A 144,179-nucleotide genomic window follows, 5' to 3' on the forward strand; every position below is an offset into this window, starting at 1 on the left:
TTAAGTTTTTCTCAACTTATAATAAAGTTGATAACAAAAATTTGAAAATATTTAATAGGACTATGAATAAGTTCGTGCGGTTTTTTTTCGAAATTTGAAACTTTATTGACGTAAAATGGTTACAAATTTAATATTCAAAGTATTGTCCATCGCTTACTACTACTTTTTCCCATCTTTCTGGCAATTCACGGATTCCCTTTGTGAAAAATTCGGTCGGTTTTGCCGCAATCCACGAATCGATCCATTTTTTGACTTCATCGTAATTACGGAAGTGCTGGTCAGCCAGGCCATGTTGCATCGATCGGAAGAGATAGTAATCGGATGGCGCAAGGTCTGGACTATACGGCGGGTGGGGTAGGACATCCCATTTGAGCGTTTCTAAGTATGTTTTGACCACTTGTGCAACATGTGGCCGAGCATTGTCATGTTGCAAAATAACTTTGTCGTGTCTATCGGCGTATTGCGGCCGTTTTTCTCGCAGTGCTCGGCTCAAACGCATCAATTGTCGTCGGTAGACATCCCCCGTAATCGTTTCATTCGGTTTCAGTAGCTCATAATACACAACACCCAGCTGGTCCCACCAGATACACAGCATAACCTTCAGGCCATGAATATTCTGCGCCGACGTCGATGTTGAAGCATGGCCAGGGTATCCATACGTTGCCCGACGTTTTGGATTGTCGTAATGGACCCACTTTTCATCGCCAGTCACAATTCGATGCAAAAAACCCTTTCTTTTGTGCCGTTGAAGCAGTTGTTCGCATGCCATAAAACGGCGTTCAACGCCTCTTGGCTTCAATTCATACGGCACCCAATGGCCTACCTTTCGGATCATTCCCATGGCTTTTAAACGTTTGGAAATGGTTGATTGATCAACTCCCAAAGTTTTTGCAACCTCTTTTTGCGTTTGAGCCGGATCTTGATCGAGCAATTCCTCCAATTCGGTATCCATGAACTTTGGCGGCGCACCCTCGCGTTCTTCGTCTTCCAAGCCAAAATCACCACTTTTAAAGCGTGCAAACCACTTCTGGCACGTTCGCTCAGCTAGAGCATGCTCACCATAAACTTCCACCAAGATACGATGACTTTCGGCTGCTTTTTTCTTCATATTAAAATAATGAAGAAGAATTCCCCGCAAAAACACATTATTTGGCACGAAATTCGACATTTTCAAGTGTGGTAAAAATATTGTTGTATACGCTTCAAATAAAAAACTTATACTGACGTTTGTGCCTTACGACAGTAGCTCTCCAATGAATGTTTGGAAATGTGGATCGATGGAATAATAATCAAGTTACGCCATCTGTTGTAAAACCGCACGAACTTATTCATAGTCCTATTAATATAGCTTGAAATAATAAACACTGACAAATCAATTTAAGAACTAAGATTTTTGAAAGAGTTGAGAAGTTTTTTCAAGAGTTTATTAGGTAGTTTGGCTTATTTTTGCTTTAAAATAAAATATGTATATTAATTGTTTACTACTTTTGCCTCTTCATGGAATCTAAATATGAATTCGGTTTTTAATAACATGCTTTTTTCAAAATATTATTGTAAAAAATCATAATCTTCATTTAAGTACTATGTGCAAAATTTGTGTAAGTGTAGTTCACTGTTACACTGTACAACAGCAAAACAATCGAATAAAACAATCAAAAACAGAGTGCTCGCTTTACTTACCCTCTGAGTAAAAGCTAACACTTCTCTGAGTAAAAGCTTAAACTCAATTCGAACAAATTTTGAGAGACATGGAGAGAAAAATATTCCAGTTGGCAACGCAAGTAAGCTTAAAAATTATAGTAAACTTCTTTACTAAGTTAAATTTTGAAATTTTACGCCGTTAAATATTGAAAAATAAAAACGACAAAATTGGCACAGTTTTTTAATTTTAATATTAATATTAAGATTTAATGAAGAGTTGTAGCAGGAACAGAAGCAAGAGTTAAAAAAAGTAGGTACATATATATAAAATTGAGTAGAAGAATTAAAACTCAAAATTTTGCAAGCTTGAAGCAGGCAGAAAAGCGTAAGTCATGAACTATTCAATAATCAAATATTTTCAACAATGAAAGAGTCAAAAAAGTAGATATTCATACTAATGAAATGCAACGCACTAAACATTTTCTAATGAATAAGCAAGCATGTTTCTGAATCAGTTACTAAAAATTTGTATTGTTGATTATGATATGGCATGTAACATATCTTAGTAGTTCAAGAACATCTGAATAATTTTTATCATGTACAGGCGAATGAATAGGAATCAAAAATCTTCTACACACTTATACCATACATATATGGGAAACAGGTGAATTGGTTAGCCGTAGGGTACAGTAAAATTCGGAGGTTGTCCACAAGTATTGAAACAAGATGGCGCCTACAACCGCTAACTGAGTAATCACTGCAACCAATCAATTATAGGAGAAGGCCGTTGGTTTTGGGCAATATTAAAATTTTTCAAACTTATATGCAAGGTGTCCACCAAGTTTGGTAGAGCTTTATAAAGTAGTTTCAGATATACATACACATATTTTCAAAGATTCTTCTAAAATATTTTCTTCAGCACTGAAGGCCCTAGTAGCCAGTGTGCTAATTACGTTAGGGTTATATTGAATGCATCTCCTATAAAGAATAATAACAATAAGCAGCTAAAATGACACTAGCAAACGGGGATTAGAGTCTCAAATTTTGATACTAATAAAGGATGCCATTTTTCATAATAATTAGCCAGGCAAAAAAAAAAATTTAAATGTACAGCATTGGTAAAAAATTATACTAAAAAATTATAAACTAGTGCCGGCCAAAACGCGCAAGTTATGCAGTTTTAGTTCCTGTTTTAGCATAAAAAAATAGACCCGCTACGTGGTGCACCAGTAGTTTGTAATTCCTATTAAGAATACATTCACAAATTTGAGCTTAATATACAAAAAAATCCGAAGAATTTTTGGCGATATATTAAATCGATTAAAGGAATACAAGGCTAATACTGTATTCTAAAGGGACGTAAATGCCTGCTCTGTCAGTGATGCAGCGAATTTATTTGCCGATTTCTTTTCATCTAATTTCGTGTCTGATGAAGATATTCAGGAAGAACATTTGGCAGCCATTCGCCATCATTTCTTCAGTTGACAGTTCTATCAGATGCTGAAGACATTGAGGGATTGTTAAAGATTAAACACTCTTCTCATTCGGATGCAGACGGTCTTTCTGTAACTTTGTTTAAAAATTGTCGCTCTTTGGTGCTCTAAACTTCAAAACCCCCTTAATAACTCTTATCATATTAATTATATAATACATATCTTGCTTCGTCCGATGTTATAAAAGATTTGGGGGTTTTCTTTGATACAAAGCTTAATTTTATCTCGCACTTAAATTATGCCGTTTCCAATTCACTTGTTATGCTCGCTTTTGTTAGACGTCACTCATCGCACTTCACTGGCCCATATACTCTTAAAATATTATATTCTGCTGTCGTTCGGTCCAAATTAGATTATGCTGCTCTTATTTGGAGACCTTACCATGCAGTCCGTATAAATCGAGTGGAGAGAGTTCAAAAAATTTCTCACACCCGAAGCCGTCATACGAATCTCGCTGTCGTTTGATTAGTCCCTTTCTATTAAGTGACAGAGGTACTTTTCAGACAGTATCATTTATCTTTGATCTCATTAATAGCAAAATTGACTGCCCGGTGCTTCTACAAAGAATACAGTTTAATGTTCTTCCAGAAATTTTAGCCGTTACAAGATTATACGCGTTGGCTTTAGTAGGGCATTATATAGTATAGTGCCAATGCGCCACTCGTTAAAAAGTTGTATGACCTTAATTATCTCTCAACCTTTTTGGATTTTGACCTTGCTAGGGCCAAACAAATATTTCAAATGCAATTAAAAAATTACTTTCTATGTAAGAAATCAAAATAATACCTTGCAATAATTTATTATTTTAATATAGTTCCATAATTATTAATTTCGTTAAAATTCAATTGTAACTTGTATACAATATATTTTTACCAATGTAATGGATTCTTATATTGATAATCTAATTTTACTACACTTTTAAATATTAAATATTATAAATTTGTATTTTAGTTCTGAATTTATATCTTAAATGTTTGTTCTGAATTTTGTTAGACATTAATGACATTTCATAGTAAGTTATATGTCCTCTACTGTCGAGAGAGAAAAAACAATTCATTTTTTTTATTGTATTTTTATTGAAGATGGAAAATCAAACAATATGGTGTATACGACATCGCAAGCCGATTTTTGAGGCAGGGTATCTCGTACCCAGACAATAATTAAAAGTTGTTTAAATTTTATGGAATTTATCTGGAAACGCAGGGGCTTAAAAAGATATATGTAAGTAAATAATTACTGTTTTCCTCCTTTAATTTCATTAACTGAGATGTTATTAGTTATATAGTACAAACAAAAAATTTATATACAATTTACAATGGTATTTTAAACCGAGGCTTGTCATGGTAAAAAATGAGGCAGTTTTATGTGATAAATTTTTTCATCTCATACCCATCGGGTTAGTTATAGCATCTTTATGTGTACAACATTTAAAGTTATCGAATTGAGCAAAAATGGTTGTTTTCCCCTCCTTTGCGCTGTAGTATTGTTTTTTGTTTTTTTTTTTTGCGGCGAGGTTGGGTTAAAAATGCCTTCGCACCATATAGTAACCGTCGCTACTACGTGTGTGGTGATTTCACTAAAAATAACCCTCCTCTTCGCTTGGATTTTTCCCTCCACCCCGGGACTGCTTCCGCATTGCTTCGAGGTAGAGGGCCAAGACGGCGTCCTAAGAAGGACACTTACTTACTCACCCTGCGTCCAGGGTCGCCTGTTGTGAGAAACCTATGCTCAATGCTCTTCAGCATAACTTTCCATTTCACGCTTCTTTTTTCGGATAATATCCTCCAAAAAATTTGCGACGGCATTCCATTTTCCTTCGTCTATCATCATTTTCTCGATAATTTCTTCAGGTGTAAATACACAAATAGCTCGTTGCAGACCTGTTCTCCCTACGTTCCACCTCTCGCATTTAAAGAAGGTGTGCTCCGCATCATCATATTCAGTATCTCCATATATGCAGTTTGATTGGCTCCCTTTTCCCATTCACCACAAATACTTGCGAAAGGACCCGTGTCCGGACAAAAACTGTGTCAGGTAATAGTTAACCTCACCGTGCTTTCTTTCTACCCACTTTTTTAGATTGGGTATTAGTATCGCTGGCCAGCTACCATACCGTTCAGAGTTCCATCTTGCCTGCCAAAGTGAGAGCATTTGAACTCTAATATCGGAGAAGCGTGGTACTGGGATTCCTGTGTTTTTTGCTTTCCATCTCAATATCTATAGAGATGGTTCCGCTGATAACTAACACCGCTGCTTCAGATACTGTTCTGTATGACGAAGCCACTCTGAGAGTGCAGGTACGTTACACAGATTGCAGAATTTTCTGCCGGTATTGCACCCTTAGCGAATCTGCCCATATTTCGCATCCGTATAAGAGAATCGAATTCACCGTTTCCATTAAAAGTTTTCGTTTTTTCTGCGTTGGACCTTCAAGGTTTGCCATGAGCTTACTTAACATGCCGCTTACTTTGGCAGCTCTTGTGGCAGCATGGTTTATGTGCGCCCAGTAAGTTAGCCTTGTGTCTAATTGCACTCCTTGGTATTTGACCACTCTTTTTGTCGATAAAGTGGCATCGAGTACTTGTATGTCTACTTCTAATGGGATACGTCTGTTCGTTAGAAGGATTAGCTCTATTTTCTCTGTGGCCAACTTTAATCCATGGTCTTCTAGCCATGTCTGAACTCTGATCATCACCTGATTTACCTTCCTTTTGGCTTCGTCAGTGTTTCGAGCGATTGTTACAGCTGCGATGTCATCTGCGTATCCCACTAAATGCACATCCTCACGCATCTCTATTCGAAGGATTTTATCGTAGCTTAAATTCCAAAGTCCGAGTATTGATCGTTGGGCCGCACCTGCTGTTATTTGTTTAGTCTTACACCCTTCCCGCGTTTCGTATAAGAGCACGCGATTGCTTAGATAGCTACGAATAATCTTCAATAAATTATTCCGGATCTTGAGCCTCTAAGGCTTCAATTACGTCGTCCCAACTTAAACTGTTGAAAACATTTCTAATATGCAGTGTGGCTATTAATACTAGGCGTTTGGAGTATCGATTACCTGCCTGGGCATGTTCTACGCCAGCTATTACATCTTGGATGGCTCCTAAGGTAGATCTGCCACTTCTAAAACCATGCTGCCTGTCAGACAGGCCGCCACTGTTCTCTATGGCTTCGCTAAGCCTATACTTTATCAGTTTCTCAAAGAGTTTTCCTGCGCTATCCAGCATACATAGCGGTCTATAAGCGGACGTTAATGTTGGGTCTCCCTGATTAGTAATACTTTTTGTTTTTCCATATTTCTGGAAAAATTCCTTCTTCGATTGCCAATATTTTCAATATGTCTGCAACTATGCCATCAGGTCCTGGCGCTTTGTTACATTTCATTGCTTTTGCAACATCTATGAGTTCTTCTTCTGTGAATGGGGCAGGTTCCGCTGCTTCATACTCGAGTTCTTCCCTCTCAGCAAAGTGTGTTGGGAAGAGTGTGTCGACTATTTTACTTACCACTTCGGTTTTCCATATTAACGTTAACGCCGGGCCCAATCTTCTGGCTCTAATATATTTTCTACACTGTAGTATAACTACATACTTATGCAAATATCTAGAAGTTCAGTTATAAACAGGCATTTCGTATGCAGGTTTGGGTAGGCTCAACAGTTTTATTATAGTTTTATATATTTGGAATTTTATTCACTATTCGCATAACTCTATTCTATTCATATATGTACATACATGGCCATCTAAAAAAACACAAAAAAAATCTGTCCTTAATTACACCCGAATACTGGCTAAATTGCGCATTCGTGTAACTACGCAATTACAAAAACTGCTCTATCGCCTTGAACTTGAATTACATACATTTGTATGTATGTATGTAAGTATTTTGCATGGGTATACGAAAAATATATGTACTATAAGTACGTATTTCACATTTCCGCAATGCAAATTCTTTCACTGAACGCCTTCATCACTGACGTTAATTTGCTTCAAATTAGAGCAGCGAGCGCCAAGAATGAAGGTGCAAGGAATAGCCTTTAAATTGTCATAAAAAATTCATAGCCCTAAGCGCAGGCGTGATTTCTTAAATTAGTATTCAAAGTACTGTACAAGTACGCACCTATTAGCACACATACTCATACATTTATGTGCATTGTGTATGCACACTTTCACTTATCCAACTGATTGCAAGCCTGTGTATACATTTCTGGTAAACACGAATGTGTCACTAACTAACGTTCACTTTTTTATACATTTCAGATAACTTAGGAATTGTTTACCCCAAATTGTTTCCCGACGCCAATATTTTGAGTCTGTTAGAGGTTTTACTCTTATTCAAATTTTTTAATAAACATTTTTTAGCATGTTTACTAATATATAATTATAATTATTATACCAACACATCAACCTTTAGCTGCATATTTTTCAGCATTGTATGTATATTAGAAATATAGCTATATATTCAAATCTTAAATCTAAAACTTATTTCTAAGACGACATTTAAAGTACAAAAACATTTTTTTTTATTAAAATTAAAACTAAAAGCAAGGCATTAGCAACTCTGGTTTGGCAAAACCTGGGTACTGAAACTGCTGTGGTCTGGTGGATATACACAGCACTTAGCTGACCAATCATCACTTATGCTATCCACACTTCGGGAACTATAAAGGCTGCAAAGAGGTGTATGTTTATGCATTACGGGTGCCATGAGTACAACCCCCGGCGTTGACTCAAATGCTATGCTTGATTTGTTCCCCTTGGATCGTAAGATACAACAGGAAGCAATAAAAGCAATGTGTAGGCTCCATAAATATGGTTTCTGGCACGAAGATGGAACTTCGGGACACAGAGAAATCTTTGAGAGGGTATTTGAGCAGTATCCACTATTTTTGGCACCTATGGATAACTTATACCCATAGTTTCATTTGGAAAGAAATTTTATGTCAAATTTCTATTGCGTGAGCAATGGAATAATCCATCGAGCATTGAAAGAGGTTTGACGGATATTCTCTTTACGATGGATCCAAGAATGAAATAGCTTCTGGAGCAGGATGGCTCTGGCTATGGCTCTAGGCTATGGTGGAAATGGCAACTGTTTTCAAAACGGAAATTTTCCATTTTGGAATGGATAATTGAGAGGAGATGGAGCGGGAAACAGATTGGGGTCTTTAGTGGCAGTCAATCTGCACTAAAGGCTCTGGACAACGCAAAGCAAACCTCGAAGATTGTTCAAAAATGTAAGAAAAAGCTTAATTCTTTTGCAAGACAAAATAAGTTTGTACTTATATGGGTCCCAGGATACTGCGGTGTTCAAGGGGATGGAAGAGGAGCCAGAGCCAATCATTGGAATCAGTTCTGCAGGAATCATTAAATGTATCTAATTAGATAAAGAACGATGGTTCGGTCAGCACGAACAGAAAGCTGTCGGACTTACTTCTAAAACTTGGAAGACACAGGACACAATCCATGGGGTCAACATATGACTACCATTGGAATCATTAACGACCTGATTTATTTGTTTCGCTTAGAGGAGGCGGATAGCACTGAACTGTGAGTCCCTGTTAGTTAGTAGCCAGAGACCACTTTCTATTTGTTTCCGCGATTACGCTGAAGTCAATCGCAGTGTACAGTTCGTTTAGAGGAATGCTTATGCCCTCTACCACTCGCTGAAGGTGAAGCTCAGAACCTTTCCTTCTACACTCATCCCCTCTTTCACTTCCCTCCACTCCAGAGTGGCCGGGGACCCAACAAAATGTAGTGTTGTGTTGCTGGATAAGCGAGAGCGACCTCCTGCATTCTTAATCAAGGTCCTGCATTCTTCAAGCACAATATTAATATATTTTATTTTCGAGAAAAGTACAGTATTCACTTAAATTATCAGAAAACCTTGGACAAAAATTATATCTATTAAATATTATATTATATAAAAGAAGTTAATTAAAATATATTATATAATATTTTAGCTGGCACTTTATTAATATGGTAAATCTATTCGGAAACAGTATCATACGGCACCATTCGAATAGCTTGACTGGACTTTTCTAAAGAAAGAAAATTGTATTGTGCAATGCCAGCAAAATGCCAAGTTGAAAGCAACTAACTCTCCGATTTATTGCTGATTCTAAAAATTGCAGTCAGACTGTGAAAGCTTCATTTTCGAAATTGATGGCCAACACATTTAAATCAATTTTCTCAAATTACTTTTCGGATGAAAAGTAGATTTCTTGACAGCAAAATGAGTTGGAAAACCACTTTCGTTTTCAAGTCTAACTGCTCCTTAAATGTATCGGTGAAGTGTCATTTAAAAATGTAATCAATGCAAATGTGATTTGAGCATTGATTGAATGATAGATATTAGGTCGATTAATTGATTACTTCGAGTGCTAAGTGATTAAGTAATTGTTGCGAAGCAGATGGACGGCACTTCAATGTCAAGAAATGCATTGAGAAAGGAGAAACTGTGAAAAAAATTTAATACAAAAATCTCTGCTGTGAATTTTAGTTAATAATAAATGCGTAGTACATATATTTATAGGAGTATGAATGCAATTAGCTTTTCTATTCAAAGCATCATCGAATTGCAATAGAATTAAATATTTATAGTTTATAGTTTATTTTTAATTTAAATGCAAGAAAATTTGTAGAAAAATGTGTAAAAGAATGTTGAATTTTTTTTTTTGCTAAACATTCTATGCGATATTTAAGATTTTCGAAGTTTTGCTCTACTAAACTTTTATGTTTATCAGACCACCCAATTTTTTCCTGTTTTTCCTAATTTCGCCAAACACTGCTCGCTGCAGTTATCTTGATAAAGGTTAGGCTACTATTTGACTACAGCATAAGTAAAGGGTGATTTTTTTAGAGCTATAGGAAAGTTTTTCAAAAAAACACACGCAAAACTCAGAAAAATGCATGAATTTTTATTTAAAGCGATAGTACAGTCCATATAATTTAATGTTTGAAGATTATTTCATGCAAATGTTGACCGCGACTGCGCTTCAAATGGTCCATCCGCTTAGTCCAATTTTGACATACTCTTTCCAATGTTTCGGCCGGTATCTCACATATAAATGCTTTAATGTTGTCTTCCAATGCGTTAATTGAAGCAGGCTTGTCTGAATAGACATGACCTTTAACATAGCCCCACAAAAAATAATCTAAAGCCGTTATATCACACGATCTGGGTGGCCAATTGACAGGTCCCGAACGTGAAATAAAATGTTCACCGAATTCGCCTCTCAACAAGTCCATTGTTACGCGTGCTGTGTGGCATATGGCACCGTCTTGCTGAAACCACATGTCACGCAAGTCAAGCTCTTACATTTTGGGCAAAAAAAGTTGGATATCATTTCACGGTAGCGCTCACCATTCACAGTTACGTTACGATTCGCAGCATCTTTGAAGAAGTACGGTCCAATGATACCTCCAGCCCATAAACCGCACCAAACTGTGAACTTTTCTGGATACATTGGTAGCTCTTGCAATTCTTCTGGCTTATCTTCACTCCAAAATCGACAATTCTGCTTATTTACGTATCCATTGATCGAAAAATGAGCTTCGTCGCTAAACAGAATTTTGCGATAAAAAAGTGGATCTTAAACTTTCTTAACAGAACACGCATTTTTATAATATAATTCAATGATTTGCAAGCGTTGTTCGTTTGTAAGACGATTCATTGTTAAATTATAGACCAAATTGAAGATTTTTGACACGAAACGTGCGTCAGCTGTTTAAGCCAACTGTTTAAAAAGATAATAGCTAAAAATTCACCCTTTATTACTTCTTGTATACAAATTTTCCACAAATATAATAGTTCGTTCGTTCTAGATAGAACCTCCATGATAATCTTGTAAGCATCTTTCAAGACAACGTTGATAAGTGCCACCGTAGGTTAGATTAGGCTTGGTTAGATTGGTTAAAAAGCGTTCACTCAGTGGCCCAGTCAGAGACCCATTGAGGTCCCCAGTATATCCCAATATGTCCTTAAGTTTTAAAATCGGTAAAACATTTACCGCAGCACTCGAATTGATGAAAAAAGATTATGGCGATGATTGTTTATCTCGTGCCAGAATTGATGAGTTCATACGCTTACGAAAGGTCTGCGCACTTTCCATTCCGCACAAGTTAACTGAGGACTAAAAATTGCTCAGAAAGGCAACATGTGAAAGACTTCATTAAAGAGGTGAAAAAATACGAGAGCTTCCTTTACAACATTTTAACTGCTGATGAAACGTGGAGTTCCCGACATGAATCAAAACTAAGCGTCAAAGTGCGGAGTGGAAGGCCCCAGACGAGCCCCCATCCAAACAATCGCGTTTGGAGAAGTCAAAAATCAAGTCGATGCGCAGTTGTTTTACGATTCCAAGGGAATTGTCGACAAGGAGTTCATGCCAAAGGGCGAAACCGTCAATGCAATTTTCTGTCTTGGCGTTTTGAAGCGTTTGTTGCATCGCATTCATCGAATTCGCCTTGAATACCGCGAAAGAGGAAGCACTTATTGCATTATAATTCACCATCTAATCGATCCACCCTTGTGACTGATTTTTTGACTAGTTGACCTCAGTTGTGCTGGCAGTTGCTGAAAGAAATTTATTATTTCTGCGTACAATTTTTGCGCAAATGGTTTAAAAGTGTTTTATTGTCGATCTTTGGCCCCTGGGCGATGCTACGACTACAAATATGCCGATCAACTTAAATTATTTCTGTGATTTTATAACATTTTCGACATTGTCGTCATCAAAAAAGCCTGAACGGAATCGACGAAACCGAAATTGTACTTAATTAGCTGTTACAGTCTCGGCACCATGAACACCATTCACAATTTCAGCGGCCTGGTATTTTCCCCTTTGTCAAAGAAAAACTGTAAAATGAACCAAATTTTCTCTTTGTTGACTTCCATTGTTAAGACCTTGTAACTTTCAACTCAATGGAACAAACAAAAAACAGTAAAATAATTTTATAGTGTGAAATGTCACTTTGGCAACGAGCATAACCTTTAAATCGTTTGATCGACGTTTTACGAGATATCGATCACTACACCCATCTACCGAGAAAAAAAAGGATTTCTTTTTCGCAATTTTTTTTATTATAATATAGATGGTGACTAGCAACTGAACGCAGTCCACTGAAATTGTTACACTGTCTTTATGCTGCCAACTGCATTTTTTGATTGCTGTGCAGATGATGACTATGACTGTTTTATTCCATTGCCAAGACGTAGTGAGTACCATGAGTACCTTCCAACGGGCCAGACAGTCAATGAAGAATATTATTTATCCGTTTTGAAGCGTTTGAGGGATACTGTACGTCGCAAACGGCCGGAAATGTGGGCAAACAATTCTTGAATTTTGCATGATGATAACGCGTCATAGCACCGAACCTAAATTGTGCTGGATTATTTGGCCAAACACCAAGTAAATACCATCGTGCAAGCACCGTATTTACCTTATATGGCCCCGGCCGACTTCTTTTTGTTTCCCAAGTTGAAGTTACCACTTCGTGGAAGGAGATTTCAGTCGGTAGAGGAGATCAAAGAGAATTCGACGAAGGAGCTGAAGGCCATCCCTTCGTCGGCCTACCAGGGGTACATGGAAGACTGGGACGTTTGTTGGCACATGTGTGTTGCTTCAGACAGGTCATATTTTGAAGGTGATAACATAAATTTGCCTGAAATTTAACTCTGTTTTGTTTTATTTAAGCATTCCCGGTATTTTCTGATCATAAAATATATGCATATACATACTTATATAATATGCGCTTTAAACACCAAAAAGCCAAGCCGAATAGAACTCGAGATCTCATTGAATTCTCTTAGAGCGCGGGCATTACATAATTCGTGTTAAGAAATTTAAGATGAAGTGAGTAAATATTGCGTAGAGATCTAGTAGGGATATGAAAGTGAATGCTCCGTAATAGGGATGACCAATCAATTTCACCTTAAATACTTTAACTTATAGATATTCTACTATGTAGAAACTTTAAGTTAATTAAACTCAAACGGGAATTATAGAAATGGATAAGATTTGAGATTTCCAACGACCTGAGAGTATATTTTAGAAACACTTTCTCTACACTTTCAATTCTCTCAATTGCAAAGGCCTCCAGATACTCTAATCTAGAACGAACAAAGGAGGTGAAAAGTTGCCCATAGGAAATCGTACGCGTTTTTTATTTACGGACTTCTAAATTTGAGCGTTTTTTCTTCGAATATACATTTCCCAAAAGACAATTCAAACCGTAAACGGAATCCTCAGTTCAATGAATTTACTACACCTCCAAATGTGCACGTATCTGACTGCTTAAATGCTTGAAGCAAATGTCTAGAACAAAAATAGTTAAAATAGTAAACAGAAAATAGCTGAAACTGAAGGCTTAACGTTTATTTATATTTATTTATAGGTTCCCAATGCAATTTGGAAGTAAATAACTTCATTCTGTCATGCATTGCCCATTTTGATCAATGACCTTTGCCTGGTTTTTATTAGCAAAAAACTAAATCAGTTACGATTTGACATCATCATCATTATTGAAATTTTTACAATTCAAGGAGTTTTGTAAAGATTGAAAAAAAGTAATCAGATGGTGCAAGGTCAGGACTATATTGTGGATGTGGCAAATATCCCAACCAAGCTCGAATAATTTTTGCCTAGTGGCCAAAGATGTGTAGCCTTGCATTGTCATGATGGAATACAATACTTTTTCGTTTTGTCAATTCGGGCCGCTTTTCTTCAACTGCATTGTTTAATTTCGTTAGATATTCAATGTAGGCATCAGTATTGATCGTTCAGGTGGTAAGAGTTCAAAGTAGACAATTCCTTTGTAATCCTACCAAACTGATAACAAAACCTTCTTTTGATGAATATCAGCTTTTGATGTTGTTTGAGTTGGTTCACCTGGCCTGCTTCACGATCTTTTCCGGTTGATATTGTTGTAAACAACCCCCTTTGCATCACCAATTATCAGTTGTTTTAAAAATGGATCATTTTCATTACGTTTCTTTAGCAAATTGCAGCTGTTAATGCGTTTCTTTTAGTTCGTGAGGAACCCATGTATCGAGTTTTTGAACATAGCCAAGTTGTTTTAAGTGATTTTCAATGCATTTATGTGATACATGAACCTTCTCTGCAATCTCACGTGTTGTACTGTGACGATCCGAATCGATTAACGCTTTGATTAGGGCGTCATCAACTTCAACTGGACGATCAGAGCGTTTTTCATCTTTGAGTGAAAAATCACCAGAACGAAATTTCGCAAACCAATTTTGACATCGCCGTTCTTGTAAGGCTTCGTCACCATAAACAGCGCATAACTTTTTATGAGCTTGCGATGCGGTTTTCCCTTTGCGGAAATAAAAAAGCAAAATATGACGAAAATTTTTCTTTTGATTTTCCATTTTTCAAGGAACGCCAAAGGAAAACTGCGGAACCGATAAAAAAACTGTTTTTACTGATTGACAGCTGAAGCCATCTATGAGTAAAATCCGCAATTACTTAGTTGTCATTCCAATATATCGAACATTTTATTTTATTTTTTAGTTATTTGACCACCAGAGAAAGTTGCTTATTCTTTCATGCAGTTTCAGTAAAAATTTTACACATTTATGCAAAGCTACTAATTTTTTGAGCAATTAATTGCATATCCCCACCCAATAATTGCATAGACAGCACAAAGTTTTGCAACTGTCAGCCTGAAGGCGTTGCCGCTAAAACTACCAACAAACTATTATTTTCAAACAACAAATGGTATTCACTGCATACAAGAGGACATATTGTAAATTTTCGCAAACATGCAAACAAACAATACACTGACACATAGTAAGAACTCAATTTATTTTTGCAGCATGAATATAACACACCCACAAAAGTGCAGCAAGTGCACTTGACGGCCAAAAAAGGGAAGGAAGTAAAAGTAGGCTCCTATGCATGTACTTGTATGTATGTATAATTTTATGTAGTAGGGTATACATATGTACACATGTTAGAAGTATACACAAAGTATTTGATTTTGAGCGGCCCGCGGCACTCAATATTACAATACTCAAGAATTTCACTGAGAATGAAATGCGAAAAGGTGCACTAACATGCCTATGGATACTACTCGTGTAATGAGATATAAACAAAGAAATAAGACAAAAACGCTTACAACAAAAAAAACATATAAAAATTGAATAGCCACACACTTATCTATTATATGCATGAATGGACGTGTGCGATTATAGCCTTACTAACTGCTCAAACTGTTGGTAGGGAAATTTGTGTAAGCCTACTTTCAGGCGTACATATCCTGCGGCCCACATTTTACTGCTTTCTCCAATTTCCCGTGGTATGTCAGTCAACGCTTGATAGGCGGCAAGGTATTGTACAATATTCTCACTTAAATATGCACAAACATACATATTTACATAGAATCAAATGAATACGCGCAGACCAGCATTGTTTTGACCAGAGTTAGTCGCTGCTAGTCGACCATACTAACACTTAGTTGAGCCTTGTAACCTGACGGAGTCTGACGTATCGGAGAGTAGACGGTATTATTATAGTATTTATTGTTGTTGTCAAGTTAAAAAAATTGTTAAGTGTTTTTTTCTGAAAAGTGACCGAACCCGTGAAATTTATGAACCATTTTTGGTGTTTGAAAAAAAAAATTGTATATATTTTTTAAATGAATAGTTGTATAACTGTGAAATACTCGTATAATTGCTAAAATAACGGATTCGCAGAGGAAGATAATTTCAAATAAAAAAATTCATATTAAAAATTTTTCTTTTAGGTGAGTATTTATGCTATAAAAAATTATGTATGTGTATAAGTACAAATATAAAACACACTGAGTATACACTTTTACTTAAAATAGAATTAAAAATTAATATATCGCAATTTCTTAAACAAAGTATAAGCGGAAATTATCGTGAGTCAGTAGTCTTTCCCTTTAGAAAAACACGTAACAATATTTATGCAAATTATCAAATGATATAGCAGTAAAGCAGTTGGCTATGTTGTTTCTTTTATTTTCCAACAGCTCTGGGTAGCTTACGAATATATTAACTTACATATACATAGCAACACGGGCATGTAAGTATGTAAAGGCCATATTTTACCAACTGGTTTTGCATAGACTTTACTTTTGAAGTTGTTTCTTTCACCACACCGCTCCAACTCTCTTTCTACAGGCTCTACACTCAAGGACCAGTACTCCGCGACTCACACGAGGGTTGCCTTTTATATTTTGCGCCCAATAATACTTGTAGAAACACAGTATAATAGATAATAAAATAAGAAAAACTTTATTGTTTTTCAAAATTTCCTCCTTTTGCATTCCCCTGCACCAATTTTCAAAGCACCTTTACCACACCGAAATGGATACTGCCAAAATGAGCTATTTAAAGGCTTGAACTGGTATAGTACTTCAAGCATTGAAAAACGTTGACGTCACATTTTATTTTTGATGTTCGTGAACAAAAAGAAACCATTTGGCGCCAAATCAGGGCTGTAAAGCGGATGACCCATTAATTCGATCTTTTGAGTGCTCAAAAACTTTCTTCACTAAGCCGTTCGTGAGACCTCACATTGAAGGATGATTCGTCTTCGGCGGTTGGTTTTCCTTAATTCCGCAAACAAGTCAAACAAATGTTTATGTATCACTCAGAATTGACTGTTTTAAATTTGTCTATTAGTACAGTAGCTCTATGCGCAGATTTCCCGAAAACAGGCGGTCATATGCTTTGAGGTACTTCTTCCGCGATCAACTTTTGTTGTAGTAAGCTTATCTTAGAGCACCCATACACTCGATTGCTGTTTTGCTTAAAACTCATGCGATCCTTTAGCAGAAAGGATTGGTGCGTGACTACCCTTCGGGAACGCGTAGGTAAGAATCTCTGAAAAATATTTTTCTAATAGCGGTCGCTCTTCGGCATGCAATGCCAAACCTTCGATTGCATTGCTGCCATGAAAAAGCTTCTCATAAAAACCATTTCCCGTTCGAAGTGAGCATAAAACTGTAGGTCCCCTATTTGTAGAATACCATCAATATGCACGTCACAAATAGGAGGAGGAGTTCAGGCAAACAGAAGTGTACGCGCTAATTATTTATTTATTTTTATGTGCATAGATACAACATTGGTCAGCTGTTACCATGTTATAGACGTGCTTTGAATTTCTTCAACGTTTCTTTACACTACTTTTCGGCACGAATCCATTTTTAGGCAACTGTCAAATTATGCGCATCCAACGAGAACAAATTTTCTTGACGTCCAAATGCTCATGCCATATTAAATATATGTTGGTCCCACTAATACCCAAGGGATATGACGTATGATGTTCTTGCGTTATTAATTGATGCACAGCATCGAATTTCTGGCACCAGACCCGTTTTTAAGGGGCCTTCCCGAAATTTATTCTAAAGGATCGACGACCACATTGAAGCTCACTATACCAACGTTTTACATTGGCTAGGCGTGAGGCTTCAGCGCCAAAAGTTGTAGTAAGTTGATCAGTGCACCCCTGTCTCGATAATTCAAGTCGAAAATAGTTATAAATCAGCGCTCGAAAAATATCGTATTACATCTCATCGCACGGAGTGCTGCAAAAGCACACAATATAAAAGGCAGCCCTCGTGCAATGACGCAAGTTTTTTTCGGTTTGTTTTTTAGCTTTTTGGCGCTTAGCGCACTTAATTGACCTACTTGGTAATAACAAAGCAAGGCCCTTTGCAACTTTTTAACCCCAATCCCATTGCTCCTTTCACAAAGCTAAACAATATTTTAATCCACACCACATTACTCAGTTCGCGCCTAAACCAACTCACTTCCATGCTTAACAGGCACACACAAAAATCGTTGACGTACTGACGAAGTAAAACCGATAAGAAGTTTGCATTATGAAATAATTATTCGCATGTCTTGGCGCGTTTAGTAGATTTCTTTCATTCTTCTATATTTTTTATTTTATTCCTTATCGGCTTACTCGCACAATCAAATATTCAAATTTTTTTGGTAACATTTTGCGCGTCCAATAAAAAGTAATTGTGCCATCTGTGACTGAGCATTAACACAGTACGTAGGTATGTATGTACCTCTGCCAACCCTTTGTGCCGATATTCACTGTTGCCCATTTGTCATATATTATGTCTAGGGTCATATTAATTGCCCTACATGGACCTTGATATACGATCTTTGTAATCAACTCAATGGCCACGTACAAATACATACACGCGTTCAAAGCCGCATTCTCCTATTCCTCCCATGCAACTACGGTCAGTTTTTATTGTGTGAATTTTTAATGCGTTAGAATTTTTCAATTCGTCCTCTCTCGCATACTAAAAGTTCGTTTCGCTTCTATTTTATTGTTCCACCTAATTTTCCGCAATTACGTCAGTGGAAAAACGCATCCAATTATAGCAGCCAATATCCGTGTAGTGGTTAAGAGTGTCATAAACGTGAACGCCAATGGAATTTTCTAATAGATGTTGATTGAACTTGAACTTTTCTCTAAATACAATACAAATATTTACTTTGTAAGTTTTGTGGCTTAATTTTAAATTTATTATGGAAGGCTAATGGCTATGCAATGTGTGCAATCAAATGCAAAATGTACAATTATAGATGTACCGTTGCGTACCTCCTGGCTATGAAAGGCGTTTTGGCTTGACGGAAAGGAATTTTTATATTCAATATTAAAAGCATTTCATAGCAGTAAAAGAATACTCTCTATGGCTCTTGAGCCACTAAATACCTTCGCGATGGCCTCAAACATACCTTCTGCTCAAATATGAACGAGACGGTATCAATAAAACGGTCCGCGGATGACATATGGCAAAAATAAATTTTTTGTTTTTTGGTAGAACTGTTATAAGCTTACATGGCAAATTTCAGCGTTATATGTCACATAGTTTGTTTTCTGTGCTACTGTAAACAAGTCAAGCACGAGTGTGTTCTTCGAATTTAACGAACATTTTCTTTCAAATAAAAGAAATTTGTGCAAAGTTTAGAACTTTGATTTCATTGATAGAAAGACGGTAGTTATTCCAAAAGCAACAAAAAACAACTAGGAATATACAAACGTTAAGAAGAAATATGAAAAAGGAACTCCATAAATGTCGTAGAGATACTCGAGTATACTCAGAAAACATGCCATACATAGTTATTCAATATTTATTGCTAACGGACATTACCATAGATTTAATGTTTAAGTTTTCGCTAACGCTTATTTCAATATTCAATTTCAAATATTCGATTATGCGAGGCTCATTTGAAAGTCCATGTAAAAACAAAAACAACTTAATTGTTTGGGAGGAAACCTTTTTTATAATTCGTCATAGTCTCTTTTTAGGCTAATACACTTTATCCATCGCTGTCTTAGTTTGTTGATCTCTGCCGAATAATAGGAATTGTCCAAGTCTGAAAAATAGCTTCTCGTTTCTGCAATCACCTCCTCATTTGAATCAAATTTTTTTCCCGCCAGCCATTTCTTCATTTTGCGGAACAAATACCAGTCCGTGGGAGACATCTGGAGAATAGGGAAGATATAAACGAGTTAGAACTCTATTTCCATTAATTTTGCGACCACAATTGCTGAGACGTCAGCTGGTGCGCTGTCGTGATGGAAAGGAAAAATTACTCGACTTCCTCGATTCAAACGAATGCCAAACACAAAGAAATAGGCCAATCTGGCTGAAGTTCGGGGTGTGTTCTTTCAAGAGATAAGATAAGATAGATAAGATAAGAGTTTATTAAGTAGAAAACGTTACAAAATTTATGTTATCGCACAATTTACAGAATATGATATAAATCTTAATTCTACATCATTATATTTGTATATTTATCACAGGTTTGGTTTTTTAACCGATTTTTTCTTTTTTTTCGAAGGAAAAAACTACTATGAAAAACCTCCGCTATACATCTTACAAGCTAGGGTTAATCTGTACGCATTTAAGTACCAGGGCCTAATTGAACATTAAGAAAGTTCAGTTATTAGTAGATTGTCCGAAAAACTGGAACGAATTTTGAATCTTTTAGTCAAATTTTGTATTTGATCTGACAAAATCTTAGTTTTTGATTCATCATGAAGCTTTCTGGTGGAGAAATGCCATGGGAGTCGTAGCATCATTTTGAGTACCTTACCAGATTTGCAGTTTCTTAACATGTGACTTTGCGATATTACTCCAGGCTGGACAGGCATATAATATTATTGGCTGAAATATAGACTTATAAATTATTAGCTTATTTTCATCACTTAAGCCTGAGCGTCTATTTATTAGGGGATATAACATTTTAATCGCCAAATTTACTTTCTCCTGTATGTACTTTACATGATCGCAAAAAGATACTTTTTTATCAAAAATCACCCCCAGATATCGTACGGTATTGGCCCACGGGATATCATAACTACCTAATTTCAAACCTGTACTTGGTATAAAACAATGACTTCTTTTTCTAGTGAAAAAGATAGCTTGCGTCTTACCAATGTTTAATTTTATTTTCCAAGTACACAAGTAGTCTGCCATGTTTTGTAGTGCATCTTGAAGTTTGGTTACGATTTGGTTACCAAACGCATGCGAATAAAATATGCCAATGTCGTCTGCGTACATGGCATATGAGCAGTTGGCTAATTTGGGAAAATCAGAGCAATAAATAATGTACAGTAAAGGACCAAGTACCGATCCCTGGGGAACTCCAGCGGGTAATTCGATCATGTCAGAGTATTCGTCATTCAGAGACACGCAAAAGTAACGATTTTTTAAAAAGCAATTTATGATTTTTACTAGTGGTAACGGAAATTTTAAATTTATTAATTTGTAAATAAGACCATCATGCCATATCGAATCAAAAGCTTTCTCTTAGTTTGCACGGATCTTTGAAACGACCAACGTACCGAAGGAATATCGATTCAAGACTTTTACTTAAACTGTCGCTGTCTACTCATCCAATTTTGTTTTTGAATAGCTTTTTTATTAAATAAAAAAATTATTTGGGCGATGGAAATCCATATTTTGATCTTTGCGCACTCCATTGCGTGTTTGTTTGTATCCTGCAGCTGTCTTGTTCACAACTGCCAAATATGGTTGACGTAAAACGCCATTTGCAAAAATATCTTCGGTGATTCGGGTGAATTATTTTGCGCCACCTTGTATATGAGACAAGTATTCGGTCAGGTTTTTACAAAAGTTGAAGTACTTCTAACGGTATTTCCTCTTTGTTGTTATTTTTATTTCTGTTCTTTAGGTCTATGCTTGAAAGAAAGGGTCAATGGCGTATTTTTTCTATTAACTCAATCATTTTTATTTTCATCAATTCTTTGAAAGTATGATTTTAGTACTGCTTTGAAAGTTCTTCCACATTCGCAGCCAATATTGAAAATTTCCTCATTTTTAATAGTAGTGGATGGTGAATATTTTACTAGAATGCAATTAGTTTAGTATGCACCTTTCGCGCAAAACAACTCGTGGTGAATTCGTTGAAATGTGCTATTACCTGTTTCACGAAACATAACCAAATATTTTAAAATTGGCACTTGAAAACTTATTTCTTAATGTTGGCAAAAAAGCTAAAATATATATTTATTTATTTAGTCAAATGAACAAATTTCTTACAGACTGCAGAACACAACTACTTAAGGCGTTCCATACGCCCAGCAGCGCCAAAAATGCTCTAAAAGAAAAACTGTTTTTAGGCGGGACAACAATAGAAATATATATAAAAAAGTTTATACATTGTTTATCAGTACTTAAACTTTATAAACAAATTTAGTTTAATTTTTCTTCACAAAAATTAGTATATAAAAAATTACATGACCCAAAGTACAATGAAAAAACAGTTACTCCACGGTCTGCATAATTTCTCCTTGAAATGTTGATAGATCTGTAAAAAGTAAAAAAATGCTTGTAAAATAAAGTTGTAGTTATAGTCTGTCGGATTTAAATTTCGAAAAATATTGCAATTTGCTGCATTTAAAAAAAAGTATGCGTTTATGTCATAAATGTCACACCTTAATTATGTTTACAAAATTTTTTAATAAAAATACACTTTCGAATATTAAAAAAAACCGCATGAAAAAATATTAAATAATGTATGAGTTATCATGCAGACCGTGCCGAAAAAAGTAGTTCCGAGGAAAACGAGTTTAAACTTTCAATTGCCTCAAACGAAGGGCAGCTACCTGTGTGCATCAAACTCTCTCATTTTATACCATAACTTTGTATCTATGGGGAATTTTTACAATCGACTTCCACAGAAATACGCCTAAAACTGTAAAGAAATAATCTGTTAAAAAAATCTAGTTTTCGAAAATTCTGGACGTGTGTAACCCCTTAATGCTATTTAAAAATAACAGGGAACGCTTCAGAAGGCGAACTATCTCTCGTTATTCTCAGGTTCTCTGAAGTTCAACTAACGGAGCTATGAGCCCTTTCTCGTGCCAAACGGCACCAGTTGGATGCACCAAATAAAGCCAAGTCATTCTCCACCTAATCTTTCCAACGCAAAGGAGGCCTTCCTCTTCCTCTGCTACCACCAGCTGGTATCGCATCGAATACTTTCAGAACCGGAGCGTTTGTATCCATTCGGACGACATGACCCAGCCAACGTAGCCGCTGAATCTTTATTTGTTTATATTGTTAGCGCCCAATATTCTGCGCCATTCGATAATACGAGCACGATGAGAGCCTTATAAAGTGTTAGCCTTGTTCGTCGAGAGAGGACTTTACTACTTAATTGCCTACTTATGTAGTTCAAAGTAACACTTATTGAAAAGAGAGGACAATAACTTATTTTAAATAAAATAGGCGATTTTCATTGAATTTTTGTTGCAGTTGCTTTACTTCAACTTCATACTTTCTCCAAGTTACAGGAGCGCTTCGAGCATTTGACGCAAGTGGATTGATTGTCTGGATTTTTATTTTAGGGTCTGCCTAATGGAAAAGTGACCGTCATAACTAGAAACTTTTTAACAAATTTGACTCTACCAAACTGCATTGTATGGACTTACAATATAATATTATATTTATTATACGCGATATATTCAATAAATACTATAGCCATCAGTCATAATGGCTTCAAAAGAAATACTGTTTTTAGACGAGATAACAATAGAAATATATATAAAAAAGTTTATACATTGTTTATCAGTACTTAAACTTTATAAACAAATTTATTTTAATTTTTCTTCACAAAAATTAGTATATAAAAAATTACATGACAAAAAATACAATGAAAAAACAGTTACTCCACGGTCTGCATTATTTCTCCTTGAAATGTTGATAGATCTGTAAAAAGTAAAAAAATGCTTGTAAAATAAAGTTGTAGTTATAGTCTGTCGAGCCGGATTTTTAAATTTCGGGTCTTACTTTGTGTTAATTTCTACGCAAATTGTTGGGGTAATCGGCTCCAAATCAGCCGAATTTTCCTTGATAACAGTTTAACCAACCATATTTGTTTTCCTTTTAATTTCTGCTTAACTATTGCTCAAACATTTTCAACAGGGTTTGAATCAGGTGACCTGTAAAGAGAAGGAGACTGAATTGGTATCAATGACCTTCTACCCGGTCATCGGCATTCCCCTGAGTGTTGTTGAAGGGGAATGACACAACTTATTTCTTAGGAAAGCGCAGAAAAAAACTCAATTTCTTTATGTGCTATTTCGAAAACGCTTAACCCTCGTACAATAAGAGGAGGATTCACAAAGTCCTGGGGACGCCAATCAGGCACACACGCGGAAAAGCTATATTAGTTTTACGATTTAACCCCTATTGCAGAAGCTGTGGGGACCTTTCTGAGAAGAAGTCTGTTGATATCTTGGCAGCTAGACGATTAAGGTCAATGAGAGCTCCTTGCTTCGATAGCATTCTGCAGTCCACCAACCTAAATCCCATCAATGTTTTCCATTACAACAACAAATCTGGCTTGCTATAGATATCTGCCTGTTGGAGGTCTCATAATGACATCAAAACGGCGCTTATAAAAAACCATCTGCTTATTCGGGGCGGCATAAAACTTTGAGTGATCGACAATGGATAGTATGCGCCAGTTATATTATATATGCTTATACATATATGAATATATGTACATATTTAAGTTTCCGGACATAAAAAGTAATATTACCCCACAGCTCTCGACAAAGTGATTAACTAATCATTCACAAGTTAGGCCAAAAGTCCATTCCTTTTTCGTCGACAATTTTCCTTTAGCAATTTTTAAATTAATTTATTAATCATAACCTTAATGTAAAATTATATAGGCATAACGTAAAATCTCTGCCGTTAATAAACCAAAGCACACAGGAAGAGTAGGTGTTTAATAATTTTGAAACAACTCATTTTCTTGTGCACTTTCCAAAGCTTTTCTATTATGGTAATACAGTTGTTGGACAATACTATTTATTGCCAATACTCAAGTTTTGTAGAAGAAAATTTCCTTAAAATATATACTTACACATAATTTTGCTACGAAGTATAGAGCCAAGCACTATAGACCACATCAGAAGTGCGTGCAGTGTAATAAGCCCCCATAATAATGATAATATAATAATAATAGTATTCACTATTCCTATAACATTTACTACGAATTCAACGGAAACTTAATAAGGCTCAAAAATGTAGTAAACCGACAAAAATTGCAAAAGTTTCACACAATTCCCACGAAATGTCCACTCACGTAAGTAAGTAAATTCAGTGAATAGCACAATTTAAATCAATAAATTGCTAAAAGTAAAGTGGCGAAAGAACATAAAAAACCGCCGCTACCACAACAACAAAAATAATAATGTGGCTATAATAAAAAGGACGATAAAACGCCAACCGCTAAATGCTGACCACTGCAAAATCAGTATCATAATGTATACACATATATTACATATATACATATATGCATATGCGCACAAATACATACATTAGTGAACAAGGATACCAACAACAGTAAGTCAATATAATTGAATTCGGTCAGGCGTAGGACAATAGTTATTTACTGACACACAGCCGAACATGAAAATTGCCATGCTTTAGAATCACACGAACAGGATGTACAAATACATATGTATGTACATACATAGAATAATCAAGCGACTAAATCCAAACGAAAACAGAATTAAATAGAATAGAAATGGTATGGGGGAAGCCTGGAAAGCAAATACATACATATGTAAATGCAAAGCAGGAGCAGTAATAAACCATTGAAAATGACAATAATCAAGCGACCAAAGCAAAAACAAGAACTATAATGTAAAAACAATGTTTATCAAGATAGCAGTTGAACCCTGCCAGAAGACGGGAGGGGAAGAAAACAGGTGTTTTGTAGCCGATGGATTTTGCAAGCATAAATTTCACACGGGAGCGCTAGCGAAAGTAGCTGTGATAGAGTCTATTTCTCTAAAAACCACACACCCACACAAACACAACGGCAAAAATCTACAAATGCTGGTATATTTTTTAACTATTTGTGTTATTTCTCTAGAGCGGTCAAGAGAGGATATATGTATAGAGCATTCGTGTTACAAGGTAATTTTTTAATTCGAATAAAAATTCTGTGCATAAACTGTCATTGGCTATCAGCAGCGGCGGCGACGCATTTGAAAGAGGTTGCTCAACGCCGCATCGGTTATTGACTAAAATGCCTACGTGTATGTGTGTATGTAATGCATAAGTAAATATAAGTGCATGCAGAACTGCTGTATGCATGGATATTTATGTTTAAAGTAAAACGTATGCTGTCAGTTGGGCGTAGAATTTTGAAGTAGTAGCATAATGGATTCGACGCCGAACTCTTACTTCAATAAATCCAATAAAAATTGTGTAGAAAAGTGATCTTATCAGGATAATTAGTTGATTGTATGTTAGTAAACATATTTGGTAAAGCAAACATATTTACATACGTATACATATGTACATGCATGCTAATAACTGCGACAAGAAGTATGCAGCTATTTTATTTATTTCTATGTATTCCGTATTTCTGTATTTACAAACAGAAAATTCAAATGCCTGTGCACTAATCAAACACATACACTAGGCCGGATCAGTGCCCATACAAAAGCAAATTTTGGAAAAGTTTGTTCAATTGAAGGCTTATCCTCGAAACAAAAAAAAAACATTCTAAGTGGTTATTTATCTCGGATGTTTTATATGACTATAGAAGTCTTGTAATCAGAGTTGAACCCTACTAAATTAAATTTTTTTCAAAAAATTTAAGTTCTTAAAAAAAAAGTTAATGGCTTTAATTTCGATCTAATAGAGTCAGAGATCAAAATTCATCTGAATATCAGCAAAAACCCCCAATAAAGTCCTTTGCTTCTAACCTCTCTTCTATCTTAGTTACAAGATTCAGTAGAGAGATACAGTAGATCCACAAGATCTTCCACTGTGGTAGATATAGTGTGTCCAACAACGTCCTTGCCTAAGTCTCGCCGATTACTGTGCAATGCTGTGGTGCAATTTACCAAAGGGTAGATGTTATTCGACTGCCGTAGCCGAATGAGTTGGTGCGTGACTAACATTCGAGATCGCATAGGTTTGAATCTCTGTGCATGAAACAGCAAAATTAAAGAAAAAGTCTTTTTTAATAGCGGTCGCCCTTCGATAGTATATTTTTGCCATGAAGCTTCTCATAAAAAAACATTTGCCGTTCGAAGTCGGCTTAAAACTGTGTTCTATTTGTGGAACAACATCAAGACGCACGCCACAAATAGGAGGAAAAGATCGGCCAAACATCTAACAGAAGTCTAAGCGTAATTATTTATATTTATTTACTTTAGATATTATTCTTCAACCAACTTTTTTTCGACCAACTCTAATGAACACCGAATTTCTCGAAATTTTATGAATTAAATACATACATATACTTCTGCATACATTCGAGTACTTGTCATCTTAATTAATTACATTACATGGAAGTTTCCATTATCGATATACTTAAATTAAAAAAAAAAAACTATCAATATTGACCTGTCTCAGAATGGTTTTTTTGTTATTTTGACGCACAAATTCTACTTAAATAACAACGCAAAATACAAATAATAAAAATATACTGAAGTAAGAACAAAATTACAAGCTTGCAACTAATTGGGGTTATTAGACCCAAAGCTTATGATTCGGTAAACATCGAAGCGAATCAATTAGCCTGCAACTACTCATACAATTGAGTATATGATGAGTTGTTAAACAAACTGTGAATTTTCCAAATAATATGACCAGATTCTCACTACAAAAATTTTCAAATTCAATATACATACATACATATGTACATATTTCCCAACTAAACAAATATTTCGGTAAGCTAATCAAGGGTAGTATTTCAGATTGATTAATTATTAAGCTTGATACTAGTTAAAATACGAACACTTAAGTCCACGTCTCTCTTAGGTCTATTCCGTAGTAGCTTCTGAGGTGCGTACCTGTAAAAAAACACTCAATTGCCATCAAGGAGCAATGGTGTTGAAAGCTCTTTCACCATTAAAGAATGCACAATATTCTCTGAAAAATAATAAAAATAGCTGTTACTTCAAAGCAAAACAGCAACAAAAAGTTTGAAACTTAATATTGTGTGATGTATTGATGTATTGTCATATCTTGATGTGGGTTGCAGCCTTTAAACTCTTTCGGAGTAGATTTGTTTTTTTTTGTTTTTATATTTTATCTATAAGTATATATGTATCTGTTATATTTATTTTATAGCTTGTAATTCCTTTTGTTAGAATTTCAGTACGCTGTTATTGTATCGAAAATAATACTCGTAGGGCATCCAAAATGGTGTCCTAAGTGTCATATTGTTGTACGTCGTAAACTTTAAATTGCTAAAAATATGTTTAAAAGCTTTGCAAGGTATCGTACACGTCATATTATTATTTATCTACGGCCGCCGTAGCCGAAAGGGTTGGTGCGTGACTAGCATTCGGAATTCAGAGAGAACGTAGTTTCGAAACTCGATGAAACACCAAAAATAAGAAACAAATTTTTCTAAAGCGGTCGGCCCTCGGCAAGCAATGGCAAACCTCCGACTGTATTTCTGTTATGATATCTGCCGTTCGGATTTGGCTTGAAACTGTAGGTCTCTCCATTTGTGGAACAACATCAAGACGCACGCCACAAATAGGAGGAGGAGCTCGGCCATGAAGGAGGACCTATTACATGAATTCATAAAACGAGGTGACTTTTTTGTACACTTAAATTTTTTTTACTCCTGCTCTGAGCAGTACTACCAGTACTACTGCGGAGCAAAGCAGTCAATTCCGATGTTTTGCGCTACCCGCACTCTTCATCTGTTCAAGTTCAGAGCGAGTGCATAGCAATATTTTCGTTTGTATTGCTGCTACGAAGAAGTTAGTAAGTACACATAATGTTTAGTGAAAGAGTACAGCTATTATTATGAATATTCGTGTAATATGAAGAATTTTAGTTTTAGTGGTGTAAACCGATCATATATGTATGTATAATTAGAAGAATAGGTGCGTTCCAGAGCGCTCTGGACAAAAAACAGTAGAACTGGCATATAGCACACAAAAACAAAAATGATTTATTGGACATTAGCAATTTTTTTAAGATTTTTAAACGAATAAAGTTTAAAATATGATGAAGTTTAAAAATATGTTCCTTAAATTTTAACATATCTTCGATGATAGCATTATTTTCGCTAGAAATTGGTATAAAAGTATCTTATCATCCGAGTGCAAAAGTTCAGGCACAAAAATACCTATGTGCAGTCTAAAATTTCGGACACAAAACTGTATAAAATGTTATCGTCAGGAATACTGAAATTCTTGAACTGAATTTTATAAAGAAATAATAAAATATACTTACATTCTCAAATATATCGTTATCCCTCCTCAATTCAAGTACGCTCTAGAAATCTGTCCCCACGTCGTCTTACAGAAAGTAGGTTCGGTCCTAAAACATTCTGGGAACCGCCTTGATAAAATTGGTCGAAATTTCTAAACACTTCGCACACTACGGCTCAGAGATCGAGAAATGTGATTTCATTGCCCACACAAGTTCCTTCACAGCACTTTCTTACAGCAACAGCGATGACTCTTACGTTTTTGGTTCTTTCGTAAGTCTAAATTTAGGAAGCGAGCTTCCTATGATCGCTTTGGTTGCAAAGCCTTAGATTAGCCACGTAGCCTTAGATCAGCTCAATCAGCATCAGTACGTTAATGAAGGTTTCGCTATTGAGACTTAATTTTCTAACTGTGGACTCAAAACTCCCCTCCGTACTCGCCGTGGCATTGATTTTTGTGTCATGCAGTGGGTAACACTCCCAAGTGTTCTCCCATAATGCGCCTCCTAAATAGATATTTTGAGCAGCTTAAGGACGTAGTCTGGTCAAATACTCATTTTTTATAGATGTTATAAAAGTACAGTAGGTTCGGTTTTTATGCGGCTTTTTTTATGCGATTTTGAAATAGTGCGGTTTTTTTTTAAATTACAAAATGCATGTCGACCTATCGGGAATTGTACATATAAACAAGATTCTAAGCCAGCTAAGCAAAAACTCATCACAGATTACATCAGAAATGCTAACCCTACAAGTATGGAACCGCCTGCATAACTATCTAGATCAGACGTGTACATTTCCTCAAGTGACGAAAGTGATTTTACGCCAAATCCTAAACGAACGCGCAACATGTGGGTATTGTCTGATTTTATTTTTGACTTAAATTTATTTTTCGATTCTGACGTTTCTTAAATAAAGATATAATTTTCAAAAATACAATATTTTGTTTATGCGATTTTATTTAATTATTTCAGATTCATGCGGTCTATGGAACGTATCTATAGTTATAATATGGGACTAGTGCCCTTTTTCATGCGATTTTATTACATTATTTCAGATGTATGCGGTTTTAGCACTTTTGAAACGTATCTATAGTTTTACTATAGAACTAGTAGCTTTTTTTATGCTGTTTTTTTTTATGCTGTTTTTTTTTATGCTGTTTCTTGCGGAACGTATCTACCGCATAAAAACAGAACCTACTGTATACAAAAACATTTTTTTTCTCTATGACATATTTTTTTGTAGTAGGGTGGCACCAAAGTAAGCGGGTTGTCAACAGGATTTTGGCTCATCAGCACATCTGAAGCGAAAAAGTTAAACTGATTATTATTCTGTAGGCTTGTCATTCTGGCAGGTGTGACAATGAGAAATTTTTTTTAAATATAATAACAAAATGGCGGACTTTTGAAAATATACCTTTCGTATGCAAAATAATCTTTTCTGATCACTCCTAAATGAATAACATACAACAACACTCTCACTTGCGGGCTCTTCTACCCAAGGAACCATCCTTACTTTTTTACTAAACTTTGACTCCTAGCATTTGCGAAGTGCAGTGATATAAAAGAGTATTTTAATAAACCTTAGGAAGTAGAGTTACATAGTTGCAGAAAAGATTAGCTGTAAAGAGCCCAGTACGTTTCGTTTGCGTATAGAGCTGAAACCCTACTATTATCGGATACCGATTTTTTCAGCTACTGTTAAATAGCACACGTCCTCTAGGATTATAACTTCAATGAACTTACACATTACTTACAGCCTTTACATTTTTCATAAACTCTTTCCAACTAAAGATGGTTTAAGTGAGCGCGAGCTGCACGTGATCACCGTTACTAGGTAAGGCCTCAAATACCTTATGTGAGATGCCATATTTCACTAAGAGCCAAATTTGCCATTAAAACAGTGTAAATGAAAAGGGATGCAGTGTATTGTCATAACAGTAAAAAATCAAAGAATCTGTTCTTGCAAGCAACCAAAGAAAAATATGCATTGACATATCGCACCCTAAATACAAAAGGGTCACAACTCAAAATTTTCCACACTCGAGCTTGACTTGTTAACAGCAGCACAGAAAACAAACTATGTAACATATCACGCTGAAATTTGACATGTAAGCTTATAACAGTCCTACCAAAAAACAAAAAATTTATTTTTGCCTTATGTCATCCGCGGACCGTTTTATTGATAACGTCTCGTTCATATTTGAGCAGAAGTACATTTTGAGTTGTGACCCTTTTGTATTTAGGGTGCGATATGTCACACATATACATACATACGTAATGGTTGACAGCTTAATTATGTTACTTACGTCCTTAAATTGTCATTGAACGACCACCGAACGAGAAAAGGATAAACAAATAAAACGCAGACAACAGAGGTAGCGGAAATAAAAAGTAAATATTTAATTAATGGATAGTCGCTTAGCTCCAAATTCGTAAATATTCAGCTCCCTCAACCTCAACAAGTCTTAAATTTAGTTAAACAAGCGAGGGCTCAAGGACTCAATACTAAGTTACTCAATTAACATGAACATTACCGAAAACGTAACCTTGCCAGTTGTAGCTCCATACTCACCAAAATCAACTCAAGAAAAACATTAAGCAAACGACTGTTTGTAAATTTTTCCTAATCTTTTTTATTTATTTTGGTTTATCTTGCTATAAGCAAAACAAATTTTGTGATTAAGTTAATCGCTTTTCAAGGTTGACCTATTAATGGGCGTAACTAAGGGCATCTATTTACAACACTTCTCTTTCTTCAATTACCTTTGAGGCAAAGAGGTTATTAAGTACTACGTACACGTCGTGTTTAATAATGCATACTTTAAGGCGGTGTAGCCTTTCCTGTGTTGCTCCCATATCTCTTAATTTTTCCAAATACATACACAAAACTGAAGAAATTCTTACACGAAACTTACTGACTAACTTTTGTTTGGGTTTACAAATATCAAACTTACTATTCCTAAAAACACTTTAATACATATACGAGACGCAACTATTAAATAAATAGCGCGTCGACGAGAATTGGGAAGAACCAAACAATTTGTACTGAAATTGAGAATTGGGTCCCCACCAATGCACCTTGACTGATGCTGCTATAGTTGACACACGCACCAGCTAAATGGCAGGAAAGGCCGGTTGTTTAGCGTAATGCCTTCTCTTTCGAATGCAGTACCTCTCGCTTGTGTAAACAAATCAGTAATCGTTTGCATCAAAAGTGATTTTCCAATAAATGTTAAGAAGATTAGCAAAGAAATTTATTTTATTTTTTCACGTGCATGTATTTTGGGATTTAGGCTTTTTTAGAATGAAAATATCGATATCGAAAGAGAGAACGAGAAAGAGAAACAGGTCCTAACACTGTTGTGCGAATAATACTAAACAAACGACGGTGTTAATCGAGACTACCGGCACAGTTAAATCTGATTAAAATTGTAGTGTGACAGATGCTCGTTACGCGGATTAGTAAACGGCTGATTTGCTTATTGGATAATTGTAAAAGATGGACAGTAGGCAACAAATATGGGTATTAGCTACCCTGCTGCTCAGAAACAACAAAACGAACACTCTACAAGGCTCTCATTATGACCGTCCTAACGTACGGCGCAGAAGCGTGAACGTTCACAACATCCGATAAAGCGACGCGTAGAGTGCTTGAGAGAAAGATTCTGGGCAAGATTTTTAACCTTTGCACGTTGACAATGACGAATATCGCAGGAGATGGAACGATAAGCTGTATGGGCTTTACAACGACATAATGGATACAAATTCTTCGGCTCTGAAATTATTCGATGCGGTACCAGCTGGTGGTAGCAGAGAAAGAGGACGGCCTCCTCTACGTTGGAAAGATCAGGTGGAGAAGGACTTGGCTAACTTGGTGTGTCTAACTGGCCCCGGTTAGCACGAGAAGGAAACGACTGGCGCACTTTGTTAAACTCGGTCAAAATGGCGTAAGCGGTTATCGCGCCAATTAAGAAGAAGAGAATACATTAAAAAATAATTATTTATTTAAAAAACTCTTAAATTGCTATTTCTCAAACTTCTATCAAATCAATATAGCTTCGAACGTGTTAGTGCATCGCATCCAGTCTTTCTTGGTCTTCTCTTTAAAAGTTTCATTATTTTTCATTCATAATTGATATTAACTGTAATTTTTCGGTAATGTTGTCATCGAAAATCCCCCTAATCCGCTTCAATTATGAGAATTAAGTATAGTTATCCATCCGCATTAGTGGCGATTAAGAATTAAGTTAATTTCGAATTCAGTCATAAATCCGGATTAACGCCAAAGTCTGTCTAGGCTATAAGACTTACAGTAGTGTTTCGAATAATAGAAAATTCAGTAGTAGAATTTTAGAGATACAAAAAGATACTTTTTTCAAGTCAGTCCTATTGCATATATGTAAGTACATAATTTAGTATACATTACGCGTCAATCTTAGCCTCAGTTGGGAGACAATGGTTCAAATATCCTCTCGAGTAAGGCGTGCAACCCTGATTTTTTTAACCCTGGATATGACGTATTTAATAAATAACCACAAAATTATGAAGGGATAATCAAAAAATAGCTTCGAGAACTGATTGAAATTCAGTGTATATGTATGTATGTATCTAAATTATCCTTCCTTTCTGACTCCAACTTTTAGATCCTAAATTTTAAAATACATTTTCTACGCTTATTTTCACAATTACGCACAGCAAAACTCACTCCGAAGCGGTTTAAATTAATTACACAGTTCTACACGGTTTTTTTCTTGGTATGAGACTGGAATAGTATGCATTTTTATCTGCTGAACACTATTCTATGACCTTAAAGTGTCCACCAAGTCGTGGTTTTGGAATTCAATATGGCGGAGACAAAATCAGAAAGTTTAGCTAAAGTCAGCAAACTGCACATCTTGAGATTTTTGCCCCCATTTTAAATTTGGCAAAAATTACATCGGATTTGTAATCAGCGACCCTAATTTTCCTAATATAATATTAATAATTTAATTAAGTTAGGCTTATATTGCATATATCCCCTATAAATAATAATAATAATAATAATTTGCAATTCTATAGTAATCACGAGATCTTAAAGAGTTTGAAAAGAATTTTTATTTTGTTTTTTTTTTGTTTTTATGGGTTAAAGTCTTTAGTTCGTCAGATGGTAGAAACACCAAAAAAATGTTTTATGGGGTTTTAACTCCAGTTTTCTCAAAACAGTAACGTGATGGGCACTATTGGACCCCAGAGTCGTATTCAGCGCACAAAAATGCATCGGAAACCAGTCCCATATAAACAAAAACACAAAAAAGTGAGTTTGGACACCTGTGTACCTAATTTATTAGAGATTCATAGCGACTGAGAGTGTTCGCATCGCCCCCGAGGGCCATGATGAATTTTCTATAACATATTTTTCGCATTGCAAATGCATCAAATTTATTTATTTATTTACTTTTGTTGATTACTTTTCAACATAACAAGTTTTGGCTATATTTCAGTATTGGATTGACGAGTACAGTTAAATTATGAGAGAGAGAAAAAGTTATATATGATAGTAAAGATGAAAGAAGACAATAATGGGAAAAAACAAGAGGCAAAAAATGGCACTTATCAATTGGTAAAATATTTCCGAAGCTCGTTTGTAAAACGCAATGAATTTTTAGTATTTCTCAGCTTTACTCAACTTGACTGGTTCTAAAGACAAATAGCGAAAACAAGGAATCGGCGTTCTGGTACTGATGATAATGACTAAAATTTAGCGTCTAGGAACTAAGATGAACTAGTGGCCTTCACGTAATGAAGTGTAGCCTGGGATACAGTGGTTCGTTTGATATCAATATTTTGTGCAACATAATGTCAGAAGAATTCTTCACTTTAGTTTCAATAAATAATAAATAAATATTTTCCTTTAAGAAAGTTATGTAACTACTCCTATACTCGACCGACGCTACAAATCTTCTCCCCGCATGCGGGTCTGATGTCTGCGGCAATGCTCGTAAGACTATTTAGTTGCAGAGTTACAAGCTCTCTGACAGTTTTGTAATGCGAATTCGATCACATCTAGTAAAAATTTTACAACCATATAATAAAGTTGAAATCCAAAAAGCTTTATCTAATTTTTTTAAGTCTGAAATATTTAATATACCAAAGGGATCGAAGCGTTCTATATAAAGAGTCTTTCAAAAACCCACCTAGATGCTGTTTTGAAGTAGATTATTTCAAGTTTCAATATTTTCAAAATACGGCTCTTAACAAAGCACGTCTACAGGCTGTCATACGAGAATTACAATTTTCAAGGACTCGCTCACACATTATCGCATTGAGTTCAGCAATCTCGATACGGATGTTGTATTTAGGTTGTGGAATTGTTGGTTTATTCATACAGAGTTCACTTTTGAAAAAACACAACAAAGGGCTAGATCGTATGATCTAAATGGCCAGTTTATATCACCAATGCGTGATATTAATCGACCGGGAAACTTATATCGTAACAATGCCATGTTTACTTGTGTTGTGAGTATTGTGAATTCATCCTGTTAGAAATAAAGATGTCTATTCTTTCAAGCTGAGGCCACCAAAAATCTCCAATTAGTTGTCTATAGTCCGATGCCCATTGATTGTAACAGCTCTTTCAATTTCGTCTTCGAAGAAAAACGGGCCCAAAAGCCACACCAAACAGTACATTTTAGTGATTTTCCTGATATAACTCGGGGGTTTTCTCCTCCCCACATGCGACAATTTGACAAGTGAAATGAGATTCATCACTAAAGATCATTTTGCGTAAAAACCAGCATCATGTTCAAAGAACTACTGTAATTCACGAAATTTCTGGGTTGATAATGATCTGTTAGCTTCTTATGTTAATTCAGTTTTGTAAGGGTGTCTAATTTTTGAAAACATCGAGATATCGATGTTTAAGATTTTTCATACTTTACGCTATACTTTTGCAATAATATTCTCAACAAATCGTTCAGTTTTTGGTCTGCCAGTCCTTTTTTTACCATCGACAGAACCAGTTTCTTAAAATTTTTCACCAACTTTTTAACTGTCGACTTATTTGGACGTTTATTTCCAGCAAAAAAATTACAAATTTTCCGTTATGTCTTTATTAACACGTTCCCTGTCCCAATACAAAAATGCAAAATTGACCGACAAGTCCAATATTTCACAACGTAAACATATAATCGATTCTCGTCAATATTACGTTGCTGGCACTTTGTTGATAATGAAGCTCCAAGGGATCAAAACGAACGTCTATACAAAATAAAACCACTTTTGGACCTTGTTATCAATAACTGGAAGAGCTTACTAACACCTGGTGAATGTATCGTCATTGACGAGTCGATGATGCCGTTTAGAGGCAGGATATCATTCCGTCAATACAACCCATCAAAAGTTCATAAATACGGCTTGAAAATCTATAAACTGTGCACAGAAGAGGGTTTTGTCTGGAATTATGATATTTACATAGGGCGTGACCCCGAGATTGCTGATTTGGATAAGCCTGGGAGTGTCGTAATAAGAAATAATTAAAAATAATTTGTGATTTCTGCGTAAAATAAAAATATTTTTTCGTATGTTCCGGCGTTTTTCTTTACTTTATTATCGTACCAGCACGTCTAGTGCAGAAACTGTACAGTTCCGTTACGTCCAGTCGAATAATTTGCTTTAGAAGTTTCATATACCCCCTGACGCACATATGGCTCAGGGACGTATCAGTGCTTATCAGGCGCACGTTTCCTGAACCATATGTGGCTCAGCGGACAGGGAACGTGTTAAAGATCAAAGTTTCCTATAAAATCATCAAATACATCTGTCTACTTGACAAATGTCAAAGATGACATAAAAAGGTACCGACTAGGTGTTACTCACTACTGACATCTAGGCGTCACTTTTGAAATACCATTTACTTTACCTACGGCATTAACTATGTGATTGCTCCATGCGAAGCATCGATTAAATATACCCCCAAGATTTCTTACAGAGTAAATATAATAAACCGCAGGGTTATTTGAGGTCAATTTGCCAAATGCGTGAAGCTTGAAATACTTTTTATAAATGACAATACACTGGAATTTGCTCGCATGCATTAAAATGCATTAATTAAATATATAAGTTTTGTGTTTTCTATTTAATTTAACTGAGGTCGTGAGTCCAAGTGGAGCTGTCAATTGTAAACTAGTATTGTTGTTGTGGGTCGCTTGGTTCACTCAACGCCCCAATTTGCTTATGTAGTCATAAAAGCCTTAATGACACTTAATGATATCCAAAGAAATTTTAGACTTAACTATCCATTTGTACAACAAGAAGCGCAACTATGAACGCGTTTGATATGACAGCGTGAAGCTTTTAGCACCTTTCAATCAATAAGTGGAAGTAGCAAAGCAATTTCGATCAAATGGCTATGAACTCAATGACAAAAAAAAAAAACAAAAAATTAATTCCTATGTATTATTCACACGTGCCAAGTATGCTAATGATTGACTTATTATTTTCTGCATTTACCCTACAGGAAAATGCATTGGTAACTAATTGTTGTTCTTTAGTGAACTTGAGTCTAGGTATGAACTATGAACTTGAATGTACGCAATTTGTAAATTTTGTAAGATGCTTATTTTAAATTGGCATTTATATCCTGTATTCTACAAAGAGGATTTGATCCACTTCCATTAGTTTTTCAATAGTTTCGTAATAGATAATCCAGTACATATAGTGCCCTGATTGGGAAATGATCGTAAGCGACAATTTTTCGCATATGTTGGTTTTTTGGGTGTTTTCTACTGATTCCACCTTCCCACTTTGCAAAATAGCCGTGAAAGAATAAATCAAAAATTCTTGTATCGTTTGATTATTTGTAATTTTTTCGTGATTGCTATAGTATCGTAAGTGCCATTGTGATCATATTATTCAGGAAAACGGCCTCCTTCAACTTTTCAAAGGTAAAGGACAAATTTCAGATGCAAAATACAGGGGCTTGAACCTCTTTAGGCTTGGTTAGGTTTTAGTGGTTGTCCACTATGGGCACACTTAAACCCCATTGTGATGCCCAGTGGGGAGCTTGCCCTTATCGCTCCTTAACTTGCCCTTTCTGCAGAACTGAGATCTTCCAACTCATTAAAAAATTGTCTACCTAAAATGGTGAACCTACGGCTCAATAGTGCAGAAGTACACAAGCTGCGAGATCGCGTCTTTAGACAGCTTTTGCAGAAGTCATGTATTTGCATGCCCAACCTCTGGGCGTATCTGCCTATTAGGCGGTGCATCTTTATATCGAAAGTCAGTGTACAAAAAATGGGCTTATTTTGGCTTAGCAGATATTCTGTGCGTTTAGCATTGAGAGTCGGCTACGATTGTCTAGTGATTCGGCAGGTGGGCTCATTAAACCATCTTTCATTTGCTGATCTTACAATTTTCTCAAAAATAAGTAGCTTAGAAGGCTGTAAGACTATGCCTATGTCATTGTTCTGTGTACTCATCCGTCAGCTTGGTGCCAAGTCTCACTAGTTCCTCGGCCCTGCAGTTCCCATCAATGTCGCAATGTTGCCTTTGGTTGAAATGACTCAGCCATCTCGTTTAGAGATACTGCAGTAGTCGGGAAGACGAAAATATCATCCCGTTGCCACTTATCCCTTGAGGGTAGGAGGATCGTCAACGTTAGAATGTCAATTGTAGGCGGGAGTGTATAGCACCGAAATGCCAATTAAGATCTTACCGCGCAGATCTACTGTAAGGGACTTTAATGTCGCATATAATGCTTTCGATAGCGTGGTTGACATTGCACCGTCTATGAGAACAGATGGAAGTCTTTGAACGATACCATAGTAGAGAATTGACTTAACTACCGCTGCATAAAGCCAATGAATGATTCTGGGTTCTTACCCCCATTTTTCCCCTCATGAAATCCCTTTGTGAGGAGGCTATAACCGTGAATAATTTCACAAAGAATATTGCATATAGACAATACACAAATTCGGGATAACTTGGCAGGGTCCGACAATGAAGACGACATTATTTCACTAAACTAAATTCACAATCAGAGGACGTGCGATATGTACATATATAAAGTGTAAAGGTTGATCAATTTAGAGGTATCGGATTTTAAATGGAAATAAAATAACGAAAATTCAAATTGTGCCTTTCAAAAGTTGGCCGCAACTGCGATTGTTTTCAATAAATGCAATGACTGTTCTTGAATGACTTCGGGTTACTTTTCAGCCCAAATACGGTAATTTTGCTGATTGACGTAGCCATTAAGCCAAAAGTGGGCCTCATCGATGTACACCATAAATTAACTTGAGTACTCGATGTACACTTTTCACAGAGCGTCGATTTTCGTAATGCAATTTGTATACTTTGTTGAGCCGTAAGTCTTTCCACGATGAAAAGTCAATGAATACTGAAAAAAATGTTATATTAGTTTGACAGTAATCACGCATGATCTGTCAAAACAGCTATATAGGAAAAGGTACCCCAAGCTGATCACACTTTACTATATTTTACTTTTTTTACCACATTATTATATTTTACTTTCCCTGGGATCGAAATTTCGCTCTTGTCACTTTTTGTCATTTTCCTAAAATCTGTCTTTCACTTCACACTTTATAACATAAAAAGGCACGTATTTATACCACAACATAAAATAGCCCGCGAATATTTACATCTGCATCGGTCCTTTACAATGATTTTCATGTCTGCAAATACGTGCGAGTAAATATGGATAGGTATGTAAATAACACCGATTTTTGTAACTTCTAGTTGTTAATATACGAGCACTAGTCACGATTCGCTCCAGCAGTGAACCGCCGCGTTTTGCTGCGCGCATAATGGCACAAAATGGTTGTTGGTCAAGCAGCAGTGGCGGCAGTTCAACCTCGTCGACAGCGCAGGGTCGCGGATTAGCAACGGCTAGTGGTTCCCAAGAGGAACGTTTAGTGGTTAGTAGTGATTTATTTGTGATTTTGCTCAAAATATTTGTTGACTTTGTTTTTTTTTTAATTTTATTTTTTACAGGTTGTAGTTCGTGTACGTCCCAGCGCAGAAAGTGCCGATCATTGTATTGATGTAATCTCGGATAAATCACTATTTTTCGATGATGGCGGCAAAACTCGTCCCAGACAATACTCATATGATCATGTTTTCAAGGAAACCGATACACAGGTAGATAACTTAACTTTGAACTTTCCTTATGGGTGGCACACGTTCCACGGCTGCACGGTTGCCAAATAATAAGCTTAAATCCGCTGTTTTTTAGTAAAAAAAAACCCTTTTTTTTATAGAAAGCAAAAAAATAATTTATTCAAAGTATTTGCCCTCGCTAGCTATACATTTTTCCCATCTCTCGGGCAATTTGTGTATACCACGCCAAAAGAATTCTTCATCTTTCGAGGCGAACCACTCGTCAAGCCATTTCCGGACGTCTTCGTACGAATCGAAGTGCTGTTCGGCGAGCGCGTGACCCATCGATGAAAACAGATGATAGTCCGAAGGGGCCAGGTCTGGTGAATAAGCGGGATGAGGTAGCACCTCCCAATTGATTGTGCGATGGGGCGTTGTCGTGGAGGAAAATCAGCTTCTCATGTCTTTGTTCATAACGAGGCCTTTTTTCACGCAAAACACGGCGCAATTTGATGAGTTGTTGGGGGTAGCGATGAGAATTAACAGTTTCACTAGGTTTCAACAGCTCATAGTAAACGACACCCTGCTGATCCCACCAAACGCACAGCATCGTCTTGCGTCCAAAGCGATTAGGTCTTGATGAAGAAGTTGATGGTTGGTCGGGATCGACCCATGATTTTTTTCGTTTAGGATTCTCAAAGTATATCCACTTTTCATCGCTAGTCACCACAAGATGCAGGAACGACTTTCTTTTATGCCTAGCCAGCAAGATTTCGCATGTGTTTTGGCGTCGCTCCATCTGTCTATCGTTCAATTCATGGGGTACCCATTTTCCGACTTTTTGGACCTTTCCCATGGCACGTAAACGCATGGAAATGGCTGGTTGAGTGACACCTAACTGCTCGGCAAGCATTTTTTGCGATTGGGTATCGTCCTCATCCAAAAGAGCCTGCAATTCATGGTCCTCAACTTTTCTGGGCCGATTTTCACGCTTCTTGTCACTCAAGTCAAAATGGCCGTCTTTGAACCGACGAAACCAGTCTCTGCCAGTTGTTTCCGATAATGCTATGTCACCATAGGCCTCCACAAGCATTCGATGCGATTCGGCAGCCGATTTCTTCAAATTAAAGCAAAAAAGTAGAGCTTCCCGCATATGCTCTTTTTTTGGCACAAAATTAGACATGATTACGCAAGGAAAAAAGTGTGTTGCTGTATGAAATCACTGATGATGTGCAGTGATTGATGTAAACAGGTGTCGAACCCATGCAAAAAAAAATATGGCATTTCTATGGTAACTTGATATACTCACTAACGCCATCTACGAGCAATCAGCGGATTTAAGCTTATACACCTGGTATATCTAGGCGCTTTCTAAGCAACTTTATATTTTTCGGAATAGGTGTTCTGATAAAAACACGATTTATCCTATTGTCCTAGTAACTGCCTGTAAAGCAACTTTCATATAACATAAGTGCAATCAGCTATTTTTCTACTTCTTAAAATGCACATAAGTGATTTCTTATATTATGTATATAAAGGGGTTTTCAATAAAAGCGATGAAGATTTCGATTCTTTTAGGATTCACTATTTTTATTAAATTCGGCTCTTAACATTTATGTGTGAGAAATTATATCATTTAAATGTCGAACATGAACACGTCTACAGCTAAAATCCGCCAAGCAATCAATTCATGAATGCCTAATTGTTGAGAGCGGCGAACTATCAATTCGATGTTGAAAGTTGTTAAGCAAAACTTGGCGCTACAGCAGCAATATTCTCAACAGAACGTCCAGATTTTGGTCTGCCAGCCCTTTTTCTATCCTCGATAAAGTCACTAGAAATTGTTTCACCAACTTTTGAATTATCCACCCATTCCGACGATTATGTCCACCAAAAAAATTACGAATTTAGCGCTATATTGTTTTTAAAGAACAAAGTTCGCGGAAAAGGTCATAAAAATGACATAAAAAAGTACCGTTTAGGAATTATTCACTACTAACATCTAGGCGTCATATTTGAAAGACCCTTTATACATATATATTTGGCCCTTTATTGGTTGTGTGGCCGAGCTCCTCCTCCTATTTGTGGCGCGCGTGTAGGGACCTACAATTTAATACCGCCTACAACGGCAGACATTTTTTTTCTTTATGAGGAGCTTATTCATGGCAGAAATATAATCGGAGGTTTGCCATTGCCTACTAGGAGCTGCCGGTATTAGAAAAAATTGTTTCTATCATTTGGTGTTTCATGTCCAGAGGTTCGAACCCAGGCACTACCGATTGGTAGTCATGCACCAATCCATTGGACTACGACGGCCAAGTTAATAATTTCTTACCGCTTTGAAAAAGGCACCAGTTCTTTTTTCAGACAAACTGACGTCATTTAAAAGCCAGTAAAACGAATTTTTTCTGTATTTGGCTTTTCCAGCCCAGAACAAAATTCTCCTGACCACCTTACATGGTGTGTGAAATATACATCGAATATTCTAGTAACTTACGCATTACATTCAACTCGAGGGCATACCGCCCTCCATATTTTCAGTCGTAGAACCATAGACCGTTAGGTCACCAATCCAAGTAATTCAATTTATTCTTCGGTGTATGTACGTAGTGAGTATATTTAATAAGATGTCCTCGATCCGCCATGTGAAGCAACTGGTACAAATAAACATACGTTACCAGCACTGGAAAAATTATATAATATTCTGATGTTAGAGAAGTGACGAAGACAGCCATTGATATTTAATTTGGAGTGACTTGCAGTACTATGCCACATCAGAAAGGCAGATGATTCTTTTATGAGAAGCTTTAGGCAGATATACGCCTGGAGAGTTACTATTGTCTACTGAAAGGAAAACTCCATAAAAAAAACGTGTCCCTTATTTTGATACTTCATGTCTACAGAAGTATTTGAGCCTGTAGCAACTGAAGGTAGTAGCTCACAAAACACGCAAGGATATGGTGGCGACGTCTACTTTTTCGGTAACTGTATACGCATATTTTTTTGGAAGGATAAAGTCTGCGAGAGTTCTCTTCGGACTCACGAATTTCGGTTTTTCACGGGGACGGTTTTATTCAGCACACAAGTGGTGCCCATACTTGCATACGGTCGCAGCGTTGTTCTTAATGCTTGGTACTTTGTTCGACAACATCGAATCAATTGTATTCATTCCTTATTTCATTTTGCTTTTTTTAAACGCAAGGTAATATCCCCTTTCTCAAAGGATTTATTGGTATGCTCAACAGTGTTTTCAGATGACAATAATGAGTTAAGGGTTGAAATCGACGATGCCACTCTTGAAAATTTTTATGGTTGAAGCGATTCCAGGTCCTCGAATAATCTCGAGATTAATCTCAGTCCTTCTCTGGTAGTTTGCTTATGAAAATTAAACCATTCAAATGTTTACCCAAATATTGCAAGTTGAGAGCCTGTTGCTCCCAAGCCCCCTAAGGCCCAAAGTTTCACATTAGTTAATTAACGCTTTTCTCTCATGCGTTGTTCAAGTTGATCGCAGACAGGTTTTTAGTGGAGTGCAAATTCTTCTTATATTTTTATAATCGAATTGCCTTTCTATATTCAATTCAGGAAAAGGTTTATAAAAAAACAACGGCTCCATTAGTCAAGGATGTACTCAATGGCTACAATGCCGCTGTATTCGCTTATGGCGCCACCGGTTCTGGCAAAACACACACCATGTTGGGTCCCTGCCGCAAGAAAACTACTTCAACGGCTACTGAACGTGGCGCGACCGCAACCTATGACGTAGATGTCAATAACAATGAAAGTGGTCTGATGGTTCGTGCCATCGAAGAAATATTTCAAAATATTGACAACGCACAGAGTAATAGTAGCAAAGTAAGTCACAGTTTATATATATACATATCTTATTGAATTACTATATAACTTCCTGTAGGTATCCATTTCTTATCTGGAAATATACAATGAGCTCATTCGAGATCTATTGAATCCTGGTGGTCCATTGGAATTGCGCGAAGATCATCGCGGTCAACGCATAACTGTTGCCGGTCTCTCAGAGATCACCACCACTAGTCGGCAAGAGGTCGTATCGTTGCTGCTTAAAGGCAACAAAGCACGCACCATGGAACCGACAGCGGCTAATCAAACTTCGTCACGCAGTCACGCACTCCTCAGTATTACTGTACAAACTAAGACTCCCTTGGGTACAAAACAAGGTCGTTTATTTCTTACCGATCTTGCTGGCTCAGAACGGGCCAAAAAGACAAAGAATCGCGGCAAACGTTTACAAGAAGGTGCGCATATTAATCGCAGTCTCCTGGCGCTGGGCAATTGCATCAATGCTTTGTCAGGTGGAGCGCGTTATGTCAACTACCGTGACTCAAAACTTACTCGTTTATTAAAGGAGGCTTTAAGTGGTAAATGCAAGACCGTTATGATTGCCCATGTTGCTCCCGAAGGCAAGCACCGTGACGAAACAAAGAACACACTTGTATATGCCGACCGCGCGAATAGCATTTCGACGCGTCTACAGAATTCCGTCTACCTTGATGAGGTGAAAGACTTTCCTACCAAGCACTATCAAAACCTCGTATCTGAGCTGCGTGAAGAAGTGACACGCTTGCGTAGCAAAATGCTCACAGAACGACCACGTAGCGGTGCGGCAGCGGCCGCAGCGGCGCAACCAGAACGCACCACCGCAGAGGATGAGAAGCGTAAAACAGAGTTGCGCTACTTGCGAGAACAAATCGTGCTAACCTTTAAGCAACAAATGAAGCTACGACGCAAATTGCTCGAGGCTGAAAGCCACCTACTTGGACTAGAGCTAGATGCCGAGCGTCAGCATATGATAATTTCGCATTGGCAAGGTCGCATGGGCAAACTTTATGACTCACCGGCAGATGATGGTAAATATATTCAAGCACTAAGTTTGGAATGTTTATCTAACGAAACTGCTGTTTTTCGTGTAACAGATATAGAATCTGAAGGTGCGATAGCACTGAAGAACGCATGGGGTGAACTCTCAGCAATCGAGAAGGAGACTCGTCGTTATAAAGAAATACGTGAACGCACTGAGCAAGAGCTTGAATTGTGTCGACAGAAAGGCGTGCAGTTGGAAGATGTAAGCGCTCCTAAGGCAACTTTAAATTTATTTCTCAAACATTTTTCAACTTGTACTTAATAGGAACTTCCCGAACGCATTACCAGCGATGAAGAACGTGAACTGTTGGCGCTTCTTTGTCGGGTGCATGAGTTAGAAGCAGATAAAGTGTCTCTGCAAGCCGAACGCCTAGCTCGACAGGCCGAGCTAAGAAGACGCGACCTACAGCTGTTACGCGCCGAACGTCAACGTCGGCTATGTGAAGACATAATCAGCTCACAACGCCGCCTAATTGAAGAAGGCAATGTCGAGCTGCCTGACGAACTACGCGAACTTTACGGTTTATATCAGCAAGAGATACATGCTGGCGTTGTTACGCCGGCCACCTCGTACGAGCGTAAATTACCGCCTATCTACACAGCGGGGTAAGAGTTTTTGAGGAATTACGGGAAGATAAATATTTGAGTTTTTGATTTTTTGTTTGAGTGCGGACTTTTCACAAAAGGATTCGAACGCTTGTTTTTTCAACAATCGAGTTAATGAAATGCTGAATTTTTCTAAACCCTTTTCAACCTAATTCTATCAAGCTCGCCACAAACTATCTGACATTAAGAAAAGTGAATTTCATAGAATAGCTCTCGCACTTTTGGCACTCATATTTGAATTTGCTTTTTACTTGCAGTTCCGAATCACCTGGCTCCAGCTCCAGCTCAGAATGGTCACCTGGTTCACCATTGCCACCAATCGACAACCGTATGCTTAGCGCTTTTCAAGATGGACCAGATCGGCATATGGGACCACTTGTTAATCCACGTTTACCAAAGTTATCAGCGACCACTGCACCGTCTACGCGACGTACTACCTCAATACGCATGGCGACCCAAGGGTCCAACACTTAGATCCCGATAACGAACAACCCGAGTACATACAAATTTGCTAAAGGCGCAGAAAAAGCACAAAATTGTAAAAATAGTCTAAGAAATACAAACATAAGTTTTTGCTCAGGGAAAATTGAATGTGTACTTTACTCGTTGTTTTTCATATTATGACATTAATTTTAAGACAAAAATCCGTTTGATTTGCAATTGATTATAAACTAGTGAGTGTAAATTTTCGAATAAATGAGCAGCAAACAGTATGGATTATGATGTCCTTTTTGTAACGGTTGAAAATTTGCCCTTTATTTTATTTGTAAAATTTCTTATTGTCGACCAAAGGCTATGGAGTCGGATATGTGAACCTAATCAGACGATAAATACTTGAAAACACTTATTCTGCTTCTTAATTGGCACGATAACCAGCTCTGCTACCGCCAGCTGGTACCGCATCGAACTCTTTCAGAGCCAGACCGTTTGTATCCATTTGGACGGCATGGCTCAGCCAACATACCCGCTGGATCTTTATTCGCTGCGCTATGCCTATGTCGTCGTAAAGCTCTTACAGCTCATGGTTCCATCGCCTGCGATATACGCCGTCGCCAACGTGCAAAGGTCCAAAAACCTTCCGTCGAATCTTTCTCTCAAATACGTTAGGATGGGAATGATGACAACCTTATAGAGTTTTAGTTTTGTTCGTCGAAAGAGGACTTTACTACTCAATTGCCTACTTAGTCCAAAGTAGCACTTGTTGGCAAGAGAGATTCTTCGTTGGATCTCCGAACACCCCTTTCGAAAGTGAGCTAATGTGAAAAGGCGAAGCATCTCAAGATAGTTGGTTGTGCGTTGGGTTTGGGACCCACCACGTAAAAATCTCCCCTCCAATGAAGATACTCACAAAGCCTCGGATGAGAACTTGAATACACCGACGAGGTATAGAGCATACCGCTTGTCTCTCGATCACGGAATCGATAAAAGTTTATCCAATTGCAGCGATGGGCTGACTGCTCTTCTCGTCTTTACACAAGCTGAAGCAACCTCGAGAGAACCCCACTTGCAAATTTGTGAGTAGAATGTAAATGGAAAGCAGCTATTCTGAATTTTTGACTTAGTGACTGAAAAAATCAAATTTGGAGAGAAAGTTTTAGTCATAGAAGAAGCCTGAAGTAATGGAGCCCCAACTCCTAAGCCTGGGTTGTAGATATAAATGGAATTGACACCAAACTGCATAACAATGCGAATCTGTTAAAGATAATATCGGTAGACCAGCTGATTTGTTTTTTTTTTTCATTCGCCGTGTGCATTAAGAAATTAGCACAAATTGAAATGACGAAAGCCGTTCCATCCATACTATCGTCATATGTTTCTAGCTTCAACAGCATGTCGTATTTTTAACGTAGTTCGTACTCTTCATTATAATCTACCTCCAATGTATAAAACCTTGTTTTTGTTCTAGTGCCACCACCTAAGACGCCTTGGCTGAGGGTCCGCAAATCTCAGGCTGTGCCATCCTAGACCTTACAAAATCCCTGATGCCGCTGTTATTGCCAAATACTTCGATAGTCAATCAAGTAAGAAGGCGCTATTTAAACGGATTTTTAATTATAAGCTAGAGAAAGTGTTCTATGACATCCATAAGCTTTTGGGAAGAAAAATTTCAGTAGTGATGTTTTGGGTAGACGGCCCCTGCGCGATAGCTCGAGGTGAAATCACCGAAAGCTGGGAAGAGAAAATTCATCAACTACTTCTCTGGAACTAAAACCATTTTTTTGTCTTAGTTGATTCGAGTCTAGAATCATTAAACAATTGCCTCGGGCCAAAAAATAGATGTTAGATGGGTTGATGTAAACCAAGAATTATACGAGAAATATTACAAAATTTAACTATTTGAGAGTAAATTTTGCTTTTACGTTGAGAACTTGACAGCGCAATAATGCACGCGCATTTCACATTAGGCCGAGTTTAAAAAAGCGCACCAGTCTTTTTTTTTCTCATACTAACCGAAGTCAATTGAATACACCAAATGAAGCCAAGTCCTTCTCCACCTGATCTTTCCAACGGGGAGGCCAAGAGAAGGCTTTCCTTTGTCTCTACTACCACCGCATCGAATACTTTCAGAACTGGAGCGTTTGTATCCATTCGGAAGTCTTGACCCAGCCAACGGAGCCCCTAGATCTTTATTCGCTGCACTATGTCTCTGTCATCGTAAAGCTCATACAGCTCATTGTTCCATCGCCTAGGATACTCTCGGTCGCTAACGTGTAAGTTCCAAAAATCTTCCGCAGAATCGTTCTCTCAAACACTCCAAGGAACGCCTCATCGGATATTGTCACCGTCCAAGCTTTTGCGCCATACGTTAGAACTTCTAGCTTAGCTCTATAAGTTAGCGAGTAGTAGGTGGGTGATACTTAGGCTGATGATGGGCTCCTGCACTGGCAAAACAATGCCGATTTTTTGTCTTCCTATAGAATTCCAAACAAAATTATATGTAATTTCAAAAACAAACAAAAAGCAAACAATTGAGTTTATAATAACCGAACGAATCCAAAGCGCACCTTTTATTCTCATTACAGAAAAGATCCCTATTAACATGTGTATGTTCAATATTTAGAAATACAAGCAAGGTAATACAAAATGTCGCTCCCACGACAGTCGGGTTTATGTTATCGGAGCGACACTATTTCATATCGAGCGTTTCATCAGCCACCACCAAGAATGTATGGAGAATGTTTTATGTTGTTAAAAAAAGCACACCAGCAATCAAAACGGCTAGCAACAAAATAATCTAGAGGTATGCATTAAAAAACACCTAAAGCATATATTTTATTTATTTCTTCCATCTTTAGCATTTATTATCATTGCGATTATTTGTATTATCTAAACTAATATAATAGTATTAATATTTATATGTACGTATGCGTAATTTCATTTGATTTTTATATTTTGTATATTCTGTATTTGCAATAAATTCACGTTTAACTAAATAAATGAAATTATAGCACAGCAAAGGCTTCTCCAGCTGCAGTGGTTATTGCACTCATCAACCGCGCAGCTAGAATTGTGAAAATATAATAATAATAATTGAGCATAAGCTATACCAAGAGGTAATAAAGTATTTCATTTACGAAAAACTGTGTGTACAAAAACTCCAACAATAAATAAATTATAAATAAAATGCAATGCATACAATAGTTTTACGCTATGTGCGAACTTCTCATGAAACCAACCTTACGCAGTAAATACTCACACTTACATATGGGTATGTACGCTTGCGGTCACATAATTATGTCACTTTATCTTTTTACAATGTTCGTAATATTTTCCATACAAAATTTTTTTTTTTTTTTTTTTTTTGTAATTTTTTATAGAAGTATGTATACCAGTTACTGTATTACAAAAACCTTATAAATTCAAGTTAAAAACCTTATTTAATTTTGTTAATAAAAATAGCACGAAAAATATTGTGAATATTGCAAAAAGATGAAGTGACTTAATTATGTGACCACAAGCGTATAATGCATTCATTTCACACATTAGTTCATTTTAGCACTAATTGCGCTGACCACATATTTTTTTACTTCTTTTGGAAGAGTATGCAAGCAAATCAAGTGCCATTGGCATATGCAAAAAGTATATGCATACAGATATAAATTTGTTTGTATAGTTCAAAGACAGATATCAATAAAAATTTACATACATAGGCGTATAAAAAGGAATCGTTGCGAGCATTTTGCGCTTCATTTACAAATACTATACGTTAGATAAAATACATAATTGAATTAATTCAGTTAATTGCAGCTAGTATATTATTGTTCTCTATGTTTTCTTCCCTTTAGTTTTAATTTATGTGGATAGGGTTGACGTGTTTTGTAGAAAAAATGCTATAAAAATGCCATTTGTTTAATATTTGCCTTGCGTCTATTTTTTGTTTTTTGTTTCAACTGTGATACAGATCGCTTATATTCGAGCCTTTTTGTATTGTATACACATTTATTTCTGATCAAAAAGGCAATACATTTACCGTTTTTTTTCACTCATTTTGTGCTTATTTAATAATTTTAAACTACAAGAGCTACTCTTATAAACGCGGATTTTTTAATGCTATTGAAATTGAAAATGGAATTTTTTAACGTTCTCAAACAGTTATCTAATTATCAGTTTTAATATGTCTTGCTATAAAGGATAGAAATACTTTATATTCCATTTTGCGGCATAGCATTTCAGTTGGGCAGTGTACATATGCACTTGCGTGGAATTTCTTGTGTTCACCTTCCTTTAAACCCACTTAAAAAACACTAAGTGCTTTCGACACGCTTCTTCCGCTTACACACACGGCTCAACGTAATTGCCTGGAAATAGACCGGTCACACCATCCATAACACCTTCCCACCAACCGTCATCATTCTTTTTTAGCACATACAATACAGAGCTTTCCTGAAAACTCAATTCATCATCTTTATCGGCATAGTAATCATAAATTGCGACAACTGTAATTACAGAAATAAAGGTACATAACATTGTTGTTCCTGTGAATATAAGCATGGAGGAAATTGCAGTGCTCTACCTTTTTCGATGTAATTCTTTGGAACCCACCCAGGTAAGTTCTGATCCTCTGGGACGATAGGTGCCAATTGGCCTTGACCCGTTGATGTACGTGGACGCCCAAAGTCTTGATGCTCCTCCTCCGGTGGTGGTGGAGGTGGTAAAGGGGGCGATTGCGAGCCAGGTCGTGCGAAATTCAAACTAAAATTGTTTCTTCAAAAAGAGAACATATATTTTTTTTTTTTTTCAAAATTGGAATTTTTTCATAGCTTGAAATGTTAACAAAGAAATGGGATGTAAGTAATTTAAGAATTCTATTTTCATTTGAAGTGAAAACCGAGACCTTTTTTGTCTCCGTGCTTTCTGATGATTAAATGACAATTAAAACTTGGTTTTGGAATGGAATTCTAACTAAAAACTAAATAATTACTACTCTTTACAAATGAAGACTGATTTATATTGAAAAATTTCTATTTACCTGGTTCCATTCCTTTGATGCAATAGGAGGACAGTAAATATGTACAAAATGTAATATTTGAAAACACAAATTGAACCGAATCTTGATATCTTGAGCCATAACTTGATTATGGTATCTGAAAATTTTTGCAGGTCGGTATAACTTGATTATGGTATCTGAAAATTTTTGCAGGTCGGTATTGAAGGTATTACGATTGTCGCTCGGATTATTTAAAATATAAGTTATCAAGTATTTTGGTACTTCTCAAGATATCGAGTTTCGACTAAATATACAACAATCCAACTAATTCTTACCTGTTGTGATTCCTACCCAATGTATGCATACCAATGTGACTTTGTTCGCTAATTTCGTGTTGCGAAACAGTAAGTGGCGATGGTGGTGCTAAAACAAACACAAATAAAAAAGCAATCAAAATCACTATCCTATTTGTTTTACTCGTATTTTATTTTAACACTTACGCGGCATACTGCTTCGATCATCGTATGTTGTAGGAGGCGGTGGAGGCAATGATTGCATCATACCCGCTGATGGTAAATTGACATGTGTTGCTATTTGCTGACTAGGCGGCATTGGCAACGCACTGTAGCCACCACCACGTTCCCGTTCACTGCCACCAGTTGGAGCACCCGCAGTACTACCAGGTCCACCAATACCGGTGTTACTAATTCCAGTGACAGTTGTGCTTGATGAAGCAGACGACATACGTTTCGGATGTCCAATTGGATAGTTAGGCGCATAGTGCGAAGGCACTTGCGGCGGATTGACAACTGGTGGAGTGCGATATTCTCGCGAGCTCTTGCCCAGCGTACCAGTATTACTCATCGAAGACTTGCCCAATGTACCAGTGTTACCACGCGTCATTTGCGGTGGTGTCGGTGGTTTTGTAGTCGGTGGCGGGCCGACAGAAGGCGCCAGCGAGGATGTTGCCAGCGATTGTATGGATCCGTGACTGGAACCACGATGCTTTTGCTGACGGGTTTGCGATGAATTAACTCCGTGTCCAATATCATCCAGTATCGAATAGTCAATGGGTTTGCGTACATACTTTATTGGTTTCTCTGGATTAATAGGCGCGACGATTTTAAATTGACGGGAGCTAACTTTGTTAGCTGTTAGCACGCCAATTTCACTGTAAAAAAATTATAATTTGCACCTGAGTTTTATGATAAAATTTAATAAAAGCTTATATGATCTTACCGACGTGCCACTTTTTCTTTGTGGATCTGCACCGTTTGTGCAATATGATTCATTTGCGATTCCATTTCACATAATTGTTGTGATTGCAGCTCTAACAGCTGCATATAGCTGTATGCGAGGGTATTGATTTGATATGCCACACTAGCTAATGACTGTGTAGTGTAGTTTTTGGTAGCCTCAAGTGCTGCTTTTTTGTTCTCCTCACTAAAAAACAAAAGGATTTACAAATACATATTCGTAATCTCCAGTACATGATATCAAATTCTCACCGATAGTAAGTGTCCTCACAATAATCTGCCACACGTTCCAAATTCGTATAGCTATCACGCAAACTTTGTCTGCCATCCGGAATTTCCGTACGTATCAATGATGCCAATTCGTCCATTATGTTTTCACTGGCCATGACCGACCATACGGTAACTGTCAAGAAAATAGTTTGATACCACTAAAATGCAAAAAAACCACAATAAATTTAGTATTATCAAAATCACGGAAAACTTCTACGCGGGTGTTGTCGCCAGAAACAAATGTACTGCAGGTTTGTCAATAGAAGTAATCACCGACGTCGACGGCGACGTCGACGCAATCTGCAGTGAATTGGGAGCGCCCTAGCATACGACACCATAGGAAATAAAAAATCTTAGCTTCCAATTTAAATTAACAATAAATTTACCTCGAAGTTTGAAGACCTTCTTCGCGAATTTACAAATCTTTTGGATAATAATTTTAAGAAATTGCCCACAATAAATATGAGTTCACATTTTCCAACTTCGACGATGACGAACTACAGAGAACGTTGATTATGGGCAATGGAAAATATGCACAAAGCAAAATGTCAAATGAATTTAAGGGTTGCATTTTACTATAAAACTGGTAATAGTGACAGAGAACGTAAATTGATTTACATTCTCTGATAGTGAATCAATTGAATCGCAATAAACGGAATTCGAAAATGTTTCGTATTAAATTAATATAAAATACTAGCAAACCCGGCCCGCTTCGCTGGGCACACTAAAATAGAATAGATATGGTTTAGAACAGAAAATATATGGATTTCATATTATTTATTTCTTTATTCTTTATTCAAGCGCTTTGGCATAAGCAATATTTTTTGTTTTTCTATTTGTTTTTGAGTAAATATTTTTTTTTTTTTTATTTTATTTTTATAAAGGTTTACATAACAATTATTATACAAACTAAAAGTAGTTCAGCGCTAGCATCGGATTGAGTAAATATATAATGTTGTTGGCTTCCCAACACGTGAACAGCCAACGTATAGTTGACCATGGGTGAATACTGGTTCTTCTAAATTCATCCCGCATATTTCTAAAGTTTGCCCTTGTGATTTATTGATAGTTATTGCAAATGTTAAACGAATGGCCAGTTGCAAACGCTTGAATTCAAATGGCAATTCAGGTGGAATCATTGGAATTCTTGGTATTAGAACGTCTTCATTCTTGAATTAAAATAATTGCTTGGATAACATAATTCATCAATCGTTTGACTACTTCATTTTGTTCTTGACGTTCTTCTGATGTCTCGTTATTCCGGGCATTTCTCATGCGCCTATTATTATTTGTCGAACGACCAATATGATAACGTGATTGTCTTGGCATTTGTACTGTAATAAACATGATTGTAATTATGGTATTCTGAGATTTTTTTCAATTTTGTGGATTATATTTTCGATGCATATGTGTTTAAAAGCCCAAGTCCACATGGTCAGGATTATTTTATATTGTTGTGATTTTCTTAAATCATCTCTTTTCTTCTGAAAATTGTTGACAATTTGTTATGCATTTTTCGTGCTCTTCTTTTGCATCCTTTAACAATTTCTTTTGTTTTTTCATTTTTTTTACCATTTTTTTCACTCATGGTGTATCGTAGCTTATCGCATATGAACCGAAAAAATAAATCCACAAAACATAATTTCATTTGAACATTCGGATTTCACATTAAATTCTCAAATTTCGTAAGAAATTATTCACTGTTCCAAAATCCATTCCAAAAAAATTCCCAAAAAATGTTTACACTTTACACAGAAAAACGGCTGAATTTTTATATATATATATGTAGATAGATAATATTATTGTATATAGTAAGAGCTGTATATATTTAAGACCTTTTAATGAAATATAATTAAAGCATGTTTAGATATACTCATATGATGGTATATTACAGACAATGACAGATCATGCGGTGAAACCGAATAATACTTTTAAGTGCACACCAACGTTAAGTATATTTTTAGGTCCTCTTCCATTAATTATGGGCCTGCCTCAAATAGCGATTGTTTCTTACAGCCAAAATATCAATTCATTAAATCTGTGAATCAAATTTGAAAGTAAAGATAAAAAATAACTTGATATGAACGTATGCAAAATGTCATTCTACAATTTATGTTAATAGTGATATTTTAAGTCAAGAAAAGTATGCAAAACCCCACATTGTTAGTGAAATATGACTGGAAGGGAAATAATTAAATTATTAACTTTAAATTTTTAATCCTTAATATATACATGAAAATTGTCCTCCTATGACTCAACTAGTTTTAAACTCATCAGATTATTTACATACATCTCTTAAAATGAGCTGATTACAAATTTGATTAGATTTTTTCAACCGGTTTTTGATAAGCATAGTTATTCAAATGTTGGCTACATTAATTAATATAATCCCTCATATAAGTTTATGAAAATGATCATTATCCACAGAAATATCCCTTATATTGAAATAAGGGGAAACTGTCGTTATGCGGAAAATGGTTGTGATTATAAACAAATTTTAAATACTCACGTACATTTTATAAGGTGATCGAGTTTCGATCGGATATTTAAATTTTTCGCACAGTTAATTCTGTAATTGGCGGCCGACGTAGCCGAATGGGTTGATGCGTGATTACAATTCGGAATTCACAGAGAGAACGTTGGTTCGAATCTTGGTGAAACACCAAAATTAAGAAAAACATTTTTCTAATAGCGGTCGCCCTTCGGCAGGCAATGGCAAACCTCCGAGTGTATTTCTCCTCATAAAAATATCTGCCGTTCGGAGTCGGCTTAAAACGGCCCCTCCATTTGTGGAAAAACATCAAGACGCATACCACAAATAGGAGGAGGAGCTCGGCCAACACCCAAAAAGGGTGTACGCGCCAATTATATATACATATATAATTCTGTAATTCACTTCCTTTCAAGGCAATTGCCAGAAAATGAGTAAACGCCGGTGGGGAGAAATGGTGTAGATTCCAATATGATGAAGTATCAAAGGGTCATAAAAAAATGTAATATATAATTACATATTATCAATGTTCAATAAAAGCGTGAAAAGAGAAAGAGTGGATAAATTTGGTTTGCCAATCTAATTTATAAAACCAAAAGCGACAATCAATTACAGCTCCTCGGTAAATTATATTAATTAAATGTATTTATTAGTTTGTGTTAGAGTTTTTGACAAACAAACATCTATTGAATAGTATCAAAAATTCGTATCGAAATCTAAATATAATACATTATAAATACACATGCGAATTTGGCTTACTTTTACTTAAATTTTAAGCGTTATTCGAATTGTATTTTTAAAATATCAAAATGTATGTGTCGTGGATGACAACAATACAAAGAAGTTGGGAAAACACTATAGTTCAGTGTGTCTGAAAATTGTCTTCTCGATGGTATCCTGAATTTTCTCAACTTTTCGCGTCTGCTTTTTGATATGATCTTCCATTTCTTCGAAACGGCCGCTTTTGTCCTTGTGCTTTTCATTCTGCAAAATTCAGTTAGCTAAGATTATTTTAATATAGCGTTTTTGTCCGGACACTCACTTTATATTTTTCCTTTTGCATCGCGTGTTCTACATGAAGGTTACGCAATTTCATCAGCCTACTCTCAAAATGATGCAATTCATTTTTAATTGAACCTAATTCCTTTTCAGTAAAATTGCTCGCTTGCGCCACTCGCCATAAGCCTTGCACTTTTGGCTCAATAAAGTCTTGACTATGCGGTCCTGATGAAACCAAACGTTCCAAGCGCTCATAGTGATCCTTAATGCCGCGATGTTTATCACGCAACTGGTTGATATCGCTTTCGTATTTTTTCAAATTCATTTCAGGGGTATTAATCTCATTATCGTTGGGATCATTCGAAACCATATTAAATGTATCCAGCTCATCTTCATTTATGGCATCTTGAGAAAGAATGCGGTAGAAATTAGTTACAAAATAAATACCGATTAGGCAGCGTGTGAAAAGGAAGGTATGCACTTACTTTCATGTTTTTTAGTATCCGCGGTACCAATATCTTCCAACAAACTATAATAAACATCTACCTTATCCTGATGATGCTGAAATTCTTGTTTAAGTGAGTCGAGTTCTTCTTTGGTGAAACCAGATACCTCAGCTTTTGCCCATAGGCGATTAAGTTTCTTATCCTTGAATGCACTTTTGTTTAAATGGGCATCATCTGGGTCATGAAATTTCTGGAAGGGAAATTTTTATACAATGCACACATACTTGCTATGGGTAATTCATATTATTCGTAGCATGAGAAAATAGGGTTTTTGTTTTTTTTTTTAACCCCTCCATATGTAAAATACAGAGGTACTCATGATTTTTCATTTTTCCTCTATTTATTACCTTGTATGGCTTGACTTTATCTTTATCCTGGGTATCTTCAAAATGCTCAAGTAGGTCATATGTACTCATTATACCAATCAATTTTTGCCGCAATTCAGCCTCTTTAAGGCCCTCTTTGTCTTTGTGTTGAGAGCTTAATTGTTTCCATGTTATTTCTTCTTTATCCTGTATTTTCAGCTCCATGTATAAAGACTTTAACTTCGGTTCCGTTAATCTCTAGAAGCCGAATAAATACAAAATACTTTTAACATTTTTGTAAAATCGAAATATCTGTCACTCACATTTTGTGCCTTGGCCCAGACCAGATTCAATTTGGCAATGCGGAAAGGGCGCTGTAGATTGCGGAAATCAGGGTCATAAGATTCAGTCGTCAATTTCCATTCGCTTTCATCTGACTTCCGACTGCTCTTATCATACGATTTTTGTTGCGTGTTTTTTGGGTCGTTAGCCTCGCGAGAATATTTTTTACTCTGCTTTTTATCTCCAATAGCCAAGTGTAACTGCAGAAGCATCAGCACCAGGAGAACATGGAATAATATTCTCATTTTGCTTTTCTTTGATTTAATTTATTTTAGGATTTACTGACTCCACGAAATACCCAAATTTCGAAATTATACCAAAAAGTGCCGACTCAAACCAAAAAATGATAGTGCAGATTTAATTTGTACCTACACTATGAGGGAACCGGTTACCCGTAAGTTGAAACGAAGTAAATAATTAGTGAAGTTTGGATTTCCAATAAAAAAACAAAAGATTTCTCGATTATGGATATTTTAAAAACTAACTAAGGATAAATCTGTAAAAAGTATTTATTGCATGCTCACGATGGTGGAAAATGCGTTGTATAAATGTACCTCTTTAAAATTTATTATGAATAAAACAAACCAACACTCCAAACTCTCTCAAAAAACCAATTGTTAGAAGTGGCGTTAAATCGCACGAATGAGGGGACCAGTGAACAGAACCACTTCTAAAAAGAAAGGTGTAACCAAATTGATTTGCAATAAATCGATTATTAACCGCGTTTTATGACAGGTTGCGCTGTTTTGTTGGAACCAAATTTAGTTGATTAATTTCTGGAAACAAAAATTCAGTCAGCATGGCTCGATTGCGCTCGCCATTCGCCGTAACCGCGGCTTCTTCCTCAATGGTCAACCAGTTGAAAATTGCTTTGTCACTAGGCCGAGTACGCTGACCGTAAAATGGACGAAGAGCTCTATGAACGCCTCGATCAAATTTATTTTTTAAGTAAATTCCACATTTGTTCTAGCGTTAAACGATTCATGATGACCTGTCAAACCTTATTAAACACAAATGTCAACGCGATTTGCTATTCTGAGTTGTCAAACCATAGTTATCGACATCGAAAGTTCTCATGCAGCTAAAAAAAATACAAATGTCCCACTTCAATCAACACATCCACTAGCAAATGTTTCCTGTGTTGTTTTCTTTGTTCAATTACTCATATAGTTTTTAGCGTTTTATGAATAACGATTGTTTTCTCAATTTCAATATAAACGTTTTCTTTTAACTTTTAACTTTTTATAAAAAAAACTCTTGATTGCAGTAGCCCATTTCTGTAACTTTAACTCCATCAAGTTCTCGAATGAAATAGTCGATTTTACGTCATTCTCACTTGTTCCCTTTCTCTAAATGAAATAAATCGAATTGATCGCCAAAAGTGGTAGTCAGCTGACGCGTTCCACTCCATTTCAGTACGAATGCTTGATTGAAAACATTTCTGTAACCAAATGAAATGAAATATTGTTCTTATAGTGTTTCGCATAGCTTTTCACTGACTGACACTCTCAACATGAATGAAGTCAGTAACAACGGATGCAACGGATATGAAGATCTGCAATTAACCATCCAGTAGGGACATTTAGCATATGGGCCTTTTCCAAAACATAATTAACTTTGTAACTAACTTAGTAAATAATTTGAAATTTTGCATAATTGAAAGAATGAAATGGCCGTTAAACATACTTGAGATTTCAGTTTTATAAAACATCGATATATCGACTATTAATGCCTTGAGTGGAATATATTCGATGCATCGATGTTTTTCCAACATATCTAAATCAGCTGTTATCCACACGGTACTTGCATGTGTCGTAGCTGACGGCAACTCTGATTGTGAATAAAGTAACTGCAGGTTAAACAATGAAAACAAAATAAAATACGGTCAAGACAAGTTGTTTATGTGGAAATCCAATCTGTTTTCGGCAAGCATTATGCCCAAACTAACTGTCAAACTAGGAAATAAATCGGATGCATTGTAGAACATTTGAGTAGCACAACGAAATCAGTAAGTTTTTATCACAAGAAGGCAGGGCCATGGGCGTGGAATTGGAGCGTGCATGGCAAGTGAACTGACGTCATGGTTGGGTGCGTGGTTGATTTTAAGAAACAAATTACTCCATCCGTATGGGCTGCACAAGAAAATACACTGTGAATTGTATATTAAGTGATTTTGTGCAAGGGGTATGCGAATTAGATGTTATTTGGTCTATTTAAGGTAAAAGGTGTGGCCGCAAAAGGCATACGTCATCGGCGTTGATCAACCAACTATTTATAAATAGATATTTGCTGCTCTTCTAATCGAATTAATCGAATGCCCTTTTTCATTGTTTTATATTACAATGCTTCTAAAAAAACAACCTGCAGGCATAACACTGGAAGCTCTGCGGTTGTAGGACAAAATCGATGCGCACTCCACGATTTGGGAGAGAGGCTTATCCTGATACTAGACTAGTTGCTCATAAAATATATTGGACGCTACTACAAAATAATTGATGTTTTACAATATTAAAATTAATTTTCAATTACAGCCTTGAACTGGGAATCAGCCTTTAAACCGTATCATAGCATTTTCAACAAAATGAATCGCTCCGACTCTATCCGCCGAGATCGCTCTTTCGATAGCGTTCTCAATAAGTTGATGCGTATGCGGTCACAGAATAATGAAACATTCAAAGCAGCAATGTACAATTTTCTAATAGCAGCTGGCATTGGTGCATTCGTTGCTGTCTGTTTCATTCTCGGCCCATTTGTACGTCCACTACTTTGGGCTTTTCTTATGGGCGCAGTTCTTTTTCCTTTCAAACGGCGTTTAGCACAACTGCTAAACGGTTGGTTTGAGCGCCTAGAAGACCGTGATTCAAACGTTATGGTGTCTATATGTTTGGCCCCGCTCGAAGCAACCGAGTACTGCGGCAGCTTGTTGGTGAGTTGGTTGCGGGAACACTGGCAATTGTTGACAGCAGGTGTGGGCTTGGCTGCGTGCTTTAAACTGTCGATGTTGTATGCGCCCAAAGGATTTCTCTGTGCCATTTGGCGCTTTGTGGTGTTTTCGCATACTACTTTCGTACGATTAATTGGTTTTCTGAATATTTACATGGTAAGTAAAATGTAGTTAAAATAAATTTCGATATAAATAAAATATGGTTAATTTTACAGCTATTTGCAATAATCGTAGTCTACTTGACTTCGGTTTATTTTTTGTGGAAACCAGAAAATAGTCCTAAGTTTGTCATGGCTGGCCAGTCGCTGTGGGTTGCTATCGTCAGTTACGGTTGCAGCTTTTTAGGGGCACTGCAAGTACCTGCTTTTATTTCGATTATGTTGTATGTGGGTGCATCTATTATTTATCATATGCGTACTGTCGAGGGGTCCAGCAGTTGTATAGATAAACTAAAGAAGTTGCTCGACAAAACAGATTTTGAAAAGTCCGTAAGAAACATTAGTATAAAGAAGCAAAGCCTACATTCGGATGCTGAGGATGTATCAATGAGTGAAACGATGGATTCCTTGGATACCGTAGAGTTGGTGGACGAAAAGCATGGCCAACATTTAAGTGATATGTATTTTAAGTGTTTGTTTTATGCATGCATAGCCACATTTTTGTACCGAAACATATGGATGTTCATATTGGCCGCAATACCCACATCCCTGCATCTGTTATACACATTGGGCAATGTGACTGGCTTTACGACGTTCATTTCAAATAAACTCGATGAAGTTTATGAAACACTAAAGGTACAAAAAATATAAAGATCTATTTTGCTGTAACAGTAATTAAGCACTCTTCAATAATTGTTGGTGACTGTTACTGTGCGTGCTTTTTAGACAAGTTGTTTCTATAAATATATTATATGCTTCCTATTTTCTCGTACTTTCCAGTCGTGGGCTATCGATCATCACTCTGCCGTATTGCCACTTTGTTTGCCAGGAGTGCTTGAATTGAATTATAAAATAAATGCAATCATACGTGACTCATTGAAGTCCTCGGTCGATTTAGTTACTTCCATATTGATGATTATTCTTATGCTCTTGATAATTACGTTCTTGGGAGTATTTTTCTGCGTGAATATTTATTCAGAAACAATTGAGGTTGCTTATCTGGGAAAAGATCTGATCAACAAAACAATTACTGATCGTCCTGAATTAGTCGATATACTGCCGGAGAATATACAGTCTTCCCTAGATGATGCGTTGGATAATGCACATCATTATGGACGTCGGAAAATCGAAACGTATATCGATGATTGGCTTGCTGAAGCGGATTCAGTACATGCAACCAAATTGAAGGAACAAATTTTAGATGTTTGGGATCGTTTGATACAATATTGGATTGATGTGAACAAATCTGATTCCTCATATGGACCACGTGTGCCAACTGATGCGCTTAAGACTACATTCGGTGAAATTGTTGATAATCCAGGTAAACATGGAATCAATATCGATATACCGTTATTCGTGATTGTTTACTTAATCCTCTATTAACCCAATTGCATAAAAACTACTTTACACATCGCATAACTAACACCTATACAAACATATGTACATATCTACACATATTCACCGTTCCCACGAAAGTCAGTTCTCCGTAACCGGAACGACCCGGATTTATATCCGTCAAGGACTGTCACTTCAGCAGCATTCCCCGTATATGTATTGGGAATGTTTATGTTGCTACACAAACAACAACACTTATGCATTAACAAAATCGTGTTGTATGAAAATTTCTGAAACCTTGCGAGTATTTGTATGATTTTCATCTTTCATTTGCTTATGTGATTTTGTGGCTATGAAGTTACCAAAAAAGTGGCAATGATTTTTAGATATATGCCTCTTGAATAAGATACAATAATATTACTGGTGACGGGTGATATAAAAGAGGGGCATTGGTGTTTTTTAATAACCAAATTATTTCATTATTATTATTTTAACCACATTGTTTTTTTTTAAGAAAATACTAAACTCACTCACAAAATGCTTGGTAATACTAATGAATTAACTAAATACGCATGTAGGTATTAAATTTTTGAAGCAAAGCAGCAACTCATATAATACAACAACAATATGAATACATATTTATGATATATAAATGTTCGGAATCATAGACGAATCTCTTCATAATCATTTCTTGGTGCTATGTATGCCTACATTATAATTCGTACCTTTTTCAAGTTTGCGTTCTATTTGCAATTCTACTGCTTATGAATATCCACAAAGTTCAAATTCAATTGAGTTTCGCACATATTCGTATGAATATTGAATCATCTTATCAAAAACTAAGGCACAAAGGGAAAGACACGTTTAGGATCTCCTGCTATTTGCCGACAAAACACTCGAAGAAAGTATATGAATATGTACACAAAAAGTATATAACTTATATGTGCAAATATGTGAACTCCCTTGTTTTTGGTTTGTTTCCCCTTCCTTGTAATTTCTCATGGGTCACTGCATGTTTCAAAAGCTAACCAATTGCAATGTGTTTTTAATGAAGGACATTTTAAAGAGCTAGTTTTAGTGGCTAAACAGGGCATTATCGGTTGGGCGAAGAGCAATACGCAGACCATACTGGAAGTAGCTGAATCTCTGTGGCACATCATTCGTACGAATCTCTCGATGATAATGACGTTTACCGGTGAAATCTTATCTTTGTTGATGTCTGGCGGACAGGCCTGTGTGGAATTCATACTCGATATGGTAAATAGTGTTATGCATTTCCCTTTAATTTTTACTGTGATTAATATAATATCATATACATACACAGATTGTCTTCTTCACAGCGCTATTCTATTTGTTGTCCAGCAGCAATACGAAATATGCGCCACTACAAATCACCAAATATTTAGGACTGCCTACATCTGGCTCCAAGATCGCCGATGCGTTGGAAAACTCTATTTCGGGTGTGCTAATTTCCATGTTTAAATGCTCCATCTTTACGGGCCTCTTCACCTGGCTGGTACATACAGTGTTTGGCGCCCGTATTGTCTTTCTGCCATCGGCGCTGGCAGCGATTTTGTCTGCGGCTCCATTCCTGGGCAGTTATTGGTGTGCATTGCCCGCTTTGTTAGAGTTATGGCTGGCACAAGATCGCTTCTACGCTGGACTCGTGCTCTTCCTGTTGCAATTCTTTGTGCCGCCTTACTTTGAGGCAGCCATCTATACAGAAATGAAGGGGTAGTGTTGCGATTATAGTGCAGGCTTGGCTTTTAAATAATTTATTGAATAACTCCTTCTTTGTTATTCTTGCTCAGTGGTGGACATCCATATTTGACTGGTTTAGCTATTGCCGGCGGCATGTATTGGGTTGGTTGGCAGGGTGCAATCTTTGGACCGCTCATGCTCTGCTTCTTCATTGGCACCTTTGAAGTGGCAGCTGTAGCTATGCGTAGTAATGATGATTTGAGGTGAGCAAATGTAAGTACATTATTCATTACAAACTCAATTAATTTCATTTTAGACGCAGCTCTGAAGAAGACACCCGCGCGACGTGAGTTGCTTATTGAACTCATTGACACATGCCAAATGACATAAGCATTCAAAGCAAATAACTATACCCGTGGTTATGTATTTCGCCAAACACTAAACTTGCTGCTAACACACTTCATTCATGCTAATACGTTTCATGCAACTTTAAGTTACGAGAGTTGATAAATTTAGCTTTTAACAAGAGTTCTTGAATTCGAGTTCCTTCATTGGATCAATGTTAACATGCATCCACGCTGATTTGTAAAAGTAATAAAAAGGTTTATTTATGAATAATTCAAAAACCGGCTGCTATCCTGTAATTCATTTGCATTTCTAATTATAATACATATATTTTTCTTCTCTTTTTTTGTTTTTTGATTTAAACGATTCAACAGTTTTTAATTTTATCGCATTGTAATTTTGTTATATTTTCAGCTTACGCAGGCATTCCTTTTATGACTACTAACATTAAGCAAATTACTATAATATTAGCATGCAATAGCAGCAATTAAAAATTTACTACTTTACTCGATTGATTGAATTAATGAAATGAATTAATGTAAAAAGTGGCGCAACAGGCTCGAATACTTTGAGGATTAAATGCAACTACTTATGTGTTAAATCTATATGTACCTAACTACTGCAATACATGGCTTATGTATAAATAGCAGTTGATTCTGAAACTAAAAGAAAAATTACACTCATAATAAATAATGATAAACGAATTTTGCAGTCAGACAATGAACAAATTTATCAATGAAATTTATTGATTTGTTGTGTAATTATAAAATTAAAATTTAAAAATTTTATGTAACGTGCTCCGCCCATTATCTACGCAAGTGATATGTCAAATGAGTTTTTTTTTTGTATTACACTTTTTTAAGACGATTAAAACTACATCTTTTATAAAACGTACAGCTTTAAATTTACCTTAAAAGTAGAAGTGTTACTTGTTTGGTTATATTCTTTGAGAAAAAATAAATTTTTTTTGTCCGGAGAGAAGAAATGTTCATAGTTTAAGAACTTGTAAAATACGTATGGAGCCTTAGACAAACGAGATTCTTAGATTTATGAATGATATTGCTTCCAAAAAACAACTGTTGATCATATAATTTATAATAAATTAAACTTAATGAAATAGAATAAGCAATAATTTAAGCTTTACGCCTAGTAGCATGACATATTTTTGTTTTAACATAATATATGTATATATGTATGTATATTCCAGCGAAACTGAAAAATTTTAAATAATGAAAATGTATCTAACAAATGTTTGCCTATTTGTTTTACAAGCTTGGAATTGTTATATAATAAAAAAAGCATTTACACTTAACATAATGCCAATGTCAAATTTATACAGCTCCATCTAAGCAGTGAGCCAGCAAAATATTAAATATCTTTATGTTAGTTAGTTATCTTTATGGATTTCCACTTCGCAGCGGGCAACGACATATCGGAATATGCATATAGTAGCTTCGGTTAGGTTGTCTTGGCTTAGCGGATCAAGAATTGTAACACAGAAATGCTATCCCTGTTGTCAAGAAATATATGAAGAAGTAAGTTTCACGTCTCGATGCCTTGATGAGGAAAAAAACAGGTATATTGCAAATCATATCATATTTGCGGTCTGCAAAGTAAGAAGGTCCACAAATTTTACTTCAAGATAATCTTAAATGTTGAACTTTACACCAGCCGCAATTTATTTACTTGCTAGTAGTGTTCACTTTGGATTGTTTGAGAGAAAGATTCTGTGGAAGATTTTTGGACCTCTGCACGACCTGTTGGTGACGGCGAATAACGCAGGCGATGACAATGAGCTGTATGAGCTTTACGACGACATAGTGCAGTGAATAAAGATCCATCAGCTTGGCTGGCTTCTGCGAATGGATACAAACGCTTTGCTCTATTCGATCACCGTTGGTGGTAGGAAGAGGAAAGCCTCCCCTCTGGTGAAGAAGTACTTAGCTTCGCTTGGTGTGTCCAATTGGCGCCGGTTAGCATGGAAAGGGGGAGGAAGAAACGGCTGGCGCGCTTTGTTAAACTCGCTTAAGCGGCTATCGCGCCAACCAAGAAGAAGAAAAATAGTTTAGGTACAACCTACCCTTGAAAACATTAGAAGGCATTTACTAAGAATAAATTCGTTCAACTCAATCCTATAGCTAAGACAGGGAAAGGATATGTATTAAGCCGACTGCACACTCTCTTCCGTTTCTTTGTGACTCGGCGTCCAGTAGATAGTGCAGAGGTCGTGAATAGTGTTTCTGAATTGTCGATGTGGTTTGTTGTAGTAACATTATAAACATTATCCATACATGTTTGGAGAATACTGTTGGAATGACAGTCCTGAGCAGGATATAAATCTGGGTCGTTCCGGTTACGTAGAACCGACTGTCGTGGTCGAGTTGCTTAATATGCATATGTAGGTATGTCCAGATGTCGTCGGTAAGTTGTAAAAGATGATTTGTGGCGTATCTAGGAAGTGGCTCCGTCTCCAGCAGGGAACCGCTAGGGTGGTTCTTATGCTGGCAGCGTAGCTGGTGTTCAGGAAACATCAGAAGGTATCCCGTTGCAGTCCTGGACTCGGTGTTATGACAGAACTGTAGTTTCGTTTGCAGCGTTCTACTAGTCCGGTAGTTTTAACGTTCAGTATACTGTAGCAGGTTAAACTCCTACTTATCCAGAATCGACCCCACATACTAAACATATGTCCGGCATGGGAAGGCACCCCGCACTACACTAACCACCTTTTCACATGGCCAATCAAACCCACTCATCTAACACCCCTCTTCCTCTGGATCCAACCTGTCGAAACAGCTACTTTCCTGGGCCTACCGTTAGATGAGCTAGACGAAGGCGAACGGTCATTGCACTACACTGACAGGGCAAGTTACTGCTACAACAATAACAACAACAACCGGTAGTTTTAAATGCCGCTAGCAATTTTCTCTGTATTTATCTCATGGGTGAACGGCTTGCGATTTGAGGACTTTAGTTTAGGAATTAAGTGCATGCGGCGAGAAGGAGAGTGAACTGCCAAAGGTGATGCCCAGTAACTTGGAGTTGTGTTAACAAAATGGTGTGTCATCAACTTGAGCCTTCAATTGGAGTTAGCATGTTGTCGTTCTCGTCTCTCTCCACAGCCCCGTCGTGGATTTTGTCGGTTAAAATGTTGGGCATCGTGTAGTTGAACATTGAACAAAAGTCATCAAAGTCATTGCTAAGCGCCTATATTGAGAAATCATCAGCGTAAGGGATCAATGAAATTCCATATGGTGCTTGAGTGAGCTTCGTAACATAGAAAGTGGGCAATAAGTGAGAAAGGAGCCGCACTGTGGAACTCTCTGCTTTATCCTGCTGATTAGAAAATATTGCATCAGGCATCGAGTACAATACTTATACTGCCCACTCCACGGGTTCTAGATCTAATTATCAAAAATTCAAAGGTGTATGGGAAGCTTTTTTTTAAAGTTAATTTGAGAAATGGCATAGTCTGGATTTTCATTCAACTCAAACCAGTTACCATTCTGTGTTGACTGTCCTGTCTGAGTGCCGACTTCCGCTAAGTCTACAAAGTACAGGATATATACTAAAATCTTATATGCTGCTGCTATAGTATGTAATATTACATTGTGCTCTAATGTGAGTAGTGTAATCCCTACTACATAGGCACATTTAGTACTCGTATTAAGCCACCGAGGACATCTTTTCTGCCAATGCCTATGAGTGTAATGAAGGAAGTGTATGTAGTTCAGTCCCTGGCTACAAACCTTTTGCGACACTTGGAAATTACCCTTAGAGAAGCTTTGTGCTGGTTGTGGTTTAACCACGAATTCGGGTAGAGTGTGATTCTGTGATAGCTCGATGATGAATTCCATTGCAACTGAGACGGCAGAGTCTTCAGATTGAACTCGAACTTTACCAAGTTGGTTAGCGTGTGCATTGTCCAGTACTATAATAACTATTAGTCAAGCTAACTACATTTTATTTATTTTCCCTCGGCAGGCAATGGCAAACCTCCGAGTGTATTTTTGCCATGAAAAAGTTCCTCATAAAAATATCTGCCGTTCGGAGTCGGCTTGAAACTGTAGGTCCCTCCATTTGTGGAACAACATCAAAACGCACCCCACAGCAAATAGGAGGAGGAGCTCGGCCAAACACCTAACAGAAGTGTACGCGCCAATTATTTATTTATTTTTTTTTTAACTACATTTTATTTTAGGCTGCATCAGTGACTTGAAGTTAACTCTCTTCCATTGATTTCCTACTGCGATAGCGAGCAACAAATATAATATAGTATTCCCCTAAGGCCACCATTTTTAAATTGTCTATATTGTAATAAAGTGTTTTTAAAGAGTTTTTTTTTATGTTTCTATTGTAATAAAGAATTTGTTTTCGATGGGATTTTGGGATAGTGCCGAATGAGTCGAATCTTGCCATCCAGTCCAGGAACTATTCCAGGGTTATTAAACGTGGAAAAGATGTACTTTTCTTAAAAAAAAAAACACAAGAAAAAAAATTCAACGATTGGATTTTACAACTTGTGGTGCCAAATTAAGATGGTCGTTTGAGAAGTTCGTGCAAAGTCAGAGAGATGACACAATTGGTGGATTGGTAGCATCTCTTGGAAGAACACACACCAAGTTTAAGCCAGATCGCTCTATTTCTTTGTGTTTCACATTCGTTTGAATTGAGAAAGTCGCATGGTTTCCATGTCCATCACGATAACGCACCAGTTAATGGAAACAGGGTTCCTTTTCTCACATCCCTCCTATTCTCCAGACTTGGCTCTCTCGGACTTCAAGTACTATTTGTTCGTAAATTTGAAGAAAAAATGATTTTGTTCAAACGAGGAGGTGATGGCAACAACGACAACTAAAGCAGCGTTGGACGAAGTGTATAAAGGGAGACTATGTCGAAAAATAAAAAAATGTTTACCCCAAACAATTAATTTTTATTTTTGCACGGACTTTTCTAACGACCTTCATATACATATTGCCGAAACACAATATGCAGACCCGTATATTTATTATATTTGCACAACTTTAAAACAGACAGCCTTAAAGCAGCACCCATTATATTTATTAACAAGTGCTATTTTATCCAGCAGTGGCAGTGAAGATGTACTCGTATCCCGAATCGAAACTGAGGTCCTTAAAGAAGCTAAAGAGACGGTTGTTAGAGCTCAAGAGGGGACTAGTGAGCCGATGCTAGCAACGGCAAAGCCAATAGAGGTATTGGAAAGCGACGAATCTAATACTCAAACGAACAATTCACCCGCCCAACAAGCCAGCGAATGTAATGACTTCAGCACGGAAAAACCACACGCGATCGAACTTAAAATAATAAAGAAAACATTATTGCCTGCTGCAGAAACGAATAAGTGAGGTGTATATTTCTACAAATATAAGTATAATACATATGTATATATTTCCATGTGCCACTTTGAATCTAATCATATTTTATATATAAATATATGCATGTGCAATAAATAAAGTAAATGGCCAGTTTTGAATACCCAATTTAAAAAGGGAATTCCGGATGTTTATCAACACTGCAAAGGAAAAAAGTAAAAATGTATTAGTTGCCATTAATTATTATTATTTTTTTTTTAATTTCTTGCTCACCCTTTGAAAAATGCAAAGTCCACTATACGCACATTGGCATCCAGTTTATTGAGCTGTTCGACTTCCTTCGGACTTAGTTCAAAGTCGAAGATATCCTTATTCTCACGCATACGTTTCGCATTTGTACTTTTCGGTATTACCGATATACCCTTTTGTACAATCCAACGCAGCAAAATTTGTGCTGGACTTTTATTATACTTCACAGCGAACTCTTTCACTTCTGGCACATCAAATAAATCAGGCAGTTCACGCTCCACACCCACCATCTTGTTCAAAGCGGCCACACCTTTAGAGCCTAGTGGCGAGTAGGCGGTGATCGCTATGCCCACTGACTTACAATAATTAATCAATTCTGGTTGTTGCAAGTAGACGTGGTACTCAATCTGTAAAAATTTGAAGTAACATTGGCAATAAAAAACTTCGGTTACCACACAGAACGATATTTATACCTGTAAAACTGCTGGCTGAATGGTGCAATGCTCCATTAGCTTTTTAATTTGTTGCAGATTAAAATTCGATATACCAATGGATTTGATTAGGCCTTTTGCAACAAGACCTTCCATTTCCTTCAAATTAATAATATTAATTCTTCCTACTGCCTTTTTAAAAAACGATCAATTTACCTTCCAAATAGCTGCGTGATCGGTGCGGGAATCGACCATGATGGAGCCATCTTCATAGCGTTTGAATTCGCCTTTTTCGTCAAGCACCACGGTAAATGGTGTATGTATCAAGTACAAATCGACATAATCCAGTTGCAGATCTTCCAGAGATTTTCTCAAATTCAGCTCAACTAGATCGAGCCTATCGGCTGTTAAAGGGAATATTAATTATGTGTGGCATTATAATTGAGTTGCATATACTGGGGGACGCAAAATTAATCATCCATTTTTTGTTTAGTAACTTTTTTACGAAATAAAAAAAAAATGATTTTGGGTGATGAAAATCTTCACTTTGACCTTTACACGCTCCGTTGCTTGTCTGTTTGCGTAGTGCAGCTGTCTAGTTCACAAGTGTCAAATATGACGCCATTTAAAAAAAAATATAAATCTTCCGTTAGAGTGATTAATTTTGCGCCACCTTGTATTACAGATTTTCCGACACGGTCGGCACACTGGATCTTTAAAGTCCGACTTATGTTGTTTATTAATATTTGGTTTTTCAAAATTTTGAAAAAATTATATTACACTTATTGATGTCTCAAAAGTTAAATACAACTGCGATTAAGCTATTTTGTTATGTTCGAATATAATATACATAAATAAAAATTAAGAGCCATTTCGTGAAAAAAATCATTTTAATCAATTTTAAAAATAAGTGTGGCCTTTTATCATAAATTGATAGAAAAAATTAACTCTTGTGAATTATGACGCTTTAAGGTATGGTCTTTTGGAAACTGGCAAAGAATTTTTGCATTATTCAAAAAAATATAATTATTTCGATGCCTAAAATGCGGTAAAATTCAAGATAGTAACATGAGACCGCTAAGTTTTTTCTAATAGCGGTCGCCCCTCGGTAGGCAATGGAAAACCTCCGAGTGTATTTCTGCCAAGAAAAAGCTCCTCATAAAAAATATCTGCCGTTCGGAGTCGGCTTGAAACTGTAGATCCCTCCATTTTGTGGAACAACATCAAGACGCACACCACAAATAGGAGGAGGAGCTCGGCCAAACACCCAGAAAGGCTGTACGCGCCAATTATATATGCATATATGTATATATGTATATAACATGAGAGAAAAGGTTTGAATAATGGAAATGAAAATCAATATATGTTTATTTATTGAAAATGTGGCCGCTATTTTTCACAAAGTCACATCAAAATATGATTTATTCATCATAAATACATTGTACTAAGTGAAAAAAAGGATTATATATAAACAAGTGTATTTTACGTAAGAAAAATCTAGCGTCAACTGCACACTGGTACTAAAAGTCCGAGAGCTCACTTAATTCGTGTCACATATCACACTGAAAATACGGAAAAATGCCAAACTTGGAGAACAGACCCTCTCTATTGTAAGTTTTTTTAGGTGAGTAAAACAGGTCATTTTCCCCCTCATTTCGAAAATATGTATGTGTGATTGAAATTTTTGGCCGGCCCTAAAAGACCCAGTGTGCCGGCGGAGGGTTAAGATTGTTACAATACAAATTTAAATAATTTCATCAAGAAGTAATTTTAACGACTACATAGCTAGATCGTATTTGAAGCAGAGAGTGCAACGAAAGTGCACTAATTTTGCAACAGTTCAAAATACTTCATGCTTCATGTCAATTACCTGGTGGTGCCAACTTAGTAGTGACGAAAATATCGGATCGGTTAATTTTGCCCTCAGATAACCACTCTTTCAGAACGTTTCCAATAGCCTTCTCATTCAAATACACCGGCGCTGTGTCAATATGGCGGTAGCCTACCTTGAGAGCTTCATTTACAGCAACGGTTATTTCCTCTTCACTTGCCTGTGCAACAAAACGAGACAAAAAAAGAAGAATTAAGTAAAACGAAAATTAAAATTTTCAATTAAACGATTTTTAAAATAACACTGTGCGACCGTGATTTTATACTTTTATGGAGACCTAGTACAACTTGTAGGTATAGTAAAACTAAGAAAAATGGTATAGGAGAAATTTCCAATACACCCCCAAAATCTCGTTTTATGGCCATAAAACCGTTTTTCAGTAGGTTGATGTGAAGAATCACTCCTAACTTCGCCAATTTCCATCCGATTTCGAATTTGCTTTTTTAGTTCGAAAGAACAAAAACAAGCCTTTTTGACAGTGTGTTGACAATTTTTCCGAAATGACAACTGACGAGATTGTAGGCGGAAGTATTTGGAATTTTTTTATTTTTTCTCTATTTTTTCAACTTTGACATAATTTTTACGATATTATCCGATATTGAGGATGTTTTTTAGTACACTACTGTTATAGTTAATTTAATTTTGCGTCGAATGAGCTATATTTGACTGTAATTGAATTAAAATTAATATAGTTGTGTGAGTTTTAAGATTTTATTTTTTCTTTGTACTAATTTGGTATGTAGGTATAACTTACGCTAAATGGGAATAAGGACGTGTTTTGATGCGTTATTATAGATACGTAATTTTTATTGGAGTATATATGTACTGTACTGCATACAACAGAACTGGTTAAAACTTACGAAAATATCTGACATATTATCACACATTTTTTTTTTTCAATAGAAATATGAAAAAGCTCCCAAGTGTACCAAACTTCACACTGCATATTGATTAACAAAAGAAGTTTGTTATTATAATTTAACCTTATTAAAACGTCAAAGTTTTATTGTTTGTTTCATTGAAATTCAAGAGATATAAATAAAAACGATGCCAGAAAAGTCGAATTTCTCAATATTCTCCGACGATGTGGCATCATCAGCCTTATCATAAACCAGATGATTGTTATTTTTATAAAACGGACGTAAACGGTCATCATTATAAAGCTCGAAAGCACATAAAGTATGCTGATGTTGCAACTGTTAAGAACCCCGTAGTCTTGGACGATATGATTGACTCAACTGCAGGTCATGAACTGAAGGAAGTTCAACTCATTGCTGATAAACCTGATGATGAAGTGTACTTTCCGGCTGGTTCTAAGTCTTCAGAACGACACATTGTATCAAATTCAGATTTTCAGGATCTTTCTCGTGATTTACTTCTATCGGGAAGACAATCTGAAACGCTCGCTTCTCGATTTAAATAATGGAATTTAGTTGATGACAACTTCAGATGAATGATGATAATCGAATTTCTTACAGAGAAGTATTCAGAACTGATGAAGAGAATGACAAATGTACCGTACCATACTAAACTCCAAAGGGCCGTTTCCAATGCATTTTTAAGTTTGGAACCAGTTCCGTTGTGTACTGCACCGTACCGCACCGTACCAAACCGTACAGTGCTGCACTGCACAATACTCAAATAAATATTATGTGTTTATAATCACACTTGTTATCATTTTCATGCTTCGATGCCTACATACCAAATTAGTAAAAAAAAAAATAAAATCTTAAAACTCACACAACTCTATTAATTTTAATTCAATTACAGTCAAATATAGCTCATTCGACACAAAATTAAATTAACTATAACAGTAGTGTACTAAAAAACATCCTCAATATCGGATAATATCGTAAAAATTATGTCAAAGTTGAAAAAATAGAGAAAAAATAAAAAAATTCCAAATACTTCCGCCTACAGTCTCGTCAGTTGTCATTTCGGAAAAATTGTCAACACACTATCAAAAAGGCTTCTTTTTGTTCTTTCAAACTAAAAAAACAAATTCGAAATAGGATGGAAATTGGCGAAGTTAGGAGTGATTCTTCACGTCAACCTACTGAAAAACGGTTTTATGGCCATAAAACGAGATTTTGGGGGTGCATTGGAAATTTCTCCTATAGCATTTTGTTTAGTTTTTCTATAGCCACAAGTTGTGCTAGGTCTCCATAAAAGTATATTTAATTTTTTTTTTTGTCACACAGTGTAATTGATTCCATTATGACACTGTGCATATGATAGGTAGACTAGTCAAAAAGTGCTGGAAAATCAAATAACAAATGTCTGCGAAGAATATATTGCACCTAAATGTTTCAAAAAGGTACTCCAAACAAGAATGCTATGGGCATGTTTTCCTTTCTAGAGATTTCGCTAAAAAATAGCCGTCTTATTTTAAAAGCTTATTAGAGTCTCTCCTTTGTGAGCCATACGATTAGTGGGCTAATAGTTCTAAGAAGACGTTGGAGTTGTTTTAACCGAGCAGGCGAGATATTTCCCGAAATTCTACAAGAAGCTAAAGAGCTGGTGATGCTTTGACTGGAATGTATCTCAACTGCTTGTGTTTGTTTTAATCATTTCCATTTGAATCAGATTAGCCTGAAGATAGTTATAATTTCATGAATGAAGAGCGTTGGTTGAAGTGGTAATTCATCCAGAATGCACCCAGCGCTTCCGCAGCATTTTGTTACCCCATCTTCATTACCAACTTATTGAACGGGTTTTTAAAGCATGACTTAAGAATCTTATTAGGTTTTTAACATCTAAACCAGCAGTTTTTCGAAACTCTCGAACAGCGGTTTGCCCCGGGTTAACATTTTGTCCTTCCATAGGGCAGGGCATTCATATAGGTAATAGAAGATTGTTTCCTTTTTATGCGGTTGTTTACAACTGTAACAGTATGTATTGTGAGGGATACCCATTTTGGCTGTTTGTTCTCTGATAGACCAAAAGTCAGTTATGTCGTCTGGTCTCTGCATCTACAATCTGCACTTCGGAGGTATTTTGAGGAAATTGTCTTGTTGATTGCTCCTAGTGGTGTGAATACCGATTCTGCAAGAACGTCGTTCATGGCAGATTCCCCTCTTGTCAGTTCATCTGTTTTTTCATTACCTTCAATGTTCCGATGTCCCGGGACCCAGATTAAGATAAAGTTATGGTTTTCACTCAAGGTGTTAAGCGTGTATTACCCTTAAAAAGGAAATCTGAGATTAGTAACCTACAAACTTCCCCAACTGCCAGTACTCCCGCCTGGAAGACACTGCAGGCATTAGGAACACGTACTTATTTTTCAATTCTAAATCTATGATAATGTATACCATTCCTTCTCCAACACCACATTCTATTTTGGAGCCATCTGTTTAGAGAATTCCTTACTCCGTTCCTCCTGAGATGGAAAGAGAGTGCCAAAATTCCTGTTGAATGTTACCGTCGGGATGAGGGTATTACTTTGCAAAAATTTTGTTCTCATATTTTATCTTTAAAGCATTTCAAAGGCTAGTTGAATCTTACTGTTGATTGAAGAAGTTATAGGGCATTATAAAAATATGGATTCCTCTATTTGTGGGGCAACGTGAAGCCAAAAATTGTAGAACAAATAGGTTAGGTTAGGTTAGGTTGAAGCGGTTGTCCTGTGGGACACACTCAGGCTCATAGCCCATTAGGATGCCGCGTGGGGAGCTTGTCCCTATCTCTCCTAAAGCCAGTGTGTGCTTTTCAAAAAATTTTAGAATATCTCTGTAGAACTGAGATCTTCTATTTATTTATTTATTTATATGTAAGAGTAATAGTTATAAATAACCAATACACTAAAATTTAACAAGAACTCTGGCTACTAAGGCCTTCGGCTCGAGATTTATACTTATAAGACTATTTTAGATATGAGATATTCTAACTCATTAAAAAATTGTTTACCCAGAATAGTAAACCTGCGTCTGGATAGAGCAGGGCAGTGACACAGTAGGTGCGAGATTGTCTCTTCCTCGTCCTCATCTAGACAACTTCTACAGAAGTCATGTGTTTGCACACCCATCCTTTGGGCGTGTCTACCTATTAGGCAGTGCCCCGTTATGACTGAGATCAATGTGCTAAGACTGTGCTTATTTTGGCTTAGCAGAGATTCTGTGCGTTTAGCATTTAGAGTCGGCCACAGTTGACGGGCGATTTTGCAGGTGGCTTCATTACGCCATCTTTCGTTTGCTTTCTTTACAAGAAGAAATAGATTATGGGAAATTTTCTTAACTGACTTCATATAGCCAGGCATTGAACTGAAGGTAGAAATATGGAAGAATATGGCTTGTTGATCAGAAACTATATTTTGAAAGCACAGACGCTTAGAATCCTCCCCAAGCCTTTTTATTGCCCAGTTCAGTCTTGAAGCGTTTGACAAAACTGAGCATCGGTAGCAACATGCCATATGGCATTAAGATCTCAAGAGTTAGTTCAGCAAGAATATAAAATTCCTTGCGATTTTGATGAACGCTTGGTAGTTCTTACGGGGTATCCTAGAGAACCTCTATTTATGTCGTGGGGAATGTACGTATGGCTCCTGTTATGTACGCCCACGCAAGCCTTTGTAGCCTTGTGTATTTATTACTGTTATTAATTTTCTCTGCAATCGATTTATACATATTGAATATTATTGTGACCTTTCCCGCCATCTCTTCTATGTGCGATTTCCAAATGTTATACTCAAGAATTTTACTTCCCTTTATAGTTCTATCTCAATCCCATTTAAGTAAAGTAAGTTGTTTATATTTTCTTGTGAATGTTACAATGGTCGTTTTTGCTAGATTTATGTACAGCCCTTTTATGTACAGCAACTTTTATTTAGTCAGTTTTAACCCTGATTGAATTCTATTACGTAGAGTCATACTATGCCACCTATTCTTTTTCTTAATTGGCGCGATAACCGCTTACGCGATTTTGACCGAGTTTAACAAAGCGCGCCAGTCGTTTCTTTCTCGTGCTAACCGACGCCAGTTGGAAACACCAAGTGAAGCCAAGTTCATCTCCTTCCTCTGCTACCACCAACCCATCGAATTCTTTCAGAGGCGGAGTGTTTGTATCCATTCAGACGCTGCGGTATGTTTATGTCGTTGTAAAGGTCATACAGCTCATCGTTCCATCGCCTGCGATATTCGCTGTCGCCAACGTGCAAAGGTACAAAACTCTTCCGCAGAATCTTTCTCTCAAAAACTCCAAGCGACGCTTCATCGGATTAGTGATGATAAAACAGCTCTTTTCGGAGGTCCCCTGGATGCATTCGCCGTTATACTCTCCCATATGATTGTTATCGCTCTTGTACTTAGCGTATTGCGAATCCATTGAGCCGGTAAGTAGATTTGGCTCACTGATAGTGTGCTCGAAAATGTCGGGAACGGTTGACTTCTCTTTCGACCCTATCTGATTATTGTATTGCAGGAAACATCATGCTAGCGGGACGGAAGGCCCGTTAGGCAGTTTCTCCATGAAATAAGAAGAAGCAGAATGGCCCCCATTAACTACTGCGGTATGCTTCTGGAAAGGTGGGCTTCGCGTCAACTCAGCGAACTCTGGGCAAGTGCACTAGCTTCCACAGCTGGTGTTCTCTTGAGGGGCTAAGATTTAGGTATCTTAACTTTAAGTTTTTTGCTATGCTTGTAGATTTAACAGATTTAGATGGTATCCACCTGATGAATTTTATCAGAAGTACGAAGCGGTTAACACAACCGCAATAAGTCATCGTTCGGCCATTTTCAACATTTAACATTTGTTGAAAAAAGGAGGTACGGAGATTAATTTACCAAAGTCAAAATATTTGTTATCATAAAAAATTAGTGAACAAATGTGCTCATACTTAAAAGGCTGATATGTTAAAAAGTACAAGATTGCCAATGGGTAAAAATATTAGCGGCTTCAATTACCTGTAAACTAATCGCCAGAATTCTTCGCTTGCTTACATTCTTTTAAAATTTTAGTATATCGTAAAAGCTAACACAACAGATGGCTTTGTAGCGATGTTGACATTTTTGGAGCCATGAACTTACATAATATACATATGTGCATATGTATATCGATATTAAAGCCTCGTGGTTCTCGTTTTAAGCGTGACTCATGAACCGAAGTGTAAATAGGGCAAACATTTTTCTGTTCTGGATATGGAAAATTTTACAAGCACACATATATAGGTAAAAGGGTGGTCAGAAAGCGAAGAACCGCCGACTTATAAAAACTGTATCGCTCAAATTCGCTTTATCTTTCTCAGCTCATATTGAAAAAAGTAAGGAAGTGCGTTGGGCCATCGATTAAGAGGCACAACAATTATAATTAAGTACCTAATAATAATAATATATTTATATATGTATTTACATACAAGCATAAGTACATATATTTAGAGTGTATAGGACATTCGCCTTAGCATAAGTATATTATGATTTTATAGGCCATTCACCTCAGTGCGTGTATGTGTGTTTCTATTTGTACAATATTATCTCGCTCTTCTGCGTTCAAACAGCTTACTTTCGTTATTTCTTATTATTATTAATTATTCACTAGTATGGGCATAATAGGTACATTTTCACCGAAGGGGGTACGTTAAAAAGCAAAACTGTTCCACAGCTGGCACGTAAGTCTACTTGTCATGCAAAAAAATGTACACCCATATCGCGTTTTGTTTCCGGGCTGGCGGAGTAATCGAACCATTCTCCTTCTAAAATGATGCCGGTAACACCGTTACGGTGAATGGTGAACGTTATCGTGACATGATAAAAAACTTGTTATGGCCTGACTTAGATGACATGGACTTGAACGATATGTAGTTTCAACGGGACGTTGCCAATTGCCCCACAGAGTATAAAATAATTACCCTATTAGGAACAAAGTTCCAAAGATGCATCATTTCACGAATCAACGAAGTCAAATAGCCGCCCAGATCTTGCCATTTAATACCATTCAACTTCTTTGTCTGGAGCTACGTGAAAAATATGGTATGTGCCAGTAAGCCCGAGATGATACCAGAGCTGAAGAAAGAAAACATAAGCGTTTTAAATAAAATGTGGCACCAGATATATCAAAAAGTCTTGGACATTTTTGATATGCGCATTCTGTTTTGTCAGAGAAGTCGTGGTTCCATACAAATAAGTCCGTATGCATCTCTTCTGATTTTCGTAAAATAAATATCTTATAGAGAGTGTATAAGGTTTTTGAGTCTTTTATGTCTAAACAAATATCTTCGAAAATTAATAAATTAAGTTTTGCAGTCTCCATTCCATTTTGATTTTAGCGCAAAGCATAGCTGTTCCATGGCTGTTAAAATTCTTCACGCCATTAGGATAGCTTGTGACAAAAATCGTTTAACATTGCTATTCCTAAGCTTTCTAAAGCTTTTGACTCGTTCGATCATGAACTATAAATTAAAGCCTTAGTTTGGGTTCGATTTATCCATAGTAAAGCTAATGAGGAGTTATCTAGCAGACAGAACTCAACATGTAAAAATTGGTTCCGAGCTCTCATAGTGAAAGTAACTTTTGTCAACTGTATTTCGGGCCACTGCTATTTGGTTTATGCATCAATGACATTTTTGGTGCTTGCCAACATTTAAAAGTGCGCACTTATGTGGATAATATTTAGCTGTATTTATCAGAAACACTTAGCTAAATAGCTGACTTGTGTTCTAGTTTCAACAGCGACTTATCATTTATAACCTCTTGGGCTTTAAAAAATGGTCTATGTTTTAACAGTGACAAGTCTTATGTGTGACCTATTTGTAAAAATATGTTAATTCTTCCACTATTCCATTTCTTTGCGGAGGTCATAATCCCTTTAATTTGTTACGAAAGCTACAAATCTTGGCTTTGTTATTAACTCTAGTATTTCTTGTATCGCAAACCTCCGAGTGTATTTCTGCCATGAAAAAGCTCCTCATATAAATATCTACCGTTCGGAGTCGGCTTAAAACGGTAGGTCCCTCCAATTGTGTAACAAAAGCAAGACGCACACCACAAATAGGAGGAGGAGCTCGCCCAAACACCCAAAAAGGGTGCACGTGTCAATTATATATACATATATATTTCTTGCATCGATCACGTAAATTCCGTCATATCCAAAGTGTGTAATATTTTAAGAAATTTGAGAATGTCTGCAGCGTTAACAACAGGTATCAGATGAAAACTTGCCATTGAACTTACCGATATTGCCAATAATCTGCTATAGCAAACTAGTCTACAGTCGTTTAAATTCTCACTCCGCTAACAAAAATTATATGACCTTTAATCCTGTTATTCACTTTGTATGTGGACTAATGAAATATGAGCATATCTCCAGTTGAAAATCGTGGTGAATGGGATGTTAATTATCTGAATACATCAAAACGAGAAACTGTATTTTTCTACTCCGACTTATGTTGGATAAGACACCTAACTATCTTTATGAGAAATTATCTTGCACAAAATTGGCTCACCAAAATGATGTGATTCTACGTTAGCACAATTATTTAACCTCTGCAAGAGTGTTTTTCTTCCGTATCTGGAATTCAATTCCAGCTGCAATTCGCAGCAGCTAAAGTAAGAGCAACTTCAAGAATGTTCTGTATTCATACTTTCTTTGCATAATATTGAATTATGAGTATTAATATATGCACGCTATATGCAAGTCAAGCCTACAATCATATTGTCTTATTTTTGTTTTTTTTTTGCACTTGTTTACTGATAATCATCTATGTACATCTTGTCATTTTTATTTTACTTATAATCTTTGTTGTGGTATAAAAGTTCAGTTCATTTACGGTTATGTGGAACTCGTGCCGAGTTAGACAGTGACGATCAGTGATGCGAATTCACACATATTCACAGTTATTCATCCATATCAAACCCAACTTGCAATATAATAAGTTAGTAAAATATAAAAATGTCTTATGAGATGCAACAAAAATAAACCAATATAAAGGAAAGTAAAACCAATATAATTAGAAAACTGAAATGAGTTAAAAAATACGCCAATATAAGAAATATTAAATGGTAAAAATAATTTAAAATCCAAGTTAAATTTACAATATAAAAAGCACGAAAAATCAAAAGAAATTTCATTTAATAAATGAAAATGAGATGCGCTAAAATGAATATTAAACCTTCGATTTAAAATTAAAATAATTTAACTCAATCCAGAAAATAATAAATATAAAGATAAATAAGGAGCTACCATAGTAGCGGTCCAGACAAGTACAGTTGCATGTCGAAATACACTCTTACGTCGGACTATATAAATCATAAAAAACAAGAAGCTGCCGTAATAATGGCAGACGTGAACGGTTTTACGTCAGTTCGATCTCACAGAGGGTAGAATACCCTGGTGTTTTGTGGATTTCCCTCCCTCCATTTTAATTAAAGTTAAAATAAATTTAGTCCCTCTGAAGGCAAGCGTACGGACGGACGAAAATGTACATTATTAAAAACCTAATCTAAGCCCATAGTCTAAGCTACTAGTGCCTTTCGTTGTGTAATATATTTATTCATAATTATCTTTCTAATTAATATTTCTTTATAAAGTAAAATCCAACTGTAATAAAAATAATAACAATATGTGTGCATATTTACATACGAAATAAAATAAAATCCAACTGTAATAAAAATAATAACAATGTGTGCACATATTTATATACGAAGTGGAAGTTTCTGTTAAAAAAAAAAAAATTTTTAATAATTTTAATTTTTTTTTTTTAATTTTTAATTTTTAAATTTTTATAGTAGTCGTTTTTATAGTATATTTTTTATACTTTTGAAATCTAAACGATTTAACTTATTTCTAACACCAACATACGTACGAGTATGTACTATATACCAAAAGAAATTTGGGTACGAATGAAACTTGTTTTAGATTTTATTCAAATTTAACTCAAATCAACCAATCCAAAAACTCAACCATGTGTCAAAGATAGCTTGAGATATCTCAATTTTCACTCGAGATTTCATTTGGATGGACGGAGACCTGAATGGATAGATATATAGGTCAAGCTGGTTCATCTTCCGATTCTGAATATTTTGGTATGCAGACATCCATACGTTCATATATAAAGGCTTTTTAATTAAGAACGATCGAGTTTTGAAGTTAAATAAAAAAATTGTTCGCAATGGTGAATAAAATTAGGAACAAATTGCCGCCCCGGGTCCGTTGTGGGTGACGCATCTTAGTGGACCATTTGGTCTTTAGGTGTCACTGGAGGAATAAAGCCTGATTCATACCAAACAATGATTTTTTCGAAGTGACGATGCCGTTGATGCATCTGCCATAATCAGAAATGAGCCTCGAATGGCAACGAAGATCATAAAATGCACAAAGCGCATTGAAAGATTGGCGATGACAGCATACATTTAATAAATTGTAATATTTAATTTCATAGTTTAATGTCAATACATCAAATTTGACAGCTTTAGCTTTCCCAAGACGACCGCTACACACTGTCAAAGTTCGAGCGCCCTTATTGAAGAACCGTTTACTTATGTATACATACTATATCTACTTCTATTTACATTCCGTTGGCCTATGCAAGCAGCTGTTGCTTAAGCAAAGCTTGGCCTCACTAAGTGTTTCTAATTGTTTGCCTACAAAAGAAAGCTTCATTTAAAAAGGCGAAGAAAATAGCAATGACATTAAAGTGAATATTTTGTCGTTTTACATCTTAATCCAACAAAAAAACAATTATTCATGTACATTTGTGCTCATACATTTAAGTCACTAGGAAGTAAAATTGAAAAGAAAAACCAAAAATAATAAGTAACCCTTGATATAACGGTCTCATTTCTTATTTTTTCAGCGAACAGATTCGTATACCATAGTTCAATGCAATACTGCATGCATACAGGTATTAAACAATTTTCTATGTTTGGTGGCACAGCGAGTTTGCTGCGTGAATGATCAATACGCCTGTGCTCACATAATTAAGTCATCCTAGTTGAAAACGGTAAATTCGCTTTTTGTACTTGTAAGTATTTTTAACTAAAATTAATTAATTCGACCTAAACCCAATGCATTCATAAAAATATTTGAAAACGCTTGGTCTTTGACAAATAACATTTGAATAAAGACACTAATTTTTGGAAATCAATTGTCTGAAGTGACGAGTTCAAATTTAATGTGTTTGAGATTGGTGAAAAAACCTACGTGAGATGCTCACCAGGAATTAAATCTCAAGTACACTAAAATAAACAACAGTTAAAATGTTGGGGTCCATCGCTTGCTTGGGCTTTATAGCAAGACAAAATTTCCCAAACACTGCCATGAAAAGCATAAAAAGATCTATTTGCCGTTCGGAGACAACATGAACCTGTAGGTGCTCCATTTGTGGCAAACATGTCTAATTCTACTCAGTTTTGCATATGCCTCAGCCCATTTAGCCGAATTTTAAATCGTCTAAAATATGGTTGCACTATTAAAACCGTAAACTTGAAGTTGTGCGCAAGTAAACGGAAATAAACCAATAATGAGAGGAGGAGCTCGGCCAAACACCAGAGTTAATCACAATATTAATAACTTCGTTGTAACTTAATTATATGAGCACAAAACCTGTTGTTATCTAAAAAATTCATATTACACTTTAATTTTTCAACCTTTCCCCAATATTTTTTTTATAAATGAGTGTTTTTGTCTGATTTAGTAGTGCACTTAATTATTTGAGCGCAAGTGTATGTAGATGTATGTTTTGCTGTTTATGTTTCCCTACTTGTTTTCTGTTACAGGTCCTAAAGAATGCGGAAAAGCGTCTTTAATGGTACTCTTAGCTTCTTTTTATTTAACCGTTGCTTAGCATCTTGAAACGTTGCAGTGCAGTGAAAGCAGAAAAAATTGTTTAAAGAAAAAATATAAACAAAACCTTAAACTAGTTTCAAAAGTAAACGAGTCACTCGCTAAACCTGTCTGAAGGTGTAACTTAAGAAGTGAATAGTGCTTGACGCTTTTGTTTGTATGTATACAGAGTGCGCACGGTATTTGAGAACAACTTGAGAGTGAAACTACTTAGCTTTTATTTTGAACAAAATTTAATGAACTTTAAGAATTTTTTATAGAACATCAACTAATTATATTATATATCTTCTGTAGATCATTTGATTAAATTTCCTTCATCTGTATTGGCTTCCGGGTCCGGAAACGATTGCATGCCGAATCAAATGCTCCTTATTCATATTGGCTGTTATATAAAAAAATACCCCATCTCCCTCTCAGCCTTTCGCGCACTAAACACATTGGCCCTTTTTTTTATTTATAATAAAGCTTTATTCAAAGTAATATTTGAACTTCAAATCAGAAATTTTTCTTCCTGATAAGAATGGAAACAATGAAATATGTATGTAAACAAAACACATATTTTTGACAACTGTGGACTAATGCGAATATACATATTTGCTGTTCTACTAATATCATCTTCTATAGATTCGCTTCAGATGAAGGAAGTAAACTGAAATTTACTTTGGTGGCAATCGGAAATGATAGTTTCTTAACACCGTGGGTGGCAATCATAAAAACTGTGTATTATATTTCACAAAAATATGATCGAGTTATAGGTCCGTCACAATGGGTCCGTTGCATCCGCTGAGGCAATAAAATTGACTGACAGCAGAATGGATTATGTGTATTTGAGTCCAATGTACAATGTTGTTTTTATTATATCAAATTAAATGCAGAAAATAAATGGTATTTATATTAATTGAGTCAATTCAGATGCACCAACCTTTTCGATAAAGGCTTGAAAGAGTAGAAAAAAGGCTAGGCTTAACCAAGTGTGTGTGTTTCCCAACCCCAATTCCAAGTTATGGCCGCATCCAACGTCTACGACTACCATAAATTCTATTAAATCCCTCTTTATTAATTTTATAATATATTTCACAACTAACAAAAATTTGTTTATACACAATGAAATATAATATTTGCTTTCACGATAAGAACATCTGTTTGTATTTTTTTTTTGTTTATGTGTGGAACGTAACGGACGCATTGTGACAGGTCTATCACAGTTCCAAATGCAACCATTGATTTACATAATAAGATTCTTGAGTTATTAGTTGTTAGTGGCGGTTTTGATGACTATACTGCGACAATAGTAACAAACAAGTTAAGCTCGTGACTGTTTTACGAATGTGGCAATAGCTTTAAATATAATATAAGTACTTCTGTACTAATAATTGCAAGCTCAAAAAGAGGCAAATGTTTTGATAGTTGATATCATTTAAAAGGGGGCTTCTAAATTTAATGCCGCTCCCCGCTTTATTAGTTAGACTTCATCTTTTGAGATAATGGCATTTGAAAAATTTGCTTGAGCTGTTAAGACATCATTTAAAAGCATTAGGGCCCTCGACGACGCAAATAGAAGGAGGACCTCGACCAAATATTCCCCAAAGCATTCGTCCTTTCTATATACATATTTATCTCCTACCATAATAAAGAAGAAGTCGGAAGGTATATGTATGTAAGCTTGCTAGGAATTACTTATAAAGGGTCATTCAGATGACGCGCCTAGAAGTTGTTTAAAAATAAAACATGTTTCACTATTTTTATTCAAAATACGGCGACAATTATATGTTAAAAGTGACATAATTTAAATGTCCACCATGAGCACGACTAGAGGCTGTCATACGAGAATTAAAATTTTAAAGGACTCGCTTACGCATAATCCCATTAACTTGTGTTTCAGCGCTGGAACCATTGTTGGCTTATTCACATTGACTTTACTTTAAAAAGAACACCACAAAGAGTAGTCTAGTGGAATTAGATCGCATGATCTAGGTGGCCACTTTATGCCACTATTAGGTGGAAGTAATCGACCGGGAGCCCTCGGCCGGCAATGGCAAACCTCCGATGAAAAAAAAACCTCTGCCATGAAAAAGCTCCTCATAAAAATATCTGCCGTTCGGAGTCGGCTTGAAACTGTAGGTCCCGCCAATTATTTATTTCATATTATATTATATCTATTTTTTTTATATTATATTATTTATTTATTTTTTTTAATCTACCGGGAGACTTAGATCGGAATAGTGCAATGTTTTCTGCTGTTGTGGGATTTGTGTTGAAAATAAAGATCATTTATGTTTGAAACTAATTGTAACAGAACTTTCATTTTCATCTTCGAAGAAAAAAGATAATTATTCCACTAGCCCAAAAACCACAACAAAAAGTATATTTCAGCGGATGTAATGATTTTTCTCAAGATTCATCTACCCAGATGCGTAATTTTATTTCTTGACAAATCCATCCAGTGTGGAATGCGCTTCATCACTAAAGATGATTTTGCGTGATCATGTTTAAAGAACCAATTCGCCAATTAAGTTACAATAATTTGAACGCGTACACCATAGAGTAAGTAAATTTACCGTCTTAGAATTATTCACTATTGACATCTAGGCGTCACTTTTGAAAGACTCTTTATGTGTGTGTGGCCTGCTGTCAATTTGTAAGTAGAAAAGTTTAACACCTCCATTTATAGGACAATATCAAGACGACCACCGCAAATTGAACAAGATGCTTGCGTGTGGAAAAATAATAACATTAAAAACTTACACGCCTCGGTTTGTGTGCGGGTAATGGTTGCTTGTCAATCGGTCTGGTCTCAATCTTTTCTAAACACAAACCCAATTTCACAATTCCCAGTCCCTTCAGTTGAATCAATACCCCTAGGAACTAAATGCCTTAAAATAACTAATATTTAACAACGGATCTAAAAATGGAAATATGTACATATATGTGAAATTATCGAGCTTAAAGCTTAGCAGTTATAACTCCTAAGACAACTATAAGTTTTATGTTGTAAGCTAATTTTATATATATTAAGTAAATAAAAAAATAAATAAATAAAAAAATAAACAGCTGCCTAGTGAGCAGACTAGGCTTAATCCATTTCGATTTTGAAAGGTAATTTAGGGCATAATATTAACTTCAGTGAATTTGGATTTTTTGCGAGTGAGTCTTTTTGTTTATCAATTAGAAAGAGTAGGTAAGTGCTTTGAATGATGTGAAGATGAGATATCGCACTATTTTCAATGCAAGCTTATAGAACTTGATTATTATGCACATACTTAGTGGTATTAGTTAATTGGTTAGTTACACACTCTTAGCTCAATCTTAGACAAGTAAGGAAAAGAAAGTCGACTGAAAAAGTTGATGATTGGCCCTCAACCAAGCTTAGCTTCGAATGGGTATCAAAAAGGAGGCCTTAGGATTGGCTAAAGAGTATTTGGGTTTGAAAAAACGAAAATCATGATCAAGTGCTGTGACATGCCGTGAAAGTCACTGATATTTCATCCAAAAATTCACAAGTATGTACGGCAGTGAAGCACTGGTCAAAGCAAAGCAAAACAAAGCAAGCATGCATTGGACCATCACTTTTAGATATTTTTGGATAATACTCGTATTAAAATTGTGATTAGATTTTGGAACACTGGCGCTCTCCACTGTTGAATATAGTGCACAAAGAAAAAACATTTTTTTTTTGTTTTATGACCATTTACAATTTGTATAACACTTTCGTCTTGCTCTTGAAGCAAGCGAGTCATATTTAAAAAAATATATATATAGATATATATTTATTCTAAAAGAAATTAGTTTATGAAAATACAAGTTTCTTGCAGACTATAGGCAAATAAAATGTTGGTACTTAAAAAAAAAATTACAAATTACAAAAACTTAGGAAAGTAAAAGATTAAGAATAAGAGTTCAAAGTTTTAGCAAATTCGTATTTAGCTAAAGAAAAAGCAATTATATAGAACTCGAGATCTCATTTAGTTCACTAAGTGCACGCGCGATTGGGGCATTACATGCATACTCAGCTTCCAATTGGCAACAAAAAAAAAGGAGTAATACACGTATGCTTTTTTGGGGAGTATTAAAATTATTTAAATAAGTTTGCATAAATGATCACCAGCTCTTCTTTTATGTTGCGCAGCCACGGCAAATTGAAAACTTTGAATTAGTTTTTTTCGAATTTAAAATTTTTTTAGTTATAAACGAGTTCTTCCAGTCACCGAGCGATATTTTTTTACAAATATTAAGTAGAAAATTTGTTTATAACTTTCAATTTTTTTTAAGTTTTTCAACTATTATCGAAGTCAATCCCACTTTGATATAGCAATAAAATTGTGCCCACCAGTGTCAGCAATAATTTTTATAATACGAGTATTTCAAGCTCTCATGTAAATTTACACTCTTTTCATGTTACAAGACTTTCTGCTAGAGAAATAAATAAAACGCACATAAAACGCTTATCATTCTTATAAAAGTTTAATAAAGTAATGACAAATGAAATTCGTAATAAGCACTAATAATTGCGACGAACACTATTTATAAATGTACACATAGATGTGCTTATTAATATTATTATTTTATAATTTTACCATCCAAGTGCCATATCCGACAATCGGCATTTTTAAGCCATTATTAAATTGTAAGTATTTTTCTTCACTCATTTTTTGTTTATTAATGAATTAAATGCCTGTCAGTTTCTATGCGCTTAATAACCAACCATGAACTTCACTATTCTGCTTTCTATTTTACTCTGAAGGAATCTGAATGCGGTCATACACTTTTAGCCGGCTGATATTGTGTCGAAAAATACTGGTTTCTCAGTGCACATTTTATACCTTTATGCACTCACAGCTCTTCAACTCTGAATTTATCAATTGCTCTCTGAAACGGAAAAGTCAATGCTATTCTATAAATTGCACATACATACATACATATGCACGTGCATACCCACCTTACGTTGGCTTAAACAATTTTCATAAATGGGTGACGGGCCCATTTACGCATTAATATACAGGGCACAATGACATCCAAACTTTTAAACAAACGATTTAAACATTGAATATAGAGACAGAAAAATGGAGGCGTGACAATTTGATAACATCATTTATGGAAGTTAAATCTGTGAAAATGTTATTTGGTAACCAACAATAACGCAGAGAACAACATTGTGAAGATCTATTTACGAGGGTTACAAGGGTTGCCTTTTATATTATATTATATTTTGCGCCTTTGAAACACTATGTGGGATGAGCTGTTATTCGATAATTTTACCGAAAAGTTTGTTATCTTTTAGCATAAACTTACATATAGTGGTTCAACTTATAGATTTATTTGTTTTTTTTTCAGTGAGTTGAAAAGAGATGGAATTACAGTCTATGTCAGAAGAAAAGAACCGGTTTTTCTTGTAACTTTATGATATATTTCGATCTGCTTTTTGCTGCATAATAGTCCCATTCAAGGGCTACGACGCCAGTGCTAACACAGGTTAGTGTTGTTCGAAACTTTCTCGTAAACGCAACCAAACAAAAATGTGTGAGAAGTACGCGAAGCGTTTTGAGGCAGTATTTTTATGCACGCATTCGAAAAGGCCGAAGTTATCTTACGCCGCGGCTGCAAAAGTGATTAAAAAATCAAAAAAGTTTGTTGTGATGTGGAATCAGCTGTACAAGGTGTACAAAAATGTTCATGACCATTCCGAGCGCGGCTTGAATCGAGTGACGCCAAACAGGATAAAGTGATCGTCCAATTTTTTAAGCGGGAGCCCTCTTTGTGACTACGCCAAGCACGATCAGTTCTATCAACACCATCGAACGACGACTGAAGGAGGCGAACATATCTTACCGTCCCACATCGTCAAAACCACTACTCTCAGAAAAACACATTGAGAAACAAAAAAATAAGATAATGGCCTCACAGTATTGGGTTGGCCTTCCAAGTCCCAGACGCCAACCCCATTGAAAATGTGTGGGGAACTGTGAAAACGCATCTTGCCAGAAGGCCAGTCCATGATTTAAAGCAACTCGTGCGTCAAGTTCGCAAAATCTGATGCCAGGCTATATTCGACAACGATGAAGACCCCACGGCTTATTGAGTAATTGCAGCTCGAAGTTTTGTACATACTTTCATGTAAAAAAAAAATTTAAATAAGCTTCTTTTACTCGTATACTGCATGAATACTCGCGGTTCTTTTTTTCTGACACTGACTGTATATATATACCTATTTGGATACCGCATAATTTGGCAATTGTAAAAACTCGTGTCCATTAATATAAAGAAATGTAGAAATGTTCAAGAAATCAGTCGGAAACAAAACTGCAGTCGATGGTATGGCTGTTCCAAGCCGACCTTAATCTAACAAAAGACGTACGCGAAAAAAGCACCTCGAAGCAAATCGTTGCCTGTTTTTCGGAAAATCTGGTCATGTCTAACTCTACCGCTAGAAAAACTTAAAAGAGTCAATTATGAGGGTACAACAATCATTCGTTTGCCTGAAGTTTTTATAGAACTAACCAGCCGACGAAATATTCTTCACCAAGCCAATGCGAGCTTTCACATATCGGTTCATACAAGAGAGTTTATGAGCACCTAAAAGATCAAATTATTAGGTCTCGCAATTTAAAGCTCTGATTTGGCATCTAATGATTTCGTTTTGTTCCCGAATATCAAAAATAAAATGCGAGCTCAACATTTTCCAATGCCTGAAGCAGCTATTGAACCTTTTAAATAGCTCGTTTTGGAGGTATCCACGTTTGAGTGGCCAAAGTGCCATGGAAATTGATTCAAGCCAATGCAGAAGTGTTTTGAAAAATAATAAAGTCATTTTCATTATTATTTTACTGTGTTTTCACTATTGGACACAAAATATAAAAAGAAATTTTGATGATTCAGAGATAATCGCATAGATGGCGCGTCGATGTCGATTCAAGCACTTCAAGACCGGTGGTAATTCTGCCTCTTGCGATGATTTGCCTTTTTATATATATATAGTTACACTTAAAGCGAACAGAGAAACTCGAAGCTTTGCCATTTTTTATTTTTTACCGAAGAACTTTGTAATGCTATTAAATCAAACAAGAAAAACTTTGTAACGCTATTAAATCAAACAAGAAGAATTTTGTAACGCTATTAAATAAAACAAGAAGAACTTTGTAAACCAAAAAGGTGGTGGCGTAAGTTTTATTAATTACTCAAAACTACAACACAAGTTTCACCTACATACCAAGCAAAGCAAACTACTGTCGCTCAATGCAAACCTGCAACAGAATGGGATACCAAATTTATTATTTAATATATTATTATTTTTAAGTCAACAAATAAATAAGTTCTTGCAAATAATAAATTCAGAGAAACTTAACCAACTCCAACTTCCACCTATTGCAGACAAAGAACAAACATACGAAAATAATACATTTTTAAATAATAAGTAACTTAAGGAAAAATTAATGCAATTGTTCTTATCTATGAAATTCAACTAATTTAAAGATATAGTGAAGGGTCCATTCAAGGCATAGTTGGATTTATAAGCATAAAAAAAGAGAAGAAATAATTCAAACTAAGAGTTGATAATCAGTAATTTATTGTATAACAGTATTTCTTCTGTTATGAACTTCATAAAAAGAAATCCATATGATAGATTCATATCCTAATTAAGACCTTACAAAAGAGTTGTACAAAAGATTTCTTGCGTACGAGTCCTTGAAGTCGTAACTATTTCTCTTGATAAAAGTGAATGATGCGAATGGCCTAGGAATTATGTAATTGAGAAGTTTACCAAATGTAAAAGCGGTAATGAAAATGTTGAAAATAAAATATTTATATAGATAGGAACGTATTATGTGATTTATATTAGGTTGCCGAGCAACATTTATTTGTATTGAGTGCTAACTAGTTTTGGTACACTAATCCGAAAAACAGTTTACTTGAGATTTAAGAGTTTGGTCATAATAGATACATTAATAATCTTCAAACAAAATTTTAAATAATGTACATACTTACTTTTAATATTTTTACTGTCTAAAAAAGATACTTTCGTACATCAAGTATTCTTTCCTGAGGACCCCATGAACTCTGAGGAATCTTTGTAGAATAGGAAAAGAATATTACATTCTCGATAATAACATAGTTTACTATATTTTTCTAATAGATGAAATGAAAACCTACCAAGAATTACTTATACGTGAAACTCTACCCAAATATTTAAGGTCAATTTACACACATCAGTGTCGAATCTGTGCTGTGCCAGTTCAGAATCTGTGCCAGTGAAACATAAAATTTCGCTGTATTAGTCTCAAATGGACCCATTCAGTGACGTTTTTTCTTTATCATCAGTGCTGTTTCTGTGGCCATTTCGTGATTTGTAATAACGTGAATTTCACTCACAAACTGATATTATTCCAATGCAAGTTCGCATGTGCTGCGAATTTGTGCGAATTGGTACCCTTGATCTACATATGCTAATTGCAATATACTGACAAAACAAAAAATATTTTGGGACCAATTCAACCCCCCAGAGCAAACCAATGCTGAGACAGGTAAATACATTTTTTTACAACGAACGATAACTGTTTTAAAAAGTTTTGAGATATTTGTATGCTTAGACATAGGATGGCCACTATTTACCATTTCGCGTTAACAAGGGCGGCAAAATCAGCTAAAACGAGCATTGATCCAAAAATGAGCTTCGTCGCTGAACACAATTTTTCGATGAAAAAGTGGATCTTCGGCCAACTTTCCAAGAGCCCATTGACCAAAAATTCTGCGTTGCGGTAAGTCGTTCGGTTTCAATTTTTGCACCACCTGTATTTTGAAAGGCTTCAAACCTAAATTCTTTCCCAAAAATTTCCACGTTGTTGAGTAACAGAGGCCCAATTGCTGTGAACGGCGACGAATCGATAATGGATGGTCATCATAAACATCCGATACAGCTGCGATATTTTCTTCAGTTCGCACTCTACGTAAGCGTGTTGGTGATTTGATGTCCAATAATGTAAATTTGGTTCTAAATTTGGTCACAATAGCTCGAATAGCCGCTTCAGTGGGTCGATTAAACTGACCATAAAATGGAAGAAGCGTGCGATAAACTTTTTTTACAGAACACGTATTTTTGTAATAAAATTCAATGATTTGCAACCGTTGTTCGTTTGCAAGACGATTCATGGTTAAATTATAGACCAAACTGAAGATGTTTGTAAGTGAAACAAAACACGAAACGTGTGTCAACTGTTTAAACCAACAGTTTAAAAAGATAATAGCTAAAAAATCACTGCGAAAAATGAGACAAAAAGAAAACGAAAAGTAAGCGAAAGCAATGGAAAACGCCTAACGCAAGAAATTATACACACACAGTTTCTTATCATTTGGAAAAAACCGGTATTATTATCATTTGTGCTTTCACAAAGCCACACGCGGCACTTCATTTTTATTAATTTATTTAATTCGAAAATCACAATATTTCCAAACCACTCACTGAATACTCACAAACAAGAGTCATCTCTTCCCTTTCTTTGTTTATTCGCAGCACTGGTTTCTTTTCACTTGATTTCTTCAAAGTCACGAATTTTTGTCAAAATCGCGAAAAATAAATTATCGGTTTTCGGAAGGCGCCACCTTCTATACTCTGTACACCGTGTCGACAAATGACTTATTAACAACTGGTACCTACCGAAAAATTCTTGATTTGACATAGTTTAAGGGCTGGAGCATAGCCGGTGTATATTTTCTGAAACCCGAAGAAATCCAGATATCGCTGCCAATAGCGATCAGTATAGAGGTGACCTATTTTCAAGGCTTTGAGTTCAGCAGGATGGCACCACATCACCAAACAGAGCGCAAAAACATAGATAAATAGAAATCGTCTACGTTTGTCTTCAAAATCATGCGAATTGACGCTTCTAGAGTAATTTTTGTATAACTGCTTAAAGTTATTAGTTTTTGAGAACACAACATCGAGCGCGTCATTCGCGAAAGTCATGATGATTTATCTAACCTGTATCATTTGCCATTATTCATAAATACAAAAAAAAAAAAAATGGAAAAATCACATTACATAGGTACATATATTTTGTATTCATATCTTCTATCTCTTCTCCTTCTTGATTGGCGCGATAACCGCTTAAACCATAATTTCTTTCTCGTGTTGACCGGCGTCAAGTCCTTCTCCACTAAACCTTATACGCAAAGGAGGTCTTCCTTTGCCTCTACTACCCCCGCATCGAATACTTTCAGAGCCGGAGCATTTGTATCCATTCGGACGACATGACCTAACCAGTGGAGTCGCTGGATATATAATCGCTGCACTATGGCTATGTCGCCGTAAAACTCATACAGCTCATCATTCCATCACCTGCGATAATCGTCGTTGCTAATGTGCAAAGATCCGAAAATCCGCAGAATCTTTCTCTCAAACACTCCAAAGGACGCCTCATCGAATCCTGTCATCGACCAAGCTTCTTCGCCATTCAATAGGACAGACATAATGAGAGGCTTTAAAGAATTAGTTTTGTTCGTCGAAAGACGACCTCAATTGCCTACTTAGTCCAAAGTAACACGAGATTGAATTTCAAGGTTGACATTATTATCGGTGTTAATGCTGGTTTCTAAATAAACGAAGTGCATATAATAGTGTTATACTCTATAAAACACAGCGGAGTCCCGTACTAATGCGCTTACACATGCACAACTATGTATGTATGTATTAGCGCGCACGTGAAATAATGGAACAGTTAAACAATTATGGAAGTGAAGAAGTATAAGTTTGGATGTTGTTCTCCAAGTTGGAAGAAAATAAATTTTTTATTAGAAATGGCAAGAGCAGGTGGCCTTTCGCTGACGTTGTCTCCAATCGTTTTTTTGGCACATATGCACATTTTGAAAATGAAACAGATAATTAGTTCAAAAAATGTACTTGAGATATTGCCATATGCTTCAAAAGGGGTCATTGAAATTTCCCTTTCAGAATATTTTCGAATGAGACATAGTCTGGTATATTTATTTGGGTAATTTGAGAAAATATATGGTACCGTTTGCTTTCGAAATATATTTTAAAAATTTTATGATTTCCGTTAGTAAAGCTACCAGCAACTTTTGCTTGCTGAGATTTTTGCTTGAGGTATTTAAATCGTCACTATGGACGGATAGATACAATACGGAAACCGAATACTCTCAGCGTGCTTATTATTCAGGTTAGGTGAGGAAAACAAAAGTGATTCGATATTTGAAAGAAATGAAAAATTGTTACAAAAACCACTTAACACAATTCCCGAAAAATATTTAAATTTTTACCCACTTACATACTCGTATATCTTCATTACATTCTAAGCCGTCATTACAACAAATGCAAACCAGGTAGGTATTTATAATGTTGAAGACTGAGAAAATGCAGTTAACTCATTTTCGCCTAAAGTGTTAACATATAAATAACTCATTTTACCACAAGTGCGTGCTCAACCATCGACATAGAAATTCAATTTTTTGACTGATTTTGAGTGATTCAGAAGAGCCAAGAGTCGATAGCATAAAATCGCCGAATACGCAAAACACTTACCTTATTTATGCCTCCACAAACAAACTAAACATCCTACAAGTATGTATATTGCTAAAACCGTGAACATATCTTCGAGACAAGTGTATCAACATATCAGCATATAAAAATATATAATAATCGAAAGTGGAATGTACGTAGCACGTGAAATTTAAAAACTTCACCTTATTTTTTGAACCCACCTCGTACTTATATAGAGATTCAAATTTCAACGGAGGAAAGAATTTTAGAAACATTTTCGGTTTTTTTTGTTTTTTTTCATGCGACTAAATTTCATTATTTGCTACATATTAGATAAGCAACAATTTCAGATCAATTTAAACATAATAAAAATCGGCCAGCTCTAATGCACCCAACATATGTATTAGCCCGAACGCAAAATAATGGATCAATTAAATGATTAAAAAGTGTAAGCTTGCGCTGACCAAATGCTGTCCACTGAGTTTATAGAAAGTAAATGTTTTATTAGAAGTGGCCAGCGGAAGGTGTCATTGCGCTGACTGAATTTGTGTATTTTCACATAAATTCCTAAGTGGTCATATCATCAGTCACACGTGTCTGCTTGAGATATTGCCATATGTTTCAAAGGAGATAGTTATATTCCCTTTAACGAACAAATCTAAATCACGCAATTATACAAATTTGCGTATTCATGTGTATTAGTGCACCAGGCTATTATAACTTTGTTCGCATAATAGCGATTTGTAACGTATGGAAGTTAAATCCGGCCAAGTATTCTCAACTCAACAGAATTTTCAAAAAATGTAAGAAAAATGCTGCCTCTTCGGCAGTCGGTCTTTAGCGCTTTTCGATCGCCAAATTTTTCTGATGGGAGTACCAGCTGGTCGGAGCAAATTTCGCTTTTCGGAGCGATTTAAAACAAATATAAATGCGATTTAAAGAAAATATAAGGATATTCGAAAACACAGAATTTGCTGAAACTATTTACTGTTTAATAGTATAACTTTTGACGGATCCCGGTAATGTTTCCTTTCATTTTAATGACATCTTGCAGCCAGATTGGCGGTATCGACTTTTACGATGACTTGCGAATGCCGCCACTCTGTAGGCATCAACCACAAACGGTTAAACTAGCTCACTTAGACCATTGCCGATCCACTGTAATTATACAGTAGCAGTTTGTCTGCTACTCCTCGTTAAACCATTTCATTTTAAGTGCAAACCCATTGATCATTCAAGAACAATGAGCCATAGTATCTAAACCCAGCTGCATGCCACGCATGTCAGTGACAAAGAAGATATCTGACAGACTCTTCGTCCTCCTAATTCTTACAGCGTCTGCAATAGTCGAAATGAGGTACATTCAATCTTAGAGCAAGCCAGCCGTGAAGACAATGGCCTCTGATTAACCAACTAAGACGTTTTTCCTTTACCGTATAAATAGCGCCTTTGAGTGCCTGAATTCCCTTTATGACCAAATTCTTTTTGTCGGCCATCTCCTGTTGGCTGAAGTGATAATGCTACTTGTACCCTGCAGTTTGTAAATTAAGAGGGGTATACCTACAGGGTCCGAAACTCAAAGTGTAACCAACTTCAGACCACTCGCGCAGCTGATGCACGGGCATCAGCTGTCTGTTAGGTGACTAAATAATAGTCCAGAGTATTGTTTACAAGCGCGCGGAAGCATATTGCCTAGAGTACACGCGAAAAAAGAAAATCAGTTATGGATTTCAAAAGTGTGATTGCATTTTATTTGAGCATCTTAAGTAAATAAAGTTTTTGTTTATCGCATCATTACTCGTTATAATGATACTGGTAGCATCGCGCAACATCATGGAGGTGGTCACCAAAAGACTGCGACGTAACATGAAATGGTTCAAAAAGTGAAGAAGCGGCTTAAGCGAAATCCCCGACAAAGTGCCAATCAAATGGCGAAAGAACTGAAAATATCTGACCTTAGCATTCGCCGCATACCTAAAAATGATCTCAAAGTCAAGCCTTAAAAGATCTCAAAGGCGTATGATCTCCCACCAAAGCAGTAATAAGTCAAACTTGAGAAAGCGAAGGAGTTGAAAGCGGTCAATTTCCAAACATTGTGTTTTCTGACAGGAAACATTTTTCCAATTGAGCAATTCGTAAACTCCGAAAACGATAGGGTTTATTTGACCGACCGTTCATACGAGAATTTGAGTTATCGATCGACCAGCAGGAGGCAGCACTCGCAGATGGGCGCTATCCAATCGTTTTCATCACGTCTGGCGTCAAGGTAAATACGGAAAATTTTCGGGAAAGTATTCTGGAGGTTGCTTTGAAGCCGTGGGCAGACAAACATTTCGGTGGCAGACCATGGACGTTTCAACAGGAATCGGCACCGTCTCACAAAGTTCGAGTGAACCAAGAATGGCTAAAAAACAACGTTCCAAATTTCATAACGTCCACACAATGGCTCTCAAATTCACCAGACGCGAAGCCGGTGGATTATTCTCTTTGGGCCAGTTTGGAAAGCAAGGTCTGAACTAAAAGATTCACCAGTCTCGAGGCGCTGAAAAAAGACATTGTCCGCGAGTGGGACAAAATACCTGCTAGTCACATTCGGGCCGTTTGCGATTCGTTTCTGGACCGTCTCAATGCCATAGTTAAGCCAAAAGCTGGTCATATTGAGCAAAAGTAAATTGATTCTTAATTTTATATTATTTTCACACATTTTTTACTTTGAATTGAATAAAAGTAATTTCCCAAACTAAATTTATGACCTTTTTAATTGGTTACACTTCGAGTGCTGGATCCTGTACAATCTCCATACCAAGGCGGAGGCGAGTGATGGTGCCCTGTTTCGCTAATTCATCTGCTTTATAATTCGCTAGTATGTAATTATGCCCTGGCAGCCGTATTAAATGTGAAATGCGGAAATATTTCGCCATCTCGCTCAAGATACACAGCATTTGCAAACAATGGGAGAATTACATCAAGAGATTTAATGGTTGCTTGACTATCAGAATAAATATAGATTTTTCTAGAGGTAATCATATTTTGCCTAACCAAACAGCTACCCCATTAATGGCGAGAATTTTGGCTTGGAATACGCTACAGTGATTAGAAAGACGAGCTCAATCGCTTGCTTTTGGCTTCTTAGAATAGACGTTAAAGTCAACACTATCGTCAAGCTTTGATCCATCAGTAAAGAACTGTAAGTAAGCTGTACTTTTTTCGAGCAGGTATGTTGTCAACCCACTCGCGTTTAACTGGAATTCTAATACCATAACCTATTAAAATATGGTTCATTCAAGCAATAGTCAACAGGATTAGTTGACATGTAAATCCCGCCATTTATTACAAGGGTCTTGAAGTTATATTCGACGCTACATTTTTTTCCAGTTGTCACAGGAACTTCATTCTTATTAAATCACAATCAAATTTCTAATCCATATTCTTATTAACTGATTTATACAGGTCCTGTTAGTTCTAATTTGTAGTAAGCAGTTATCATTTGGAGACCTTATGCCCATCTCTCAATAAGCAGAATTGAACGAGTTCAAAAAAAAAAACCAAAAGTAAGCGAAAGCAATAGAAAATGCCTAACGCAAGAAATTATACACACACAGTTTCTTGTCATCTGGAAAAAACCGGTATTATTATCATTTGTGCTTTCACAATGCAACACGCGGCACTTCATTTTTATTAATTTGTTTAATTCGAAAATCACAATATTTCCAAGCCACTCACTGAATACTCACAAACAAGAGTCATCTCTTCCCTTTCTTTGTTTATTCGCAGCACTGGTTTCTTTTCACTTGATTTCTTTAAAGTCGCGAATTTTTGTCACCAGGTCGACAAATGACTTATTAACAACTAGTACCTACCGAAAAATTTTTGATTTGACATAGTTTAAGGGCTGGAGAGTCGGCGTATATTTTCTCAAACCCAAGGAAATCCAGATATCGCTGCCAATAGCGATCAGTATAGAGGTGACCTATTTTCAAGGCTTTGAGTTCAGCAGGATGGCACCACATCACCAAACAGAGCGCAAAAACATAAATAAATGGAAATCTTCTACGGTTGTCTTCAAAATCATGTGAATTGACGCTTCTTGAGTAATTTTTGTATAACTGCTTAAAGTTATTAGTTTTTGAGAACACAACATCGAGCGCGTCATTCGCGAAAGTCATGATGATTTATCTAACCTGTATCATTTGCCATTATTCATAAATACAAAAAAAAAAAAAATGGAAAAATCACATTACATAGGTACATATATTTTGTATTCATATCTTCTATCTCTTTTCCTTCTTGACTGGCGCGACAACCGCTTAAACCATAATTTCTTTCTCGTGTTGACCGGCGTAAAGTCCTTCTCCACTAAACCTTATACGCAAAGGAGGTCTTCCTTTGCCTCTACTACCCCCGCATCGAATACTTTCAGAGCCGGAGCATTTGTATCCATTCGGACGACAAGACCTACCCAGTGGAGTTGCTAGATATTTAATCGCTGCACTATATCTATGTCGCCGTAAAACTCATACAGCTCATCATTCCATCACCTGTGATAATCGTCGTTGCTAATGTGCAAAGATCCGAAAATCCGCAGAATCTTTCTCTCAAACACTCCAAAGGACGCCTCATCGGGTCCTGTCATCGACCAAGCTTCTTCGCCATACAATAGGACAGACATAATGAGAGACTCTAAAGAATTAGAAAATTGCCTACTTAGTCCAAAGTAACACGAGATCGAATTTCAAGGCTGACATTGCATTATAAAACAAAGCGGAGTCCCGTACTAATGCGCTTACACATGCATACCTATGTATGTATGTATTAGCGCGCACGTGAAATAATGGAACAATTAAGCAATTATGGAAGTGAAGAAGTATAAGTTTGGATGTTGTTCTTCAAGTTGGAAGAAAATAAATTTTTTATTAGAAATGGCAAGAGCAGGTGGCCTTTCGCTGACGTTGTCTCCAATCGTTTTTTTGGCACATATGCACATTTTGAAAATGAAACAGATAATTAGTTCAAAAAATGTACTTGAGATATTACCATATGTTTCAAAAGGGGTCATTGATATTTCCCTTTCAGAATATTTTCAAATAAGACATAGTATATTTTTTATTTGGGTAGCTTGAGAAATGATATGGTACCGTTTGTTTTCAAAATATATTGTATTCATTTCAAGATTTCCGTTAGTAAAGCTACCAGCAACTTTGGCTTGGTGAGATTTTTCTTGAGGTATTTAAATCGTCACTATGGACGTATATATACAATACGGAAACCGAATACTCTCAGCGTGCTTATTATTTCAGGTTAGGTGAGGAAAACAAAAGTGATTCGATATTTGAAAGAAATGAAAAATTGTTACAAAAACCACTTAACACAATTCCCGAAAAATATTTAAATTTTTACCCACTTACATACTCGTATATCTTCATTACATTCTAAGCCGTCATTACAACAAATGCAAACCAGGTAGGTATTTATAATGTTGAAGACTGAGTAAATGCAGTTAACTCATTTTCGCCAAAAGTGTTAACATATACCTATATTAAATAACTCATTTTACCACAAGTGCGTGCTCAACGATCGACATAGAAATTCAATTTTTTGACTGATTTGGACTAAAGTATGTTCAAGTATATCGCTGCAACCGTGAACATATCTTCGAGATGAGTGTATCAACATATCAGCATACAAAAATTTATTATATTCGAAAGTCGAATGTACGTAGCCCGTGAAATTTGAAAACTTCACCTTATTTTTTGAACCCACCTCGTACTTATATAGAGACTCAAATTTCAACGGAGGAAATAATTATAGAAAAATTGTCTGAAAACAAGTTTTTAGTTTTGTTTTTTTTTTTTTTTTGTTTTTTTTTTTATGCGACTAAATTTCTTTATTTGCTACATTATGATTTTGATTTAATTTGTTTTCATTATAAAAGGTTATATTTGATAATAACTTGCGTTTTTGCACACATTAAATTCATTTTTAAATAATCATAAATTCGTACAACATATTAAATTAAGCAACAATTTCAGATCAATTTAAACATAATAAAAATCGGCCAGCCCTAATGCACCCAACTTATGTACATATTAGCCCGCAAGCGAAATAATGGAACAATTAAATTATTAAAAAGTCTAAGTTTCGGCTCGCCAAATGTTGTCCACCGAGTTTAATAAGTAAAGTAAATATTTTATTAGAAGTGGCCAGTGGAAGGTGACATTGCGCTGACTGAATTTGCCTATTTTCACATAAATTCCTAAGTGGTCATAACATCAGTCACACGTGTCTGCTTGAGATATTGCCATATGTTTCAAAGGAGATAGTTATATTCCCTTTAACGAACAAATCTAAATCACGCAATTATACGAATTTGCGTATTCATGTGTATTAGTGCACCAGGCTATTATAACTTTGTTCGCATAATAGCGATTGGTAACGTACGGAAGTTAAATCCGGCCAAGTATTCTCAACTCAACAGAATTTTCAAAAAATGTAAGAAAAATGCTGCCACTTCGGCAGTCGGTCTTTAGCGCTTTTCGATCGCCAAATTTTTCTGATGGGAGTACCAGCTAGTCGAAACGATTTAAAACAAATATAAATGTGACTTAAAGCAAATTTAAGGATATTAGAAAACACAGAATTTGTTAAAACTATTTATTGTTTAATAGTATAGCTTTCTACTGATCCCGGAAATCTTTCCTTGTAATGACATCTTGTCGCCAGACTGCAAGTCGAAATGAGGCACAATCAATCTTTGGGCATGCCGACCTTGGAGACAATGGCCTCTGATTAACCAACTAAGACGTTTTTCCTTTACCGTATAAGTAGCGCCTTTGAGCGCCTGACGTCCCTTTCTGACTAAATTCTATTTGTCGGCCATCTCGTGTTGGCTGAAGGGATAATGTTACTTGTACTCCGCAGTTTGTAGATTAAGAGGGGTATACGTATAACCTCCATGCCAAGAGGGAGGCGAGTGATAGTGCCGTGTCTCGCTAATTCGCTATATGTCACTAGACCCTGGCACTCATATCAAGTGGTTGCGGAAATATTTCGCCATCTCTCTGAAAATGTATAGCATTTGCGAACAATAGAAGAATTAGTGACAACCCCATCACGAGATTTAATCGTTGCTTGAATATTGGAGTAAATATAGATTTCTCTGAAGGTAATCATATTTTTACCTAACCAGACAGCTACCCCATTAATCGCTAGAATTTTAGCTGGTTTAGAAAGGCAAGCCGAAACGCTACTTTCGGCTTTTTAAAGTAGACAACAAAGCCAATTTTATGGTAAGTATCTAGGTTGTCGATTAAATAAAAACTGGGATTTCTCCTTAGAGATGTTTTAATCTATACGATATACGAGTAAATAGCACGGCAATCGTTTTGCAAGTACAAAAAAATCCTTACCAGTATTTAACTTAAATCTTAAAATGAGCTTTGTCAACTACTATCTTTGGTTAATATTGTTGTGCACAGTGGAAACTTGGACGTTAAAGATCACAGATATGAAACTGCTGGAAGCATTTGAAATGTGGCCGTAGAGACCGAGAACTCCTTAAAACTATTAAACAGAGAAAAACAGCGTACGGCCATATTATGAGAAATCCGAAGTATCATCTATTGCAATTTATTTTTGCAGGAAAAATAGGGAGAAAACAAAATTTCTTGGATGCGAAATATACGTTGGAAGTTGACTTTTATATTTATTTATTTAAGATTTGGAATCTGTATCATCGATAATAATTCGAAATCGAATCGGCATAAAAAGAAGTACATAGATAACTTTTATGTATGTACATATGTGTGTTTATAAAAAATGAAAAATTTTAATTATTATTGTTGCTGTTGTAGCCGCAAAGAATGCTGGGAATGCGAGGAATGCTGCTGAGGTCACAGTCATTGGCCAAATATAAATACGAGTCATTTCGCTAACGTAGAACCGACTGTCGTGGACAATTTTTAGTCTAACACTTTACTGCAGCATATCATCCTTGGTGCACTTTTGTTTGCTCTGTTTATACATGATTTTGGAGCCTGCTTTACTTAAATGTTACAAGTTAATATTATTATATTTTTATTTTTTAATAAATTAATAATAATTTTTATAATAAATTAAAAATAAGACGCATCAGCTCATCCAGTTTTCACTTTCCGCCGATAGTGTTACACTTTTTCGTATAATAATATGTGAGTCACACGCTGAAGGCGGCCAACCGTCCCGGATCGAGACCGACCCGCAATACTTTGTTAAAATCACGCACTACAATACATAATTATTAAAATTGTTCCGTGAAACGCCCAATACGTCCTGCACGACCCGCTTTCTAAAATTGGTACCTAATTAGAGCAAGTTTGAATTTTCGTGCGAAGCGTTGGTTGCCGATTCTTTATTCATTATTTCAAGATTTTTTTTTTTCACTCAGCGAGTACGAGTGAGAGGAAGCAATTTATATGAATTACAGAAAGGATTGTGTGCAAAGCCTGCTAAGGTACCTCATTGTTTAAGGCTTTTTAAAAATTTTAGCACATTCTGGGGCTTATCGTTCCATAATGAATGCATGGCAATACCACTAAAGTGGTGGTCACAGAATCGACAGATGATGGTCCCAAAGAGACCAATTTTGTTTAACTGATATCTCAGGCTACAGTGGCCTGTAAAGTAACCAGTTAAAAGTCTGAAGTCTACTCTGCTGAGCGAAAGAAGCTTTAGTAAATAATAATTTATATATATATTATGTATGTATGTATATAATTGGCGCGTACACCCTTTTTGGGTGTTTGGCCGAGCTCCTCCTCCTATTTGTGGCGGGCGTCTTGATGTTGTTGCCAACTTTGAACGGCAGAAATACACTCGGAAGTTTGGCATTGCCTGCCGAGGGGCGACCGCTATTAGAAAAACCTTTTTTGTTTATTCTGGTGTATCATCGAGATTTGAACCTACGTTCCTTCTGAATTCCGAATGGCGGCTACGGCGTCCGCTTTATCTATTGTACATTAAATTTCATAAAAACTCTTAACTTAATTGTTTAATATTGCATTTACATCAATTGTTAATAGTTCAACTCCCCAAGGAGGCCTGTTTGTTATATTTCTATCTGGTATGTAAGGCACTTTGTACTGAAGATTAAGGGAGGGGTCTAGGGTTTGAGCATTTTTTTTAATGAATTTTTGAGACTTTGCTTTAGAGATATGACTAGTGAAAATGTATTTAAACTTTTTGTACATTATAAAGCATCATTTCAACAATATTGTACTAAATGTTTGTAAGAAAATATCGGGAAATAAGCCGGTGAGGTAACTTTTCCGAAAACGCCTTTTCCAAAAGGTGATTTGCGGTGACTATCGTATCTAGTTGTAGAATCACCTGAAATAAAAAAAACAGAATTATTTGGTTAAATTATTACCAAAACCTCCCCCCCACTGGCTCCGATTTTTTTTTTTTTTCATTTTTACGTTGCCAGCGCGTTTTTGAAGCAAAAAGTGCGATTTTCACTGATTTTTTCGCTGTATAAGTGGAAACCGCCCTTAATGTAAAACAAAAAAGTAAAAAATCTCTCAGTGGGGGGGGGCTGTATTTTATATATAGAAGTTGTATACCAAATTTGAAAAGGATCGGTTAAATATTGTTGAAGTTCTAATAGTCACGGACTTTGAAAAAGTGGTTTCGAGAAAAACGTAACGCTCCGCTCCAAACGCTCGCAGCTGTCGCAGAGGAGTGGGGACAAAAACGTCTATAACTCCAAAAGTTTTACTCCGATTGAGCTGAAATTTTGGGACAATATTTTTGAGATGATTTACTATAAGAAAAAGCTATTTCCAAAAAATCGATTTTTTGAAAGTCAAACCCTAGACCCCTCCCTTAATACAAATAAAGAAATAAATAAATAAGAAATAGTTTAGTGGACTTAAAAATACGTGTGTACTATATTATATAGGGAAAGAATTTTTGGCCAATAGGATATGTCTATAAAGTGTCCAGCACAGATCGATGCAATTTATCGATAGTTATAATTATATGTTATAAATTTTTGCATAGCTATTCCCGTACTTACTACATATTTAGGGACAAGGTGTCCCATGTTGTATGACTTCTTTAACCTGATACTGGAAAATATTGCGCAGAATTCAATTTATTATGAGAGCGTAGAATTGCTGACGTATGCCGATTATACTGACATCATCAGCCTTAACAATCGCGCTGTTAGTTCTGCCTTTTCTAAACTGGGTAAAGAAGAAAATCGAATGGGTCTGATGGTGAACGAGGACAAAACGAAGTACCTCCTGTCATCAAACAAATAGTCGGCGCACTCGCGTATCGGAATCCAGGCCACTGTTGGCAGTTATGACTTTGAAGTAGTTAGAGACTGTGTTTAATCAGAAACCATCATTCACGCCTTGAATATGGAGTGCTCAAGTGCTTTTTTGTAGGAAATTGAGAAGCAAAATCCTCTTTCGAGGAACTAAACTAACACTTCATATGTCTCTCATCATGCCTATTTTATTGTATGGCAGAAGTTGGGGAGATGGCAACAGTGCAGCGAATAAAGATCCAGCTGCTTCGCTGGCTGGGTCATGTTCTTCAAATTAATGCAAAGGTTCCAACTCCGATGTAGCAGCTGGTTGTAGCAGTGGAATAGGAAGGTCAACTTTGAGTTGGAAAGATCAGGTGGAGAATCGGTTTTTTATTGTTTTAGAGTACATTGTTTTTTTTTTTTTCTTGATTGTGTTTGTTGTTTTTGAGGAACACCGCTCAAGTGGCAGTCCTTTGCCGGTTGAAAATTTGGCTTAACGTAGAACCGACTGGCTTAAGAAAGGCTTTGATGGCTTGTTGGGGAATCAAAGATGGTTTCCAAAAAATTTTGTAAACTGAGCAATTTTCTTTATGAGTTTTCCTCCGTAATCTCTGAATGTCGTTTATATACCATTTTTAATTCGAGTTAAGATTTCTAAAAAAAATGTTTATGGGTAGAATTCAACCGTCTTGAATAGTCATAGTAAACCAAGCCATGACGTTGTTGGTGCTAGGTCGTGATAACTTAAACCATTTCAAATCACACTCTTTCTCTCGCATCCGGACGACGTAAGTGTACAGTATTTTAGCCAAATTATTAATCGTAGTTGCCGTGATTTAATTGACCGAAAATTTTAAATTTTAGCATGGAAACTCAGGATGATGCTCAATGCTGAAAGAAAAAAATAAGAAATGATTTGGGCCGACTTCCTAAACTTAAGTTTGCAATGCATAACTCTAAAAAATGTGTATGCAATGCAAAGCAAATTTTAATTGCAGCCATGCTTTGCATAAAATAGCTTTGCATGAAAACGGCGTTTAGGAACATAAAACATGTGTCAAAAGTAGATAATAAAACAAAGAATTTAATTATTCGTGAACATGGAATCGACAAGGAATACTTTATTTGTTTATTGGCAAGTGCTGAAGAACTAATGCATAAGACTAATACATCAAATATTGATTTAATAAGACAACTTATTAAAAAGAAAAAAAAAAAAACAAGCGGTATAATTTTTTAAGGACACTGAAGGCATCGAAAAGAAAGGTGATAAAAAATAAAAAAAATTGCGAATCTGTTTCACTAATGGATGACGACACATTTTATTCCCATTTTCGAATGCAAAAAAACACCTTCAAGGTGAGTAAAAATGAATTTGAAATACAATATCGTCGTCCTGCAGTTTCTCTAGAAAAAGCATTGCACCTGACAATTTGGAAGCTTGCGAATAACACATCATTTCGACAAATTAGTGACAGATTTAATGTAGGAATGGGTGCTACGTATAGAACTTTTATTAAATCGCTCAAACTTATATGTCGCTTAAAATCGACCTTAATAAAATTTCCAAGTACTACTGCAGCTCAACAAAAGATCGCGGATGGTTTTTCACAAAGTCGTTACAACATATTTCCTTTTGTGTTAGGTTGTATCGATGGAATACACATCCCTATATCACAGCCAAAACACGATGCCATTAGTTTCTATAACAGAAAAGGAATGCTTTTCATCATTGCACAGGTAACTTTATAGATATACAGATATTTTATCAAACTATACATACTATATGTAAGTACATAATAAACAATTTGTATAGGCCGTTGTTGACAGCGAGATGAAATTTTTGGGCGTCTTTGTCGGTTGTCCCGGGCGATGTCATGACGCTTCAGTATAGCAAAGAAGCCCACTTCGAACAGCTAAAATTAACGGCGAAATAAGTATTCCCCCAAGTCATCATTTCTTAGGCGACGCAGCCTATCCACTGGAAACCTTTCTAATGGTTCCGTACCGTGACAATGGCTTTTTAACACCGCAAGAGAGTAAGTTCAACACTATTTTAAGCTCCAATAGAGTTTTTGTTGAACAGGCGTTCGGAATATTAAAACAAAAATTTAGAATATTGAAATTTATTGGTGAACAACTCACCCATGTTCGAAAAACAATCGTTTTGTCGTGTATGATTCTACACAATCTGATTATCTTTAATGAAAAACAGCATAACACCCATTTCATCGAACTGGAGGAAGAGGAGTCAGAAGTTGGCGTTAGCGTTCCATCGCTGGCAAGAGATAAAGCACAAGAGAAACGAAATGGCTTGGCAGCGTTGTTTTCAGGCTGAAATGGTAAATTATATTTCTTAAATGAGACAAAATTTTGTTAAACACAAAAAAAAAAAAAAAATTTTATTGACTTCAGGTCTCTGGTAGCTTAGCGCTTATAATAAAAACATTTTATAATTAAAACAGTCTGATTTTTTATTGGGGTTTTCACGGGTTTTCTCTCCTATTGCTTCGAATAAAGCACGAAGTGGTTTCAGTTCAGCAAGTTTTTCTTTTTCGACTTCTAGCTTTTCGTTTTCAAGTTTAAGCAACGTATCCAAAACCTCACCATCCTTTTCCGATTCTTTTTCCAAAAATTCAATCACGTCATTTCTCTTTCTTTTCCTTGATGTTGTGGGCGTTAAGTCTTATTCACTTGTTAAAGAAACCGAAGAAGAAATCGTTGGGTTTATAATTATTTCTTCGAAAGAATAATCAGTAATTTCTAATGGCACATTAATACTGCTACGGCTCCCAAAAACTTCATCTATTTTGTCAAAGTATTCCCAGTTTGATGGGGCTTCACCAGATATATTGTTTCTTTTTTTAATGCGTTTATAGGTTCCCATGATGTTTAAGAAACATCTAGTTATATCGTCTCTGGAAAAGGGAAAAGAGCTTTCCACATCTTTAATTTCTCGCAATATAGTTTCCCAAATGGTATTTCGTTTCTTTCTTTTGCCGCTAAAATCAGCTTCATGGCGAAGTCTTGTCCTAATTAATAACTTTTTGCGCTCATGTGTCCACTTCTTTTCTCTGTAACATAGATATAAATATACGTTTTCAATTATTTGTAAAGATTCAAACATAAATAAACAAATTAATAGTATATTTATAATAAATAAAGCGACTTACTCTGCCATTGTACAATAGTTTCTTTGAACACGCTTTGCATACCAAACAAAACTGATACACGATTTTGACATTTTATGCGCATCTAAATGAGTTGCCAACCGATTAGGAACATGAGGCGTTGCCATAAAATTCACGAATGCATTTAGGAACTATAGGAGTTGTAAATATGCATTGCAACTTGCATTTAGGAAATGGGCCTTGTTATTTGAATACTATTATATTCTACTGTTTTCCTCACCGTTTCAAAAATTTCATGTCTACGTAGCGTAAATTTCAATCCGCATCTTTCGCCTCTAGTGAAAAGTTATATGTGTCTAGTATGTCACGCATGTGGCTCGAGTTAGTCATTCTCAACGATACTACAAAGTTCTTCTCCATTTAGTTGAGCCGCATCTTTCGCCTCTAGTGAAAAGTTATATGTGTCTAGTATGTCACGCATGTGGCTCGAGTTAGTCATTCTCAACGATACTACAAAGTTCTTCTCCAAAATCCAACGTATCAGCACTTGTGATTCTGTCTTTTTATATTTTTTAGCAAGGGCTTGCACTTCTGGTACCTCCAGCAAATTCGATAGTTGTCGGGGAGCACCGGTCATATTCTGATGAAATATCTTGCGAGCCGAGCGGTGCATATGCACGTACAACAATATTCAATTTTTTACAATATTCTATTAAATCGGGTTGTTGCAGAAATATGTGATACTCAACCTGTTATGTGGGCACACTTTCAAAAAAAAAAAAAAATACATTTAAACTACAGAAGTTTTAAGGTAAAATACCAACCTGCAAAACTGCCGGTACTATTGAGCAGTTAGGAAGTATTAAATCAATTTAGTTCCGATTGAAATTAGCTAAACCAATCGATTTAGTTAATCCCTTCATAACCAGGTCTTCCATTTTCTGTAAATACACACAAACATGTACGAGCTTGTAGCGGTTGGAATGAAAATTATTATGGATTGCCTAAGCATTCCATGTGCATGTAAATAAATTGCATTATGTAACTTATATTTAACTGTACTATTTCCCGAAAGGGAAAAAAGTCGCGTCCGACGTAGTTGATTGTGTTGGTGTGTGATCATCATTTAGTATGGCCCGGTTTCGAAACTCACAGTGGCCAACAAACACCAAATGAATGGAAAGGTTTGAAAAGCTTTTTTTTATTTTACTTGTCAACATATTTACAATTCACTGACATTCAGCAAGAGAAAGTGGTAGTGGTTCATATTCAAAAGTAAATAAACGAAGAACCTACAAGCCTTCACTTTATCCCGGTGAGATTAGTAATAGTCTGTAGTGATAACGATTAAGAAATATAGATGTGCACTTTGCACCAGTAAAAATGCAGTAAAAGTGTATTTGAAAAAATGCTAGTAATAAGGTCATTTCTACTACTAATGAATAATAATGAAATTTACTTTACATTACCAGTAAATTTTTATTGATAACTGAAAGCGTTAGTTTGAAATCATTTTCATTTCATTTCATTTATTGCCCAAAATCATTTTAACATAGGAGTTTACAAAGTTATGATAAAATTAGGTTGTTTAGCATTATCCTAACATACATTTGTATTTATCTAGGAGTTTAAAACTTATTTTTCTTTTGATATATGCAATAGGTTATGATTATTATTTTGTATGTTTTTGGCATAATTTTAAAACTTATTTATATTCTCCCAAAAAGGGTTTAAAAAGGAGATAACGTTTAATAAACTTCTATAATTTATTTGGCTATAAATTTATCAATGTTATAAACTAAATTTTCAACGTTGAAGTTGTAAGTATTGTATCGCCTATGATAATATATTGCTTTACTATTTTTATGTAACATATTATTATGTTTTAGTACTTTTAAACATATTGGTGTAAATGTTTTTCTGTTAGAGGTAATGATATTTCCCTTGCCTTTGGCAGATATTTGTTTATCAGTTCATTTTCTATGAATGTCAGTTTACGAACAAATCTTACTGACGATTTCATTAAGAAAAAGTCTATGCGTGATATTTTACATTTTTCATGTAAACTTTTATTAGAAATTTTTTTCCGAAAAGTACCACTTCTATATTAATAAGCCAAAGACCATAGAAGAGCTCAAGAACAACATCCGTGAGGAAATAGCCGCTATTCCAGCCGAAATGTTAGCTAAAACTATGGAAAATGCTGCAAAACGGGCACAACACGCCGTACAGGCTCAAGGCGGCCATTTACTTGAATCAAATAAAATGATTATTATCGTCAACATCAAAAAAACTGTGTTTTTCTTTGATTTAAAAAAAAAACACATGGGTCCGTCAAATATGGGCAACCCAGTACGTGGGACCAGAATAACCTACAGCATCTCTAGCGCCAACTCCATTTTCTTTAATCACGATTCCGGCGTAAACAGAAGGGATTAGTTTGTGTGATGGCGCGATGACCCAGTCGTGATCAGGAAGCCGGATAGGATACTCAACATGCATTAATAATGGAGTTTGTTTGTGAGTAGCTGCAATCAAAAACAACCAACGTCAAAACCGAGAACCGAATATCTCAGGGGATATTTTCATGTAACTATAGAATTATTTCTGACTATTGACAAATGTAGAGTTGGTTCTTATTGATAGGATTTTCATAAAAGTTAACAATTGCTCTTTTAGATATGCATAATGAATTAATATGCGTGCCAAATAAATCTTCATCTTCATTTCTGTGCTATTCTTCTCAAAAGTCAAGTATTATGAAAGTATTAAATAAAATATTTTTTTAATCTTATTTGAAATTATAAGTCCCAACAATATCAATCAATAAGACTACAAAATTAATACGAATTGTATACTTGTTATTATAGTTACACAATTTGAGGAAAAATATTAATTTTTCTCAGAATGTACCAAGTAAAGATATTTCTCAACTATAAACATACATATTTCTTAGTGAATTGAGAAAAATACTAGTTATCGCAGTAGGTAAGGATGCGCATTATATTGTGAACCTTCGTTAATGTGAAGCATTGCTATAGAAAAAAATTGAGTTTTCACTCTATCTGCATTACAAAGATTGATAATACGTTTTTCGAAAATTTAAAAAAGACATAAGAGACAGAAAAGTGTATTCCACGGTTTCTTTAGCACTCCACACCGTAGCATAATATATTTAGGCATTAATGTATTTATATCATGTCACGTGATGTGTATTACCGTAAATATTATTACTCGTTTAGAGATTCGTTGATTATGTATGTGTTAATACTTTTGTGACAGCTTAATTTGCAGATTTTAGTATTTTATTAAACTAAAAAGTAAATTTTAATGCAAAAAGCGCATATCAATTATATTTTTTGATTTTTCTAATGCGTATGATTGCTTCTGAATTAATGATATAAAAAATGTAGTCTGTACACAGAAAGATACTTGAAGATTAATAATTTTGAAATATCATGAGTCTAATCAAATAATCCGCAAACATATATGATGAAATTGAAGGATACTCACCAGTAATGCCATGATTTATCATCTGGGCTCAAAAACGCAACTTGTATTGGCCCAAGAATCGATGCAACTTCTTCCAAATTATAAATTGTGTTAGCTGCAAAATGCGTATCAACATGATTGTGCGTTGGCTTGAGGCTTGGCTAGTTTGATGGGTAAGGTAAGTACATATATGTTTCTTTCCTTGAATCGATACTTGTCTGCCCGGAAGCAAACGCAAATATGTTCCACTTCGACTGATTTTGAATCCAAAATCGCCCTGCAAAACTTCAGTTAATACGCTCAGAGACTTAATGCAACGAATTTTATCACTCCGGCGCCTTTCATCCGCTGAAGAGCCATGTGTGCATACAGTTTGTCAGGAATATCTTTGCATAGTGAAGAAAAACTTAAAATTTTAGCTTTGATGGAGAATTCCAACAACAAATAAAAAAGCAAACAAAAAAATTATACACACATTCCATTACTGTACTTGTCTACGACTATCAGGCGCCAACAGTTATTAAATAAACACACACATTACAAAACCAACAACAAAAATGATGTTTATATTTATATATATATACTATATAATTGGCGCGTACATCCTTTTTTGGGTGTTTGGCCGAGCTCCTCCTCCTATTTGTGGTGTGCGTCTTGATGTTGTTCCACAAATGGAGGTACCTATAGATTTAAGCCGACTCCGAACGGCAGATATTTTTATGAGCAGATTTTTCATGGCAGAAATACACTCGGAGGTTTGCCATTGCCTGCCGAGGGTCGACCACTATTAGAAAACTGTTTTTCTTAATTTTGGTGTTTCACCGAGATTCGAACCGACGTTCTCTCTGTGAACTGCGAATGGTAGTCATGCACCAACCCATTCGGCTACGGCGGCCGCCAGGACCTGCATAAATAAGATTTATGTTTGGGATCATTATCTTGATAGTATTTGTATTTAACAAAGCCGAATTTTCTAATACTGGAAGTGAATTCGTTTTTTAAAATATCAAGATATACTTCCTTGGCCATTATTTTGTCCCAAATTTTGATTTCACCCACTCCCATTGCCCCATACATACAACCCCAAACCATTACTGACAGTTTTCCAATCTTTACGGTAGGGATAATATTTTTGTTTTTTAGTGCTGTGAGAGGCTTACGCCAAACTCTTTGGGGCCCATCACGGTAGTAGAGCATAATTTTCGTCTCATCTGAGAAAATAACGTCATCCCAGTACTCTGTGGGTAGCGATATGTGCTCGGTAGCAAATCGCAATCTTTTATCAAAGTTTTGTGCTGTTAACAGGGGTCTTTTCCTAGCCACTCTTGAAGAATATTTGTGTTTTTGCAACACCTTTCGAACAGTTTCATGACAAACTCTTAACCCGTAGTCTTTTTCCGCTTGAAGAGCTAATCCTCTTGTACTGCTTTGCGGACTATTATAAGTAGTTTTAATACTTTTACGTTCAATTCGCTGCGTCACTTTTTTTGGTCTGCCTGTAGACCATTTCAACTCGAGTCTTTCTTCATTTTCAGCACGGTTTATTATATTATGTACAGTTCTAATTTTGAGGGAGAATATATTCGCGATTTCTCTGGCTGATTTGTCCTTGTAGTAATTGGAATACACTAATTGAATAATATATTTTGAAACTCGTTTTCCTGGCATTTTTTTATTCAAATCTGTTTAAGTCACTGTCGTCATTCAATCATGAGTTATTATTACTGGTAAGTCATACAACACTTTTGAATGAACAGAAATGCTGACAAAAAATTAACTAGAAATAGGATATCCTGTTTAAATTTATGTTTTCTGAAGTAATTATTTAGCTGAATAATTAAGCTTAATTAAAAATAATAAAATGTAAGCAAACCAAAAAACCAGAAACAAAATTAAACTATTTGAAAAGCATGTAAAAGTTAGAACTCAAGTAAGAATACTAAAAGAAATACAGGGTGGCTGATGAAAGCCGCTACCAAAAAAAAAAATTGAATAACTTTTTTTCTTTTTAAGTTATCTGTTCCATTTTTGTTTTAATTTGCAGGTTGATCTTTAAAATTTATTAAAATGGATAACTGGGACACGCAAACAAGAATTTGGATAGTCCGCCGCTATCACGCACTGGAGTCCGTAGTTTTGGTACAGAGAGAGTACAGGCGGACGTTTGGCGGCGATCCCCCGAGCAGATGGACCATAATGAGACTGGTGAATAATTTTGCTGAGCAAGGAACCGTCGCAAGAAGGCCTTATCATCGAAACCCACCAGTTCGGACGGAGGAAACGATCGCTGCTGTAGCTGCAGCTATACAAAGCAATCCAAGGGTTTCATCAAGAAGCTTATCTGCTCAACTTGGTGTCAGCCGACAGTCTTTGCAAACAATAATGCACAAAGATTTAGACTTATTTCCCTACAAAATTCAAATGGTTAACAAACTGAATGCAGCAGACTTGCCGATTCGCTTGGAATTTTGCCAGAAGATCCTGCAAATGGTGGAAGAAGACCAAAACATGTTAAACTGCCTTTTCATGTCTGATGAGGCCCATTTCGATTTAAACGGCAATGTGAACAAACAAAATTGTCGAATATGGAGTACTTCTAACCCACAGATACTCCACGAGACGGAATTGCATCCTCTTCGCGTGACAGTGTGGTGTGCGGTTTTTTCACGCTGTATTGTCGGGCCTTATTTTTTTGAAGAAAATGGTCACACCGTTACGGTTACTGGAGACCGTTATTTGAAAATGCTGAAAGAATTTTTCTATCCAGAACTACGCCGAAAGAGAATTCCTTTCAACTCTGTGTGGCTTCAACAAGATGGGGCAATGTCTCACATAGCCCATGTTATGACAGAGTTGCGACGAAAATTTCCCAACAAACTGATTTCAAGAAACTCCGAATTTCGTTGGCCCCCCAGGTCGCCTGACCTTACTGCACCTGACTTTTTCTTGTGGGGTTTATGTAAACAAGAAGTTTATAAAACAAAGCCAACAAATTTGGATGAACTAAAACAATCCATTCGGGCAACAATTGCGGCTATTCCTGTCGCAACTCTCACAGCAGCAATGAACAACTTTTTACTAAGATGCCGCACTTGTGTCAACGAGCATGGGGGGCATTTAAATTCAATTATTTTTAAAACTAGTTAAGCTACATTTAATAAAATTTAATGACCTTCAACTTGAAAAAAAATAAATGAATTCCATACACTAAAAAAAAGTTATTTGAGTTTCTTAATGTAGCAAAATTCATCAGCCACCCTGTATATCTATTACATCCGTATTCTTTTGCTTCCGACCTGCAAAAGAATACAAGGGAGTTTAGCGAATTCCGTGGAAAACAGCAGTGCAAAATAACTTAGTTATTATAACCGGCTTGAGTAGAGTTTAAAAGTCAAAAACAGAGACTGTTGCAAATGAGCTTCTGGAAATTACTTGAGAAAGTTTAACTAAACGTCAAACTGCTGGATACATAAATGAAATGACACAAAATGGAATCACTTGTTGAGTTGTATAATTGTTTTCATATCATATTTTGGGTTGGGGGTTTGTTGAAAAGTCACGTGATACACGTTATAGAGTTTATTATTGACCATTGACCACTCTTTGGTCAAGGTCACATGAAAACATATTGATTTTTTATTGTCATTTTTTGAATTCCGCACGTCCGCTCTACTGATGCTTTTGATTGCATCTAACATTTGTGTGTTTATACCGTATTCTGCAATATTAACCCTAGGAATGTCAACCAACTGATAATCATAAATTAAGTTCTTGTTTATTCATTTTACCGTTGCTTCTTTTGTTATTCAAAGTGATCAAATATGGATAAAAACAGAATATATCAAGAATTTGTATCTAAAATGAAAGCAGCGCACCCCAGAAAAAGCCTGCTGATTTACAAAAAGATACAAATAAATTTTGGAATGAAAACAAAAACGAAGAAAATTTTGAGGTTGTGATCAAAAATAAGCTGCAGGACTTGTCAAATTTTCTTTTGAAAAAGAAAAGTCGATTGATGTCTTTTTGGAGTAAAGTAAGTATTTTCGAATTCATATTTATGTAATGAAAACTTAACGCAACACTTTTGTATGTAGGCAGCGTCAAACAAAACCCATATTTCATAGAGTGAGCAGGATCCCAGTTCATCTACAGATCTTGAAAAGAATATTACATTTCCAAGTTCCTTATCTACGTCCAATGAGAGTCATAGAAAAGAAAATCCTGATCCTGTGCTTCCTGTCCCTAATGATGTAAGCTAGCTATTTATGGAATGATAACGCCCATACGTTATAGAATTATTTATGAATAAAATTATTTCTTTTAGTTTAATTTTGTGATTGGTAAAGATAATCTCTAAATAATGATTTTAACGTTGTTCCAATCCAATTTAATCGTAGCAAATCCAATCAAACGTATGTTCAGTAAAAAATTGTTTTAACAGTACTATTTTCGGAAAATTTTCACAAAAGTTACAATTTGCTCGTGTATTGCTAAGTCCTGAGTAGCTCAGTAGTACAGTGGGTTCGTGTCCCACCTCAGAGCAATTTCTTTTTTACATAAGTTGTCGTTTAATTGATTCGCTCTGACTAAATTGGATAAAACTCTAAAAATCTAAATTCAAAAATAATACGTTGACCTTAAATCGAGAACGAAGATATTAAATTTTTGAAGAAAGCGATATTATTTGACTTTTATATGGTCAATCAAAAGCTAGTTTATTGAACATAATTTTCCATATAGGGTGGAAAAACGACTGATAAAAAACCAGAAACTCCAGCTCAAAATAAATTACAACTGAAAATAAATTCTACACAACATGAAATAGATGCTATGGAAATGCGACAACAAGGAAATATGTTGAATGAAGTAGAGGAAAAATTATTGAAGATGAAAAAAAAGATCTTTCTGTTTTGAAAAAATCATTAAAACAAAGGCAAGATAAAACAGAAAGGAACAAAGTATACAGACAAGGTAAAAAGAGTCAGCATGTTCTCAGAATCCTTTGCTAAAAAAAAAATGAAAATGCATGATAAAGTAGGTCACCCAAGAATCGAAGAGGAACAACCTGAATTGCTAAAAACTATTGTTGATATACAGTTTGTCAAGAATATCTTTCCATAGTGAAGAAAAATATAAAATTTTACCTCTGATGGAGAATTCCAACAACAAATAAAAAAGCAAACAAAAAATTTATACACACATTTCATTACTACTTGTCTACAACTATTAGGCGCCAACAGTTATTAAATAAACACACACATTACAAAAACAACAACAAATGATGTTTACTCTACCTATTTAAAAAGCGAATTTCATTAATTTGGGTTTTTTGCAAATGGTATGGAAAGTGAAAGGGGTAAGAAATTATTTAGTTATAAAGTGATTGTCTTCAGGGCTTCAAGTGATCTCAGATTTGAATAAAAAAATGGCAGAAAACGAAAAGACTCGAGTTGAAATGGTCTGTCTGTAGACATTTCTAGCACGGTTTATTGTATTATATACATTTCTAATTTTGAGGGAGAACATATTCGCGATTTCTCTGGCCTTCTTGTCTTTGTAGTAATTGAAATACACTAATTGAATAATATTTTCTGAAACTCGTTTTCCTGGGATTTTTTTATTCAAATCTGAGATCACTTGAAGCACTGAAGACAATCACTTTATAACTAAACTAGCAAACCCGGCCCCCTTCGCTGGGCACACTAAAATAGAATAGATATGGTTTAGAACAGAAAATATATGGTTTTCATATTATTTATTTCTTTATTCTTTATTCAAGCGCTTTGGCATAAACAAAATTTTTTGTTTTTCTATTTGTTTTTGAGTAAATATAAAATATAAATTGAAAATCAGGAAAAAAGAAGATTGTTTTTAAATTTCAAATCAACGCATATGAATAAACAATCGTCTTTTTTCCTGATCATCCATGAATTTTTCGTTTCAATTTATATGTTTTATTAAGCATTGGAGCTTTTTTAACCATTATCCATTTATATTTTTCAAAAAAAAAAAAACGAAAACATTTTTTTTTTCCACGAACACATAATTTCATTCGGATTTCACATTAAATTCTCAAATTTCCAAAATTCACTCCAAAAAAATTCACAAACAATTTTTACATGTTGCACTTACGTTTTTTCCTTATGGCATCCAAATCAGAAAGAAATATTGACATATCCGCCCCAAGCGTTAAAAAAGTAAGCGACATTATGGCTGGTACAAAAGAACGCTGTACCCGTTGCCACTGCTCCGAATTACAACCAAACTATACGGAAACCATCTTCAATACCTCCTTAACAATGTGTGTAAGTTTGGTTTAATTCGGTGCAAAGACACGGCGGGTCCACGTTTTGGCATATATTTCGAGACCCTAGTCATCAATAGGTATGAAAATTACCCCGTATTAAAGCACTTATCAACAGCTTTCATTGTACATACACAACCAAAGGTTACCCGGGTCCACGTTTTGACCTATATCTCAAGACCCTAGTCACGGAGCGGTATGAAAAATACTCTAAACTAAAGCATTCCCCAACAGCTTCCATTTGATACCCATATTGTACATACACGTCCGAAGGTTACCCGGGTCCACGTTTTGACCTATATCTCGAACCCTATCCACCAATAGGTATCCAAACTATACGGAAACCATCTTCAGTACCTTCTTAACAATGTGTGTAAGTTTGGTTTAATTCGGTGGAAAGACACGGCCAGTTAGCGAACACACACAAAAAGTTGACCTTATTTTATAAGATTTTTTTCAGTTTGTGTCCGAAAAATCCAAATATCTTACGGAACCCTATTTTTTTCCAAAATTAAATATAACCTATGTTACTCGTGGATAATGTAGCTTTCGAATGGTGAAAGAATTTTTAAAATCGGTCCTGTAGTTTTTGAGCCTATTCATTACAACCAAACAAACAAACAAAGTTTTCCTCTTTATAATATTAGTATAGATAATTTCTTACCCCTTTCACATTCCATACCATTTGCAAAAAACCCAAATGAATGAAATTCGCTTTTTAAATAGGTAGAGTAAACATCATTTGTTGTTGTTTTTGTAATGTGTGTGTTTATTTAATAACTGTTGGCGCCTAATAGTTGTAGACAAGGACAGTAATGAAATGTGTGTATAAATTTTTTATTTGCTTTTTTATTTGTTGTTGGAATTCTCCATCAGAGGTAAAATTTTATATTTTTCTTCACTATGGAAAGATATTCTTGACAAACTGTATATCAACAATAGTTTTTAGCAATTCAGGTTGTTCCTCTTCGATTCTTGGGTGACCTACTTTATCATGCATTTTCATTTTTTTTTTAGCAAAGGATTCTGAGAACATGCTGACTCTTTTTACCTTGTCTGTATACTTTGTTCCTTTCTGTTTTATCTTGCCTTTGTTTTAATGATTTTTTCAAAACAGAAAGATCTTTTTTTTCATCTTCAATAATTTTTCCTCTACTTCATTCAACATATTTCCTTGTTGTCGCATTTCCATAGCATCTACTTCATGTTGTGTAGAATTTATTTTCAGTTGTAATTTATTTTGAGCTGGAGTTTCTGGTTTTTTATCAGTCGTTTTTCCACCCTATATGGAAAATTATGTTCAATAAACTAGCTTTTGATTGACCATATAAAAGTCAAATAATATCGCTTTCTTCAAAAATTTAATATCTTCGTTCTCGATTTAAGGTCAACGTATTATTTTTGAATTTAGATTTTTAGAGTTTTATCCAATTTAGTCAGAGCGAATCAATTAAACGACAACTTATGTAAAAAAGAAATTGCTCTGAGGTGGGACACGAACCCACTGTACTACTGAGCTACTCAGGACTTAGCAATACACGAGCAAATTGTAACTTTTGTGAAAATTTTCCGAAAATAGTACTGTTAAAACAATTTTTTACTGAACATACGTTTGATTGGATTTGCTACGATTAAATTGGATTGGAACAACGTTAAAATCATTATTTAGAGATTATCTTTACCAATCACAAAATTAAACTAAAAGAAATAATTTTATTCATAAATAATTCTATAACGTATGGGCGTTATCATTCCATAAATAGCTAGCTTACATCATTAGGGACAGGAAGCACAGGATCAGGATTTTCTTTTCTATGACTCTCATTGGACGTAGATAAGGAACTTGGAAATGTAATATTCTTTTCAAGATCTGTAGATGAACTGGGATCCTGCTCACTCTATGAAATATGGGTTTTGTTTGACGCTGCCTACATACAAAAGTGTTGCGTTAAGTTTTCATTACATAAATATGAATTCGAAAATACTTACTTTACTCCAAAAAGACATCAATCGACTTTTCTTTTTCAAAAGAAAATTTGACAAGTCCTGCAGCTTATTTTTGATCACAACCTCAAAATTTTCTTCGTTTTTGTTTTCATTCCAAAATTTATTTGTATCTTTTTGTAAATCAGCAGGCTTTTTCTCGGGATGCGCTGCTTTCATTTTAGATACAAATTCTTGATATATTCTGTTTTTATCCATATTTGATCACTTTGAACAACAAAAGAAGCAACGGTAAAATGAATAAACAAGAACTTAATTTATGATTATCAGTTGGTTGACATTCCTAGGGTTAATGTTGCAGAATACGGTATAAACACACAAATGTTAGATGCAGTGCTGCCATCAATCAAAAGCATCAGTAGAGCGGACGTGCGGAATTCAAAAAATGAGAATAAAAAATCAGTATGTTTTCATGTGAACTTGACCAAAGAGTGGTCAATGGTCAATAATAAACTCTATAACGTGTATCACGTGACTTTTCAACAAACCCCCAACCCAAAATATGATATGAAAACAATTATACAACTCAACAAGTGATTCCATTTTGTGTCATTTCATTTGTGTATCCAGCAGTTTGACGTTTTGTTGAACTTCCTCAAGTAATTTCCAGAAGCTCATTTGCAACAGTCTCTGTTTTTGACTTTTAAACTCTACTCAAGCCGGTTATAATAACTAAGTTATTTTGCACTGCTGTTTTCCACGGAATTCGCTAAACTCCCTTGTATTCTTTTGCAGGTCGGAAGCAAAAGAATACGGATGTAATAGATATATTTCTTTTAGTATTCTTACTTGAGTTCTAACTTTTACATGCTTTTCAAATAGTTTAGTTTTGTTTCTGGTTTTTTGGTTTGCTTACATTTTATTATTTTTGATTAAGCTTAATTATTCAGAAAATTATTCAGCTAAATAATTACTTCAGAAAACATAAATTTAAACATGATATCCTATTTCTAGTTAATTTTTTGTCAGCATTTCTGTTCACTCAAAAGTGTTGTATGACTTACCAGTAATAATAACTCATGATTGAATGACGATAGTAACTGAAATATGAATAAATGTCTCCGAAATTTTCGTTTAAAAACAAAACAGTCAGCAATAGAAAGCAACAGAAAAAGTAAATTTTCTAATTCTAATTTTTATTTTTTATTATTTATTTTTATAAATTTTTTTTTTATTTCGCATAACATTTTTATAAATAATGCCCAAGGATAAGCATTATCGGCCAGATTTTCGGAATAAGGCATTAACGGAAAAATTTTACGCACGTCATGAATCGTTCGCTTTTGATACCCAACTCTTGAATTCGCCACTAGTAAAAAAATACATCCAGCTAATTAGCGAACAACAGAAAATTATTTCACAAAATCGAACGCTGGCACCAATTACGGAAAATCAGAAATATGGTTGGCTACTACACCTAGCAATGCAGCCGAAAGATGAAATGGATAGCTCTTTATTCTATTATCCCCGCATATGTGACTCTCAATTAAAACTCGTTGCTGCCGTAGAGGCTGCAAAGAAGTTGAGCCGTTAATAATACTGTGAAATATTTGAGAAAATTTCAGTTGATTCTCCAAACTCGCTGAAATCATACGAAAATATGTGCATAAATACATATGCATACTCTAAAATAAAATACATTAGAAAATAATATTCTTGGATGAGATTTACACATTACATTACATTGTTTTGTTGCCATGCTTCAAGTTCAAGTTAAATAATTTGGATACCGCAGAGGGAGGCACCCGTGTTTTAGAAAATATTTTATGTGCCGATAACACGATAACTCTCTGAGTAGATCAAAAGGCTCTTGGTACTCGAATTTCTAATGAAATTTCTAATAATGGTAGATTCCACTATGTAACTACAAAGTATAATCGAGATTTTGTTTCAGCCGTCAAACCCAGCCGGTGTGTTAACCATTTAAATAACTTTTCTTAACCCTTCCACTGACATCCTTGTTACAACTGTGCCACAATGAATTTTATATTGAAAGTATGGTTTATTACATTTAAAACATAAGAGATCTTAAGTTTCTATAAGTATATGTTTTGCATCAAAATCGTTTATTATTATTTTTTTGAAGTGAAAAGTTAAATATACAAAGTTGAATATACAAAGAACACGGAACAAAAATGTGAAAATTTGAGCTATAAAATACTGAACGTAGAAACTTATTCGCAACTTTTGCATATACATATTAGCTTGGGGAAAAAGAAATACAAACATTTTACGCAAATAGTTTAAAACTGTTTTATGTTCTATTTTTAGCTCCTGGGCGATGCTACGACTACTATCGGCATGGTCAACATCGATTATTTCTGTGATTTTATCGACATTTTCTATAACATCAAAAATACCTGAACGTAATAGCCGAAACCAAAATTGCTCGTAATTAGCTGTGCATCGGTAGCACAAACGCCATTCACATTTAGTGGAGTGCCCAGAGGTTTTGACCTCGGATCTCGTAGGGACTGAATGAATTGCCATGTAACCAACAGGAATTTCTTTTGTATGCTCTAAATTGTAACTTCTACCAATATTATATTGTGCAATTAATTTTTTCATTGTTTAAACAAAAAAATATGAAAAATTAATATATTGGAGCATAATATTGAGTTGGAAAATTTTTTTTTTTAGTTCTACGTTAAATTTTACTTAAATAGATAAAGACAAACATCTTCCCAACGTTATATATTATTGGTTATATTATGGCTGGAAGTGGGATAAAAGAAATTCTTTCTACCATTTATCCAGAAAATACGATTGATCACATAACGTCAGGACGTGCCTATGCTAGAGCAGTACGTGCTCATACCTTATTGCAGCAAGCTTTAGCACAATTAATTTTTGAAGATCTTAAGGAGAATAATGCGGATTTTTTAAATGTATTGAATGACGAACAAATATCGATGTTTTTTGAAATGTTCAATTACAATGAAATTACAGAAAACCAAGGATTTCAAATGCTGAGTAGAATTTTTGAAGATAAGTTAGTTGAGCTTGAAAATAAAAATAAAACATCAAAACTATAGATTACGTATTTTCGAATGGTAACAATATTGAAAGACTTCATTACTGCCGACCGTATGGGGGATTGGAATTTACATCTACATAGTATTGAGCTGATGATTCCACTATTCCACGCATCAGGACATTTTCCCTATGCGAAGGCTGCACAAATTTACCTGCAAGATATGAAGGAATTACAGTATATAATGGATCCAGCAGAGTTCGAAAAATATACAACAGGATATTTCACATCTAGGCGATTAGATTTTTTTTTTTCTGGTATTGCAAGTGATCAGACTATTGAGCAGACTTTAATGAAAGGAATGAGCGTCGGGGGTCCTTTTAAACGAGGTGCCACTGAAAGTGTAGTTTATAAATGGATCAGAGGAGTTATTTATAGTAAAGATATTATTCAAAGCATAGGCAATTTTTGTGACATATCTTTCAATAAAAGTCATCAATACAGTGATTCTACAGATGCTAGAATAGAAAGGGATGGTATCGATGTAAAAAGATTGGTAGACTTTTTCAAAGAACACAGTCCTTTTCCTGATACAGATGCAATTATGTCAATTGCCACTGGAATTACCTGTGATAAAAGTATAAATTGTTACAATGCTTTTGAAGAAGGTTTAAAAGTTATGAAGAAAATCGAAGGGAAAAATGTACGCGAATTGAAGTTTTTAAGGAAAGATAAAATAAATTCTCTATTGGCTAAAAATAATAAAATAAAAATTCATAACAATGTTATTCCCGTTGATCCATTGTTGCTGTTTCAACGTATTTGTGTGTTGAAAAAAACAGATGATGAACTAAAAACTTATATGAATTATGAACTGGCACCATATCCACTTGCTCTGTTTGAAGATGGCCAAATGCGAAAGACAAAAAAATCAACTTTCTACGAATTATTCCCAGAAATTCAGATTAATTTGGAAAGCTTAGAAAATGTTCATTATGTTATTGATGGAGGCATGTTGTTATATCGTTGCAAATGGCAATTAAATGAAACATTCAAAATGATATGCGAACATTACGTAAGATATTTGAGGAATAATTATAATAACGCATACGTGGTATTTGATGGATATAAGAAGGACGGTATTAAATCTGCTGAAAGGAATCGTCGCGCACTAAAAAATATAAGTACAGATATTGAATTTGATGAAAATATGTCGTTAAAAATCGCTCAAGATAAATTTCTAACGAATAAAAAAAATAAATCTCGCCTAATCGAAATGTTAAGAATAAAATTAGCTGATAACAATATTTTTACATACCAAGCGGAAAGCGATGCAGATAAATTAATTGTTGATACAGCAATTAGTTTAGAATCTCAAAATATTGTTGTAATTTCTGAAGACATTGACGTCTTGGTTGTGTTAACGGCATTGACGCCTACTGATCGTGAAATATATTTTTTAAAACTATCCCGAGGCAAAGTTAACCAACAAATATTTTCATCGAAAAGTTTAGAAAAATCTCTACCAGCATGTAAAGAATATGTTCTATTTTTACATGCTTTCACGGGCTGTGATACTACTTCTGCGTTTTACAACAAAGGAAAAATTAAGTTCATCAAAAATTTTGAGAAGCGGAATGATCTACATGACTCAGCAGCAGTATTTAAAAATGTACATGAAGAATACATTCAAGTTCAATTCCTTCATCAAAGCAACTGGCAAAGACACAAGTGTTCTTTTATCTTCGTTACCTCCCACATCTGATGCAGCATTTGAACACTTAAAACGGGTTTACCTAAAAATCCAGATGTGGTTAGGGAATGATTTAATCATCGAAAATTGGGGATGGAACTATTCCAATAATACCTATCATCCAATATTTACGAATCAATTACCTGCTCCGGAAAATTTATTAAAAATGTTATTTTGCAATTGCAAAAAAGGATGTGGAGCTGCATGCGGATGCCGAGAAAGTGGATTATACTGCAGTGTAGCATGCCTACAGTGCAACGACGACAGCTGTCTAAATCTAGCGCCTATGATTAACATCAGTGAAATTGAAGATGATATTTGAAAAAATGTAAATTTTTCAATAGACAAATTTTTTTATTCATTCATTTTTTTCTTTTAAATAGTCATATTTTTTTTGTTTTTAATAATTAATTCGATTTTACTTTTATGCAATAATAACAGAAAACAATTTTTTATTTTTTTTTTTTTGTATGCTAATTATTTAAATAAACGAATAGTTTACATAATATTTTTTTTTAACATTTAATTATCCATAATCTATTTATTTTTTCATTTGCTTCCACTTCTGTTACAAAAACAATAAATTCTACAACGTTATTTGCATTATAGCACATAAGTTATTGCAATCATAAATTTTTGCTATTTAAAAATCAAATGCACAACTTTTAAATAGGTAGAGATTATTATTTATGTTATTCACAACACATTTTCGCAAAGATAATTTAATTTCATCTAGTCCCTAAGACATCCTAGGTTTTAACGTTTTTAACGCTCCAGACACTCCACTAATTTTAAGTGGCCTGGCTCGCCTTTATCAAAGAAAAACTTCTTTTTGTTGACTTCCATTGTTAACACCCTGTAACTCACAACGGAATGAAACAAACGAAAAACAGCAAAAGAATTTTTTTAGTGTGAAATGTCACTTTGAAAACGAGCATAAACTTTAAATTGTTTGATCGATACTTTACGAGATATCGATCACTACAGCCATCACCGAGAAAATAATGTATTTATTTTTCCCCAAGCTAATATGTTAGACGAAGCTATGCTGAGCACATATGTATATGTAGGTTCCCTGTATTTCGAGCACGTCTGCCGTGTCTTACGATATCTTTTATCGTGAATCACACACAGCTTACAAGAGCCTTTTACTGGAGTTGAACCTGATCACAACGATGTTTCCACGACAGTCGGTTCTACGTTACCGGAACGACCCGGACTTATATCCGGGCAAGGACTGTCACTCCAGCAGCATTCCCCGTATGTAAGTATGGGGAATGTTTATGCTGCTACAACAACACCAACAACGATGTTTAGGCAGCAGTTGTTTTCAATACTAATGACCAGCTCATCAAGTCGGTGATCGCATTTTTAGTAACTGAGCCATAATATTGTTGTTGTGTACACGATGATCTAATTCTTTATTAAGCTGCTTGTAAAGCGAATGGAAGCTTTCACTCCGTGCCTCTATTTTATAAGATGGAAAAAAATCCTTATATAATACAATATATAATGAGCAGCTACGTTTTAAATGTAGAAGAATACATAGGGCCAGTGTCGAGTTCAGCGTTTGCATGTGCACGTTCCAAGCATTTGATCCATCGAGCCTACGGTGGTTTTGTATTTATTTTAATAATATATATATGGCTTCGAGTGCTAATATCATAGTGCACTGTGGAAACCAAACAATGATGAGTGTATTCTCGGCGTCTATTGAAATTTTTCTGGAACGCAAGTCTTATTCTTAATGTCTGTGAACTAAACGTGTCACAACATTATCTCCAACATTTCTTTTGTTGCTGAGCTCCTGGAGGTTTGGCTGTGTAAAGTTTTCCTTGCAATGGAAATTTAGTAATCCCATCGCAGACCCAAAATACTTTAATTCCATACTTTGCCGGTTTATTTTGAATGTTCTGTGTGAAACGTGTGGGACCTATGTATGGATACAATTGTTAATCTACAGTCAAAACTCTGTTGGCTTTATAAAGTCGCATATCACTTATTGTATTCAATGTCTTTCTCTTCATCATACTCCACGTCTGCGTCTGCGTCGTCGTCATACTCAATACGAATTTCCGCTTCTGCGTCTGAAGCTTCTTCCTCATTTGGGGTGCAATCAGGACCTTCAACTGAAATGCCTAAAGTGATTCCACGAACTTAATTGACTTGATGTTCTCATCATCGACATGCGCCATATTTAGGGCTAACTTATCCAACCATCCCAGCTGTTCTCGTTCACTCATTAGTAAAAACTTTCGTAAATTATCATGTTGACTACATCAACTACAGCCTCTCCTTGCAATTCATTTTATTATGAGTCGATCTAAGCACATAAATTAAGAATTGAGAAAGACCAAAGTCTGCTGTGAACAAACAAATATATAAACACGCTAGCACAGCTAAAACAACCTCCAATCACCCACGTCTGTGCTGAATTTAGACGAAAGAGAGTAAATTACATAAATTCACTCATTTTATTCAAACTTCAGTAAAATTAAAAAAAGCAATGAAAACAAAGGAAGAAAGGTGATGCAAAGCAACTATTCATACATTTTCCATACAAATATAATTGTGGTGCAATTGTGGCCAGTATGGCAATGAAGGCATAGATGTACGTTTGCCACTCACACCGATGTACGACTCCTCATTTTATTCGTAAATTCATATGTGAGGCAATCACAAAGTTTCAGCTCGGTGAGCTTTCAACTCGCTAATTCAGGAGAAGGAAATAATTGTATTGGGATCTGTTTAATTTGTGATATTTTACAAAAAACATTGTTTTCTAAACTATAAAAAATTTAAAGTTTAATTATTTTATTTTATTTTATTTTATAAAGGCTTACATAAAAATAAAATTATTATACAAACTAAAAGTAGTGCAGCGCTAGCATCGGAGGCTTTCGGCTGAAATTAAAAGTTATTATTGTTAATTTGCTTGTTGTTTTACAAGTTTGTTTTTATTTTTTATCTTATTTATCTTACATACAAACATTTTAATATTTTTTATATATCTTTATAATTATGGATTTCGCCTTCCTTATTGTTGTGTTTCAAAGTTTGAACATTTCATTTAAATATTATTTTTAGAATTATTCTCCATTGCTGTCCATACTAATTGCACCTTGTCATCTATGATCTGAGCAACGAGCGGTCGAGCGTAAAAATACCTGTGAAATGAGCGGGCACAATTCTGCTCCCTCAATTTTCCTTCGAATGGCCAAACCCTGGAATCTGCCATCCTGGGCTGTATATTTACTGAATAATTGCCTTAGATATCAGTAACTCAATATTAGTCGAATTGAGAGAGTGGAGAGTTCTGCATAGTGATCTCGGCTTATTCGATTAAAGGTTGACTAAGCACAAAGATTTTAAAGTAAATGTCCATGCCGGTGTCTGTATGCGATTTAGATCAGCAAGTTTGCACAAAACAATATATTTTCGGTTGTAGCCCATTTTAATATTTGGGGATAACCGAACAAACAAAATTGTCCCTTATGAGGGCGATAAAAGCCTACGCATCTCTCATCCAAGACAATTTTGTATGATTTTTGTATAGGCGTCATTATTGGTCCATTTTTATTCGAAAAAGAATTTTACGGTGAACTCAAAACGCCGGAGGGACATGCCAACCATTTTGTTTCTAAGTGCACATTTATGAACTGGATGTGAACGAACTTTGGTTACAGCAAAAATTCGCTACGTGCTAGACAAGCTGTCTCGAAATCGAGTTTTTGCACACTAAGTTCGATCATCTCATAATCAGCCCTTCTGGTGACATCAGTTGATCTTCTTCATAGACGCCGATTTAATACTGTTTAAAGGTTTTGTAGAATGTCGCTAAAGAACCATGTGATTCCGACAACCCAGGAACGATGCGGACATTAAAGCACTTTTGGCGTTATCGCTTAAAAAGGTGCCGAAACCATTAGAAATGTACTGCAAATTTAGGTTGACATTATAAGATACTTCAGGGCCAGGCCGAGTCATTGAAAAATATTGGATGGCGTAATTTACTATTACATTTTTTAAAAGATATTAGCCATTGCATCACCATATACATTTTTCAACTTTAAAATGCTTATTCTGATGGCAAAGAACCACTTGAGCTGCATCAACTTTCAAAGAAAAAAATGAATAGTATACTAATTCAATACCCTTTAAACCTTCTGTGTCCACAGGATAATTAGAGAAGTAAGTTTTTTTTTAATTTTAAAATAACCCGCATTTTCTTATTATGTGGAGAGTTTGACCAAATAAAGTCCATGTAGTAGTAAATATTGTTTAATTGTTTATAAAACAAGAGTAGATTAGCAATGTAAACAAAGTTGCACTAAAATAAATCATAAGCCGATTTTGAGAATTTACTTGAGAAGCATGACTGGATAGATAGGTACATGTGTTTGTTCATGCCTATAGCGTTTGAAATACCTAATAATGTTTAATATACAAGCTACCTTCGGTATTAATCTACTTATCTATTTATGTTTTTCACAAATGAGCTGTTGGTTTAAATGTACCAATTTGAAATGAGGTATTGACACCAGTGGAAATAAAAAACTAACTATTTTAGTAAATAATTCATTAAATTATGCACAAATCATTTAGCAGAATACCTCACAATCTAATCATATTTTGGTTAACAGTTAATTTTCATATAAAATTTGGTAAAAAAAGTAACAGGAATTGGTCAATACGACACAAAGTATTTATTCATCATTTTATTTATTTATTCAAATTTATTGGGTCGCGTTAAAAGTACATATGTAGGTAAATAAAATGCTTAAACATGTGAATAAACAAAACATTTTTCAAATTCATTTGTCGAAATCAATCTCAGGTTTTGCCTCAAATTGCACCTTGATCAAAACATTCGCGGAGCAATCGCCAGATGACGTTTTAAGTCAACAGACTTAAGTCCTGTCTGTTTTTTTTTTTTTTTTGATAGATTGCCACATCTGTGATTGACATTCCTACGAATGTTTTTTTATTATTTCCTCTAAACACGAACTCGTTTCGGAGCCGAAGAATCAGACTCACACCACTCTTTAGCCTCTTGTTTTGATTTAGGATGTTTTCTAAAAAAATTTTTTTGTACAATGTTTTTTTAGTTCAAAAGTTTTTATTTTTTCCCAAATTTGTTTTCTATAATTTTTGTTATGAAAGTTTAATAATTTTTATTTTTTCCTAAATACATTTTTTTCTAAAATTTTGTTTTCTTGGTTAAACTTTTTATTTTTTCCATACTTCTTGTTTTAAGGTAAAATTTTTTTATAATTGTTTTCCTTAAAGTTTAAAAATTATTGTTTTGATTTAGGATGTTTTTCCATACAATTGTTTCTACAATATTTTTTTAGTTCAAAAGCTTTTATTTTTTGCCAATTTTTTTGTCTATAATTTCTGTTCTGAAAGATTAATAATTTTTATTTTTTCCCAAATAAATTTTATTCTAGACTTTTTTTTCTTCACTAAAACTTTTCATTTAAACATTTTATCTTTTTCCATACTTTTTTTCTTAAGGTTTAAAATCTGTTGTTTTTCCTTAAACGTCTTTGTTTGTTTATATTCCTTTTAAAAAACTTTGAAAACATTTAAAGAAAAATCTGTTTTTATTCAAGCTTAAGCTTTTGATTTTACCCAAAAAACAAATTGGTGTTTTAAATCCTTTTTAAATATGTTTTTCAAGTTTGACTTTTTTTATGTTTTCCCAATTCTCCTAACCTACAATTTCGTTTTTTAGTTTAAAAGTTATTATTTATTCCCAAATTTTTTTTCTATAATTTCTATTATGAAATTTAATAATTTTTATTTTTCCCAAACAATTTTTTTCTAAAATTCTGTTTTCCTAAAATTTAAACTTTGTTTATTTTAAAAAAAAAAGTCTTTAATTTTGTTTTCTTTTTTTGTTTGAACTTAAACTTTTTTTCTAATTATTTTAAATTATTTTTTTAAATTTGTGTTTCTTTAAATGGAAATTTTTTAATTTTTCTCCAAATAAAAAAAACGTTCCTTAATATTTTTTTCTTAAAACTTTAAATTTTTATTTTTTTGAAAATATTTTTTTTCTAAAAGTTTAAAAATAAATGTTTTTGCACTATTTTTTTCTCACTTCATGCTTTCTATCCATTTTTAACGCTCATACCTACTTATACCTGTGCATGCCTTTCTCTATCTGTTAAAACTTTTATTGCGCTTTCCACGACTTCAAAACTTTCCGCTCTTTGCAAGTTTTAATTTATTTTTACATTCGCAGTGTTCTGGTATTTTGTTTTAGTAGTATTCTCGAATGAAATCCTTGCATAATTTGGACTATGAATAAGTTCATGCGGTTTTTTTCGAAATTTGAAACTTTATTGACGTAAAATGGTTACAAATTTAATATTAAAAGTATTGTCCATCGCTTACTACTACTTTTTCCCATCTTTCTGGCAATTCACGGATTCCCTTTGTGAAAAATTCGGTCGGTTTTGCCGCAATCCACGAATCGATCCATTTTTTGACTTCATCGTAATTACGGAAGTGCTGGTCAGCCAGGCCATGTTGCATCGATCGGAAGAGATAGTAATCGGATGGCGCAAGGTCTGGACTATACGGCGGGTGGGGTAGGACATCCCATTTGAGCGTTTCTAAGTATGTTTTGACCACTTGTTCAACATGTGGCCGAGCATTGTCATGTTGCAAAATAACTTTGTCGTGTCTATCGGCGTATTGCGGCCGTTTTTCTCGCAGTGCTCGGCTCAAACGCATCAATTGTCGTCGGTAGACATCCCCCGTAATCGTTTCATTCGGTTTCAGTAGCTCATAATACACAACACCCAGCTGGTCCCACCAGATACACAGCATAACCTTCAGGCCATGAATATTCTGCGCCGACGTCGATGTTGAAGCATGGCCAGGGTATCCATACGTTGCCCGACGTTTTGGATTGTCGTAATGGACCCACTTTTCATCGCCAGTCACAATTCGATGCAAAAAACCCTTTCTTTTGTGCCGTTGAAGCAGTTGTTCGCATGCGATAAAACGGCGTTCAACGTCTCTTGGCTTCAATTCATACGGCACCCAATGGCCTACCTTTCGGATCATTCCCATGGCTTTTAAACGTTTGGAAATGGTTGATTGATCAACTCCCAAAGTTTTTGCAACCTCTTCTTGCGTTTGAGCCGGATCTTGATCGAGCAATTCCTCCAATTCGGTATCCATGAACTTTGGCGGCGCACCCTCGCGTTCTTCTTCTTCCAAGCCAAAATCACCACTTTTAAAGCGTGCAAACCACTTCTGGCACGTTCGCTCAGCTAGAGCATGCTCACCATAAACTTCCACCAAGATACGATGACTTTCGGCTGCTTTTTTCTTCATATTAAAATAATGAAGAAGAATTCCCCGCAAAAACACATTATTTGGCACGAAATTCGACATTTTCAAGTGTGGTAAAAATATTGTTGTTTACGCTTCAAATAAAAAACTTATACTGACGTTTGTGCCTTACGACAGTAGCTCTCCAATGAATGTTTGGAAATGTGGATCGATGGAATAATAATCAAGTTACGCCATCTGTTGTAAAACCGCACGAACTTATTCATAGTCCTATTATCATAATTTGACGGATTACTTTTGCGTGCATGGAACGTGATTCAAATGGTTGATATGACAGTAGTTGACAACCAAAATTTTAAATCATGCAAAATGTAAGATGCGAGTGAAAAATATGTAAGTGTATTCAAAACACAAAAAAGCTCTACATACTATAGTATGCCACAGCCTGACAATACGATTAGAGACTTTAAATTTAAAACTTAATTCTGCTACCTGACACCCTGTATCTTTGAATAATAATTGCGTTATACGAGTATGTGCACTTTTATATGGATTTAGGTACAATAGAAATAATTTCATATTTTGCGTAATATACAAATTTCTTAAGAAAATAATATTCAATTACAAATCATATATGAATTTAGACCATAATGCCACTGCCATGCGGAAGTGCCAGTTTCATATGAATTGCATACTTCCTTCACTTTTCCATTTTCCAATATTTAGATGTTTTGTAATGTGATACTTTGCTGTGTTTTTTTAACTTGTACTATATTCATACGTTCATACATACACACATATGTATAGCTACATATAGATCAATGAATTTCAAGCGCGCGTGAATGCCTGTGAAAATAGCAACAATTGCAAAAATCCTAATCTTAAGCCGATTTTGCGGCTCTTGTTCTGGTTTGGCTAAGTAATATGCATTGTGTGCTCATATGATGTTCATTTGTGTTTATAGTCCTTGAGGTGCTGACGTACACAAACATCTATTTCAGATTGGCTTTGATCGTGCCGCATACTCGAACTTTCAAATGCAATCTGGTTTTTTTGTAGAAAACACAATTTGTAATTTAGTCCCAAGTTACACCTACTTAATCACATATGCTTCGACATAAATACGAGTTTATATAATTTGACAGTATATGAATATAAGATTAATATTATACTAATGAGTATATTTGTATAAAGATCCACAAAGAAATGCTATAGGAAAAAATCCAATAAAAGTGGAAATAGCACTCCACTTTAATTAGATACTTTTGCTAAACAAAAAAGTAAAATTGCTACCATGTTAAACCTAAATTTGAAATTAAAACCCGTGTTTCCTAATCAGGTACCGGGCGCAACCAAATTTAGATATACAGTGCACTTGCGGTAACTCGAATAGCCGCTAAGTCGAACGACGTGCTAACTCGAACACATTTTTTTCCCTATTGACTTCTTTGTAACTCGAACAATAAAAAAGCGCTATAACTCGAACAAAAAACAAATTTATTTGTACACACATTCTTTTCAAACATGTACATTTTGTACATAGATACATATGTAATAGTATATGTATATAAATTATATGTATACTAGTGTATTGTCCATATGAATATTTCGGCGTTAATATCCCGTTAGTTTTCTGGGAACAACATCTTGCATTGACCAAATTGCTTTAAATTTGTCATTTGTGGTGTATCAGTGCACGTGAGTAATGGATCGTAAAAGGTTGAAGTGTTTAACATTAAAAGAGAGGGCTGAAGTCCTTAACAAAATTAAACGTGGACGTAGTGTTACTTCTCTAGCGAAGGAATATGGGGTAGCCAAGTCCACCATAAGTCTTATAAAAAAGAAAGATAAGGCAATTTATGGCTTGCACTAACGCTACCGGCAACCATAAGCTTAAACTTCTCGTTATTGACAAAGCAAGAAATCCTCGTGTTTTCAAAAATTTTAACTGTCCGGTGGAGTACAAAAATTCCAAATCAGCCTGGATGACTTCGGCGATTTTCAAAGACTGGTTTCATAATTCGTTCGTGCCGCAGGTAAAATCCAGATTCATTAAAACAATTTTTTTAACCAAGTTAAATGACTTTAATATTTAGGTAAGAAAATATTTGAAAGATGGGGGACTACCTGAGAAGGCTCTTCTTCTAATTGATAATGCCCAATCACATCCCAACGAAATCGAATTAAAGTCCGAGGATGGTTTAATTTTAACTATGTTTTTGCCGCCGAATGCGACACCATTGATCCAGCCAATGGACCAAAATGTAATTCGTATAACGAAACTATACTACAGAAATTTTCTACTGGCTTCCATTTTCAACAATCGATCGAAAAATCGATATCGATGACTGTTTTTTTAACATAGCACACTCAATTGATAAGTCGAACAAATTCGATAAATCGAACAGCGCCTGTTTTAATTAGTTCGAGTTATCGCGAGTGCACTGTATTAGAGTAGTTAGATAAAATAATTTAAATACAATAACAAGAGATATCAAATTGTTTCCGATTTTATTTTATAGCTGTATACATGCCATTATGTATGAAAAATCACACCATTCAAATGGTTGCTTCGACTTCGCTTTTGGTGGTTTCAAACGTTCGGCCTAATATTTGTCGCCTTATTCCGACAATAGCGTTTCGAATTTGGCCTCGAGCGCATTCAAAGTGGTTGGCTTATTAGCTTAGACTAAGAACTTCACAAGAACCTCACAGGAAATATTAAGGGTGTGTCGAGTCGCATGATCGCGGCGGCCAATTGCTGAACGCGCGCTGTCATCAAATGTCTTCTTCATAACTTCAAGTGCTCCGTTGCTTGTGCCGTATTGTTGGGATCATAGCTTAGATATATCGATGTAGTCGAGCTCTGGGCATAGAAAATCGATGAACGGTATCTCCTTCCTCATTTCGAAAGAAATAAGATCCGATAACACTGTCATGCCACAAACCGCATCAAACATTCAATTCTTGTGGATGCATTGATGTGTGGTCGAACACGTGTGAATTGTGTTCACTCCAATAACTGCGAGAGTGCTTGTTGACATAGCCCCTGAGCCAAAATGGAGATGGCTAATATTTCGTGCGCCCAATAAGTGGACGAGCTGCGTTATCTATGTTCGTCTTGCTGCAATTCTGACATCAGTACAATCTTGTACTGATTTAACCCCAAAACCAACGTCAAAATAAGCCTGGTTGGCTTTCTGGCGATGCCAAATTAAGCTGATCAGTGCCAATTTGGCATTTCCGAGCCTTCTTCGATACTTCTCGTTGGGTATTAAGTAAATATTACTAAATATTTCGGCAGCTAGATTTATTTGGTTGGTTTTACAGCATAACAATTGTTAAAACTTTTATTCTTATCTTGTCAACCGTTACCATGCTTAAACGATTTTTCATTACTGGTTACTGAAATATAAATTTTCTGGAAATTCAAAAATGGACCGTTATATGGAGAGGCAATGCTTGATTATCGGCAGATTTTTGTCCATTCCCATCTTAATCAAGAGTAACATTCATAGTAAAAAGAAGAAGAGGTGTGGCCAACATCTGGTCATTAATCGGTTCTCAGCGATTTTGAATGAATCAGATGATTGGCTGACGTTTGTTTACAAAAACGCTGAGATTGTGTTGGTGATATACCAACAAAATCAATACATCTCTCAATCGTCTCTATAACGACTGATTGGAAGAGTGTGTGAATTCATGTGAAATAAGCGGGCATAATTCGGCTGTCGAGTCTCCAATGAGCCGCAGCCGAAGTTACTCTCACAATTTTGCTTCAGATGGCCAAACCTAGTAATTTATTACAATTTAACCCACATTTTATTTAGATGGTGCAGGGAACAAAAGTAAAAAAGTTTAGAAACGGCTGGTCTACACAATCGAAAGCGGTCGTTAGTTGATCGACCGTATCTACTATAGATAGGCTTAGCCTTTTAACTGCAAAATTATTTGGAAAGCACAAGCAAAGACTCAACATGCAATACATGCAATACGGTGCGCAGTGGGTGAACTAAACTATAGAATTTAAAAGCTGGTACAAAATTAACAACCCTATTGGAAGATTTCTAATTTTTGCAAATGGATTCGTACGTCAATAATAATTGACACCTGTGAGCTAGACAACTGTAAAATACGATAGAAACATACTATGGGGCGCGTAAAGGTCAAAATAAAGATTTCCATCACTCAAAATATTTTTTTTTTAATTATTAAAAAGGTTATTAGAAAAATAAAATTGCATGATTAAAAAACCAGTAAAAAAATGTGCTCTTCCAAAAAATTAAATTTTTCACGTCAGGGGCTTCTGTTTAATTTACTTATAATTTCTAGAAATCGTACGAATTGAAGTTTAAATGTGTTTAGTTTTGAGAATATATCTTTTCATGTCAGCCGATATTTATATATTTATGGGAAGACTTGCAAAAAAAATTCACTTAAAAATCTAGATAACAGCTCCGTTTGCCTCCCGTTCGAAATGAATATCATTATATTATTTGATAGTATATTAGAATAAATGCATAAAAAAATTCGAGCCTTTTGAGATATTTAACAATTATGTTGAAAGCTCGATAGTCAACCAATAAAATGTGTATAAAAACGCAAAAAGCTTCGTTTGCTCAATCTGTGATGGACAGAGTTAAGAGCCCAGTTAGTTCACAATAAACCTCTACATAGCCAAAAAATAATGGAAAGGGCAGGGTTTTCAGTAGAGTCGTTAAACAAAGAAACACAAGAATTTTATTAGTAGGAGAGAAGTCGAATATTGTACAAAATGAACAAAAGTGAACAAAATCTATGATGAGCAGATGCACACTTCGAGGGCGAACACACGTTGTTCACTGCAACATTGTGATTAATTAACCTACTTAAACAATGTGGTCGTCTCCCCCCTCATACAGTCTGATTTTCCTCTTTCATTCGAAAAAAAGCCACCGAGAGAGCTAAAGAGCAAAAAGTTTATGAAGATGCTGCTTTAAGTGAAACAGAAACAATGTGCCGAGATTGATTCCGTCGCTTCAAAGACAGTGACTTAAATGTTAATGACCGTCCGCGTGAAGGAAGACCAAAAACCTTCAAAGACGCTGAATTGGAAGCATTGCTCAATGAGCGTCCGTGTCAAACGGAAGAATATTGCTTCAATATTAGGAGTTCCCGCCATTCCATTTCCAAGCGATTGCATGCTTTGGGAATGATTCAGAAACATGGGACTTGGGTTCCTTATGAGATAAAACCAAAGGATGTTGAACGTCGTTTTTTCGCTTGTGAACAACTGCTCCAGCGGCAAAAAAGGAAGGGTTTTCTTCATCGCATTGTGACGGGTGATGAAAAATAGATTCATTACAGCAATCCAAAGAAAAGAAAGTCATGGGGACTGCCCGGTCATGCTTCTACGTCGTCGTCTCGGAAGAATATTCACGCTGCTAAGGTTATGCTATGTATTTGGTGGGACCAAGTTGGTGTTATTTATTATGAACTGTTAAAACCTAGGGAAACCATCACTGGGGTCGGTATCGACTTCTATTGATGCGATCGAACGGAGGACTGCGCGAAAAGCGGCCGCAATACGCGGAGAGGCATGAAAAAGTAATACTACAGCATGACAGCGCTCGGCCTCACGTTGCCAAACCCGTTAAAACCTACCTGGAAACACTGAAATGGAAAACCTGCCACCCGCCATATTCTCCTACGCCACCCGCCATACTCTCCAGATATTGCGCCGTCCGATTATCACTGTTCCGATCGATGGCACATGGTCTAGCTGACCAGCAGTTCCATTCATATGAAGACATCAAAAAATGGCTTGATCCGTCTATAGCCTTCAAAGATAAACTGATTTACCGCGACGGTATACGAGATCTACCAAAAAGATGGGAAAAAGTAATAGCTAGCGATGGGCAATACTTTCAACAATTCACTTGTAACCATTTTTTCAGAATAAAGTTGTATTTTCATCAAGAAAATAGCGAGAACTCAGTTGCGCACCTAATATATTTTTAACTAAATAGTTATAGTGTTAGTAATTTAGACAAACACTCGAATCGAATAAAATTAAACCTTAAAAGCCCAGAAATGTTGTAAAGAACTGTAGTTTGGAAAAAACATGTCTTTTTACTTTTGTTAAAATTATTTGCCTAAAAACTATTGTAATAAACTTTAACGCTGATAAAGAAATTAGGCCTTACCTTGGTAATATGTAATGTCGAAGTATACTTTTAATATCTACCAGAAGACTCATTATTAAAATGTTTTTGAGTTTAGAGACTGAAACGTCTTCTATCTACATTTACGTATTTAGCTTTGTATAGAGAGTCCATTTTCAAATATTTGCTTAATCTCAACGCAGTAGCGGCCTACATATGTTCAATTTCAGCTTTATCGAGTAAGTCCTTCTATTTTTTGTCGCGCTTTATACAAAGCTCGCCCACTATGTGGCAGTACTCACTAAGTATTTACAAGCATGAAAGCTCCATATCGGGCAAAGAGAGCCACAAACTTAACCTGACATTATTTAAGAAATAAGTGAAATTTTCAGGATTTGGCAATGGGTTGGCATTATTGTCCATAAATGAAATGAGAAATTACAGCTAAAATGATGGACGTTTTATACTTTGTAGCACCATGGGGTTTCAATGAAGCTCTTCTAAAGCTATAAATTACTTTTTTTCTTTTATTAATTTTTTCGAATCTAAAAATTCCACCATTTTCTTTGTTTGCTGTCACTCTAAGGAGCTGTAACGAATCGCCGCGTTAAAAATAATGTATTTTTTTTCAACTGCACTCTCTAAATAACTCACTCCCCTCATCATCTGACTATTTAGCTAATAATGTGAAAGCTTCGAATTATAAAACTATGAATGAGAATGAGTACATAAACATATACCCGTATGTGTGTATGTATACAATATCCAATTATATATGCAGGATGTTTACTTAAATTTAGCATATGGTTCACTAAATTAAAGTTTATTACAAACCTACAAATATTGTCTTACAACAGCACGCATATATACGCACATATGAAGTATGTATTTACATACATACACATGTAACGCACAATACCTTGATGCACTGTAATTGATACTTTTTAGAGAATTAGCTGTCTTCACTGTTGGTGTTATTGTGTATACGAAAACAATTACATATCAATCAAAATATTTAAGATATGCCGCTCAACTTGTTTTCCCATTGAGGATCGGCAAATGCGCTTTGTGTATGTATGTATGCACACTTCGCCCAACTTATGAATGAAAACCAACATTTGAAAGCATCTACCCTTGATTTTGCACATTTAGCAAAACAAAACAGAAACAACTTTTTGTATCATTATTTGCATGACCGCATCTGAAGTGGCCATAGCGAGCCAACCACATTTCAATTTGTGCTAATCTCATCTGAAAGATAATCGTAAATGCAACTACCCGAACACACATGCGCACTAAAGCGCGTGTGTTTGTATGTGCGTAGATTTGTTTTTTTGCCCGTGGTAGTAGGCTTGCGTTTGTGGTTTTAACTAAGGGTAACGCCCATTTAGAGTATAAATAATGCCTCAATGAGTTTAAATTGAATATGAGACCCAAATGTATTTCCAGAATTAGAGTAGCCTTTACTGTGCAACTGTGTTGTGTAAGGACGACAACATTCGCTTACGCAGCAGAAAGAGATGGCGCAAATGCTTAGACGAAGCAAAGCATTGCAATGGCGGCTGCACACTTTTTCTCTGCCTTACAAGATCCTTAAAAAGGCACTACATTTGCAAAGGTTGCTTCAATACGATTTTATTTGCAAACACGTCAAGATCAAAGACTATTTCTTTTCGTATTAGTAAATATTTGCAGCAGCTTCATACGCAAGCGTGAGAATGAGCGATTTTAGCATTAATTATATACTACATCGAGCTGGCGAAAGATATATCGGCACCAATGCTTCTGTCAGCATAGTTGAACGTATTAAGTTGGAGGAGCAGCACCGCCGTCAACAGAATGATTTCAAAACTTACAACGCAGCTGTTGCCATGGAAGTGGCCAGTATTGCCGCTAATGTTGTAGACACAACGTTGGATGGATTCAGCAACAGAAGTGTCGGGCAAATGCCCATGTTCGATTGGTTGCAGTACTCGCGCTACCACCCGCCTCGCTTGCCACGTAAGTGACGCTTTATACGAGTATGAGCATTAGTAAATTCCTTAAATTAGCACGTGATTCAATTCGCGACTTCATTTTTCCATTGACACAGGCACATTGCGTCAACCGCCCAACAAACGCACGCCCGGTCGCCTGCCACGCATACCATTTACACGCACTCAATTGGAGACTTTGGAAAAGGCATATCGCATGTCCAATTATTTGAGCGCCGAAGAGGCTAACCAGTTGGCTGAATCGCTAGACTTGACGAATACGCGTGTCAAGATTTGGTTTCAAAATCGACGCGCTCGAGAGCGCCGCGAAAAACGCGAGCGGGATGAAAGTTATGAGTCAACTATTTCATCCAATGCATCGAGTCCGGAACCACAAATGCCCGAATTGCTACTGCATTGAGTCAAGCCGCTGGATAAAGGAAGATAATATAAATACGAAATTTTTATGAGCTCCCAATTTAAATATGACATCTAGGATCTAATGCCGAGTACGGACATGGTTATGAATTTTTATATACATGAATGGTTCCTACGGTGGTGCGCCGTGTTCTTAGCACACCAGCATAAGGGGAAATACGAAATTTGGGAATGTTATGGTTGTGATTCTGTGTTAAATACCAACGAAAATACTATGTAAATACGTAATATAATAATATTATTTTTATTAAAAATGAGAGAAAGTTTAATTTCTAAATAAACATATTTATAGCAAAAACTCACTATTATAAGAATGAAACTAATTTATATTAATTGCACCGAATTTAAAAATATGTATTCTACCGAAGCTGGTTAAGCTGACGGGAAGCGTTTTTAGCGTATTGTTGTCAATATTTTACTTGCTTTTTGAAAACAAAAAATCACGAAAATCACAAATAATATGGCGAAGGCGGAATTGTAGCAGGTCGAAATGCAGTTACGAAGTGTTTTGTTTTTTATACGAAAAAAACCTTTTTCTAAGAAATTAGTAATTTAGCTCTTCGAGATGATGCACTTGCGGTACAAAGCCTCTCATAATATGTGAATGCAAATAACCTCCTAAGCTATAGCTCTCATAATTTTAATTATTTAATACGCCACTGAAAAAAAGCAACGATCACTGCCGCCGTGGCCGAATGGGTTGTTGCGTGAGTATCTTTAGGAAGTGCACAGATTCGCGACCGTGGGCACGAAACAACAATTGATAGATAACGTTGTTTTTTTTTAATAGCGGTCGCGCCTCGGCAGATGATAGCAAACCTTCCGGTCTACTTCTGCCACGAAAAAGCTCATAAAAAAAACCATCTGTCGTTCGGAGGCGACGTAAATCTGTAGGTCCTTCCATTTGTGGAGAAACATTAAGACACCTTCCGCAAATAGGAAAGGAGCACGGCCAAACATCCAATAAAGGGTGTTTTAAATATATACAGGGTGCGTACGATATTTGAGCGCTATTAGAGAGTAAAACTAATAAGCTATTATTTTAAACAAAATTTAATGAAACTTAATGAAAACAAGAGAAGAAATGGTGGTATGGCGATGTTTTGGTTTCACGCTCAACTACGCTCCGAACATAATAATCTCTGAGAAGTTAGGCGGCCATAAGTTCAGTATTTTCTGAAATTTTCAGCCATCCAATCTTGAGTCCCCATCGTGTGAAGTAGTAGAGTTTTGTTGAATGATGTATGGGCTGTCACCGCGTACACTATCAATCTACAACTGTCTCTAAAACCTCGATATACGAGGTGTGTTCAAAAAGTATCGCGAATTTTGAATTGCGATTTCTTTGTGGCAATATGTTGGTACTCATGTCTCTCACTCATGCCGACGAGTTCGGCCATTTTGAATGTTCAGTTAATTGTTGACAGTGCTTTGCTTGCACGTGTTTCGATGGATCAAAGAACCTGTATCAAATTTTATGTGAAAAACGACATTATGTGCGCGGATGCATTCCGAATGTTGGCTGTGTCATACGGAGAAGCTACTTTGGACCAAAGCAACGTTTATCGGTGGTACAAAATATTATCAGAAGGTCGAGCACTTCAACAACAGACAAAAAAATTAATGAAGTGAAGAAAATGGTATTAACCAATCGTCGATTCACCGTTAAAGAAGCTGCTGATGACCTAGACATATCGATTGGCTCGTTCCATTCGATTTTTTTCAATGATTTGGGCATGAGACGGGTCGCCGCCAAATTCGTACCAAAACAGCTCAGTTTTGACCAAAAGCAGCATCGCATGAACATTGCTAATGAGATGTTCGACTCTGCCCGCGACGACCCAAATTTGCTCCAGAGGGTCATAACTGGTGACGAATCGTAGGTTTATGGTTATGACTTGGAAACCAAAGCTCCATCATCTCAATGGAAGCTGCCGCACGAACCAAGACCGAAAAAAGTGAATGTAAAAGTTTTGCTTACCGTTTTCTTCGATTGCAGGAGCGTTGTGCATCATGAGCTCTTGCCACAGGGTGAAACGGTCAGTAAGGAATCTTACCTGCAAGTTATGGTCAATTTACGGGAAGCAATCCGCCAGAAAGGTCCGGATTTGTGGAAGAACAAAAATTGACTCTTGCATCACGATAACGCCCCTGCTCACACATCGTTGCTTGTGCGCGACTATTTGGCCAAAAACAACACACTATTGATGCCACAACCACCGTATTCCCCTGATCTGGTCCCCTGTGATTTTTTCTTGTTCCCGAAACTGAAGAAGTCCATGAAAGGACGACGTTACGGGCACGATTTACGAGATAAAGACGGCATCAAAAGAGGAGCTGGTGGCATAACGTGTATTTTGTGGCTCATAACACCTAAAACCATAACAGTGGCTGGAAACTTCGTAAGCATGGCAACAGGAACCTCATGTTTGCTTCGACATAAACTGTTTTCTGCGACCAACACCCTCAGAAACAGTAAGCTCCCTTGCCAGGTCTCCCAATGATCATTTCCACATATGTTTTTTTGAGTTTTAAACCGATTTAAAGACTGTATGGAATTAAAAAAGAATACTTTTACAATCATCACAGGAATTCTAACAGGAAGTTGTAGAAAAACGTCCCTAACTGAGCAAATACTAGATCGTCCAAGTCAACATTTACAACAGCATTATAGCAACATCGATAAATATGTAAAGAAATCAGCCAGAACTGATAAAAGAGTATGTAGTGATAAGCTCGCGAGCAAAGCGCAGGCTGCCAGAGAGACGGATCGTACCCATGACCTTTATCGCACAATGCGTCAACTGACGAACACCCAGCTTAAAACTACCAAGCCGCTAAAAGCCGAAGCTAGCGAGATGACGACAGCAAAAGACAAACAAGTCAACAGACTCGTATGGGTGCGGTATTATAAAAAATTATTTTCAGCTTCATCTTGGCAAACCAGACAAACGTATAGCTGCCAACGCCACCAAACAAGATGCGATATGTCCACCGCCTGCCCTATTGAAAGCGAAATAATAACCGTTATCAGATCGCTAAAAAACTACAAAGCTCCCGGACCAGATAATATCAACCAGAACTACTTAAAGCTAATCCTGAGATAAGCTCTCGAGTTGTAATCTTCTTCTTCTTCTTAATTGGCGCGATAACCGCTTACGCGATTTTAGCCGAGTTTAACAAAGCGCGCCAGTCGCTTTTTTCTCGTGCTAACCGGCGCCAATTGGACACACCAAGTGAAGCCAAGTCCTTCTCCACCTGATCTTTCAAACGCAGAGGAGGCCTTCCTCTTCCTCTGCTACCACCAGCTGGTACTGCATCGAATACTTTCAAAGCCGAAGCGTTTGTATCCATTCGGACGACATGACCCAGCCAACGTAGCCGCTGGATCTTTATTCGCTGCGCTACGTCTATGTCGTCGTAAAGCTCATACAGCTCATCGTTCCATCGTCTGCGATATTCGCCATTGCCAGCGTGCAAAGGTCCAAAAATCTTACGCAGAATCTTTCTCTCGAACACTCCAAGCCTTGCTCCATCGGATGTTGTCATCGTCCAAGCTTCTGCGCGATACGTTAGGACGGGGATGATGAGAGTCTTGTAGAGTGTTAGTTTCGTTCGTCGAGAGAGGACTTTACTGCTCAATTG

The 144,179-nt window shown here is 35.8% G+C and overlaps 6 protein-coding genes, 1 long non-coding RNA gene and 3 pseudogenes across 16 annotated transcripts; 4 read left to right on the forward strand and 6 right to left on the reverse strand.

Moving 5' to 3' along the window:
- Positions 1–15,864: 15,864 nt before the first annotated feature.
- Positions 15,865–46,184, forward strand: LOC129235998 (kinesin-like protein KIF19). Its single transcript, XM_054870120.1, has 8 exons — positions 15,865–15,902; positions 39,624–39,802; positions 39,879–40,025; positions 43,569–43,838; positions 43,897–44,866; positions 44,933–45,081; positions 45,145–45,485; positions 45,743–46,184. Exons 2-8 carry the CDS (start codon positions 39,692–39,694, stop codon positions 45,957–45,959), a joined length of 2,205 nt encoding a protein of 734 aa, XP_054726095.1. The 5' UTR covers positions 15,865–15,902; positions 39,624–39,691; the 3' UTR covers positions 45,960–46,184.
- LOC129235999 (uncharacterized) lies at positions 21,927–24,779 on the reverse strand. The gene is made up of 3 exons (XR_008581614.1): positions 24,556–24,779; positions 23,472–23,623; positions 21,927–21,987 (listed from the first exon to the last, which is right to left on the reverse strand). It is a non-coding gene; the product is annotated as an uncharacterized LOC129235999 (long non-coding RNA).
- Positions 46,185–49,830: 3,646 nt separating the features above from the next.
- LOC129253108 (abl interactor 2) lies at positions 49,831–52,949 on the reverse strand. 2 transcript variants are annotated; one of them, XM_054891357.1, is made up of 7 exons: positions 52,826–52,949; positions 52,422–52,572; positions 52,153–52,356; positions 51,414–52,084; positions 51,249–51,336; positions 50,500–50,690; positions 49,831–50,422 (listed from the first exon to the last, which is right to left on the reverse strand). In XM_054891357.1, exons 2-7 carry the CDS (start codon positions 52,553–52,555, stop codon positions 50,259–50,261), a joined length of 1,452 nt encoding a protein of 483 aa, XP_054747332.1. In that variant the 5' UTR covers positions 52,556–52,572; positions 52,826–52,949; the 3' UTR covers positions 49,831–50,258. The 2 variants fall into 2 exon arrangements, with proteins under 2 accessions (XP_054747332.1, XP_054747331.1); XM_054891356.1 differs by having other exon boundaries at positions 52,422–52,597.
- A 2,603-nt stretch (positions 52,950–55,552) lies between these two features.
- On the reverse strand, positions 55,553–57,431 carry LOC129235525 (alpha-2-macroglobulin receptor-associated protein). Its single transcript, XM_054869412.1, has 5 exons — positions 57,064–57,431; positions 56,783–56,998; positions 56,415–56,625; positions 55,973–56,334; positions 55,553–55,914 (listed from the first exon to the last, which is right to left on the reverse strand). Exons 1-5 carry the CDS (start codon positions 57,325–57,327, stop codon positions 55,786–55,788), a joined length of 1,182 nt encoding a protein of 393 aa, XP_054725387.1. The 5' UTR covers positions 57,328–57,431; the 3' UTR covers positions 55,553–55,785.
- A 1,463-nt stretch (positions 57,432–58,894) lies between these two features.
- On the forward strand, positions 58,895–68,928 carry LOC129253109 (transmembrane protein 245). 9 transcript variants are annotated; one of them, XM_054891362.1, is made up of 9 exons: positions 58,895–59,090; positions 59,614–60,182; positions 60,242–60,820; positions 60,965–61,505; positions 62,574–62,776; positions 62,844–63,253; positions 63,331–63,483; positions 63,537–63,566; positions 68,649–68,928. In XM_054891362.1, the coding sequence occupies exons 2-9, from the start codon at positions 59,664–59,666 to the stop codon at positions 68,926–68,928; spliced, it is 2,715 nt and encodes a 904-aa protein (XP_054747337.1). In that variant the 5' UTR covers positions 58,895–59,090; positions 59,614–59,663. The 9 variants fall into 9 exon arrangements, 7 of the variants coding, with proteins under 7 accessions (XP_054747337.1, XP_054747340.1, XP_054747333.1 ...); XM_054891358.1 differs by lacking the exon at positions 58,895–59,090 and adding an exon at positions 59,113–59,170; XM_054891359.1 differs by lacking the exon at positions 58,895–59,090 and adding an exon at positions 59,113–59,170 and having other exon boundaries at positions 68,652–68,928.
- LOC129253111 (aldo-keto reductase family 1 member A1) lies at positions 68,899–87,986 on the reverse strand. Its single transcript, XM_054891366.1, has 6 exons — positions 87,810–87,986; positions 71,446–71,626; positions 69,792–69,979; positions 69,618–69,734; positions 69,169–69,551; positions 68,899–69,095 (listed from the first exon to the last, which is right to left on the reverse strand). The coding sequence occupies exons 1-6, from the start codon at positions 87,879–87,881 to the stop codon at positions 69,065–69,067; spliced, it is 972 nt and encodes a 323-aa protein (XP_054747341.1). The 5' UTR covers positions 87,882–87,986; the 3' UTR covers positions 68,899–69,064.
- Positions 87,987–106,304: 18,318 nt separating this feature from the next.
- On the forward strand, positions 106,305–107,418 carry LOC129236300 (putative nuclease HARBI1; annotated as a pseudogene).
- Positions 107,419–107,445: 27 nt separating this feature from the next.
- LOC129236125 (uncharacterized) lies at positions 107,446–108,255 on the reverse strand (annotated as a pseudogene).
- Positions 108,256–108,524: 269 nt separating this feature from the next.
- LOC129236133 (aldo-keto reductase family 1 member A1-B-like) lies at positions 108,525–111,667 on the reverse strand (annotated as a pseudogene).
- Positions 111,668–139,841: 28,174 nt separating this feature from the next.
- On the forward strand, positions 139,842–140,517 carry LOC129236141 (homeobox protein MSX-2). The gene is made up of 2 exons (XM_054870368.1): positions 139,842–140,124; positions 140,216–140,517. Exons 1-2 carry the CDS (start codon positions 139,842–139,844, stop codon positions 140,515–140,517), a joined length of 585 nt encoding a protein of 194 aa, XP_054726343.1.
- The last annotated feature ends 3,662 nt before the right edge of the window (positions 140,518–144,179 follow it).

This window comes from Anastrepha obliqua, chromosome 1, assembly GCF_027943255.1.
Source record: "Anastrepha obliqua isolate idAnaObli1 chromosome 1, idAnaObli1_1.0, whole genome shotgun sequence".
Lineage (NCBI taxonomy): Eukaryota > Metazoa > Arthropoda > Insecta > Diptera > Tephritidae > Anastrepha > Anastrepha obliqua.

Coding starts and splice junctions, on each gene's coding strand:
- LOC129235998 (XM_054870120.1), top strand. CDS start 39,692: ATGGCACAAAATGGTTGTTGGTCAAGCAGCAGTGGCGGCAGTTCAACC. Junction 39,803..39,878: donor CCCAAGAGGAACGTTTAGTG/GTTAGTAGTGAT, acceptor TATTTTTTACAG/GTTGTAGTTCGTGTACGTCC. Junction 40,026..43,568: donor TCAAGGAAACCGATACACAG/GTAGATAACTTA, acceptor TATTCAATTCAG/GAAAAGGTTTATAAAAAAAC.
- LOC129253108 (XM_054891357.1), bottom strand. CDS start 52,555: ATGGCCAGTGAAAACATAATGGACGAATTGGCATCATTGATACGTACG. Junction 52,357..52,421: donor TGTGAGGACACTTACTATCG/GTGAGAATTTGA, acceptor TTTGTTTTTTAG/TGAGGAGAACAAAAAAGCAG. Junction 52,085..52,152: donor AAAGAAAAAGTGGCACGTCG/GTAAGATCATAT, acceptor ATTTTTTTACAG/TGAAATTGGCGTGCTAACAG.
- LOC129253111 (XM_054891366.1), bottom strand. CDS start 87,881: ATGAGTGAAGAAAAATACTTACAATTTAATAATGGCTTAAAAATGCCG. Junction 69,552..69,617: donor TTCAGCCAGCAGTTTTACAG/GTATAAATATCG, acceptor AAATTTTTACAG/ATTGAGTACCACGTCTACTT. Junction 69,096..69,168: donor GACTTTGCATTTTTCAAAGG/GTGAGCAAGAAA, acceptor TTTCCTTTGCAG/TGTTGATAAACATCCGGAAT.
- LOC129236141 (XM_054870368.1), top strand. CDS start 139,842: ATGAGCGATTTTAGCATTAATTATATACTACATCGAGCTGGCGAAAGA. Junction 140,125..140,215: donor CCACCCGCCTCGCTTGCCAC/GTAAGTGACGCT, acceptor CCATTGACACAG/GCACATTGCGTCAACCGCCC.
- LOC129253109 (XM_054891358.1), top strand. CDS start 59,143: ATGGCAAGTGAACTGACGTCATGGTTGG. Junction 59,171..59,613: donor TGAACTGACGTCATGGTTGG/GTGCGTGGTTGA, acceptor TTTCAATTACAG/CCTTGAACTGGGAATCAGCC. Junction 63,484..63,536: donor CGTAGTAATGATGATTTGAG/GTGAGCAAATGT, acceptor ATTTCATTTTAG/ACGCAGCTCTGAAGAAGACA.
- LOC129235525 (XM_054869412.1), bottom strand. CDS start 57,327: ATGAGAATATTATTCCATGTTCTCCTGGTGCTGATGCTTCTGCAGTTA. Junction 56,999..57,063: donor TCTGGGCCAAGGCACAAAAT/GTGAGTGACAGA, acceptor TTCGGCTTCTAG/AGATTAACGGAACCGAAGTT. Junction 55,915..55,972: donor TGCAAAAGGAAAAATATAAA/GTGAGTGTCCGG, acceptor TGAATTTTGCAG/AATGAAAAGCACAAGGACAA.